General features: G+C 36.6%; 6 protein-coding genes, 2 long non-coding RNA genes and 1 pseudogene across 12 annotated transcripts; 6 read left to right on the forward strand and 3 right to left on the reverse strand.

Moving 5' to 3' along the window:
* The first annotated feature begins 5,632 nt into the window (after positions 1–5,632).
* Positions 5,633–10,758, forward strand: LOC121247664 (annotated as a pseudogene).
* Positions 10,759–24,496: 13,738 nt separating this feature from the next.
* On the reverse strand, positions 24,497–29,372 carry LOC121246920 (pto-interacting protein 1-like). Of its 2 annotated transcripts, none has more exons than XM_041145245.1 (8): positions 29,155–29,372; positions 27,867–27,993; positions 27,243–27,493; positions 27,021–27,147; positions 25,743–26,016; positions 25,267–25,399; positions 25,038–25,124; positions 24,497–24,884 (listed from the first exon to the last, which is right to left on the reverse strand). In XM_041145245.1, the coding sequence occupies exons 2-8, from the start codon at positions 27,946–27,948 to the stop codon at positions 24,654–24,656; spliced, it is 1,185 nt and encodes a 394-aa protein (XP_041001179.1). In that variant the 5' UTR covers positions 27,949–27,993; positions 29,155–29,372; the 3' UTR covers positions 24,497–24,653. The 2 variants fall into 2 exon arrangements, with proteins under 2 accessions (XP_041001179.1, XP_041001180.1); XM_041145246.1 differs by having other exon boundaries at positions 27,867–27,992; positions 29,124–29,372.
* Positions 29,373–32,509: 3,137 nt separating this feature from the next.
* LOC121246922 lies at positions 32,510–33,793 on the forward strand. The gene is made up of 4 exons (XR_005937188.1): positions 32,510–32,885; positions 32,989–33,056; positions 33,145–33,280; positions 33,734–33,793. It is a non-coding gene; the product is annotated as an uncharacterized LOC121246922 (long non-coding RNA).
* A 6,150-nt stretch (positions 33,794–39,943) lies between these two features.
* Positions 39,944–42,656, forward strand: LOC121246921. Its single transcript, XR_005937187.1, has 5 exons — positions 39,944–40,585; positions 40,689–40,756; positions 40,905–41,009; positions 41,433–41,489; positions 42,376–42,656. It is a non-coding gene; the product is annotated as an uncharacterized LOC121246921 (long non-coding RNA).
* Positions 42,657–57,469: 14,813 nt separating this feature from the next.
* On the forward strand, positions 57,470–75,345 carry LOC121246918 (squamosa promoter-binding-like protein 1). The gene is made up of 10 exons (XM_041145243.1): positions 57,470–58,639; positions 58,992–59,173; positions 59,931–60,577; positions 61,158–61,232; positions 61,329–61,436; positions 61,531–61,648; positions 71,844–71,985; positions 72,143–72,293; positions 73,443–74,081; positions 74,740–75,345. Exons 1-10 carry the CDS (start codon positions 58,056–58,058, stop codon positions 75,193–75,195), a joined length of 3,102 nt encoding a protein of 1,033 aa, XP_041001177.1. The 5' UTR covers positions 57,470–58,055; the 3' UTR covers positions 75,196–75,345.
* A 1,628-nt stretch (positions 75,346–76,973) lies between these two features.
* Positions 76,974–79,427, forward strand: LOC121246919 (pentatricopeptide repeat-containing protein At3g06430, chloroplastic). The gene is made up of 2 exons (XM_041145244.1): positions 76,974–77,462; positions 77,925–79,427. The coding sequence occupies exons 1-2, from the start codon at positions 77,088–77,090 to the stop codon at positions 79,068–79,070; spliced, it is 1,521 nt and encodes a 506-aa protein (XP_041001178.1). The 5' UTR covers positions 76,974–77,087; the 3' UTR covers positions 79,071–79,427.
* A 433-nt stretch (positions 79,428–79,860) lies between these two features.
* LOC121246917 (pleiotropic drug resistance protein 3-like) lies at positions 79,861–90,942 on the reverse strand. Of its 4 annotated transcripts, XM_041145239.1 has the most exons (24): positions 90,454–90,942; positions 89,572–89,695; positions 89,355–89,440; positions 88,872–88,956; positions 88,380–88,539; positions 88,211–88,287; positions 88,085–88,138; positions 87,888–87,978; positions 87,239–87,540; positions 86,881–87,162; positions 86,468–86,781; positions 86,221–86,381; positions 86,047–86,150; positions 85,818–85,971; positions 85,589–85,732; positions 85,398–85,471; positions 84,967–85,299; positions 84,117–84,407; positions 82,879–82,962; positions 81,633–81,766; positions 81,266–81,493; positions 80,874–81,045; positions 80,510–80,764; positions 79,861–80,348 (listed from the first exon to the last, which is right to left on the reverse strand). In XM_041145239.1, exons 1-24 carry the CDS (start codon positions 90,774–90,776, stop codon positions 80,082–80,084), a joined length of 4,299 nt encoding a protein of 1,432 aa, XP_041001173.1. In that variant the 5' UTR covers positions 90,777–90,942; the 3' UTR covers positions 79,861–80,081. The 4 variants fall into 4 exon arrangements, with proteins under 4 accessions (XP_041001173.1, XP_041001174.1, XP_041001175.1 ...); XM_041145240.1 differs by lacking the exons at positions 89,355–89,440; positions 89,572–89,695; positions 90,454–90,942 and having other exon boundaries at positions 88,770–88,910; XM_041145241.1 differs by lacking the exons at positions 88,872–88,956; positions 89,355–89,440; positions 89,572–89,695; positions 90,454–90,942 and adding an exon at positions 88,770–88,864 and having other exon boundaries at positions 88,380–88,532.
* Positions 90,943–105,997: 15,055 nt separating this feature from the next.
* On the forward strand, positions 105,998–120,107 carry LOC121246057 (protein GFS12). Its single transcript, XM_041144040.1, has 16 exons — positions 105,998–106,285; positions 106,369–106,457; positions 111,742–113,832; positions 114,164–114,491; positions 114,579–114,794; positions 114,966–115,038; positions 115,130–115,335; positions 115,432–115,494; positions 116,210–116,421; positions 116,550–116,661; positions 116,842–117,363; positions 117,465–117,775; positions 117,877–118,120; positions 118,195–118,268; positions 118,979–119,114; positions 119,581–120,107. Exons 1-16 carry the CDS (start codon positions 106,154–106,156, stop codon positions 119,728–119,730), a joined length of 4,959 nt encoding a protein of 1,652 aa, XP_040999974.1. The 5' UTR covers positions 105,998–106,153; the 3' UTR covers positions 119,731–120,107.
* Positions 120,108–133,288: 13,181 nt separating this feature from the next.
* LOC121247360 lies at positions 133,289–133,726 on the reverse strand. Its single transcript, XM_041145723.1, has one exon. It carries the CDS (start codon positions 133,724–133,726, stop codon positions 133,289–133,291), a length of 438 nt encoding a protein of 145 aa, XP_041001657.1.
* Between the last annotated feature and the right edge of the window lie 10,453 nt (positions 133,727–144,179).

Consider the following 144,179-nt stretch of genomic DNA (forward strand, 5'->3'; position numbering starts at 1 on the left):
AGTATTTATTTAGAGAGAATAAACTTTGTGAGCCTACTAGTCTTATGCGTGAGATGCTAGTACAAGGATGTGGTTTGTTGGGTCTTTATGGTGTAAAAATGATCTTAAACGTGTTGCATGACCATGGGTGGCACTATTGCTTACCATTCATTGAGTTTGTATATAATTGGAATGGTTATTTTGGTGCAAGGAAAACTTTAAATGTGTTTCATAAACGTTTGTATGAGTATCATTTGTCATTCATTGACTTGTTGCATGAACGTTTGCGGGAGTATCATTTGCTCTTATTAGAGTTTGCATATAATATGACCATACATACTACTATTTCTTATCTTCTTTTGAAGTTGTTTATGGTTTTAATCCACTTACTCCTTTAGCTTTGATACTTTTGCTTGTTGATGACAGGAGTAACTTGGATGGACTAATGAAAATTCATATCAAGTGGATCTTCCAGGTAAGTATCATATTTTTGCTACTTTTAATGTTTCTGATCTTTTTCTCTTTGACGCAGGTGGAGATTCAAGGTTGAATACTTTTGAGGAAAGGGGGAATGATGGACACCAAGGTGGACCACGTCTTAAAGATTATTTGCAAGTTTCAAAGTCTTAAAGATCCTTTGCAAGTTTCAGATCAGGCAATCATAAGATCAAAAGCTAGGAAGTGCAAGGAAGCAATGTAAGGATTGATGCAATCCACTTGAGACGAGTTTAGCAAGAGCCAAATATTCAAGATGGGCTTGAGAGAAGAAGACTCAGTAATCATCCACGTGATACAAGCTATGGAAGAATGCAACATAAATTAGGGCTTATTATTATGTCTATGTGATTGAAAGCTTTGGATTTGTTTATTTCATTTAAATGATTTATTTTATTAGTTATAAGAATTAGTCTAGAATAATTGGGCTTGAAGATGCTTGGCCCACATATGTTTTATTTTGTTGAACTAGGGTTTCAAGAGTTACTGTAGCCGTGTTACTGTAGCCGCAACACTATTCATCCAGGGGCATTTTGGATAAAAGGTGTCTTGTTTTGGCCTAGGTTCAATTGGGGTTTAGGTATTTAAATACCTTGTACCCATCCAACACAAACTTTTTAGATAATATTGAATTTTTATTGTGAGTTGAGTTTACTTCTCTTGTTCTTGATTGAACTTTTGAACTTATCAAAGATAAATCATAACATTTATGGCGTTCCTCCTTGCAAGCTGGGTTCTTGAGACGGGTTATTTAACGGGTCTAGATTTTAATATAATTTAGGTTCTTGAAGTGAGTTCTCAACGGGTTTAGATTCTCCATCCATTGACTTGATTTTTAGCTTTCTTAGGTAAGTTTTCAAATTGATTGTGGGTTCAAAGGATTCCGTTCCCACGGGTTCATATTAGAAAGTCTCCTTTCTCTCTAGAAAACTCAATCCTTCCGAGTGTTTTCGCCTGAGAGGAGGGTGGAGTTATGTCTCTCATCATCCTCCTCTCTGTTTCCTTTCTGAAACCGTTTAGTATATATGCTTTTATAGTAGTTTTTTTTTTCCTCCTCCCCTCCACGGGTCCAGTTTTGGTTAGATCTATCGTTCTCCGGCAACCATCTGTCAACACGAGCCTCACCACGCAACTCTACAGCCACCGATCTACTGGAACAACGCGGAACCGAGATGAAAATATCGGCGTGTGACCCGAACGCGTGACTTGCTTATGCATGTGGCACTCACGCTCCACCACAAAGGCGCAGGCTGTAGATCAATCCATCCAATGCTGGTCTCGAAATAGGGTTACTATGTTATCGTTTTCATTAATTGATGAGTTTAAAAAAATGGACTAAGGATCTCTCTAAAAAATATCTCAAGACAATAAACTGCAATGCACCCACAGCTTACCCCACCTCCAACAATGGCTTACTTAAAAATCATATTTTAAGATGTCACCCTCTTTTTAGGACATGGGTGGGATCAATAAATTGGTCCCAAAATATGTTTTAATTTTCTTTTTGTTCATCACTTTTACACTATGGTTATTGTACTAGGGTGTTTGTTGAAAAACTCTACCCCTCCTCATGTATCATCTTTTTTTTTTTTTTTTTAATAAAATTTGCTTGCCCAGAGAGAGAAAAAAAGGGAAAAAAAAGCTAGCAAAATATCCTTCCGTACAACACATATATATTGTACCCTACAGAGTGCATTGCTTAATTAACATGCATGCAAAAGGGTCAAACATACACACTGATACGCATGAGATCTTTGGATGTCCAAATTCATTGAAAAGTGTTCACTCCTTTTGGGAATGCAAATTAAAGTTAATGAAAGATATGTACATATATAACTTTTACATAAAGCTGATAGATATATATTAGGGGTTTGCCCTCCATGCATGCATGCATATAATGGTTATGTACGACAGTCCGATGGCCGAAGTTTATACTTTGGCTGGTCAAATATGACTGCAGACTGCATCAAACATGGCAGTAGTTGAGGAAGCATAAGCCGCTTTTTTTAATTATGCCTGCAGATCGATGTTCAAGAACCCCATTAATTAATTTCCTTAAATATTTCAAAAGAGAAAAGAAAGCCTCATTTCCTTAGATGGGAGAAAATAATAAGAGGCTGAATTATCATCCCCATGTTCTAATTAACCCGCCTATCAGAGGAAGTGTGCATGCCAGGTTAACTTCACGTTCTCCTAGCTCCCTTTATAGACACTCCACCACCTCTCTTTGCATGAGAAGGTTAGGGATGATTTTCTTTTACTATTATTATTATTATTATTATTATTATTATTATTATTATACTTTTCTTTTCCTCGTTTTGTATTTTCTATATTAGAGGTAATGTAAAAAAGGAAGTTTAAGGCTCGATTTGGATATAAAAAGTGTCTTATCTCATCTAATCATTACAACTTTATCAAATTTTTATATAAAATATAATAAACAATTCAACTTTTTCAAATCTCAAAGTAATAGTAATATTAAAAACTAATATTCTAACAATATTTTATTCAACTTTCAACTTTCATCTCAAATTATATTATTTTCAACTCAATATCCAAACGACACATAAGTCGTTTAATGTGGTTTCTAATACCCGTGATGTGGCACTCATTAGGGTTTTTGTATGGAAGATGAAGAGACTATTTTGATAATGAAATTAGATCCAAAAATTGTTGCAATTAATAAGAAAATTGAATGAGAATTCATGAACTGATCAGGATGTCAAAACTCAAGACCATTCTTAATTATTTTTAACCCAATATATATAATTTTCAAAGCTAGCTGACTCTAAGAGCTAGCTAGGCATGCCTGTTGGTAGGCCATATAGGGTTGTGGCCATACACACTTAAGGACCATTGATCCAAGATTCACTGAGACAAGACAAATAAATTATGAGATGTATGAATAAATAATAGTTGATGTATAATAAAATCTTATATATATATATATTTATATATATATATATGCTTCTAAAAATCTTTTAAGGGTACATTCTTTTTTAGCACAAAGATTTTTGCAACTTAGCGTCTTAATATTTATATTTCTATTTTTGACAATAGTCTTTAATTATGAAATAATATTCATCTACTACTATTATATATCTTTGTAATAAAATTTTAGCAATATAGTTCTTAATATAAACTATATATCTGAGTGATCTTGATCTTCCATGCATAAACTCATATATCATTATAGAATATAAGCTAGTTTGTATATGATTATAAGTAAAACTCAGATCTTTTATAGCACATTAAGCATACAATGCTTCAGTTGAGACTTAAATAGGTCAAATAATCTCTGTGATAAAACTTCTCAACTAATTTTCATATAATATGCCAGCAAGTATAAATGATTTTCACAGTATTTATATCACTTTCGGTCCATATATATTGAGAGGCATAGTATTATGTAACAACTTTAGGGCTCATATTAAGAAGCCTTTGTTTCTCATAAACTTAGTTTTAATTTTAATCTTTTGTTATCACTTTTGATATGCCATAAGTGATTTCGTTATCACATCATTACTTCTCCTATTACTACTAGGAGAGGTAATAAAGTGAGTTTTATATAGAGCCCATTGTCTGATCTCAAAAGAAGGGCTTAAAAACTATTTAGGCTTTAAATATTTTAAATATGAAGTAGTCTATTGTATCACCCCAAAAATTGGGGTTAAAAAACCAGCTGGATTAGTGTTTAAAATGGAGATCATTGTAAAAAAGCCCAAAACATATATAGCTAAACTTAGTAGCCTAAATCTGACATCCGATCTGACTCTACTTCTTTTTAATAGAGTTGGAGTCGGATCGAGTTTTGCATGTATCAAAGTCAAAGTCAAAATCAGAATCGGATATAGATATGAAACTCCAACTGAATCGGGGTTTAACAAAAAAAAAAAGAAAAGAAAAAGAAAGAAAGAAAGAAGAAGCAGCTATATCAACTCCAACTTAAGTGCAGAATGCAATTCCTGATAGAATTCCATCAATTGGTTTTGAAAGAAACAATTAAGTCCATGCAACTTAATTCAATACCTTAATATGCCAATGAAATTGTGTAAGCTACGATAATGTTTCACTTAAATATTTTAAGTCTAAGCTGATACCTTAAATAATTCAACGGCCAGCAGACTGTTGGGGAGGAGCACACAAAGTGTCGCACACAGGCAGGCCCACATGCATATTGTTGCTTTAATCTAGAAGAAGAAGACAATAAGCTGTAGATATGGGAAACCAATGGCTTCTTCCTCGCAGGAGGCTTCCCCTTTTCTAAAATCTTAACAACCAACAAGAAAGATTATCCAGAAAATAATACTTATGGTAACTACCAACATCAAAGATTCCTTCCTATATATAGGCTATATATTCAACAAGGTTGAGCTAATTATTATAGTTAATTAATGTTTATGGTTCCTAAGGTTATTGGAATTCAGCATATTATAAAAAAAAATACTTTAGCCACAAAGAGATTATATAAAAATAAACTCACAAATTAATGTGGCTTGATGTGGTATATCGTAAATTGACTTTTATTATAAAGTAGATCTAAAGGATTCCGTAAAATCACATCAATTTGTGAGTTTACTATGTATAATTCTTTACTTTAGATCCCATGAAATCACATTAGTCAGTGAGTTTATTTTATGTAATTTTTTGTATTTGTAGCAATTCTCGATTATAAATATGTGCAGGTTCCATGCATCCAATTTCAACTATTTTCTGAAGGTTACTCATTGAAGGATAGAGGTAGGTGATCAGGGAATAATAAACTGATGAATAACCACTTCTTTTTTCCCTTTTTTTATCTATTTGTTTAAGAATACCAGCCAATTAATAATGTCATCTCTGCAGAATTAATATGACCATAATAACTACCGACCAAGGCGGGTGACCATCCTGTGGACCAAGAGGACAACATTTATATAGAAGTTATATAAGTTTTATATGACCTATAAAATATAATGTCTTTGCTGTTGATTAGATAGTACCAAGAGAAATTTGAGATTAAAATTGTCTTAAAAAAATAATAAAAGAAAATTTAAAGAGAAAAGGAGAAAATAAGAAGACAAGATCAAGAATAGTAATATCTTGTGTGTAAACAGTGGGATATGTTCTAAAGTTTTTGGTCGATGCCATCGGATTCGAGTTAATCAAATCACTTGAGAGATCGCCAATTATCTTCACTTCTAAACTCACTCTGGTGTTAAGCAGGGTTATGGTGGTTGTCGGCATAATGTTCAGGAGACGGAACATGTATAACTTCTTTCACAACAGATTCTGCAGGTTTTTAGGCTGTCTAGTGGGTATTATGGTAGTTGGCCCATCTCTGTTATCTAGTGCATAATTACACCCACATTACGCCTTCCTATCATGGGTATTAAGGGTATAAGAAAATAACCTGGTATGGTGTCCAGTCTGTTTCTTTGACCATCGTATTCGTACCTACTAATCGGTATAGCCGAATTCCATTAAATGCAAGAAAATTTATTGAACTCAAAGATGGATACGGTTCTGCATTGGTTTTGGATCTGCTCGTTTGGTCTCCAGGCCTTTTCAGATATGTGGCACTTGTATATAATGAGCATGGCACTTGTGTTATTTCTTCATTAACACTGGTCGCTTGTCTTCAGTAATCATGAAAGAAAATATTTTTCTATATTCTGAAACTAAAGTGGTGTTTGACTGGCAAAAGGGAAAAATATATTAAAAGAAAGGGGAAAGAAAAGACAGAAATTTGAAGAAACAGCAAAGGCAGCTTCAAATGCTCATGCTTCTCTTTTACTGTATGTAATTTGAAGGCATGCTCTTCTCGTCACCAACCACTGATAACTCCATCCCTTCTCTCTTATTAAATCGGTAACCCTACCACCATTTCCTCTTCTCAGAATTTTATGTGCCTCTTGGGCTATCCAACTTCCTCATAGTTCTCAAAACGAGTCAAAGCTCTTGCTGTGGCATTTTTTTTTTTTTTTTTTTCTGGGTGTTACAGAACAGGCAAGTGTGGCCTGAGAAAGCTCCATTTTCAAGCTTGTATATAGCGACGCGACCCATCTGACCATTTGACTAAACCCAGAAATAAAACCCAAACAAAATTCCCGTATATTTGAAGTTTTGGGACAATGGGGTTGATTTGGGCGCCTGGAAATAAGACTTTCTCCGTATGTCGGTTTAGGGGTTGTTTTAGAAAGAGATCTAATATTTGAGTTTTGTTCATTCTCTGAGGAGGTGGCTGTGAAGAAGTGATTTCAGAGTGGTTCTTCAAACAGGTTAGCAATGAAAATGTTTTCTTTACATGGAACCTATCCGTGTAACATATTCTTTGTTTGTATTAGGAGGAAAATGAAAAAGGATTAGTTACTTGTTTAATACTCCAGGCATGCTGTCGGTGAGAGCAGAAGTACGGTAAGCAAAAATGGTTCTAGAGAAAATCAGAGATTTTGGTTTTCTTGGGTCCCAGACGATTGAAGTTTAAGTCTTTAACATCTTTTTTGTTCTTTCCTTCTTCTTTTTTTGGATGAACGAGTTTTATAGTTATTGGTCCGTTTGATATGATTTATTAGATGGACTCGTTGAATGTGTCGATACTTCAGAAAGTGACATCTTAATCTATTCAATTTTTATTTTTTATTTTTGTCATTTGTCCTTGGTGAAGTCTGGATGGGTTTGGACCTGAAAAACATTAAATTCTCTGCACTTTTTTCGCTCTTTAATGCCTCTGGTTCTCTCTTCGGAGATTGAATAACATTTTATAATGTACTGTGCCACTTCTTCTCATCAATCTTCTGATTTATTCTATTATCTTTCAAAAAATGGGTTTTGGCTCCTACTCTATCTCTTTCAATCAATTTTTCTTTTTCCTGGTTTGTGCCACTATGCAGTTAAAAATTTATTGATGCTGCCAATTTCATGGTGTTTTATTCATTTTTAATGATAGACATTTGTATTTGAGAGGGAGATATGATTATATTGTCTGTTCGTGGCAGATGCAAAAATTGGAGATTTTGGATATATAGGATTGCATTAATCAAATGTTTTACTGTCTCATATTGCAGGTAAGTAGATATTAGAAAAAATGGCAACTGATCTTAATACTGGACTGTCCATGAAGACGTTTGTTTTTGGTTTGAAGTTGTGGGTGTTAATGGGGATCGCTGTGGGGTTGTTTATTGTAATTATCCTCGTGGTTCTATCATTTTTCCTTACTTCGAGAAAGAAATCCGTAAGGACTAATGACATGCTTCCCATTAGCCAAATTCCAACTGTTTCGGATGAAATCAAAGTGATTAAGGTTGATCAAGTTTCTGCTAACCGTTATGTTCCCAATCATGATGCTTTCCTTACTCTTAATGACAAATTGAAGGACAGGGAGTTGGAGAAGGTTATGATCGATTCAAAGAATGGGGATAATAATATCCAATCAGGCTCCTTTAATAATCCAGAGCAAGAAGGTATCAGTTCTCACTTGGGAGAAGAGGGAGGTTCAGGAACACTTCCTGCATACAGGTCTTCTTTGCATCCCGCTGCTCCTTCACCTCTGTCTGGTCTGCCTGAGTTCTCTCACCTTGGTTGGGGTCACTGGTTTACACTAAGGGACCTAGAACGTGCAACAAACCGGTTTTCAAAGGAAAATATTATTGGTGAGGGTGGATATGGAACTGTTTTTCGAGGCCATTTGATTAATGGCACTCCTGTAGCTGTTAAGAAGCTCTTCAACAATTTGTAAGTTGTCTGCAAGCTTCTTTCCCTTATACATTTTTTCCTTAAAAGACTTTCCATAGTTTGTAATTTCTTTCTACTTATATGAATTATCTTACAGAGGACAAGCTGAGAAGGAGTTTAGAGTGGAAGTTGAGGCTATAGGTCACCTGCGGCACAAAAACTTAGTTCGTCTTTTGGGGTATTGCATTGAAGGAACTGGAAGGTATGATACCTGTTTGCGCTATGTCCTTGTTTCTTTGCTGGAGTAATTATCTTTTAAGTTCACAACTTGTTTTGGAGCAAATGTTCAGGAATTAATTTTTATTAATGAATCGTATATTTTCTCTCAATGTTTCATTTAATGTAACTAATCTGTGGATCAATATTCTTCATATAAAAATAAAATCGCAAGAAGAATCCTGGCCACAAGAATATTGTTGACAAGAAAACAAAGTTAACTCTAATCATTTCAGAATTCATATATATATATATATATATATATATATATATTGCATGCATTTTTTCAATTGAATATCCAAGATTTCTGTTTATGTTAATCTTTGGATGTGAGTGCGTGCATTCAGGGGTGTGTGTGTGTGAGAGAGAGAGAGAGAGAGAGAGAGAGAGCTAAGTTTACATGTATTTAGTTAATTGCTTGCCAGGTTGTTGGTATATGAGTATGTCAACAATGGCAACTTAGAGCAGTGGCTCCATGGAGCTATGCGTCAACATGGATATCTCACTTGGGAGGCACGGATGAAAATTCTCCTTGGTACTGCAAAGGCGTAAGTCAACCATGCCTTATTTTGATTATTTAACCTCGTCTTGAGTTCATATCCTTTATTAGATAATGCAGGCTGGCTTATTTACACGAGGCTATTGAGCCTAAAGTTGTCCATCGAGATATAAAATCAAGCAATATACTGATAGATGATGACTTCAATTCTAAGTTATCTGACTTTGGTCTGGCCAAATTGATGTGTGCGGGAACCAGTCATATTACAACTAGAATTATGGGTACCTTTGGGTGAGTGATTTTCCCCATCTTTATGATAAACAGTTTCTTGCAACATTAATATAGTACCAATTTATTGTTCCATTTTAAACTGCTTAATTTCCTAGGTTGATGGAATGTATACAGGAAAATATCACTGTGAGTGATTGATATTTAATTATCTTTATTCCCCCTATTTTGGTCCTATTGCAGATATGTTGCTCCAGAATATGCTAATTCTGGCCTCCTAAATGAGAAGAGTGATGTCTATAGTTTTGGCGTAGTGCTTCTGGAAGCAATTACCGGAAGGGATCCAGTGGATTATGGACGACCTCCAAATGAGGTATCCAATCAAATCTCTTTCTACTGAAGCAATTTGAAATTCCATGCAAGTATAGTTATTTCACTCTACCTGTTTCTGAGCAGTTTCGGAAGGGGTTTAATATAATTTAACTTCCCTTCTTAACCTTGTGTAAGATTGCATGAGTTGTGGAAATATAACTTGCTCTTTCTATAAATTGGGTAATGCATATCAAATTACTTTGGAGTTCATAGTATCTTAGTTTGTTATGTCATGCAGTCTTCTTTCCTGCAACTGATCTATTGACCTCCTCTTAAAATGCATGCCATTTTACCGGTCACTATTGTCTCGAGATGATCCTATTGTGTGATTCTTGCAGGTAAATCTAGTTGACTGGCTCAAATTGATGGTTGGAAGCAGGCACTCTGAAGAGGTCGTGGATCCAAACCTTGAGACTAGGCCGTCAACAAGTGCCCTTAAACGAGCCCTTTTGACGGCTTTGAGGTGTGTGGATCCGGATGCTGACAAGAGACCACGGATGAGTCAAATTGTCCGCATGCTTGAATCTGAGGAATATCCTATACCTAGAGAGGTTTGACCATAATGATTTTATCCGATACCAGATATATATATATATATACCAGATATATACCGGTCTTATTGCAGTGTCATTAATAGAAAAATTATGCATGTGAGAAACAAATGAGACATTGGCTTTTTTTCATTCACAGAATCACATCAGGGAAATCAACAACCTTGTAAAGGCGTAGATTTAATGAATGCCAATAACATTAAAACACAATTTCGCCCTCAAAATATGTATGGGCAAAGATTTTCAAGTGGAAAGTTATTGTTATAAAGTGGTAAGCTTACTGACCCTTTAAACGTGGTGTGCTTGGAATTTTCAGGATCGAAGACACAGAAGTCAGGCAGGGAATGCAGAGCCTGAGTCTCTGAGAGAGAATTCGAAACATATAGGAGTGACTATCCAGATTTAAGGTCTGATGTCAGAATGAACCATCAGGCGTAGACATTGTGAGCCAATTACTGAATCTGAGGGTATTAGTTCAAGTTCAAGTCTTGCATTCTTTCAATGTCATTGTTAGGAGGATCAAGGAAGGGAAACATGAAACATGAGAAGAGTGATTGGGGGATGGCTTAAATGCCTTTTCTTTTTAGTACCTAGATTTAGATTTTGAGAAAAAGATTGTTTTGTTTATGAAAGTGACAATTTTAACAGGAAACCCCAGCCACTGGTGGTGTGTACAAGTCTATGGATATGTTATTTCCCTTTTTATTTCTGCCTTTGTCATGAAAACTCCCTGCTGTGAAGTCGAAAAATGAAAGGGAAAAAATAGGTTTTGTTTATTGACTGCATTTGAGAGGTTATGCTCTCTAGATACGATTGTGCTCTCCCCTCTCTTTAGTCGGTGAATAAAAACTCCGGCTGATTTTCTCTTGAATTCTTGGACCTAATAAATAAGTCGGGATTGTTGGAATTTTGTATCTGATCATCCAATCATAATGACTGATTCCTTGGAATTTCTCTCAAAAACTTTTTCTGGTCTTATGAATTGCGTGCTGTGATCTTTAGTTAAAATATATCTATAATTTCTGTTAATGTCGAAAAAATCAGACAACAGACTGGAAAGGGAAAAAGAGTTATTCTCAACTTGTTATGAAGATTTGGGTCTCAATCAGTGTAGTCTAGAGCTCTCGGCAATGGTCCGGTGCGGCTATACGATGTTAATATGTACATCCATGACGGTGAATAAAAAGTAAATGTAGGGAAAATAAAGAGAGTGAGCATACAGATTTACGTGGTTCGGCGTAATGCTTAAGTCCATGGACGTTTTGAGAGGAAAAGTTCACTATAATATACTTGTTTTATAGTCTCTCGTAGTAACTAATTTCTCATTGTACAATAGAAATCAGTGATCTATTTGCTAGAAAAGATAATCATGCTTGAGTTCTCGTCGTGAGGTTGAAGAAGCTAAAGAATAAGAAGTCCAGTGGAAGCCATCTCTTCTCATCCAATCTGATCCCTTTTTTTATCCTTGGCCTTGGGAGTGGTGAGGGATGGTAGCTTTATTCCACCCCTCGTTGGCATGCCTAACTTGTTCCTTCCTTTCTCCATTTTCTCTTCTTTTCCGTCACTTCTTTCTTTCCCTCTAACACTTTCTTTTCTCTTGTCCCCTCTTTGTGTGGCGCCCCCAACCTCTGCTTGGGATTTGACAGAAATTGAAACGCTGAGATATGCAACACCAGGGTTACCTGCCCCTCGTAAATGACAGATAAGATGTAATGCACCTACTGATAACTAGCAGTATACAGTATATCGCAGCGGAAAGTCAACTTATGTCAATTTAAAGGAAATATTAGTCATGGTACCAGAACATAAGATCCTAATACTTTTGCATTTATATGAATTTCTAAAGAACTCCCAAAACACAGGACCAAACATTTAAAAACTTAAACAAACGATCCTTTCCCAAAAGTGGTCCCATAATATTGTCATGATCTTCAGTGAAACTCGGGCCTCACTCGCTTTTCTAAAGTTCGGTCCTTATCCCTATTGTGGGACCTTATAAATTTTTCTATGTCTTCAATTGTCTTAGTGATTGTTCTATCAATCGACTCGAGATGGTACAAAATGGAAGGCTCAGACGAGCCTATAACCATCTTAGGCACAATCCTTTTCTGAAGAAGTATTGTCCTCTTGCGCTTCGTCATTTGCGTTAAACCTGTCACAGCTTCTATCATTTTGAGTGAGGAATGATAGTGGGCAAATACAATAGTGAGATTTCGAGAAATCTCAGTAAGTAAACAAATAACGTGCATCAGATATCATAAGCATATGAAGCAAACTTAACAATGAATGCATGGACATGAACTTATACATATGATCTTGACCTTTCAAAGACTTTGTATAAAAACATGACATTTCATAACTTTGACTTTCAAAAACATGCTTTCTTCATTTCATACTTATGAGCTTGTGGCGTTTCTTAATTTATAACATAGCATAACATAATATAACATAACATTGGATACCTCAAGGCTCCCCTATGCACCTTGTGTTCCCCGCTAATTATCGCATCAACCATTGGCCACTTTGATCAAGGTGACTACGTCTTAACTTTTATATATGGTAGCTCGCATTTTGCCTTCACCGTAGGTGCACCCACTAGCTTTAGGTGTTATTCCACTCTGGTATCCTTTTCTTTTAGGTACCATTCGAGATCCGTCGACAGTACTTCATCGACCTAGAGGTATCCCTTCATTTTAAACACTCCTAAGAGGACAAATGAGCTCCACTAGGACATTTTCTCATTCTAGCATTTAGGGTCGTGATAAAAATTTTACTATTTAAAAAGACTTTTTTTCCTTTCAAAAAGGGTTTTCACAATCACAATGCATGTGACATGACAATGGACCTTAGAACTTTCATAAGACACATGAAATACCAAAATGTTTCATAATAACCATGAGATGCCAAACTGCTTTATCATAATAACCATCAGACATTCATTCATGAAATACATATCGCGTTACATTTTGAAAATATTAGAGCATGTGAACATGTTCCTTTATACTTACTCGAAGGCATGCATATCAATCAAAAGCATACATTTCAACATCATGTAAGGGCTGAAATACATAAAACTCTAACCTAACCAAACATCATTCGTATCACATCAATCTTAAGATACTAATGATCATACTTCATCAATAGGGTTGGCCGAAACCTCTTATCTTAGTAAACATGCATTCCAATTAATTTTCATGAACTTATAATTTTTTAACGCATTGAACAAAAACCTTTAATAAAGAATTTCTCATGGGTGGCCGAAACCATGCATACACCTCAAGTTGGGCGTGAGCCTTAATTGCATTGGGCTTCAAAATCCTAATTTCCTACAAGGCCGAAACTCTCATGGACTAAAAAAAAAAAGTTACACAAAAGCTTAGAAAGTTTTGGTCGCCACACTTTGTCTCCCCTTCCTCTCTCATTATTTTGTCTTCTAATAGGGGACCCTTTGATGGGCTAGGCTAGTTATCTGGGTTCGAGACATTTTATCTCCTTCAGTTGCCTGCGATTCTTAAGGTATGTTTGTTAAAAAAAAAAAAAAAAAGACCTTGAGAATCTTCAAAGCAAAAATATGTAATAGAAATAATCCGCCGAAGTTTGTAGAGAAATAAATCCCGAGAGCTATTCATGGTTATCGTTTCACTTGCGCTGAGCGATAAAGATTTCCAAACGCAAAGTAAGGAGGGAGATGTACTCGACATCGTAAGATGTGAGCGTGGAATTCGAACATGGTGGGAGATATACTCTACCGCATAAAGTGCGAGTGCAGAGCTCGGATGTGGCGGTAATGGGCTCGACCGCGTAAGATGAAAGTGCAAAGGTCGGAAATGCAGGAGATATACTTGATTGCATAAAGTGCGAGCGTGGAGCTCAGACATGGCTAGAGATATACTCAACCGCGTAAAGCATGAATACAGAGCTCGGATGTGGCTGGAGATAAGCTCGACCACATAAATCGTGAACATGGTGCTCGACTTTGGCGGGAGATAGGCTCAACCGCATAAAGTGCTAGCATGAAGCTCGTCTTGGCAAGATAAGCAGGAGGCAGGCTTGACCACGTTAGGTGCAAGCGCAGAGCTTATCTTGGCAAGATAAGTAAGCGAGATAAGCGGGAGGTTGGCTTGATTGTGTTAAGTGCAAGCGGGAAGCTCATCTGAGCGAGATAAGCGAGAGGTTGGCTCGATTGCGTTAGGTGCGAGCATGGAGCTCATCTCAACGAGATAAGCAGGAGGCTAGGAGTGCGAAGACCGGACATTCGAATGACCTGACTGCCTATTGGGCGCCTGGGGAGCCGGACAGTCCTTAGCCTTTCTTGTTTGTTGACTCGTTTCAAAGATAACTCGAGAGAGGCAGTTGAGGCATGAGTGTAACACTCGACATTTGCTGAAGGAGATTTCGTCTCAAGAGTAATGTTGGGCAGCTGAAAGACTGGACCCGCACTTTGCTGTGAGACAAGTCGGGCTACCATAAGGCTCGACCCGCCTTTTGACCCTTGACAGGAAGGTAAGTAGGAGGTATTTGACAGTATTGCAAGAGTCAAACTGGTTAGCGTAAATAATCACCAATCACAAGTACGAAATTTGCAAACCTAAATTGTCTTGTTGGAGTGTGGTGAAAGTCTGAGGCGATTGTTGTGGCATGAGTGTAACACTCGGTGTTTGTTGGGAAAGATGTTGTGCTGGTGTTGTTGTCAAGGGGAGAGTCAAGGGACTCAACTTGGTGGCATGAAAGTCGGCAAGTCGATGGACTTATGTCTGATTGGCCATTTAGGCAAGTCTAGGGACTTGTGTCCGGCCTAAACTTTGTGGCGAATCAAGGGACTAGGCTTGTAACACAAATGTCGACAAGTGAAGGAATTTGTGTCCAATTGGTCGTCTAGACAAGTCCAAATACTTGTGTTCGGCCTGAATTTCGTGGCTAATCAAGGGACTTTACTTGTAGCACGAAGGTCGGCAAGTCAAGGGACTTGTGTCCAGCGGGCCATCTGGGCAAGTCCTGGAACTTGTGCCCAGCCTGACTTCATGGTGATTCAAGGGACTCATCTTGTGGCACGAAGGTCGGCAAGTCAAGGGACTAGTGTCCGAGTGGCTGTCTAGGCAAGTCAAGAGACTTGTGCTCAGCCTAAGCTTTGTAGCGATTCAATAACTTCAGCTTTGTTGGTGCGAGGGTCGGCAAGTCAAGGGACTTGTGTTAGACTTTCGCATCGCGGCAAGTCAAAGGACTCGGCTTTGTTGGTGAAGGTGTTTGTCTATGCTAAGAAAGCCAACCCAACAAGCGTAAATAACCCATATCACAAATGTGAGGTTTGCAAACTTGAATCGCTTTGTTGGTCCATGGTGAGGGTTATAGGCATGCTGGCGAGGCCTGTGGGTAGCGGTGTTTTGGCGATGATGATGATCTAGGTGCCCACGATGCCAAGCAACTTATTCTGATGGATACATATTAAGAAGTTCGGGTGACACCCGTGTAGGCCTGCTTAGCGGGTGTTCCACACCATAGAAACCAATTCTATTAGTAAAAATGAAATTCACACAAATCTCGAGAGAGATAAATCGGGATGTTTTAGCAGTTGTAGTTGATCTTTGCTTAACTGAAATTGTCTGTTGCTAGTGGTTGTTGTTTCATCTTCCTCTCTTCTTCTTTATTTATCTATTCTCTTTTTTTTTTTTAACTGGGTTTGTTCATTGCTGGGAAGTCGTCCATCTCTAAGTATCTTCGAAGCGAAGTGGACTTAACCACCTCTTAGAAAATTTCCTGTTCATTTTCTCCTAGGTCATGTACTGTGGGCGAGTCAAACACTGGGTGGTTCCTTGTGTTCCATTACTTGTACAGTGCATGGCTCATGTGAGGTGCACGTTGCACAAGTGTAGCACCCTCATAAACGTCGATTGTTAGCTGTCGAGAAGTTGTCTGCCAAGTAAGGTGGCAAGCATCGTGCCTGCCATGCATGTGGGCGAGGAAAATGTCCAAGATGAGGGGCTCTAGCCGAGCTGTTGCTTGCGCTTGCCTTCGATGGGTTGTTACCTGCTCGTGTGGCCGAGATACTGGTGGTTAGGCAACTAGTAGCTAAAACGCTCATAGCCAAGAAGAGTGGTAGCTCAGTCCGTGATGGGTTGGTTGAGACATTTTTATCTATGTTGTCTGTGGTCGTGCAACCTGTGGGGTGGCTAAGCAGAGTGGGTGCGTCGAGCAAGGTGCATGTGGCCGTGCATTGCCGAAGATCACATGGTTGTGCATGTGATCACCGATAAGAGTGCATGCCCGCCACTATGTGGCCGTGCATGACTGTGGTCGAGATACACGCCGAGGAAAGTTGGTGAGGAGCAGGTGGGCAGATGCCCATCACTAGCCAAGTGAGAGGCCATGCTCGCCATTGGGTGGCCAAGAAAGATCTCGAGTTGGGGGACTGGTTGCTCGCCACTAGGTGGTTGAACAACACCCGGATCAATGGGCAAGGAATTTGGTCCATGGAGCATCCTTCTGGTGACAGAAATTGCCGGTAGGCTTGGTAGTGTCGTGGGAAAGGGCCCGCCAGGTGTACGACATCATGTACCCGTGGCCTCCTTGTTAGGGATCCCAATCTTGTCCCTAACACTAAGGATCACGAGCTTACCTTGGTGAAGATGATGACCGAGTGACCTTGCCCTCTTGCTTGGTCTTTGAACAATAATGGTAATGAAGAGTTCCAAAGTTGGTGAAGGTTTAGTGTTTGAGTGATGAAATGAGGATGATGATGATGGAATGGGTGATCTAAGGGATGATTATGAGTGTTTGATACAATGTGGATGGCTTGAAGGGTACCCTTGATGTTTGGGCCACTTAGATGGTGATTAGGGTTGGTATAGTGAAGTGTAGCTAAGGTTTTGTAAAGTGACAAGGGTTGATTTCGAGATTAGGAAGAGTTGGCTTAGGGTTGGGGTATGTTAGGGTTTGAGAATGAGGTGGAAGAGTGAGGCTAGGGTTTGGTGGTTAGGGTTACCATGGCTAAGGATGAAGGATTAGGGTTTTGGATGTTGGATGGCTAGGGTTGCCGAAATGGATATGGTGAGATTAGGGTTGGCGGGTTTGAGGTGTTGGCTAAGGTTGGGTTGTTTGGGAATTGATATGGAAAGATTCTAAGATGGTAGGAATCTTTTAGGATAGGTAAAGGATTTGGATTTGGCTATGATGGCAAGTCAATGGTTGACTAGAGAGATTTTAAGAAGAGCGATTTAAGGAATTGAAGAGGATTTGCAATTCCTTAGATTAAGGGATTTGAAATGGGATTTGGATTTGAATTTGAGGAAGTCAAGACTCCTAAAAGAAATGAGTTACCTTATAGGGACTTAAGGTGGGCAGCTAGGGCTTTATGCAGGGAAGGCTTATAATGTGGCCGAATATGGTAAGTGTTTGTATGGGAAGATGGAATGCAATTAGGGTTTCGGCTAGGTCAATGGATTTAATGGATGAAGGCTTTGTGGTAGTCGAATATGGAAGGTGAAGGTTATGGGCTATATGGATTGATATGGAGGGAATTAGGGTTCCTAAAGTTGAGGAACACTAATATGGTATGAGTGAGTGGCGGCTAGGGCAAGTTGTATGAAGGAAATAATTTGTGGAAGGTTGACAAACTTATGGAAAGAATGACAAACAATATGATGGTAAAGTATATGGTACGGAATGGATCAAATGAGCAATGGAATGGATGAACATCAAGAACAAATAAAGAACACGATGAACAAATGATAAATACTCAAGAACAAAGTGAACAAAAGATAGCCAATTCAACTATGATTCACAATCGCACATAGATGAAATAAACTTCCTTATTGATAAACTTGAAAATAACAAAGATAACAACAACTTAAATTCACGAATTACACCAAGTTGCAAGAATAAAATAAGTTGAATCACATCTATTCACGAATTGCAAGGTAATGATCCTCTACTAGAGATTCATGAATTGCACCCAAGTAGCCCAAGTGCTAAGAACCGAAGGATGATCTCAAGAACAAGTCTATCCACTTAGGGAATTTGCCAAAGGTTCCAAAAATCTAAATGCAAAGACTAAGGGTCCTATTTATAAATATTACAACTTGAAAACCTCCAATAGGTCTCTTGGAAAATAAATTAATTAATTAAAATAAATAATAAGAAATAACATAGTTGGCATTGGCCAAGTTGGCCCATGGCATGCATGAGCCCATGGGTGGGCTAGGCTAGCCCATGGCATGGGCCATGGGCATGGCTGACATTGCTGGCAAGGTTGCTAGCATATGGCTGACATGGCCTAGACATGTCCTTGGTGCTAGCTTGGCTGCATGCTAGGGCTACTACATGGGTAGGCTGGCATGGTTTGGCCATGGGCCACAAAACATGGGGCCCTACCATTCTTACAGTCCATGGTGTGCACGGCCTCCGTTGACTGGGGATGTCTAGACAGGGAAAGAAACTGCCGACGGGCCACGTGGTGGCCACCAACAGGTTCAGCGGGCTCACGGCTGGCTGCCATGAGCCTTTCGGGTGCACATTTTCGTGCACCCATTAGGCGCACCGTGCTCGGTCTCTAGCAGCGGGGATGAGCCGGTCGGAGACAGAAACTACTTGTGGCCCATGTGGTGTTCGTTGGCCAGTTCAACGGTCTCACGGCTAGTTGTTATGAGCCTCTCGGGTACACGTTGTCGTGCACCCATTAGACGCACTATGCTCGATCCTCGGTGGCGAGGATGAGCCGGTCGGAGACAAAACCATCTAACGACCCAAGTGGTGGTTGCCGGAGGGTTTTCGAGCTTGTGGCGAGTAGCCCTCCCGCTTACATTGCAACGTGCACCCTATTGTGCATGCCATGCACAGTCGGGACATGCATGGACAGCGGGCACTATGCGCTTAAGTGCATAGTGCTCGCCCACCAATGCATGTGCCTGGGTACTATGCATTTATGTGCACAATGTTTTTGCCGTGTGCATGTGCATGGGTACTGTGCATTTAAGTGCATGGATTTTGCGTGACACTATGCACTTAAGTGCATAGTATTTTCTCGCAAGTTTATGTGCTATGTGCATATGTCCCGTGCATAAAAAACACAACCCATTGGTCGGGAATATGAGTTACCCGGTCACTTGAGCTACAAGTGTCTTGTGCAGGCACTTAAATGCACGGTATCGGTAACTACATGGGCGAGGAAGAGTTTACTCGCCCGAATTTTGTAATGGCATCATTAATAAAAATAAGAGTAGGAAAGTTGGGAATACTTATTTAGGAAAAAATTTATCTGCTCAATCTGAAATGAATTTGCAAGTCAGAAAGTTGTTCTTCTCCCACTTCCGGTGTAGAAAATTAGTCGATCCCACAGAAGGCACTAACTGCGTATGTCGAAAAAATTGCACAACAAGTCGAAAAAGAAGAAAGAGTCATTCTTGGCCCGCTATGGGGATTCATGTCTCGATCGGTGTGGTTTGGAGCCCCCGACAATGGTCTGGTGCCGCTGTATGGTGCCAGTGTGTACATCCATGTCAGTGAATAAAAAGCAAATGCAAGAAAAATAAAGAGAGTGGGCATACAGATTTACATGATTCGGCATAATGTCTACATCCACGAGCGTTTGGAGAGGAAAAATCTACTATAATATGCTTGTTTTATTTTCTCTCATAGTCATTCATTTCTCACTGTACAATAGAAATCAATGATCTATTTGCTGGATGAGATATTCACTTTAGAGCTCTCGTCATAAGGTTGAAGAAGCTGAAAAAGAAAAAGAAGTCCAGTCGAAGCCACCCATTCTCGTTTGGCCTGATCCCTTTTTTATCCTTGACCTTGGGAGTGGTGAGGGATGGCAACTTTATTCCACTCCTCGTTGGTGTGCTTGAGTTGATTTCCTTCATTTCTCCACTTTCTTTTCTTTTTCGTCTCTTCCTTCTTTTCCTTCTGACACTTTCTCTTCTCCTCCTGACCCCTCATTGTCTCTCATTCATCTTTCCTTCTTTTGTATTCTAGTGGGGACCCTTGATGGGCTAGGGTGATTATTTGGACTTGTGAAATTTTATCCCCTTTAATTTCTATTCTTTTTTTTTTTTTTTGAATAACTTTAATTTCTATTCTTATGAATTCACGTATAAGGTTTCTTGTGATTAAAAAATTTCCTCAGGTGGCTAAACATACGAAATAAAGTGAAACATTTCCACACAAAAAAAAAAAAAAAAGAAGGAAGAAGAAGAAGAAGTCAAATTTGATTAATAAGTGTGCAAGGAAAAAAAAAGAAAAAGAAAAAAAGAAAATAAAACGAGAGCTAAATATTATATATATTTAACAAAACCCAGGTGGCTAATGAGGCACATTCAGATTTGGGTCAATACGACTCAAAAAATTCTCTAGAATCTAAAAGACAAACTCTCTCTGAGTGGAAAATGAGAAAATCATGAACAAAAAACAATGAATATGGGACAAACAGGAAAGAGAATTGAGTTAAGAGGTGAGAGAGTATGATCTCAATTGCAAGAACAATTTTATGTTGGCAACACAAAAAGGTGTGTTCATGGTTAAAAAAACCAGTCTCTCTTTTTATTTCTTCTAGTATTCTTTCTCTGTTCTATCTCAATATCTTCTTGTTGTTGTTGTTGTCACTTGTGTCCACCATTCCTTTAGCAAGATTCGATCCTTTTTATAGGAGGGAACGGTCATATTAGCAGTGTTGCCTATCCAGGAAACATAAATGTCACGGGTGTTGGAGGCAAGGCTGTGAAGGAAGGAAGAAGAGCTGGAAAAAGGTCTGAAGGAAGAATAATAGAAGTGTGAAACAGAAATAACAGAAAGAAACAGAAATAACAGAAGGAAGTTTTGGGCTCTTAGCAATACGGGGAGTTTTGTAAATGAATTAGTGATACGGTGCGTTTATGCTTTTGTAGTGTTTAAAAGCCGTTTAATGAAACAGTGAGTTTTGGGCTGTTAAGATTTGAATTACGTTTTACATGTATTTGTTTGCGTTTTAGTCTTCCTTTTCATTCCGCATCTATAAAACCAGATGAGATCCACATGTAAATCATCTTGAATGAAGATAGTTCTGATTTGAGAGCTGGGAATTCCTCAAAAATTTCTGGTCAGGATTCATTATGGAATCTGGCATTTGAAGATCCTTTTGTGTGTCAATTTACTTCATACAGTTCTTGAGTGTTGAGTGAATTAGTATTACTGAGTGGAGAGTAAGTGCAGAAAAGTTCTTGATTACATCAAGAACGTAACAAGTGGTATCAATAATAGTCGATCTTGGAGAGCTTTGATGGCAGAAGGTACGCATGCATCATTAAAGAATTAGCAAGATGGGTCCCAAAACAGCAGGAAGCAGTTTAGAAACAGTTGGAGAATCATCAGCAAGCTATTAATGGAATGGCATAAAGGTTAGACCAAGTCTCTGAGATGTTACGTTCTTTGTGTGAAGCTATGAACAACAATCCTTTTAGAGATACAGAGGTGTCGAATGACCATAGGAACCATGAAGAAATAGGTGTTGTTCAAGGGGGGTTCTGGTTGGATTGCCCACATTTTAATGGTACTGATCCTGCTGGTTGGGTCTTTAAGGCCAACTAGTACTTTGATTTTTATCAAGTACCATTTCACCAGAAGTTGATGGTAGCATGACACCATATGGATGGTGAAGCATTGGTATGGTACCAAAGTGCTCTAGATGCTGGACAATTTAATTCATGGGAGGCCTTAGTGATGTCAATGAAAAGTAGATTTGGGCCATCAGCATTTGATGACCCAATGGAGGCTTTGACCAAGTTAAGACAAACTACTTCTGTTAGTTTGTATACCTCACAGTTTGAAGCTTTGACAAACAAGTTGAAAGGCTTATCCGAGAGACATAAGATGAGTTGCTTTATTAGTGGATTAAAAAATGAAATTCAAATACTTGTTAAAATGTTTAATCCACCTAATCTTGGTTCTGCTTTTGGCTTGGCAAAGTTGCAAGAAGAACATGTTTTGTCTTCAAGGAAGTCTTGGAGGCAAAATGGCCATTATGCTGATAAGTGGCCTACTGATAATGTGGGAGATTTAGCTAATAAAGGGCAGAGAACTTTTCCTCCTGTGAGGAAAGTTACCTCCCTTCAAATGGATAATAAGAGGAAGAAATGATTGTGTTTCCATTGTGATGAGAAGTGGAATCCCAATCACACTTGTAAGAATCCCAAGGTGTATATTATGCAAGGTGATGATGAACATAAGGTGGAAGAGAATGCTGTGATGAAGGAAGAATCTGTGCCAGAAACTCAAGAGCTTGATTTACAGGATTCTGAGGTCCTAGAGATACATGCTATCTCAAGTTGTGTAAATAGCAATGCCATGAAATTGTTGGGAAGAATTGGATCTTTTACTGTGGAAATTCTGGTAGATTCTGGAAGTACACATAATTTCTTAGACCCATTGGTGGTTGAGGCAGCTAATTTGAAGGTAGAGAAGGCTGTGGGATTGCAAGTTCAAGTTGCAAATGGGGCAAAGATTGTCAGTCAAGGAAGATGTGTGAAAGCTATTAACATTCAAGATTCCAAATTCATAATTCCATTCCATGTCCTTACTTTGGGGGGTTGTGACATTGTCATTGGAGTCCAGTGGCTTAAGACATTAGGTTCCATTAAGTGGGACTTTACTAATATGTCTATGGAGTTTCAAGTAGGTGACAAGAAATTGTTGTTACAAGGCCTTGTTTCTGGAAGAGTTGAAGCGGAAGCTGGAATGAATCTGTTGAAATCTTCTTTTGTGAGGAAACATGGCTGGTTTTTACAATTAGTTGCAGTGCAAGAAGAGCAGAAGAAATGGGAGATACAACCAGAAGTTGAGAAGATGCTACAACAGTTTAATACTGTTTTTGAAGAACCTGTGGGGTTACCTCCACCTCGAGCTTTTGACCATCAAATTATTTTGAAAAGTGGATCTGCACCAGTGTCAGTAAGGCCTTACAGGTACCCTCATTATCAAAAATCAGAGATTGAAAAATTTGTACAAGATTTGTTGAGTAATGGTGTGATTAGACCAAGCCAAAGTCCATTTTCCTCACCTGTTCTCCTTGTTAAGAAAGTTGATGGAACATGGAGAATGTGTATGGATTATAGAGCCCTAAACCAAGAAACCATCAAAGACAAATTTCCAATTCCTGTCATTGATGAACTTCTTGATAAATTGTGTGGAGCAAAGTATTTTTCAAAACTTGATTTGAGGTTAGGCTATCATCAAATTAGGGTGAAAGATGAAGATATCCCTAAAACAGCATTTAGAACTCATGAAAGCCATGGCCATGCTTCTTCCCAAGATGTCATCATAGTTCATTGGGTAAGTTTTGAAAAGATGTATGCCTTAGTTTATCTGCCTTAGTTTATCCTAAGTTTATCCTAACCTAATGCCAACATATTCATCACCTTGCATTACTTTTGATGCCCCAAGGTTGCATTTGGATAGAAGAATTTGGATTTAGATTTGAATATGAATTTAGATTTCTAATCAACCATATTTTAAATCCAAGATTCTGTTACGTTTGAGTAGTAAGGTATTTTAAGGTATTTTGTGAATAGTAATTATAAAGTAATAAAAACATAATGATAGACTATTGAATAGTAGTGAATAGTAGTAAAAAATAAGTTAAAAATAATAATAAAATAATGAATAGTAGTGAGGTATTCTCAAAATACCTGAGAATACCTTGACACAAGCTTTGTTGGGCTTTGGTGCAAATCCGAACCCAAACTACATATATAATCCAAATTCTCCTTTCCAAAACCATGCAAGCAAACACATCACAAGTTCACCAAACTTCCCACTGTTACTTCTTCGAAGAACAGTGCTTTCCCAGTTTTGTGCATGAGCATCATTCTTCAGAACGACTCCTTAGACTTACTTCTTCTGGTACTCGTTTCCCCCTACCTGACATAATTTCTCAGAACGATTTTCTTGGAAAAAATTCCCTCAGAATTGCATTTGTTCTGACCTACTTTCTTGGGAGAACTTACTTGGAGTGGTATTTCCTTGGAATGATGCTTCCTTGAAATGGTTTCCATGGGGACTCCTTTACTTTGGAATCAGTGAGTCTCGGATTGGGTCCTTGAATGAGGAAGATGCTCGGACTAATGCAACAGTGACTTAAATGAGGTACCTCTTTTCCGTAGTTTGGTCTGTTCTCAGAGTTGGTTTGCTCCTTCACCTAAGTTGAAGTTGAGACCCACTTTTTACTATCTTCGTATTGGCCTAGCTTTCATTATGTCCATCTCTTTTCTAATCTAAGTCCTGCGAATTGTAAGAAATCCCAAATCCTTCGGCACAGTCAATTTTGAAAAAGTTTCTGTTGCCAGACAGTCTTTTGATAATCTTGGTGGATGCATGATACATGCTTTAAATAAAAGATAATTCACATTCTCATCAAGCATTAGAAACATGTTTGGGCCCAACAGGCAATAACAATAATGCCAAGCAAGAACTGAAATAAGCATAGGGCACAACAACATTCTCATTTTCTCAATCACTTAGTAAAAATACACAGCAAATGAGATAGAGCTAATGTGCACAATCGAAAACCCATAGAAATCACCCAAAGCACTTCAAAAGTATGTAGAATAATTATTCAAATTGCAAATAAAGGTCTAAAAAGCTTCAATGAATGAAATACGATCTAGAACACGCTGGTTACAAAACATATTGAACAGTATACCCTGCAAGAAAGTTTGAGGTGCTAGGAAGAATTCACAAGTGCGGTTTTGCACTTGGGGGCCGGACCGAGTGTTCAACAGAGGCTGTAGAGCTGTAACTACAATGCTCATATTTGGCCGAAAGTCAGCTTCATATTGCACACACAAGGCAGCAACGGCAGCCATCTGTTTCCAGTGTAAACCAATCATAATGTGATTATCAATGGATGCTAGCATAAAATCAGCTGCAAGTTGTCATCAAACTGAAGACATGATTCTTATGAGAATAGTGAACAGCCCTAAATGCATTTTCTAATTACAGAAGATAGCCTTGAATACCTTTGCAACTGCCTTGGAAGGGTATTCTCCATCTAGTTTAGCATCAATACATTGCTTCACCTTATCTTCACTGAGTTTCGGTGTTGCCTAATTGAGTCCAGAATCATAAAAGAATCAGGTTCAATGGAACTTGCAATTCCATAACCCAGCATATTTGTCTCCCTCAGAGAAAAAGGGATGGAAATAAAGCACTTAAAATATAGTTACTAGCAGAACCAAGATTCGTTACCCATGTCACCAGGCTTTGCTGTCCACGTGGCAGGGTGTGATCAACAGGTTTTCGACCAGTCAAGAGTTCCAGCAGGACAACACCAAAGCTGTAAACATCACTCTTTGAACTCAGCTGCCCAGTCATCGCGTATCTGCCATACAAAATTAGAAATTTAGGCCTGACCTTTGGGAGGTGTCTACTTCAAAGTGGCAATTACATAGCATGCCCAAGAAACTTATTAAGGAGTAGAGCAAAAGGGATGATAATTTGTTTACTTAGGTAGGTATGAGTTATCAGAAGTGAGACTATATCCCTCTCTTGACCATCTAGCATTTTTGTTTTACCTCTTTCCTGTTCCTTAATTGTGATACATTACCATATCCTTTCCTTCTTGTCCAACAAGACTAACTCTGAACTTTTGTTTCATGTTCTCCACTGTAATTCAACCCAAAAAGATGAGAAGCAGCTATCTGAAATGTCCAGGAAAAACTTACTCAGGAGCATGATAACCAAAAGTGCCAAGTACACGAGTGGAATGAAGACGTGCAGCATTATCAGGTGCTTGATTTGATAAATCAAAATCAGCGATTTTTGCAACATCATCATCAAAAAGCAGTATATTGCTGGACTTGATATCACGATGTATGATGTGAGGTTGTGCTTTTTCATGTAGATATTCAAGTCCCCTTGCTGCCCCAACTGCAATTTTAACTCTCTGTGCCCACGACAGAACTGGGCCTGGCTCTGCTCCTTTGACACCTTTTCGTCCTATAGGCACGTATTAAAGAACATTGTTTATATTAGCAATGTTATGGAAGGAATCATGTTACTTCCTGAAAAAATTGTATGCCTGCCAATGGCCGTCTGGCTTAATGGTACCACCCATGGTCCTTAGGGACCATTGGATCCATGGTTGGGGGTTCAAACCACCCCACTTCCCCTCCCCCCCAAAAAAACAGAAAAAGAAAAAACTAGGGCTGATGTCCCTAAAAAATTGCCTAGCAAAAAAAAAAATAAGAGAGACAGAGAAAGAAATATGTATGCCCACTAAAATTTAATTATGAAACTTAGGCCCCGTTTGGATGTTAAGATGGTTTCATCTTAACATCTAAACACCACTCAAACACAAATACTTTTCAATTTCAAATATTAACTTTTTCATCTAATCATTACAACTTTTCCAAACTTCCAAACAAAACACAAAGAACAATTCAACTTTTTCAAATCCCAAAACAAAAATAATATTAAAAAATTATATTCTAACAATATTTTAACTTTATAATCTTTTCATACAATTTTTTCTCTCTCCTTTCCCAAAATCCCATAAAACATCTTAACTCAAACCATTTCATTACCATTCACAAACTATTTCACTACTATTCACATATTTATCATCTCATCTCAACATCCAAACGAGGCCTTAATGAGATGCTTCCCACAAATAGTTGCTAAACACTCCACGAGAGGATTTTTAAAATGGGCAAAGCAGATTTCTGGTTCCTATTAAATGACTACACCCGTGATATAGAATACGGGTTCAATAATTATTATCAATTACAGCACTAAATTTCTGCAACAACTAAGAAAATTTTGAATATAGTTTATAGAAGAAGTTTGTCATATATAACCGCTGTTACTGGGCTAGAAACACAAAACTTTATTTCTCTGGTCATCTTGAAGTAAAGGATAAATGAAAGACTCAAATTTTGTCAATATAATGGTACTGGTGTTTACATATTATGTTGAAACATAAGAGTAATATGCTTACTTACCGTGTAGTATATCATGAAGAGATCCATTAGGAGCGTACTCATATGCAAGGACACGGAGAGGACCATCGACACAATAACCAATAAGTCCAACAAGATTTTCATGTTTCAGTCTTGATACCATGGAGATCTGTATGTTTTTAAGCCAATTTCTAAGCAATCGAAATCAAAAGGGAGAAATGGTACCAGTAGGCAGTAGTAATTGTAATGAACTCATATGAGTACCTGCGCCAGAAATTCTTGGTCAGGTTGTTTACTGGAGTCTAACTTTTTAATGGCTGCAGCCTGTTCACTTGCTAGGACACCATGATATACTTTTCCATATGAGCCCTCGCCAATTAATGCCTTTGTACCAAAATTATCTGTAATATCCCTCAATTCATCTACTGGAATGGCAGGGACAGCGATTGGCTGGATAGTTACAGTCTGTGTATCTTTTGTCACAGCTTCCTTGGAAGAATAACCACCACTAATGCCTGTGTGATTCATGAACGCATAGTTTCACAAAATGCTGATGCATGATAATTGATAGCTATAATTACACAATATGTAGGTCTAAACTTTCCAAAAAGTGGGATATTGAGATGCCAAGGATGTGGCGAAAAAAGTATGCAAAACAAGCATGAAAAAATGTGGAAACATACGACAAACAAGTTGCCCTAACTAATGGCAAGGCAGAATTCAAAGAATATAAGCTACAAACTTTGATAAAGAATCATGCATCTTTCTTTCACCAACCAATATTGTTTCAAATAGAAAAGATCAACCAATGTATGTGAAGGAGAGAGTAGCTTATATCAATGATAAAGGAAAAGGAAAAACTAAGTGCGGCTTAGGAATAAAGATCACCTGTTGAATTATTTCCCATCAACTGCCCAGTATCAGCAGCTCTATGGATATCATTTTCTACACAACAGCCAAAGCAGCTCATTATCCCTTTTCCTATAGGAAGATCTCAACTCTACTTTCTGCACAGTTGAAACAAAGTGACATGTAACATAAGCAAGAAAACCATGCACACTTACGCATTTAAGAAATTATTCCTCATAAAGGCCAATGCCTCCAACAGAAAATTTACTCAGATTTAGATTATTTACTTTGTACGGAGAAAAATTGCCTATATCTAGTGGAAATAACCACCTTAACATGTAGTGGCTAGTTGGGTTGCACCGCAATTTCAAAAGTTTCTTCTTTTCAAAAAGAAAATAACAGACTCAACTCTAGATCATGACTAACCGTTGGTCCTCCGATTGCAATTTCATATTGAAAGCAAAAGGACCATACCTTTTCTAATCTGTCTCGCACTGATATATAAAATTCCTAAAGCAAATGTAGGAACCTCGATAAAGAAGTAACTAGACATCACATGACATTAGCACTCTAAGAAAATGACACATACATTGAAAGATACCTGCAATTTGCCATGTGCTAGTGCCAACAATTTTAGCAGCAAGAAATATGCGAGATGACACGTAGAAATTACGTCCAGGACCTTATATTTTACAGAAAATGAGTTACTGAGTTCTTCCAACTGGATTGTTGAGCAATAAAAATTGGCTGCTCCTATTTTCATTGGAAAAGAAATGAAAAATCTGCATTGGCATCTAAAAACATATAAAGGTTCCAAGGCGTTATAATTTACCACAATAGCAAAAGTAATTTACTGTCATCATGATCATTCAAATCCAAGGCAAATTTGAGCGCATCATGATACATGGATGCCGTATGAATCCAATTCAAAAGGCAATTCTAACTAAACAGCATAAGCAAACGCTAATTAAACTCTCATCTACTATTAATCACACAACAAAATATCTCATAACCCTACAACTTAAGAAAATGAATAAATTAATCTCAGTAGATTATTATGATCCTCGTACAGCATCAATTTGCTAAAAACCATATAAGATAACATTCGGAAACTTCGATCTCTTTTATTAGCATATGCTTCCTCTACAATCAGAAGAGGGTAATGAGAAAAAAAAAAAAACAAAAACAAAACATGAACTGAAAAAAACAAAAGAAATATAGTTCTAAGAACAAATAACTAAACCCAGAACTTAAAAAAGCGATCACTGCCAAAAATTGACAGGATTCCAGGACATACCCAGAATTTTATGGGCAAGAAAACAGTCAACTTTTAGGGTAGGTAAAAATGATGATGCTTGCAAGTGATGCCTTCACTAACAGCCTTAAATTGCTATTCTTTCCTCAAATTACATAATGAAAGAGGGAATGATATGATCTGAAGCCTACCAAGATGGAAAGGCAGAGTGTGAAAGAACAAAGTGCAAGGAAAGTCTCGTCTACTCTTGACTTCTGTTGGGCAAATATTACAGCGAGCCAGCGAGGGGTTTTGCTTTTCTTCATAAATATGATATATAAATAACGACCGTTTGTCAGTCTGCTTCGGTTGTTGCGTTTCTGTCAACAAGTCAAATGGAATTGGGAAGGAAAATGTTGGTCAGAATACCAAAGGAGAGTCGTATCGAATCGATTGTATTTTTTTTTTTTTTTTTTCGTTAATAGTTAAAGGAAATGTATTTTAATGATCTTGTAAATTTTTTTTAAATGCTTAAGAAATTTAAAAAAAATTAAGCATTTAAAAAAAAAAAAAATTACACTTGGGGTAAGAATTCTCAATGGACGTAGCAGCCCCCGTCTATGAACTGGGAAAGGGCAGCTTTGTGACGAGAGGTTTACCGATAGAACCTACTGACTAGTGTATTGGTTTTTGAGTAATTTTATATATAATTATAAAATACGTAAACGTCGCGTAATAGTTTTGAAAAATAATATGATCTATTATTAAAAAATTAATTTTTTTCACGTGAGTCTCATATTTTATTCACTTTTTTTAAAGTGATTACGAAGCAGTTACACAATTCACGATTGTAAATATATTTTTTTTCTTTATTTGAATAATAAGTTAATCTTAATTATTTTATCTCATCTAATCATTATAATTTTTTTAAATTTTTAAATAAAATATAATAAATAATTTAATTTTTTTAAATATCAAAATAAAAATAATATTAAAAAATAAATATTTTATTTAACTTTCAACTCTCGTATCATTTTATTTCACTTTAACTCAACTCAAATTATCATCCAAACCTCCCATTAGGAAGAAGAAAAAAAAAAAAAAAAACACCCTCGGTGCAAATGCTCGATAGATCATCGGTCTACCGTGTGGAGTAAATTACTTCAATAAAATTATATAACTTCAAATAGATTTTACTGCTTTGTTCTTTTTTCCTTCGCTCCAGCTATTTTTTTTTTTTTAATTCTTATATTCAACAGTCCTATATCGTATACCTGTTTTTTATTTTTTATCTTTTTATTTTTTTTCTCTCAACATGTATATGGTATAGGAATGCTAAATAGAGTTTTTCATTCCCTTGAGAAATGCTATCATATATTCATGAGAAATGCTACAATGAAAACTTACACCACACATTTTCACTTAATTAATATGTGACTTATTATATTTTTACCATTTTATTTAAGCATAAATATTTAAGTATTAAGTTAAAATGACAAAAATGATAAATCACATATTGATTAAATAGAAATATATGGTATAAGACTTTCATGTAAATAGAGAAAGAAAAATGTAACATGAAACAATTAATTTTAAAATATAAAAATTATTAAAAAATAAATAAAAATAAAATCTTAATAATGAATTACAATGGTAAAATTTAAAAACTTTAAAAACACAAAAGTAATTAATTAAAAAATTAACTTGTGGTGGGGAAACCACACCCAATTTCCACCCTAGAACCACCACAGGGTGGCTAATGAGTCACCTCGCGGTGGTTTAAAGGTGGCCTATAGGCCCATTCGTCGAGGGATAAAGTCTACCTCTCACAAGGTGATTCCTTGCCACCCTATGGTGGCCAGTCTAGCCATAGGCGGCCATATCCGGCCTACTCTAGTGATTTGGCATGCAGCTTACGGCTTGATCGGCCATAATAGGAAGGATTTTTTCCTCTAGTTTCTATTTTTAAAATTAATGTTTTCTTTTAATTTTTCAATTTAATTTTTATTTATAAATATTTTAGATTTTATTATTATTTATTATATTTTTATTTCTTTAATTAGGGTGCCGATGTGTCGCTTAAATGCTACTTTATTGAGTTTTGATTAGCTGTCATGTGTCAACCTTGCCGTTAGATGAATTGATAGAAGATGAAGAAACGGCAAAATTTGCATACCCGAAGAAAGTGATTTGCAATCCGACTGAAACTTAGGAAATGATTTTGTAATTAACTCATTTCTTTTAAAAGTTAAGAAAATCACCAGCAAGTTGTAATTAACACTTATATAATCCAACAAGTTGTACACCTTAGACCTATAAAGAATTATTTTCTATAAAAAAAATATTTTAAAAATTGTTATTATATATATATATGTACAAAACGATATAGAGGACTCAAGACACACCCATTACACTGCTGGCATAACATAATTTGATTTGTAAGAAAACTTTAAAATTAAACTTTTTTACAAATCAAATCATGACATGTTAACAGTGTAAATGACGTATCTTTCACGTGGACTTATAACTAGCTATACTAAATAAAAATATGAGTGCAGTTATACATCAGCTGAACTCTCCGCACACTTCACATGTGATTTTTTTTTTTAAACGCAGCACAGGGTATGCTACGGCTACAGCACACAGTAGACTGTAATAAATATTTTTCTTTAAAATATATATATACACATAACCTCGAATCAAATTAATTAGTGGATCTTTTTTCCCATCATATGTATGTATATATATATGTATAGGTCACTTGTAGCGAGGTTTTTGTTAGAATAATTTCCACCATCTTCTCCTTTATTCATAACTTGCATTAATGGCTATCAATGATTAAAAACAACGTGCCATGAGATCATATCCACACAGTAGACAATTCCAGCAAATCAAGGAGCCTCGCCACCAACCTAATCTTTATACCTTGAGGTGTCATTTGTTCGATAATTTGCATGTTCACAAATGTTCTGTTTAGATAGTTAAAATATTTTATCTCATCTTATCATTATCATTATTTTAAATTTTTATACAAAATATAATAAATAATTCAAATCTTTCGAATCTCAAAACAATAATAATATTAAAAAAATATTCTAACAATATTTTATTTAATTTTTAACTTTCATCTGAAATCATCTCATCTCATATTGCACATAATTCTTTGGTATTTGTTTGTTATTTTAAACTCTAACTATATATATTATATGCATCAAAAAATCCTACTCTCTCATCTCATAAACTCAACCGTCCCCTTAAAAAAATTCAGACCAGAGGAGGGGGGCTAGAGCTTTGGCTCCTCCCTCCCTCCCTCCTATTTTCCTCATTTATCCCTCTTCCCACTTCTCCCTAGTTTTTATTTTATTTTTCTGGTTTTATTTATTTTTTCATTCATAGTAGGGCGAAATGCAGATGTAAGGCCTAGTCTCTTCATCAAAGTGGTCCGGATCAGTGCGTGAAAATGCCCCAGCCATTTTAGTGTCTAGTGAGAGTCCCGAACGACGTCGTTTTTGAGGTGAGTGTTTTCTTCTTCAACTTCCGTTTCTTTCCGCATTTTTCTGTTTCAGTTTCAGTTTCTCCCGCACCTCTCTCGCGCACGTCTCTCTTTTCTTTTCGGTTTCATCTTTATTTCCAGTTGTTGGCATTATTTTGAGGTTCCGAATCCCATGCCCTAGACTTCCTCATTGTTTCGGTTTCTCTCTTGCGCTGCATCTTATTCCAGTGAGTTGCCGTCTGCTGCATCTCTGTTTCTCTCCATTTTTACGTTTCTATTTTTCCTCTGCAAGTCAGCGAGCAGTACCTCTCATTCCTCCATTTTTCGACTGGTAAGTGTTTCCTTCTCATCCCTTTAGGTTTCGGTTTCATCTACTGAAACTGTGCAGATTCTACTCCTTAGTTTTTGGTTTGATTTAATCTCTTTTTCTGTAGTTTCTATTTTGGCCGTGAGGTTTGGGTTGCGTTTGTGTGTCTGGGTGTTGTGCGTGGTGAGTCTTCAGGTAAATCTCTCTCTTTGCTATCAGGTCGATGCCTTCCCCGTACTTTATTTCGCTGGTTTTATGCAATTCCGACTTTGCATTGTTCTAGGCGGTGCCGTTGTTTTCTTCCCCACTCCGAAACCCCACTTTGACGCTCATTTCTCTTACAGTCCACTTTGTTTCACTTCTGTCCGCATTGTGTTTAATCTCCTTGCTGTGGCTTGGCATTGAACTCTGTTGAGCGGGTAAGGACGCCGTGAACCATACTGTTCATGGTGTAAACTATGTCTTTAATTGTTGGTGTGTGGGAAGGATTTCTTTTGTTTTTAATTAGAGTTGAGGGCTTTGTAATATGATAGTTTGGTTGTTGAAGAAGGATTTATAAATTTTGTGATTTTTGTCGAGGTGGTGCGGTAGAGCAAATGAATACTTGGGTTGACTAGGTTCTGTGTTTCTTTGTGCTGTTGGTTGGTATTTTCGAAAGATTGTTATTTTTTTTAATAGTGATGTTGACCTTGGAGAGTGTTTAGAATAAAAGCAAAGACTAGTACATGGTTTTTGAGTGGGAGTGCGGGCTGTTCAATATTTTTAAGTGGTTGACTTAGTGTGTTAAATTGTGGGTTTTATTTAATTATTAGATGAGGTTATGCCTTTTGTCGTTTAATACTCGGTGTATATTTCTTTTGTTTTATGAAAAGGTGACGAGACTAATAGAGGTCATTTTCAAGGCTTAGATAATACGCTACAAGAGTCAGGTAAGCGGGGTTCCTATACTAGGCCTTACACGAATTATTTGAGACTGAGGTTGATTTTTTGAAAACATTGCATATTTTTTGTGGTGAAATGAGAACTTGGGAAAAACAAAACCAACCTCGGTCGTTTATTTGCATACTCATGAAATCTGTACGAAAAAAGAGAAAAATATGTTCTGACATGCATTGTGTAAACATGAGCTAAATTCTGTCATGTGATTTCTAAAATCTGAAAAATGGGCAATTTTGAGAATATGAAAAGTTGTGTATTTATTTAGAAAGATGTTCTGGCTTTTGTGTTCAACGTGTGTAAACTGTCTAATTCTGTTTTGGTACTTTGTATTATTTTGATATAACATCTGAAAACCTTTGGCATGGTGTACTGGTTTTCGTATCTAACTCTGTCACTGCTTTGCTCTGCTCTACTCTGTTATGCTCTGCTCTGTTTGGGTTGGTACCAACTTCTCTGTCTCTGAGTGCACCCACTTTGGAAACAAAGTGATTTTATTGTGGTCTTTCCTGTGTGCATACTCAGAGCTCCGAGAAGAATAAAGGAAAGATTTCACATCTGTCTCTGTCTGGTTTGGCCACCGAGGTTAGCACAACCCTACCACGGGGGTGAAACATAGTCTCTGCTCTGTTTTGATCTGATGATGATACTCAGTTTATGTTATGTCAAAGCACTATGGGTTTTTACTTGTCTTAAAACCATCGCTCTGTTACTCTTGAAAATATGTTTTGTTCTGCATGATAACTCTGGAAACTATTTTGTTTTGCATGCTATTCTTTGTAAATGCTCATGTTTGCACGCTAGCATATGATTTCTGCTTACTGAGTTGTGATAACTCACCCCCTATCATGATAATATTTTTTCAGATGATGTGAAGAGTCTAAATGAGGACCTGGATTAGATTGGTGAACGTGTTTAAGTTGAGGAAATGTGGTTAGAAGAAGGACTTCTGATATTCTTAATTTTAATGTCTTTGAGTTTTAATTATATTTTCAGGTTTAGTAGGACCTATGGTTTTATCAGTTTGGTATGTTACTATTACCGGGAGATTGTGGACCCTTTGATATTTTTTATTATTGCATTTAAGATTGTGTGGAGTTTGTAATGAGAGTATTGAGAAGATATGAGATTGATTTCATTTATGAAATTTTTGGAGATTATTCTTTGGATGTATTGGGAGACATGTTTATGAGTAACAGTTAGTAATTCTCCAAGCCACCCGGGTTTGGGGCGTTACATTTGGTATCAGAGCCAGGTTTAAATTCTGCATACTGTAAACCTTGGAGGTTTAGATTTCTGTGGGTTCATAGGATGTAAAGATTTTAGAGTATAGATAGTGATTAAGAAGTCATTTTCAGATTTATTATGATAGTAAAGCGAACTATAGGATTGAATATTGTTGATGTGGAAAGTCTTAGAATTCGCAGGCTTTAGGAATAGCCATGAGGTGTGGTATTTCACAGGTCTATGAACTAAGTTCATGTTGATTAAGGTTTAGTTTATTAACGGAGCCTTCTTAAGTAGTCAAATGGGTTTAAGTATTAGTTTTTGGAAATTGACTATTACTACGGTTATATGTACTTTTCTATTCTCCGTTATGAGTATTCTTATAATTTTGAATTATAATATATACGTTTTGTTTTTACAAATACCACTAAATTTTATATGTTCTTATAAACTCTATTTTTTAAGCGTTGATTAAAATTCAAGTTATTTTGTCAGGATGCCACCTCGTCGTAGAGAACGAAGCATGTCGGATCTGAATGCGAACGAGAACGAAAAGGAAGCAAACCCGAGTGCTTCCGACGTATTACGAGCAACTGCACATCAATTAATTGATGACCTTGTGCAGAATCCCGCGGGTCGCCAGCGTAATTTCAATGAAGGGGATTGTACTGTTGAGCAATTCAATCGAATGCACCCTCCTTTATTTGATGGGAGAGGCGATCCAACTTTGCGGAGGATTGGATTTCGGACATTGAGGAGATTTTGCGAGTCCTAACCTGTACTGAGGAGCAAAAGGTGGCATACGCCACATTCAAGCGTACTGGGGAAGCGAAGAGGTGGTGGATCTCTGAAAGGACCATCAGAGAAGCAGAGGGGACAGAGATAATCAGTTGGCTGCACTTCAAGCAGATCTTTCTTGAGCGCTTCTTCCCTAGCTCATTCCGTGAGGACAAGGCTATGGAATTTGTCACCTTGGTTCAGGGAACAATGACGGTACATCAGTATGCTACTAGGTTTACTGAGTTATCTCGTTTTGCTACTTATTTGATTCCCGATGAGGAAAAGAAGGCACGCAAATTTGAGCAAGGACTGAATGAGAAACTGTATGTGCGTGTGGTGGGTTTTCATATTCGGAACTTCTCAGAATTGGTGGATAAAGCAACAGTTTTTGAAAGAACCCTTCAAAGAAGCGCTGCAATGCATGAACAGAGGAAAATGACTACTCCTACTGGGTACCAGTCTGGCATGGACCAGGGACCATGGAAAAGGAGGAATGAAGGTAGTAGTTCGGGAAAAAAGCCGGTTCAGAGTAATCAACAGCCCTACCAGTGTAGGACATGCAATCAAGTGCACTCCGGAGAGTGCAGAAAAGGGGCGGGATTGTGTTTTCGTTGTGGCAAATCAGGACACTACATCAGGGATTGCCCAATGCAAAATAAGAGCAACCAGACGTTCATACCGCCACCTCAAAGGAATGAAGTATCAGCCCGGGGCAGCAATCAACGTCCTACTGCGCCTGCTCGAGTCTTTGCACTAACACCTGGAGAGGTTGAGGTTAGGAATGACGTGATCACTGGTATGACTCTTTTGTTTTACTTTAAGGATTTATAGTTTCTATTATTTTCTTTTCTTTGATTGGTTCTGGTTAAGACTTTGATTATTCTTGGTTCATGGATGCGTTTGAATGTGATCACAGGTACTCTTTCTTTGTTTTCTAATAATGCTATTGTGTTATTTGACTCGGGAGCGACACATTCTTTTGTTTCCACAACGTACTCTAAATTTTGCACTTTAGATGCTGAAAGGTTGAGGAACAGGTTAGTGATTGTGACCCCAACAGGGAATTCTGTAGTCTGTAGTGAGATGTTACCTGGATGCCCTCTTTCTATAGAGTGAAGACTAATGCCAGCAGATTTAATAGTTTTCCACATGGTTGGGTTTGATGTGATTTTGGGTATGGATTGGCTGGCTTCCTACCACGCCAGTATTGATTGTGCTAAAAAGGAAGTGGTGTTCAGGCCCCTAATGAAGGTGAATTTCGGTTCACAGGGTCGAAAGTGAGGTTGACTCCACCCATCATTTCTGCCATTCAGGTAGGAAAACTGTTGCGTGATGGTTGTCAGGGATTCTTAGCCTGTGTGGTTGAAGCACCAAAGGAAGAGTTGAAGTTGAAACAGATACTTGTTGTGAGAGATTATCCAGAGGCCTTCCCTGAAGATTTATCGGGACTTCCACCCAAGCGGGAGGTAGAGTTTGCTATTGAGTTAATTCCAGGCATGGCACCCTTCTCGAAAGCACCTTATCGCATGGCGCCGTCTGAATTAGCGGAACTCAAAGAGCAGTTGCAAGATTTGTTAGACAAGGGTTTCATCAGGCCCAGTGTTTCACCTTGGGGAGCTCCAGTTCTTTTTGTGAAGAAGAAGGATGGATCGATGAGAATGTGTATCGATTATAGGGAACTTAATCGGGTGACCATAAAGAATAAGTACCCGCTACCCCATATAGAAGATTTGTTTGATCAGCTTCAGGGTGCTCAAGTATTTTCGAAGATTGATCTTCGATCGGGTTACCACCAGTTGAAGATCAGAGCTGAAGACGTGGCTAAGACGGCGTTCAGGACCGTTATGGCCATTATGAGTTTTTGGTCATGCCTTTTGGCCTGACTAACACCCCAGCAGTATTTATGGACTTGATGAACAGGGTGTTCCATGAGTTTTTGGATAAGTTTGTGGTTGTCTTTATTGATGATATACTGATATACTCCAAAAGCTAGACCGAGCATGAAGAACATTTGAAGTTGGTACTTGGGACACTCAGAGACAAGCAGCTGTTTGCTAAGTCGAAGAAGTGTGAATTTTGGCTTGATTCAATCACGTTTCTGGGACATGTAGTTTCGAAGGATGGTATTTCAGTAGACTCAGGAAAAGTGGAAGCAGTGGTTAATTGGTCGACACCAAGGAATGTTCATGAGGTTAGAAGCTTCTTGGGATTGGCGAGGTATTACCGTCGATTCATTGATGGGTTTTCCAAGATAGTAGTTCCTCTCACTGAATAGTAGTTCCTCTCACTGCACTTACCAGGAAGAATAATAAGTTTGAATGGACAGTAAAGTGTGAAGAAAGCTTCCAAGAGTTGAAACATAGATTAGTGGCAGCTCCGGTGTTAATAGTTCCCACAACTAGAGGCGGATTTGTTGTCTATAGCGATGCTTCTAGGCTTGGTTTGGGGTGTGTACTGATGCAACATGGGAAGGTTATAGCTTACGCCTCACGCTAATTGAAAGTGTATGAGCAGAATTATCCCACTCATGATCTGGAACTCGCGGCAGTCATTTTTGCACTCAAGCTTGGGAGACATTACTTGTATGGGGAAAAGTGCGAAATTTATACGGATCATAAGAGTTTGAAGTATTTCTTTACCCAAAAAGAATTAAACATGAGACAAAGGAGGTGGCTTGAGTTGATCAAGGATTATGATTGCACCATTAATTATCACCCAGGCAAAGCTAATGTAGTAGCCGACGCTCTGAGTAGGAAGTCAATCGGACCAACAGTTGCAGCCATTACCACTCAGCATAGGTTGTTGATGGATTTAGAAAGAGCCAGTATTGAAGTCCTTTCTAGTGATACAAATGTTGTTATGGCCAGTTTAGTGGTTCAACCTACTTTGATAGATAGAATCAAAGCTGCTCAAAAAGTGGACTCAGAGTTGGTGAAGCTAATGGAAGGGATTGGAAACAGGGACAAACCTGATTTTTGTGTTTCCAAGGATGGAGTTTTGATGTTTAGGGGTAGAGTATGCGTACCTGCTGATGATGAACTAAAAAGGTTAATCTTGAAGAGGCACACCGTTCTTTGTACACTGTTCACCCAAGGAGTACCAAGATATATCAGGATTTGAGAGAGTCCTTTTGGTGGAATGGCATGAAAAGAGAAATTGTTAAATTTGTAGAACAATGCCTAACTTGCCAACAAGTGAAGGCGGAGCATCAGAGACCTGCAAGATTATTACAGCCACTTCAGATTCCAGAGTGGAAATGGGAACATATCTCCATGGATTTCGTGACAGGTCTACCAAGGACCGTAAGCGTGCAAGATGCTATATGGGTGATTGTGGATAGCTTAACGAAGACAGCCCGTTTTGTGCCCATTAAAGTTTCTTATAAACTAGAGAAACTAGTGGAACTGTATGTACGAGAGATAGTGAGGTTGCATGGAGTACCGGTATCCATCGTGTCGGATAGAGATCCTCGTTTTACTTCTAAATTCTGGCGAAGCTTACAAGAGGCAATGGGTACTCAGTTAAGTTCCAGTACTGCTTTTCAACCTCAGACAGATGGACAGTCATAAAGAACTATTCAGATTTTAGAAGATATGTTGAGAGCATACTTGATAGATTTCAAGGGATCTTGGATGCAACATTTACCATTGGTCGAGTTTGCTTATAATAATAGTTTCCAGGCTAGCATTGGGATGGCACCTTACGAGGTTTTGTATGGCAGGAGATGTAGATCTCCATTGTATTGGGATGAAGTAGATGAAAGAAAACTTCTTAGGCCAGAGATTATTCAGCAGACCACAGAAAAGATAGATACCATTCGGGCTAGAATGAAAGCTGCTCAAAGCTGACAGAAGAGTTATGCAGATAAACGCCGCCGTCACTTAGAGTTTGAGATTGGAGATAAGGTATTCTTGAAGATTTCACCAATGAAAGGACTTATGAGATTCGGAAAGAAGGGTAAGTTGAGCCCTAGATACATTGGACCGTTTGAGATTCTTGATCGGATTGGACCAGTGGCGTACAGGGTGGCTCTACCACCGGCGTTCTCGGGGGTGCATAACGTGTTCCATGTGTCCATGTTGAGGAAGTACATCCACGACCCCACTCACATCATAGATCATGAACCCTTGCAGATTCAAGAGGACATGACCTACACCGAGGAACCATTGCGGATTCTGGACAGGAAAGAGCAAGTGTTGCGGAATCGAACTATTTCTTTGGTTAAAGTATTGTGGAATAATCATACTATCAATGAAGCATCTTGGGAATTCGAGGAAGAGATGCGAGTAAAGTATCCTCACTTGTTCGAAGGAAATTATTATAGCTTGTAACGAATTTCGAGGACGGAATTCTTGTAAGGGGAGGAGGATGTAAGGCCCAGTCTCTTCATCAAAGTGGCCCGGATCAGTGCGTGAAAATGGCCCAGCCATTTTAGCGTCTAGTGAGAGTCCCGAACGACGTCGTTTTTGAGGTGAGTGTTTTCTTCTTCAACTTCCGTTTCTTTCCTCATTTTTCTGTTTCAGTTCCAGTTTCTCCCGCACCTCTCTCGCGCACGTCTCTCTTTTCTTTTCGGTTTCATCTTTATTTCCAATTGTTGGCATTATTTTGAGGTTCCGAATCCCATGCCCTAGACTTCCTCATTGTTTCGGTTTCTCTCTTGTGCTGCATCTTATTCCAGTGAGTTGCCGTCTACTGCATCTCTGTTTCTCTCCATTTTTACGTTTCTGTTCTTCCTCTGCAAGTCAGCGAGCAGTACCTCTCATTCCTCCATTTTTCGACTGGTAAGTGTTTCCTTCTCATCCCTTTAGGTTTCGGTTTCATCTGCTGAAACTGTGCAGATTCTACTCCTTAGTTTTTGGTTTGATTTAATCTCTTTTTCTGTAGTTTCTATTTTGGCCGTGAGGTTTGGGTTGCGTTTGTGTGTCTGGGTGTTGTGCGTGGTGAGTCTTCAGGTAAATCTCTCTCTTTGCTATCAGGTCGATGCCTTCCCCGTACTTTATTTCGCTGGTTTTATGCAATTCCGACTTTGCATTGTTCTAGGCGGTGCCGTTGTTTTCTTCCCACTCCGAAACCCCACTTTGACGCTCATTTCTCTTACAGTCCACTTTGTTTCACTTCTGTCCGCATTGTGTTTAATCTCCTTGCTGTGGCTTGGCATTGAACTCTGTTGAGCGGGTAAGGACGCCGTGAACCATACTGTTCATGGTGTAAACTATGTCTTTAATTGTTGGTGTGTGGGAAGGATTTCTTTTGTTTTTAATTAGAGTTGAGGGCTTTGTAATATGATAGTTTGGCTGTTGAAGAAGGATTTATAAATTTTGTGATTTTTGTCGAGGTGGTGCGGTAGAGCAAATGAATACTCGGGTTGACTAGGTTCTGTGTTTCTTTGTGCTGTTGGTTGGTATTTTCGAAAGATTGTTATTTTTTTTAATAGTGATGTTGACCTTGGAGAGTGTTTAGAATAAAAGCAAAGACTAGTACATGGTTTTTGAGTGGGAGTGCGGGCTGTTCAATATTTTTAAGTGGTTGACTTAGTGTGTTAAATTGTGGGTTTTATTTAATTATTAGATGAGGTTATGCCTTTTGTCGTTTAATACTCGGTGTATATTTCTTTTGTTTTATGAAAAGGTGACGAGACTAATAGAGGTCATTTTCAAGGCTTAGATAATACGCTACAAGAGTCAGGTAAGCGGGGTTCCTATACTAGGCCTTACACGAATTATTTGAGACAGAGGTTGATTTTTTGAAAACATTGCATATTTTTTGTGGTGAAATGAGAACTTGGGAAAAACAAAACCAACCTCGGTCGTTTATTTGCATACTCATGAAATCTGTACGAAAAAAGAGAAAAATATGTTCTGACATGCATTGTGTAGACATAAGCTAAATTCTGTCATGTGATTTCTAAAATCTGAAAAATGAGCAATTTTGAGAATATGAAAAGTTGTGTATTTATTTAGAAAGATGTTCTGGCTTTTGTGTTCAGCGTGTGTAAACTGTCTAATTCTGTTTTGGTACTCTGTATTATTTTGATATAACATCTGAAAACCTTTGGCATGGTGTACTGGTTTTCGTATCTAACTCTGTCACTGCTTTGCTCTGCTCTACTCTGTTATGCTCTGCTCTGTTTGGGTTGGTACTAACTTCTCTGTCTCTGAGTGCACCCACTTTGGAAACAAAGTGGTTTTATTGTGGTCTTTCCTGTGTGCATACTCAGAGCTCCGAGAAGAATAAAGGAAAGATTTCACATCTGTCTCTGTCTGGTTTGGCCACCGAGGTTAGCACAACCCTACCACGGGGGTGAAACATAGTCTCTGCTCTGTTTTGATGCTCTGTTTTGATCTGATGATGATACTCAGTTTATATTATGCCAAATCACTATGGGTTTTTACTTGTCTTAAAATCATCGCTCTGTTACTCTTGAAAATATGTTCTGTTCTGCATGATAACTCTGAAAAATATTTTGTTTTGCATGCTATTCTTTGTAAATGCTCATGTTTGCACGCTAGCATATGATTTCTGCTTATTGAGTTGTGATAACTCACCCCCTATTATGATAATATTTTTTCAGATGATGTGGAGAGTCCAAATAAGGACCTGGATTAGATTGGTGAACGTGTTTAAGTTGAGGAAATGTGGTTAGAAGAAGGACTTCTGATATTCTTAATTTTAATGTCTTTGAGTTTTAATTATATTTTCAGGTTTAGTAGGACCTATGGTTTTATCAGTTTGGTATGCTACTATTACCTGGAGATTGTGGACCCTTTGATATTTTTTATTATTGCATTTAAGATTGTGTGGAGTTTGTAATGAGATTATTGAGAAGATATGAGATTGATTTCATTTATGAAGTTTTTGGAGATTATTCTTTGGATGTATTGGGAGACATGTTTATGAGTGACAGGTAATAATTCTCCAAGCCACCCAGGTTTGGGGCGTTATAGCAGATCTGTTGTTTTTCAGAGCCAGGCGACCACCACGTGTCTCACCACAAGATTTCCAAAGTGCCGATCCTTTAGACAAACGAAAAATTTCGTCTAACGGAGCGACACATGAGCCACATGTGCGGCCCAAAGTGCACACGTGACATCCATGTGCCACTACAATGGGAGCTCTATCGCTACCATGTGCAACTTTTCTGGGACCAAAACTATCAGTTTCTTCATATCTGACATTCCGTCGTACTTTCAGGATAAGTGTGGGACACGCGCCACTACAGTCTCAGTGTTTGCATTTTTTATTTTCTCTAAGATTGAAAATATGGATCTACAGCTTCCAAGTTGTGATTCGCTATTTTTCCATATATCTTTTAGTTTTCTGTTATTTCCTTTGTTTTAGGTTTTAAAAAAAAAACATGACATAATATGGGGTTTGTTAAATTTGTCTTAAGACAGAGTGTTGTCTCTCAGACAGTTTGTCTGTAGAGAGTTACAACAATGAACTAGACCATGTCAATCACAAAGAAATTTGTGTATTGGGGAGCCTTAAAAGTAGTAGTTAACTTATATTCTGTATGTCTCAGGTCAAAGTTATAATGAGACATTATATATGAATGGAATTTGTTCTACAAAAAAAAAAAACCTAAATACTTCCCGCGGTTTTTAGTCGTGCAAATCAAAATATTGTTTGCATGCATTGACTTTGAACAATTTCTTAAGTCCAAATTATCGACAATTAAGCATATATAGAGTCATGGTCTTATAAAAGTAGTACCCAAAAATACTTGAGTGATCACTTTTTACATAATTTTTAAGGAAATATCCAAAACTATAATATTCACTTTATAATATCTCAAATCTAAAATATCACTTGATAGTTTTTATAAAAAAATTAAATTCTAAATATTTCATTACACAAATAATAATGGATGGATATTATTTTATGAAACTTTATCATCAGAAATCTAAAACATATATTAAGTTATATTTATAGAATCTTATGTTTATGTGTATGTAACAAATTATCGAGATCCTATTTTCTATGTAGTAATAATGTTTTTATGATTTTTTAATTTCTATTTATTTTACATAAATGTGTCACACGATAAAAAAAATTGGCCATTCCTCAAAGAAATTTCTGGTTCCGCCCCTGTTCTAATATATCACTTGATAGTTCTTTTGAAAAAATTAAATTCTAAATATTTCATTACACAAATAATAATGGATGTATATTATTTTATGAAACGTTATTGTTAGAAATCTGAAACATATATTAAATTGTACTTATAAAATCTTATTTTTACGTGTATGTAGCAAATTATTGAGATCCTATTTTATATGCAATAATGTTTTTATGATTTTCTAATTTCTGATTATTTTACATAAATGTGTCACAGGGTAAAAAAGTTGGCCATTCCTCAAAGAAATTGCTGTTCTGCCACTGTTCTAAAATATCACTTGATGGTTTTTTTGAAAAAATTAAATTCTAAATATTTCATTACACAAATAATAATGGATGTATATTATTTTATAAAACGTTATCACCAGAAATCTGAAACATATATTAAGTTGTACTTATAGAATCTTATTTTTACGTGTATATAGCGAATGATAGAAATCCTATTTTATATGTAGTAATGTTTTTATGATTTTTTAATTTTTTTTATTTTACATAAATGTGTCACACTATAAAAAAGTTAGCCCCTCCTCAAAGAAATTGTTGGTTCTACCACTGATCTCTATCAATATATATATATATATATATATATTATATTTATATTATATATATTAGGGAAGGGCCCCTGGTGCGTTAGTCTTGGAGTGCACCTAACATGATGATTTAAATAAAAATAAATAAAAAAATCAATAGTTTATTTGTTTGGGAAAAGAAAATATAAGGATAAAGCAATGCAAAAAATAAGATAAAAAAAATCTAAACTTCAACAAAGTATGAGCATTGGTCTGCATCTATATTGGATTATCTATTTACTCTATATATAATAATAAAATATTATTAATTAATACTTTTTTTAATTTTTATTTTTATGACACTTTATAGTTCTACTAATTAAAATATTAATAATAATTATATTCTAATTAAATTAATAATTAATATTATATATTGAGTGTTTTAAGTATTTTATTAGTTAAATTTACTTAAAGTTGAATTTTACAATGAGAATGCTCTAAAGTGTTTCTGTTTTAAAGAGTAAAGTCATTTTAATTTTTTTATTTAAAAAAATTGAAACAAAAAAAGAAAAGAAAAATGAGTACACTGTCAGAACAAAAGGACATAAAAAGAGACGTCAATTCATGTGCGCTGCTGGGCTATTAAGGACCTTTTGGTGAAACATGATCTTTCATTAAATTCTAGAAGTTACACTTCAAATGGTCAAAGGTCTTAAAGACCTTTTGGTAAAACAAGATCTTTCATTAAATTCTACAAGGGAGCTACACGTCAAATGATCAAGTGTGTTAAGGGCATTTTGGTAAAATATGATTTAACGGACTTAACGAAAAAATAACAAAAGTTAACAAAAAAATAACAAAAGTTATTATTCATAATTAGATAGCCACTTATTATAATAGAATATCTCTTTATATATAAAAAGAGCCTATCTAACAGAAATTCTTGTTTTAACGGAGCTACAGTATTTCCGTTAACTTTTCGTTAAATCAGTGTTAAAGCAAAAAGAACGTCGCTTCCGTCTTCTCTATTTTTCTGCATATTCTCATTCGTTTCTCTCTCCAAAACCAAACTCCTTTCCTTCTCTGTCTTTTCGTCTTCTCTCTTCTTTGAGTCTTCTCTCTTCTCTTCGTCTTCATGTTTGCGTCTTCAGATTTGTTTTCTACAACGTTGATTTTTTTATTTTTTGCATGTCGTGGTAAATGTTTCCAAACCAAGGTCATCGCCTCCCAATCTCCTCCACCGCGCCTTAGATGCTGCGGATTTGGACCCACTGCATCTCAATACTCCTTTCTCCAACAAAAACCAAAGCCCATAGAGAGAGAGAGAGAATGCGAGGCTTCCGACTGTATTCCTTGGGTTCAACGAAAACCACCTCTCCACAGTCAACCGCAGCTAGCTCGACAAAAACTCTGCTAGCTGGATTTCATGTTGGCCTTTTTTGGCGTCTCATGTTTCACATTTGATCATGTTTTGGGTTTTGATTTTCGTAGTTTTTGCTAGATCTGTGTTTCGTGCATTTGGGTTCGTCTAGATGGTTTTGCATTTTAGGGTTTTTGGGTTTAATTTCTTTGATTTTTTTTAATCATTTAAAGCTTTATTTACTTTATTTTTCCGACATCTGAATCTAGGGTTTACTGATATTTTGGTTTTCAGAGTCGCCAATTTTTGCCCCTGTTTGACCGAGTGTAGTGAGACAGAAAAAATAAATCTGAGAGAAGAGTTTTTTCAAAGCGAATGTCTGAAAAGATGAGTTTTAATTGGATTGTATTGAAGCGACAATTTGAGATTCTGTGAAAGGGATCGTTTGTTGACTTTTTTTCCTATGCGTGTTGAGAAGAGAGGGAATTAGAGTGTGACGGTGTCATCTCTCCTGCGAAAGAAATGAGTTTCTTCTAGAATTTGCCGCGCCATCGGCGCGACAACGATATGGAGGCTAGAGCAAGCCGCTCCAGTGTTAGCATGAACAATGTCGATAAATCGTCTTTGGATCCTTTCGATATTACCAGCACCAAGAATGCCACAATAGAGCGACTTCGCTGCTGGAGGGTACGTTTTCCCTTTTCAATCCTCTCTTTCTCTCTGTTTTCACTTTTCATTTAGTTCCCCCTGAATTGTTTGTTCATCAAGATGTTTTGACTATGTTTTCGTCTTTGGTGGGTTCTTGATCTTTTTGTTATGCGTTTCTATTTCTTTCAACTATCCAGGTGGTGTTTAAGAACAAAATGTGTTAAATGCCTCTCATCGATTTCATTACATCTTGGACTTGAAAAGGGAAGCAGAGAGGAAGCAAAGTATAAAGACTTACAAAGTGCATGTTCAAGCCAAACAAGTAATATACTTTCTTGTACCTGATTTTTTGGGCACTCTGATGACTTAACAAAAAGAAAAAAAAAGTTTCTTGTGCACTCTTTATAGCTTAAATGTATTTTCTAATTCATGAAATTGGAAATGTTAGGCTACATATCGTTTCACGGCAGTTGGAGCACAAAAAAATGGTACTTCTGCATCTGTTCTTTCTTGCGAAGATCATTTCCATGTCATTCTAGGTTTTAGAACTATCTTGCTCTATTGTTATGTCATTTGTGCTTGTAGACAGGAATCTTCAATGTTTTTTTTTTTTTTTTTTTTTTTTTTTGTGTTTGAGATGTATTGTCACGTAAAATATTATATTTTCATGTCTAATTTTTCTTCTTTTTCTGGGAACTTTTAAGTGATCCATCTTGGTTTCTTTAGGGATGGTAGTAGCTCTTACCAATGAGAGTGCTACTAGCAAATCTGTATATTTTGCACATTGTACATCAGAGATGATATTCATTACCTATTTGTTCGCCGAAGAAACAGAGAAGTTTGCAGGGCCTTTGCTGGCTGATACTTATGTAACCTTGTTAAAAGGTCACAATGCATGGTATGGCCAAATGTCCCCTATTTGGGTTTTGACTTATTACTTTCTTTTGAACCCATATAAGATCCTTTCACTTCAAACTCTACAATTCTAGACCATTTATTATATGGCACACTTTAGGGTGAGTTTGGGAGCAACCTGAGGCATGACTAATTGTTTTCCAGGTTTAATGAAGATATGATCTTAAAAGAAGCAAAACATAATTTAAAAGAAGTAATGTTAATTCAGACTCCCCACACCCCAACAGGATATTCTTAAAGCAAAACCATCAAAATGAACAGCCCCATTAACAGAAATTCAGAATATTAACATGAAAGTCATGTCAATGTATACTCCCCACGAGCTAGTTTTCTACCATGACCACTAGAAGTTCTTCATTTTTATTTTATTTTTTTGTAGAGTCACCAAAACAGCAATCCTGAGATGTCTCCACTTCTTGTAGTGAGGCAATGAAAATCATAAAGCAAGAAATTTCTTTATTACATTCATCTGTATCATCATCCACTTTAGCTAGGTGAAGTGCAAGAAATAACACCTACGATCAGAGACTGGTGGCTTGCTTTCTACTTGGTAAAACATAAACTCTTAGAAACAAATGGGAGTATGAAATTGCATAAGAGACATTGCTTATTATTATTGAGATGAATCGATTATAAAAAAAACTAAAGCAAAATATTATGAGGTTTTTGTAAGACATATGCCATAGATTCTATGGGCCTTGGTTGCATCAGTTGGACTATGATTCTGGATTTTGACTAGAAAAAAACTTTTTTTCCCTTTTCAGATTCATTATTAGTAGCTTTCCTTTCCTTTTTATTTTTTGTTTTTCTTGCATCTTACGACACGATAATTCTAAATCTGCCCTATTATGTTCGAGGGTGTCTCTGCGGTGGAAGCCTTTTATGAAATTCTGAGTTAGTCTAGCCTAAATGTGCTGCATCCTGAAGGAAACAAGCCTGTAGCTCCTGTAAAGCTTTGCCTCATCTTAAAGACACTCTATAAAATATTGATCTCAAGGTAAATTTCCTGCAACTCTTAAAATCTCGTCCGTGATCTTAACCTTCAATTGGCATGTTACTAATCATTGAACCCAAGTTGTCGCAAATGGCACAAAACTAGGCATGAGCAATAACAAAACAGGGTCCTGTTTCTTCTGTTCACTTTACACTAAACTGAAGACTTCAAATTAAATATCTACCATGAATAAGAGCCACACTAACCATATTATTATGTTGGCTCACATATGAAGTAGGCCTAGACTTTGTTGAAAATTGCAAATTTAATTCAGATATTGCTGTCAGATTTTCATTGTTTCAGATCTAAAGGTAAAATATAGGTTTTCTTCTTTATCCTTTTCCTTTTAAATATTCACCAACTCATAATCTATTACTCACAAGCATTGTTAAATTTATGCATAGAGGGTAGTTGTGTATACTTGAAATTATTTTTAATAAAGTGACACAATTACATCCATTAGTTGTAAATTGAGTTGTAAAATAGTTGTAGGTGCATCATTACCCCACATACAATCTTACCTATAAAATTTAATGAAGGTCTGGTTATAACTACTTTGATTCTATTGGTTTTGTTGTAGGGTACATTAGTCCAATACATCTTCTTTCCCATGCTGGTTTAAGATGTTTTGTTTGTTGGCTTGTAGCAGATCATAAGCCCTAGCAGGGTTCAAGTTTATGTTCAGCTAATATCTATGTTTGACATGTTCTCTAAACTTTTTTAATTAGTTGTTCCTCTTGTATAAATTATGTGTACTTGGGCTATACCTCTTACGTTTTCTAATAATTTAGTCTTCTGAAGAAGTTCATTGTTTTGGGTGTCTGAAGACTCTGAATAGTCTATGGTGAGGCTTTTTCGGAACGCTTCCTTTTTCAGACGCTATCTACATATTCTGGAGGTCACAGAGAAACCCAACTAGAAGCATGACTTATCTTGCATTCTTACCTTCCACTAGAGAAGACTAACTCTGCCTCACAATGGCTCCATCAAATTATTTGCAGGGCCCTAGAGAAACCCAACTAGAAAATACAATGAGTCGATACAAGTCTGCGTAGTACTATTATATCTCTTGCTTGTAGAGAATTTGGCGAATCTGCTACTGAGGCATGTCATTGGACGGATGGGTTTCCATTGAACTAATCTTTTCATTTTCTGATCTCTGCATTAAATTATTCATTAATCAATTTTTTTTTTTAAATCTTATTATTTTTTCTGCTTGTGCACATTACTAATCTGCACAAATTTATTTCACACAAACTAGGCAAACGTGCTTTGCACATTGGTCCTCGCCTAGTATATATATATTATATATATATATATATATATATATATATTTATACATATGTTTTTCATTTTAACCACAAAATTCTTAGAAAATTGTCCGGACCACCAAGCAAATGCAGAAAGATAGTGATGTGTGGGTTTGATGGTAAAGCCATTAACATTGACAAAGCAAATATGGGCTCAGGGAACTGTTATTCATTTGGGCTGTCCAGGTTCGTTAGTCCTAGGTGCCCTTATATAATGGTTTAAATTAAAAAAATAAAAAAATCAGTAGTTTAATTGTTTAGAAAAATAAAATACAAGATTAAAAAAAGATAAAAAAAATTAAGATTAAAAAAAAATCTAAACTTCAGCAAAGTATCTAACCGCAGAGCTATTAAGAGCCTTTTGGTAAAATATAATCTTTCATTAAATTCTACAAGGGAGATACACAACGAATAGTCAAGAGTTTTAAGGACCTTTTGGTAAAACATGATCTTTCATTAAATTTTATAAGGAAGTTACATGTCAAATGATCAAAAATTTTAAGGGCCTATTGGTGAAACATGACTTAATGGAAAAATAAGAAAAATTAACGAAAAAATAGTAAAAATTACTATTCACAACTAGATAACCACTTATTATAATAAAATAGATATGTGACTTGCTCTTCGATTGGGCGACATTTGTTCATTCAAACTTTTGACTTTTGGGAGTCTTAACTATGGATAAAGCCTACGCATGCTTGATTCCTTATGAATAATAATAATAATAATAAAATTATTTAAGTTAAGGTGTTTTATGAAATTTTAGAAAAGAAGGGAGAAAAAAATAAATAAAAATATTATAAAATTAAATATTGTTAAAATATAATTTTTTAATACTATTTTTATTTTGTGATTTGAAAAAATTGAATTGTTTTTTGTGATCTGTTTAGAAGTTTGGAAAAGTAATTAATAATTAAATGAAAAAGTTGAAAATTTAAAATTAAAAAATATATGTGTTTGAATGTTGAGATGTGATGAGACGAGATGAATTGAGACCATTTGTGAAACTAAATGAGGCTTAATGTCCTCGCATATCTCTAAAATAATGCATTTATAAAAAAAATATTTAATATATGATTAATGTTAGATACAATCTCTAAATCATTTGGAACAAGATAAAATTCACTATTAAAAAGAGAAATTTTCACGTGATAAATCTAAATTTATTTATTTTTTCAAAATGAATCAAATAATTAATATATACATAGGGAAGCAGCTTAATTTTGAGGCGAATAATTTTGCACGTAAAGTTGAAAAGAACAGTAGTGAGTTGTTCGATGTAAAAATAGATTTGTTGTAGAAGCTGGTGGATATGTACAAGACCAAGACCAAGACCAAGACCAAAAGTAGGAATTTACTTGGCATTGGATTGGGAGTTTTATATGCACATCTTCTTCTTCTTCTTCTTCTGGCCGTGCCGTTAATGCATTTTCAAATTTTTTTTCCTTTTTTCTTTTAAATATTTGTTAAATATATTTAAATATTCAAAAAAATATACACATTTACTAGTAATCATTTTCTTAACTATTAAGAAAAAAATAAAATTAAAATAAGCGGTCAACTTCAGAATACAAAATCAAGAGACTACTTGGCATTTTCCTTAAAAAATATATATATATATATATATATATATATATATTAGAGATAAGAGGAGCCATAAAACAAATATTAGGTAATGTATATTATATCTTCATCTCGTTCAATTTCTACTCTTTTTTTTTTTTTTTTTTTTTTTTAGAGTTAAGAGTAAAAACTCAAAAAAAAAAAAAAAAAATCTAAAACACAGATATTGAGGATTAAGATTAAAAAAATAGAGAAAAATATATTTGCAAGTTTGTTTATTGATACACCAAACATATCACTGATATGAAATTTATACACTGATCACTTGCAAATATTATAAATTTATAATTACAAACAAATAGAAAGAGAGTGTATATATGTTCGCGTAGCAAACTAAAAGAAAAAGAATATAGCGAAAACTCAAACCCAGACCACAACTTTCTCTCTAAACCCAGCTCATTTAGACCGGCTAGAGGGGGTGGGAGCTTCGGCTCCTTCCCGCTTCACTCTTTCCCTTTACTTCTCTGATTTTCCTTTGTATTTTCTTTTTTTCTTTTTCGTTTTTCAGGCCAAATAAAGGGAGAATCGCCGTTCGTGGTCTTCGGGGTCCTTATAGCCAACACGCGCCCCACAAGGAGGTTACCCAGCCGCCGATCTACACGTCTACCGAACACGGCCCCAACCGGAGTGGAGCGTAGTCTGCACGGGCGGGACGAAAATTCCAAAGCTCGTCGGCGCGTGGCCCTCACGCGCCACCAAGGAGCTCTATGCCGTTGCAACGCGCGGCAGCTCTCGAACCGGCGACTTTGGATCTCCCATGACGGACAGTCGGTTTTCCCTTCCGAGGTGTTTTTTGTGCACTGTTTTTCCCTTTTTACAGTATTTTCTCCATGTAATTTATTTATGCATTGTCTTTATTTTCAAGAAAACAAAAAAATCCAAAAATATTTGTCCCTTCGGACTTAGGTCCAAAGGGTGTTGTCCCCCCTCCGCTTAGTCGGTGATGTTGGGGTTTGGTTTCTCCATACTCAACCTAGTTGGGTATGGAGTTTTATGTTTGGTTACTGTGAACTATGTTGGGAACAGAGTTGTGCTATCTCTTAGACTTCGGTCCTTAGAGATAAGCCATCTGGACTAGACCATATCAGTCACAATAGTATACTGAGATTCTATTAATGTTTGTAATTGACTTATTGTTTGAAGTCAAAGTTATATGTCCTCTTAAATGAATGGAATGAGATCCTTTTTATCAAAAAAAAAAAAAAATAGAATGAGATCCTTTTTATCAAAAGAAAAAGAAAAAGAATATAACAAAGAGAAATATGGTTTAAATTAATGTGAAGACAGTCTCTCTGCATGCAACGTCGATGGACATGATGACACGAAGCCTTTAATTACCTGCAGCTCCTTGGACTATTGACATATTAAATCAGATTTTTTCACATCAGCAATATTAAAAATAAGAGAAATAATAGTTACAGTCGTGAATATGTAAACGCTGCATAATTATTTTAAAAAAAATGAATAAATATGAACCCTCATAAAAAAAAATATTAATTTTTTAATAGTAGACCTCACTCTTTTTTAAAACGATCGCACGACGCTTGAGTATTTTACGATTTTATGTAGTATTACTCTAAAAACAATGATCTCATTTATTCTATGAGGATCCTATTAATATACATAGAAATACTACAAATATAAATAAATTACATAAAAATAATTTCACAAAATGACGTGGATAATTCATATAATCCGTTAGATATATTTTACGATAAAAATAACTTTGTAATATTCCAACGTACCAATATATTGCCTCTGAGTCATGATGTGGGGTATTCGATCTTATTTCATTTGGAATATTATCGATCGAGTACAACTAATATTGCTTTGCAATTTCCTAGCTACTTGGTCTCCTATGATAATGTCCTTACCCTGGTCTTTAATTTTATGTTGACCTCATCCATCTAAACCATGTGCAGTGTGACTGAGACCAATGTTCGTGTTTGGATTTAATTTGGGCCATAAAGTTTTTGTTTTTATTTTATTATATATATATATATATATATATTCGAGACCAAGGAATTAATGGAAGAAAAGTGGAAAAAACCTTAGAATTGTACGTAGGACATGTTCATAAAGCCCACTTTCCAGATGTAGCTGATCTATATCTTCCATGACATGCACATGAGCTGCCACCCATTTGGTCTGGTCTGGCATGGGACAGCAACATCTTCACTTTTGTTTGGGATCTATTGGTCTGGGGTGGAGATAGAGCTACTCCCACAGAGGGAGGCCACCGAGAGTGTCACCGAATAGGCAATTTTTTTTTTTCTTTTTGTGTTTTTTTTTTCAAATATTTTTATAAGCTCATTAAACATTTTCAAAAAATAAAAATAAAAATTATAAATTCATTAAAAAATACTTATTTAATTATTAAGTAAAAAAAACTCAATCAGTAGCCACCATCGGAAACCACCATCCATGAGATATATAAGCATTTCCCATTGGATTTAACCCCATGGGACATATACCCCTTTAAGGTTATTGTCTTTTCTTTTCTTTTAAGAAACGCTATTAGGTGACTGTTCATTTTGATCGCTAGTGTAAAAGTGTTTTTTTTTTTAATATTTAAAATTTTTTTTACACTTGCAGTCAAAATGGGCGGTCACTTTGAGGGATAAAGTAGCAGCACTCTTTTCTTTTTTTCTTTTTTCTTCTTTCTTCTTCTTGATTGGATTGCAGGAAATTAGCTAGCTAGCTTCCAATAACATGCATGGCAACATGTAGATGTACTTCCTACTCTAATTAATTAATCATCTTCCTCATGATCATATAGCAAAATAATTTTGTCCAAAAGCCACTAATGCAATATTGAACTGCATATTTAGGACAAAAGTGGTGCATGAAATGATGATCTGCAACTGAGGGTTGGGATCCTTGCTGTACTTATAGGATTGGTCCCTATCTTGCCTTAGAGACATATCCCATTAATGGTGGACAAAGTTGGACTTCTTTTCCTTGTTTTAAAGTTCATGGATTAGTCTGATCTGTCAATGAGAAAGTTGTTGATGGGTTAAGAATTAGGATGGGACTGCTCATGAAGGTTTAAAATTGAATCAATAATGAAGGGATATTGCTACCTTATTCTAATTTTTTAGGAGTTTTTTTTACAAGTTTACATTTGATAATTCAAGCAGAAATTCTCCCAACAGATCATGACTCTAAGAGAGTGCATCATTCATGCAGCATGAATACTGCGGAATCTCAAAGTCAAGACTGTCTGGTTTATACAACTCGCCTTGGATTCACTATATATGCCACTGATCGTTAGGGTAATTGGATGAGTACACCTTAGTTCGTTTTACCGAAAGTAGACAATAAATTATTTCCTATATATCGAGCTAGCGAGCTACTATACGTACGTACTGCTTTGCATACATTCCTATCACAAAACGACCTTTATTGAAAAGTATGCAAGGTGATCCACGTGATGGTGGCCATCCAACTCTCTCGAAAACTTATTAATTCTAAAAATCGCACAACAATCTAGAAGTAGAGAAATAGTCATTTTCGGTTTGCTATGACGATTAGGGCCTCGATCGGGTGGTTTGGAGTCCCCAACGTGATCCAGTATAATTGTGCGTACGTGATCATGATAGTGAATGAAAAATAAATACTAAAAATATAAAAGAGAGGAATACATACATATTTACGTAGTTCGACATAAAGTTTATGTACATCCATGGGGGTTTTGAGAAAGGAATATCCACTATAATAAAATTTATTTACAGTCCCTCATAATCTCACCTCACTGTACAATAGACATCGAAGACTAATTTTCTGATGTAAATCTTGTCGTTGGAGCACCTTTTCCTTTCGAGAGGTTAAAGAAACTGAAGAAGAAGTCCCCTTTTGAAATTATCTGACTGTTTCCTTTTATCTGACCCCTCTTTCTACGTGCCCCTAGGGAATGGTGAGGATTGGCCACATTCATTTGCGTGGCTGATATACTCCTTTGCTTTTCACTTTTTCCCTTCTCCTCTTATCTTTTCCTGACTTTTCTTCTCATATCCTCCATGTCATTTACCCCTCCTTATCCCCTTTTACTCTCTATCTCATCTTCTAGTGGCGGCCTTTAGGTGGGCTGGGCTGGTCTTTAGGCTTGAATATTTTATCCCCTTACACATATTGTCCAAGATTTTGGAGCGAATGTACACAATACATGCGCTAGATTTATTTGTGGTGTTCATCTTTCAATTTTACTGATGATAACACACAAATGCAATTTGATCAGGGTGAATCTGAGAAGTTGATCACTTACATGATTCCCCTTTCCAGCAACTTTCAAGAAAAAAAAAAAATGATAAGCTAGCTGGTACCTCGATGCATATTAATGGACTTAATTTTTCTCAAAGATTTTGATACTGGCCAGATACTTTGTAAAGAAAGATATATACATATATATATATATATATATGTTAAACAAAATCATATTGCAGAAACTGACTTTCAATACATCGATCTTCCAGATATACGAGGCTCACATTTAAGAAAACAGGACGTACTGAAATGTTATGCAAATTGCAAAAGGTGATTATTTAGCAAGCGCCTTTGTGTGATGTAACTGATCAAACTTCATTAATAGTTCTTTATAATGCTCAACCATGCAGAGAGCTTTAAGAAGAGAGATAAATACACGAATACAATATTTATTATTTTTTATGTGGATTTTCTCGAGTAGCATTAAATATATGTTCAATGATTTTAATTGATAAGATCTATTTCATATGCCTATTTACTAATTTATTACTTGAAACCCTCAAATTCGGATAAGAATTTTAATCCAAAGGTTCCAACCACAGGCTCCCATACATCCATCCATCTTGTTATAACTTCATGACTTCAGTCGAAGACCCCATCTTGGTATTGCCAATCAGACCACCAAAGGTCCATGTAGCACTACTACTAGCACTAGTGGTACACAAAGGCTATGGGTGAACATTGGTCTGATGCTTCTGGCGATCGAAACCAATTCTCAGGTGTCAGAGAAGCACAATCCAATCCGAACAGAGGCAGCCTGATTTCATATTGTAGCCATTAGAAACAACTAATAATTAATGCCCATTTGTCCCAGCTGGTAATGAGGTCTGAAGTATTGGGGCTTTTTCTTTCACATGCACATATGAGTTTTCTTCTCCTATAGAAGAAACCCTCCCTCCTCTTTCCTCTCTCTACAGTTTGGTAGTCATAAGAGGAGTTTTTTCAAATGAGTTTGTGTTGCTTTTAACACCGAGACCCAAATGTAGCAGTAGACATATAGTAGTAATAAAGAACAATATTGTAACGTCAAGCTCGATCCATATAATCTATATTTTAAAAAGACTAGTCAATAATACAATTAGAACTCTATTAAAACCTTATAAAGAGTAATAATTTTTTCTTTTCAAACAATACAAGATCTCATACACTATCTATCTTTATCTTTATCTTTATCTTTATCGCATGGATATCACAAATACTCGTGTGTGTGTGTGAGAGAGAGAGGATCGGCCAGCAGCAACCATGCAGCGAATGGTCAAAATCTAAGTTGTCCTGATTCCTCCCTCCTGCATAGTGCTACTGTTGGAACATTAAATAGGTTGCTGCTACGTACCATGACATGCATGTCGTTCAACTTCTGCAACTTTTTTACCACCTGCACTAAAACACGTAAGATCATTTGGAGTCTAATGTATTGATTACAACGCCCTTGTCATCTTCACACGGCCTGCTCTTGTACGCTGGAAAGAATTATAAAAATAAAGAAGACGACTTTTAAGTTGTTGCTCTTTGGTACAATAAGAAACTTTAGTTTTTTTAATTTGTTATAGGAAATTTAAGTTAACAAAGAGAATAGTACTTTGGTTGTTTGTTTGTGAATATGTTTTTACTGCAAAAATAGTAAGAGAATAATCGTGTGTAATAAGTTCTTTGTCATGCGCATAAAACCTGCAGGTCGATGTTGCATTGTAATTAGGGTCATGCCAGGTTCTTTGCAAAGTCAAAATAAACGAGGTTTAACGATGCTAACCAATCAATACAAGACACGTAGTACACATTTCATCAGCTTCAACCTGTCTGATTTTGGCCAGTGAGCGCGTGCATCGTTACCAGTCTTATTTGGTTAATTTAGTGAGAGAGGCAGTAAGAGACACGGTGTGGACCTAAGATTCCTTAAAAAACTACTCTCTCTCTCTCTCTCCACTGAAACAGCATTTACATCACACTCTTTCCTAACCTTTTCCTAATTTTCCTCCTCTGCTATATTCTCTCTCCTGTGATCTACGCAGTTGATCACCTGTGGAGTTTCCAGAATGCAATCTATGGGCAGGTTTTGTTTTGTTTTCATTCACGCGTTTGTACTGTTGAAGTTGTTGAGTCGTACTTGTTTTTTCTGAGTTTCTCTCCTGATGTGTAATTTGAGAAATTCTTTTCTCTGGTGAATAAAATTTGAGAAATTTATTGGTTATGGAATCGTTGCTTTGTGAATATGGTGGCTTTGATTATGGTCTTGAGGGAATGAGTGGGTAGTTGCGGGGCTTTCGGCATGTGGGCAACTCTTGCTTTGATCAATGAATGCGTTGTACCGTTTTGGAGTTCTTGGCGTGTAAATGGAAAGACTTTGGCTGGGTTTAACTTTTGTGGGGATTCAAATTTTCTAATTTCTTGTTGGATTCCAACATTACTCTCTCTGCTACTTGGATTCTTGTTTAATTGAGTAGCTGCGTTTGGCCGAATTGGAATCTGGGTGTTTTGACCTATTGCTTCTGGTTTTTTTGGAAGTCTTGATAAATGGAGGCTAAATGTAGAGGCAAAGCTCATGAATTATATGGTCCGGCGGTTCCAGATTTGAAGGGAGTTGGGAATAAGAGTTTGGAATGGGATTTGAATGACTGGAAATGGGATGGAGATCTCTTCAGAGCAACTCCATTGAACTCTCAACGATCAGATTGTCAGAGTAGGCAGTTATTTCCAGTTGAACCAGAAATTCCAGAAAATGCTGGTCTGTCCAACAGTTCATCTTTTGGCTCAGATGAGATCAATCTATTGGATTATGGGGGCAAGAGGGAATTGGAGAAGCGGAGGAGGGCAGTGGCCGTTGAAGATGAAGAATTGAATGGTGAAATTGGGTCTCTTAACTTAAAGCTCGGTGGGAAAGTTTACCCTATCATGGAAGGGGAGTTGAAGAGAGGGAAGAAGACAAAGGTTGTTGGGACTATGGCGAACCTTGCGGTTTGTCAGGTAGAGGACTGCAAGGCTGATCTCAGCAATGCAAAGGATTACCACCGACGACATAAGGTTTGTGAAATGCATTCCAAGGCCAGCAAAGCACTGGTGGGAAAGGTTATGCAGCGGTTCTGTCAGCAGTGTAGCAGGTCAGTTGTATTTTATAGTTGTCCTTGCTTGGGAGGAAACACTTTAGAGTTATAATCAGTCCTGGTCATTAGAATAGTTGCTTTTGTACATGCATTTTTACAAAAGATGATAGATGATCACAGATGGGTTTTGGTGTTGAGCTCTGATACGGGTCCTATAAGTAGGAGCCCGAACTTTTTACATGTCTATGTTAGGTTTAAGTAATTTTACAGGGCAATTTGTTTTTCAGATTAGATGCAACTTGGTTATACTTATTGGCATGTTCCATGTTACATGTCTGCATTAGGTATATGCCATTTTACCGTGCAATGTATTTTTCAAATAGATGCAACTTGGTTTTATTATTGGCAGGTTTCATGTTCTTCAACAGTTCGATGATGGAAGGAGAAGTTGTCGCAGACGTTTAGATGGCCATAATAGGAGGAGGAGGAAAACACATCCTGACACTCTGGTTAACGGAGGCTCTCTGAATGCTGAAAGAGGTAGCAGTTATATACTAATAAGTCTGCTAAGAATTCTCTCCAACATCCATTGTAAGTCTTTTTATTTAGTGCAAATTGTTTTTGTTGGGCTGCTTTACGAATGTACTATAGTTACAGTAGTTTGTTGTATATGTGATACCAGTCTGAAAGCTACTGGCTGATTAACTTGTCTAAATTTAATGATCTAATGAAACTCCTATCTTTTTTGAGTGTTGTTAAGAATTTGCTTTGTAACCACCTCACCAATAACCCAGCAAAGTTAATATCTTGTTGTCTTGATTCTTATGATATGTCAGTAGCTGAGTTTATCAGACCTTATCTTTATTAGGCTATTCTTTCTTTGCAAATGACATGTTAAAATTTAATGCTGAATTTTTGAAAGTTAAAATTTCTCTTGGGTGTGAGACTAATCTTTGCATCTCTCTCTCTCTCTCTCTCTCAGAGTTGCCGTTTTCCTTGCACTTTCCTGGTTCAACTTATGAAAGTTAGAATTTCTCTTCGGTGCGAGACTAATCTTTGCATCTCTCTCTCTCTCTCTCTCTCTCTCTCTCGCTCTCAGAGTTGCTGTTTTCCTTGCACTTTCCTGCTTTAACTTTTTTGGGCCTATTCATTCTATATTAGACAGTCTATAATTCTTTAAAAGGGCAAACTGTCCTAGTGGATGTTGTTCTCGAAGTAATTCCATATCACTTGTCTTACTTTATTGTCAACATTTGTTTGTGGTTATGTGTTGTTTCTCTTTTTTTCTTGGGTTTCATGATTGGCATACTTATTTGACTCCACAGACTGTGCCTTCTATAAATTGCAGCAAATAGCTCAGATCAAACAAAGGACCAGGATCTGCTATCTCATCTGTTGATGAACCTAGCCAATACAGTTGATGGAAGGAACATATCTGCATTACTCGAGGGATCTCAAGGTTTGCTGAATGCTGGGACATCTACTGGGGCCTCACAAAAGGTGCCTGATGTTATTCCAAATGGCTCTGAACACTCTAGGCCTTATAGTTCCGCCTCTAAGATGGATGATTGTGTCAACGTTCAAGACCATTGTATTCCTGTGGGACAATCCATGACAGCGTTTGCATCTGTTATGGCACAGAAAAGAATATGTTCAGATGATGCTGAGGGTGGACATCTAAAAGCTCTATCAGGTGCACAGGGCACAAATCTGCCTCCATCAAGGGATGGGCTTCCATCCAAATCAATTATATCAGAGACGAAAGTTGGGGAGGTCAAATTAAATAAGATTGATTTGAATAATGTATACGATGATTCAGAAGACTATATTGAGCAAGTAGGGAGGTCTCGTGCACCTGAAAACTCAGGGACTGGGTTTATTGGCCTTCCATTATGGCTACAGAAAGACCCTCATAAGTCTACCTCACCTCAGCCAAGTGGCAACTTGGATTCAACTTCCTCACAGTCACCATCTAGTTCCAGTGGAGAGGTTCAGGTATGTTCTTGTTGTGACTGTATCTGAATCCTTTTATAATTTCTGAATTTGGTAGCATTTGTAAATGTGTATATTATGGTGGGTGGTGGGACCACTGTAACAGGTTCGAGTTTATCACAAAAATTCATCTGGTTTTCCTTTTCAGTTGTTAGCAGATTTCACTGGCTGACCTCAACTTTTTACGAAAGTTTTAGACGTTAATTTTTAGTGTCAATGCCTGTAGTTGGGTTGTGACTTGGTTGAGTCTGCGTTGCTAATGCCTACAGCTGAAAGAAGGGATAGAGTGATCAAAGGTCCTTATTAGAATCATAAGTTGACATATGTGACTTCTTGCTTGTGTAGCATGTCACCTCCCTTGGTTTTTGGGTCCTCTTGCTTGTTGATCTTGTTAAATGATATTCTTACTAGTGAGCAAATGGAAAAAAGTGGTTATGCATCTATTTTTAGTCAAGTGTTGTACACATTATAGCTCTCGGATATTGGTACATGCATTTTGTGAGTTAGAATTAAATTACTTCCTGTTTTACATGGACCTCAAAAAACTAATTCTCTAAGCCACTCTTTTCCTACCAATCTTCAGGGTCGCACTGATCGAATAGTTTTCAAACTCTTTGGAAAAGATCCAAACGATTTACCTCTTGTTCTCCGAACACAGGTATATAATTGGCCATGAAATTACTTTGCTGCAACCTCTTTTGGGTGTTTTATTCATCATGTGGTTTGATTTTTGTTTTTTGTTTTACATTTTCAGATCCTCGACTGGTTATCCCATAGTCCTACAGATATAGAGAGCTATATAAGGCCAGGCTGTATCATATTAACGACATACCTCCGTCTAGAAAAATCCATGTGGGAGGAGGTAAGCTTCCATACTGATGCAAGCAATGTAAAATTACTAAACCCAGTATCGGTACAACATTTTTCATTTCCTTAACTACAATTGCTACGTACAGTTTTGTCGTGACCTGGGATCCTATCTGAGAAGGCTACTTGATTCATCCAATAATTCTTTCTGGAGAACAGGATGGGTATATATTAGGGTGCAACATTGTGTGGCATTTATGTATAATGGTTTGTTCTCTCTCTCTCTCTCTCTCTCTCTCTCTCTCTCTCTCACTCTATCTCGGGTGTGAGTGTGTGCCCTTGTGTGTGTGTTTCTGTTTCTTTTGTTAGAGGACATGGTTGTAATAAGTGTAACTTGTGAGGATATAATCGTCAATTGTATGTAGTATATATATGCTATTGTGCATCAATAAATAAAGAGTGAAGTATTTTCCCTCCATAAATTTATACATGGTATCAAAGCTCACGGTTGTCGGATGGGGTAAGTGGTGTACAGTGGTTCACACCGAAACCGAGCTCACTATGGTCTGAACTCATTGGAGTGTTTTCTGGTGTTGTATCTATCTTTTGTCGCCAGATCTAAGCTCACTAATGTTTGTAGTTGCCGAATTCGAGTTTGTCGTTGTCCTCCTTGCATCCTAGTGGCTTCTCTCTTCATCATCGGCAGCCCGTAGGTGTTTGAAGTTGTAGTTCCCCGTCGTTGTTTGTGCATTCCAGCGTGTTCCTCGTCATCCTCGACTGCCAGAAGTATTGTCTATCGCTGGAAACGTCAAAGGGACATAGTGTTTGGTTGTAGGGATTACCAATCCCATCCTCAAGTGCGGATAACCCTAACCTGGAGTAAGAGTTTGTTCCTAATCTGGAATAACGCTTGTTTGGTAACGAGGATGAGGTAATTCCCGATTTTGAGTTTAGGTTGTAGTCGGTTTTGGCCGATACCTGATACAAACCGATAAAGGCCGATATAGACCCGATATCGGACAATACATATGTGAAATTACCACTTTTTCCAAAAGTTTAAACTGATGGGAAGAGGTAGATTTTATTATTTATTTTATATCTTAACATTTTTCCTCACGTGTGGGCCAAACTTCCCCTTAATGGGTGGTTCTACATGTGAAATATTTAATTAAATGTGATAGAGTATAGAGTCAGGGTTCGAACTCAGTACCTGGCTCTGATACCATGTGAAATCACCATTTGTCTCAAAAGCTTAAACTGATGTGAAGAAGTAGATTTTATTATTTATTTTATATTTTACAACAGACTTGATACCGGCTGATACAAACCCAATACAGGCGTATTCCAAGCCGATACCGGCCGATACAGGTTGAAACAGTGCAATTGAGAGTTGATACATGCCGATACAATGTAATTCTGGCGATACAAGACCAAAATTTTGTTATTCAGGTTGTTTTCGGGTACTTGGGCTGAGTTTCTACATTTCCAGATTGTGTTTCTTGGATTTTCAAGTTGAATTGTGGTTTTTCTAAAATCTTGTGTGGAGTTTCTATCTCCAAGTTCAGTTGTGATATTTTTTCTGCATCCATGACAACTAAATTTGAGTCACAGTTACATGATGTGGTTCCTATGTTGCTCCTATAGGGGGACATGATGGAGGCTCCAACAAGAGCCTCCTGGCGATACAAGACCAAACTTGAACAGGAGCCTCCTGTTCAAGCTCAGTTGGAGGTTCCTATTGTGAGCCTCCTGGTGGAGGAGGCTCACATGGGGGACGTGATGCCAAAGGTAATCGCACTCGAGGTCAAGAATTTCATAAGTGCACCCATTGTGGTCACACTAACCACTCGGTGGATTATTGTTGGGATTTGCATGGTAGACCATCTGGATCTACTAGTCATTTGCCAAGATATGATTAGTATATCAAATGATGAGTATGATAAGCTTTTGGGTCGCACTTAGGTATTGCATACGCTTGTCTTGTCTCATCAACTCAAGATCCATGGATCATTGATTCAGGAGCTAATGAATATTTGACCGGTTTTCCCTTTGTCTTATCTAAGTTAGATACTGTGACATCTCCAAAAAATGTTACTCTCGCTAATGGTTTTCTTGCTAAACTTACAGGCATTGGATCCACTAAGCTCATTGACTTTATATCCTTGTCATCTGTTCTATATGTTCCTAGTTTTCCCTTTAGTTTGATGTCCATTAGTAAGATTACTCAAAGTCTTCAATGTTCAGTGACCTTTTATCCCTTTTCATGTGTCTTTCATGATCTCAAGACTAAAAACAAGATTGGTATGGGGCCATGAAGCTTGTGGTCTGTATTATCTTGATGTTAAACAGTCACCCACTCCAGTCCTTACATCCTCCTCATCATCTGCTTATGAATGACATTGTTGCCTTGGTCATCCCTCTCTTTCCCTTTTGAAGCGTCAGGTTAGGAATCTAGGAAATGTCTTCCTTTCCTAGCATGTCAAATTAGTAAACATCATCGTGTGTCTTTCATACCTCGAGTTGATAGACGAGCATCGAGTCCTTTTGAATTGGTTCAGTCTGATATATAGGGACTAATCAACATTAAATCAAACAAGTTTCAATATTTTGTCACATTTATTGATGACTACTCTCGTGTGACATGGGTGTTTCTGATGAAGGCAAGATCTGAACTTCTTTCCATATTCAAAGTGTTTTGGAAAGAAATTAAAACCCAATTTAATAAAAGGGTTCAAGTTTTGTGTTTTGATAATGCTAGAGAATATCAATCTAGTGCCTTTGTTACTTACTTTATTACTAAGTAATAAAGGAATTGTTCATCAAACTTCATGTTCTTATATAACCCAACAGAATAGGGTGGCTGAACGCAAAACCGTCATTTGTTAGATGTAACCCGAGCACTTTTATTGCACATGCATATTCCTAAATGATTTTGGAGTGATGGTGTTCTTATTCCTTGTCACCTTATTAACTGTATGCCTTCATCAGCTCTCGATGGTTCCTCTCACTTCTCCATCTTGTTTCCTTCATCTCCACCATTTACCCTTCCTCCAAAAATCTTTGGGTGTGTTTGCCATGTTCATAACTGTTATGTATATAATTTAGGTCTTTCTATATTTAGATTGTATAGCAAGGAATTAGGTTAACTATAAATAGTCTTAACGTGTATAGACACTTAACGTGTGACAGAGAAATCGGTAGAAGAAATATCTAGCAAGTTGTAACTCTTTTCTATAAATAATGAAAGAAACCTAATGGAAGAGGTATTCAGACCAATCTTGACATGGTATTAGAGCTATTACTCTGATTATCGTTCTCTATGGTCTTTATCCTCGAGAGTTTCTGAGTTGCGACAGTAGGAATTATTTTCCTTCTCTGTTTTCGCACGTTGGTAAGTTTCTAAGTTTGTGGTGAGTGTTTTCTCACACGTCTGGTGGGTTTCGACTTGTGGGCTCGTCACCTTGGTGGCTTTGAGGCTGTCGGCAGGTTCTGTGTCGTGGTTTGTGATCCTGTTCTGAGCAGTGCAGTTGTGCTTGTCGGCAGTTTCTGGGTAGTTTCTGGTGGCTGAAGACGTGCATGTGTCTCCTTTGGTGAGTATCGGCAATTTCTATGGAGGTCTTTGGGGCGGTCCGAAAGTTTCTGGGCAGCTGTGAGGCAGTCGACCATTTCTATGGCAGATGGCACTCTCTGTGGTGGTGGATTCCTTCCGTGTGGTAGCTGTGTGGGTTCCTTCTCTCGGTGATCTTTGTTTTCAGAAATACTCTGGGCAGGTCTGTGTTTCTTTTGTGTTTTATGGGTTTTTCACGTGGGCTTCAATTCCTATGTTGTTGTTTTACGGGTTGGGCTTCTCCTTGTGTTTTACAGGTGATATGGTTTACGTGTTTGGGCCTGTTATCATTTGGATTTGGACCTAATTTAAATTAGGCTTGCCGCTTATTTGATTGACTACTTGAGCATATTTCTCTAAGTGCTTTTCATCATGTCTATTGAAAATACTATCGTTCGCTTTACTGGAAAGAATTTTCCTACATGGGAATTTCAGTTTAAGATATTTTTGAAAGGAAAAGAATTATCAAATCATATTGATAATTCTACTAAAGTTCCCACTACTGATGAAAAAGAATTTGCTCAATTGGAGGTCAAGGATGCCAAGGTAATCTCTTGGCTATTGGGGATGATTGAGTCTCACCTTGTGACCAATCTTCGTTGTTTTACTACGGCACAGGCTACGTGGGATTATCTTCACCGTCTTTACCACCAAGATCATAGTGCTCGGAAGTTCCAATTAGAATTGGAAATTAGTACTTATAATCAAGGCAATTTACCTATCGCACAATTTTATTCTGGTTTTATTAACCTTTGATGCAAGTATTCTACCATTGTTCATGCTAAGGTTCCCACTACGGCACTCACGGCTCTTCAAGCAGTTCATGCTGAGAGTCAACGCGATCAGTTTTTAATAAAGCTTCGGCCTGAATTTGAGCCCGTTCGAGCTGGTTTGTTGAACCGTAATCCGGTTCCTTCTTTGGATATTTGTTTGGGAGATTTGTTGCGTGAAGAACAGCGGTTATCCACTCAAATAGGTATGACTTTTGAGAAGGTCTTTTCTGAGACTGTGAATATAGTCTATGCAACACAAGGGAGAGGGAGGAACAAGTTGCAATGTTTCAGTTGCAAGGAATTTGGTCATATCACTCGCAACTGTCCTAAGAAAGTTTGCAACTACTGTAAGAAAGAGGGCCATCTCATCAAAGATTGTCGAGTACGGCCTCAGAATCGTCAATCACAAGCTTTTCAGGCTGCTATACGGTCTTCTTCTTCATCTTCTGCGCCGCCTACTGTAAGCTCTAATTCATCTGTTCTCACACCAGCAATGATCCAATAGATGATTGTGTCTGCTTTTACGGCCTTAGACCTGCAAGGTATGGGTACTAACTCACAACTTCTTGGATTGTTGATTCGGGCACTTCTAATCATATGACTAGTAATACGACTGGTCTTCATGGTGTTCGTAAGTATAGAGGCACGCAAAATATTCAGATCGCTGATGGCAGTACTCTTCCTATTACTGCTATTGGTAATTTGGGCTCTTCATTTCGCGATGTTTTTGTCTCTCCTGGATTGTCTACCAATTTGATTTCTGTTGGACAATTGGTAGATAATAATTGTGATGTTCACTTTTCTCGTGGTGGTTCAGGTGTCGGGGACGGTGATCGCGAAGGGGCCTAAAATAGGACGTTTATTTCCCTTACAATTTTCTATTCCTAATGTTGTTTCTCTTGCTTGTACGGCTACTGCCAATACTAATGAAGTCTGGCATAAGAAATTAGGTCATCCTAATTCTGTTGTCTTGACTCATCTTATGACATGGTTTTTTGGGCGATAAAGATTCCTTTTTTTCTTCTCCTGTATCTTTTGATTGTGCTACTTGTCGTCTTGGTAAAAGTAAAACTTTACCTTTTCCTGCGCATGGTAGTCGTGCTTCTAATTGTTTTGAGATCGTGCATACTGACGTTTGGGGTGTGAGTCCTGTTATTTCTCATGGTCAGTATCGTTATTTTTTTACGTTTATCGATGACTATAGTTGATTCACCTGGATATATTTTCTCCGTTCTAAAGCTGATGTGTTTTCTGTCTTTCAAAAATTTGTTGCACTTGTTGAGACAGTTTAGTATTTGTATCAAAACTTTACGGTCTAACTCAGGGGGGAGTACATGTCTCATTCTTTTCAAACTTTTCTTCAGCAAAAGAGGATCATTTCCCAGCGTTCATGTCCTTATACTCCTCAACAAAATGGAGTCGCTGAGCATAAGAATCGTCATCTCTTAGATGTCGTCCGTACTTTGTTGATTGACTCTTTTGTACTTTCTAAGTTCTAGGTAGAAGCTTTATCTATTGCTATCTATTTGATCAATCGTTTGCCTACTGTTACTTTAGATTATGATTCTTCCTATTTTCGACTATTTGACATATGTCCTGAGTATCAATCCTTTCATACCTTTGGGTGTGTTTGTTTTGTTCATCTACCACCTGTTGAGCGTCACAAGCTTGTTGCACAGTCTGTCACATGTGCCTTTATGGGATATAGTCCTACTCAAAAATGATTTGTTTGTTATGATGCTCATGCAAATAAATCCCGAATCTCACGGAATGTGATTTTCTTTGAAAATCAATATTTCTTTGTCTCAAGTTATTTCTGATCCTCCTATTACTATTCTTCCCGCTTTTGATGATGTATCTTCTTCTATTAAGCGTTTTCAACCAGGTATGGTGTATCATCGATGTCTTCCCCCTTCTTCAACGCCCCTTCCAGACACTGATCCATCATCTGATTCTACGGTTCCTATACCTCGGCACTCCACCCGAGTTACACATCCACCGAATATGTATGATTTTCCTCATATCTTGCTTACTGCCACTCTCGACACTATTTTTGTTCCTCACTCTTATACCCAGGCATCCACCCAAGTGTGTTAGTAGCAGGCTATGCAAGAAGAAATCCAAGCTCTTCAAGACAATTACACTTGGGACCTTGTAATTTGTCCATTAGATGTCAAACTTGTTGGTTGTAAATGCGTGTACTCAGTCAAGTTTCGAGTTGATGGCTCACTGGACAGATATAAGGCCCGCCTCGTGGTTCTTGGGAACCGACAGGAGTATGGTATTGATTATGAAGAGACATTTGCACCTGTTGCCAAAATGATTACTGTGCGGACTATCTTGGCACTTGTTGAATCGCAAGGGTGGTCTCTCCGGCAGATGGATGTGAAGAATGCTTTTCTACATGGGGATTTGAAGGAAGAAATCTATATGTCCCCACCTCCCGGCATGTTTGCTACACCTTCCTCAGAGGTTTGTTAGCTACGCCGATCCTTGTATGGATTGAAACAGGCTCCGCATGCATGGTTTGACAAATTTCGCTCTAACCTGCTTGCTTTTCATTTTACTCAAAGTCAGTTTGATTCCTCTCTTTTTCTTCGCAAGACTTCTGCAGGAATCGTATTGCTTCTCGTATATGTCGATGACATTGTGATTACTAGCTCAGATACTGAGTTAATTAAGCAATTACAACAGCATCTCAAAGCCTCCTTTCACATGAAAGATCTTGGTCCCCTGCAATACTTTCTTGGCCTTTAGGTGCAGCTTACTCCAACTGGTACGTTGTTACACCAGCACAAATTCACGCAGGACGTTATTTCATTGGGTGGTCTCCAATCGGGTAACTCTGTTTTTACTCCCTTCGAGGTAAATCTTAAGCTTTGTCAGGAAGAAGGAGAGCTTCTATCATATCCATCCTTGTATCGGCAGCTTGTTGGGAGTTTAAACTACTTGACGATTACTCGTCCTGACATTCCTTTTGCTGTGCAACAAGTCAGTCAATTTATGCAGGCTCCCCGACATCTTCATTTAGCCGCTGCCCGCCGCATTCTCCGATATCTGAAGGGCACCTCTACACGCGGATTGTTCTTTCGTAAATAATCTTCCTTACAGTTGATGGGGTATAGTGATGTTGATTGGGCCAGATGTGCGGATACTCGTCGCTCCGTTACCGGCTGGTGCATATTCTTAGGCAATGCACTCATTTATTGGAAGAGTAAGAAGCAAAATAGAGTTTCCAAGTCCTCTACCGAGTCTGAGTATCGTGCTATGTCTTCTGCATGCTCTGAGATCACATGGCTTCGTGAGTTATTAGGTGAACTTGGTTTTCCTCAAATGCATCCCACTCCTCTTCATGCTGATAATATCAGTGCTATTCAGATTGCCGCTAATCCTGTCTTTCATGAGCGTACGAAACATATTGAAGTCGATTGCCATTCCATACGACGTACGTGAATCCTTTGACAAACATGTGATTACTCTCCCTCACATTTCCACTGAACGTCAAACTGCAGACATATTCACTAAAGCTCTTTCTCGGCACCGGCATCAGTTCTTGGTTGACAAATTGATGCTTTTTGATCCACCAACAACAATTTGAGGGGGGGATGTTATGTATATAATTTAGGTCTTTCTATATTTAGATTGTATAGCAGAGAATTAGGTTAACTATAAATAGTCTTAACGTGTATAGACACTTAACGTGTGACAGAGAAATCGGCAGAAGAAATATCTAGCAAGTTGTAACTCTTTTCTATAAATAATGAAAGAAACCTAATGGAAGAGGTATTCAAACCAATCTTGACAATAACCTTAGCCCAGGTTTTGATAAGCTCGATCTACGTTCTACCAAGTGTTTTTTTATTGGTTATTCTTGGACTCCAAAGGATATCGTAGTTATAATCCTGTTTTTAGACTCTATTTCACGAGTGCTAATGTTACCTACTTTGAGTCCATACCCTATTTATCGGACATAGCTTCGAGTGTTGAGTGTGATCCTCTACTATTACCTACGCTTACACTTTCTCCTTCACACTCACCTAACCCTACCCAACCCTCCTCAATGCCTCTCCCAGTTCCTTTACAAGTTTACTCGCATTGCTTGCGGCTGTCGGCTTCCATGCCTTCACCATCTGTGTCTCCATCTTCAGATCCTGAGTTACCTATTACTTCAGACTCTCTACCTATTGCTCTTTGCAAAGGTACTCAATCTTGTGTTACTCAACATTCGATTAGTCAATTTGTCTCATATCATGCTTTATCTCCTTCATTCTCATGTTTTACTTTTCAACTTTCAAAATTTTATGATCCTAAGACAGTTTAGGATGCTTTATCTGATCCGGGATGGAGGACAGCTATGAAAAATGAAATGGATGCCCTTCACCATAATTGGACATGGGACCTTGTTCCACTTCCACCTGGTAAGCAACTTGTTGGCTGTAAATGGGTATATACAAATCAAATTTCATCCTAATGGTTAGGTGGAACGTCTAAAAGCCCGCTTGGTTGCTAAGGGTTACACTCAAACATATGGCATTGATTACAAGGAGAATTTCTCACCAGTTGCCAAAATCTCCTCTGTTCGAGTGTTGATCTCTCTTGCTGCTAATTTAGACTGGCCCTTATTTTAGCTCAATGTTAAGAATGCATTTCTGCATGGCGACTTGCATGAAGAAGTTTATATGGAGCAACCACCTGGGTTTGTTGCTCAGGGGGAGTATCGAGGTACTGTATGCAAGTTAAAAAAAACATTATATGGTTTGAAACAATCTCCTCGAGCATGGTTTGGAAATTTTTCTGATGTTGTATTGGCATTTGATCTTCATAGATGCCAAACAGATTATTCGGTATTTCACCTACATAGTAATGTAGGTCACATTTTGTTGGTTGTATATGTGGACGACATTGTAATTACGGGGAGTGACTGCCAGAATTGCTAGGCTGAAACAGTTTTTACATGATCCGTTTCAGACAAAAGACTTGGGCAAGCTTAGATATTTCCTTGGAATTGAAGTTAGTAGATCTAAAGATGGTATCAACCTATCTCAGGAAAATATGTACTTGACCTTCTGGAAGAAACTGACATATTGGGTGCACAACCTATTGACACCCCCTATGGACCCAAATCATAGATTCTTGAAAGAGAAATGAGAGTTGTTTGGAGATCCAGGTAGGTATCAAAGACTTGTTGGGAAATTGAATTATTTCACTATTACTAGATCGGACATCTCTTATGCAATGAGTGTACTGAGTCAATTTTTACAAACGCCTAGGGTCTCACATTGGGATGCTGTAATTCATATTCTTCGTTATCTTAAGTGAGCCCCTGGCCTTGGATTACTGTATCAATCAAATGGACATCTTAGGGTTGAAGCATTTTCAGATGTTGATTGGGCAGGATCCCCTTCAGATAGAAGATATACTACTGGATATTGTACCTTTGTGGGAAGTAACTTGGTTACATGGAAGAGTAAGATACAAGCAGTAGTAGCTTGGTTTAGTGCAGAAGCTGAATACAGGGCAATGGCTCACACTACTAGTGAGTTGACATGATTGCAACACTTCCTTCAAAAGATTGGGTTTCCAACTCCTATCCCTCTCCAGTTATTTTGTGATAATCAAGCCGCAGTGCATATTGCCTTTAATCCTGTATTCCATGAGAGGACTAAACATATAGAGATTGATTGTCACTTTATTGAGATAAGATACTAAGTGGTGACATTTCTACACTTTTTGTGAAGTTTGCTTATCAACTCGCAGATATGTTTACTAAGTCCTTGTGTTAGAGTCGGTTAAAACTTATTTGTTTTAAGTTGGGTTTATATGATACATATGCCCCAGCTTGAGGGGGAGTGTTAGAGGACATGGTTGTAATAAGTGTAATTTGTGAGGGTATAATCGTCAATTGTATGTAGTATTTATATGGTATTGTACATCAATGAATAAAGAGTGTGAAGTCTTTTCCCTCCATAAGTTTTTTATAAGTTCCCTCCATAAATTTATACACTTTTCATGCTTTATAGCACCACATTTCTAATTTCTGTGAGAAGGTAAAGCATTTTGATTTGTTATATCTTCCTTGCAGGTCAGATTGTCTTAGACACACCCTTACCTTTGAAAAGCAATAAAAATTGCAGGATTTCAAGCATTAAGCCAATTGCTGTTTCCTTATCTGAGAGTGTTCAGTTTATCGTAAAAGGCTTTAACCTTTCTCGGCCCACTGCTAGGTATTCTTTTTCTTCTCCATGCATCCCTGAATAGTTTGTCTGCCTCTCTCAGAATTTGTAAGGGAACAATAATGTTTCAGTTTTTAGATTTTGCTTCAGATTTTATAAAACTTTCAGGATTACTGCATAGATATTAAGTCCTGCCTTTTGGTTTCAGGTTACTCTGTGCTCAAGAAGGGAAGTATCTGGTCCAGGAAACTTGTTACGACTTGATGGACGGCGCTGATGCAGCCATTAGGCATGATGAACTCCAATGCCTCAGCTTCCCCTGCTCTATTCCAAATGTTATTGGGAGAGGGTTCATTGAGGTGTGGTCATCCCTGATTTTAAACATATCTTGTTCTAACCTGCCTAGATCAATAACGGGTGTCTGTATATGGTAAATTATTTGAAAATGCATTTGGCTGACTAAGTTTACAAACAATTGGATCAAACACGAGTGTCCACTATAGAAAAGTTTCCCCAACACCTGTGATTTGACATTGTTTGTCCCAGCATGCATTGTATTACTTCCAATGTTTTAAACAAATCTTTGTTCTAACCTGCTTAGCTCAACAACGGGTGTCTATAGTAAACTTCGGTTTACATATGGTAAATTATTTGAAAATGCATTTGGCTGACTAAGTTTACAAACAATTGGATCAAACACGAGCGTCCACTATAGAAAAGTTTCCCCAACACCTGTGATTTGACATTGTTTGTCGCAGCATGCATTGTATTACTTCCAATGTTTTAAACAAATCTTTGTTCTAACCTTGCTTAGCTTAACAACGGGTGTCTATAGTAAACTTAGGTTTACATATGGTAAATTATTTGAAAATGCATTTAGCTGACTAAGTTTACAAAAGATTGGATCATACACAAGTGTCCACTATAGAAAAGTTTCCACCACACCTGTGATTTGACATTGTTAGTCCTAGTATGCATTGTATTACTTCAAATGTTTTAGACTATTTTTGGTTGATCTTCAACCTTAGAAGGTCCCTGTGTGTAATTATCTCACAACATATGGTTTTAGTTTTGTTTCAGAAGTTGGGAATTTCTACACCCCATCTGTTAAGTTGCCTGAAGTCAGGCAGTTACAGCTGGTTTTCTCTGGACTGTCCTGTTTTACATTTAATTGTTGATCAATATCTCAAATAGATATCGGTGTTCTTACTCAAAATATATGTATTTTGAGAGAGAAATTTTCATGAAATAGGATGGGAAACTGATGCCTTGTTAATCACATGAAATTATAAAGATCTCATTTTTTAATTAGAAGAACATATTGAGGCGGTGGTTCACTCAAAAGCAGAATGAGCAGGGACAATTGAACTAACTTTGAGAAGCATAGTCAAAGAGCCCTGGCACAACAACATGAGAATGCTCTGCAATAATGTTTGTTTGTATCTTTAGAGAATGCATAAGAATATGCCCATTTATCATTTAACACTTAAACATTTCATTCTTATCAGGTTGAAGATCATGGTCTCAGCAGCAGCTTCTTTCCATTTATAGTTGTAGAGAAAGAAGTCTGTTCTGAGATCTGTATGCTTGAGCACACAATTGACGTGGCTGAAACTGTTGATGACATTCAGAGAATGCCTGAACTGCTGGAAGCCAAAACTCAAGCCCTGGACTTCATACATGAAATAGGTTGGCTGCTTCATAGAAGTCATGCAAAATTTAGATTAGGTGACATGGATCCAAACCAGAATCTCTTTCCCTTCAAACGGTTCAAGTGGCTCATGGCATTCTCCATGGACCATGATTGGTGTGCCGTAGTAAAGAAACTCCTGGACATTCTTCTTGAGGGTGTAGTTGACACTGGAGACCACCCTTCCATTGAGCTTGCATTGTTGGATTTGGGTCTCCTCCACAGAGCTGTCCGGAGAAACTGCAGGCCTATGGTTGACCTCCTGTTAAGATTTTTCCCAGATAAAGTTTTGGATAAAAGAGGAGCCCAGGAAAAGCAACAGGTTGATAATGCCTATAGTGGCTTCTTATTTAAACCTGATACAGTAGGGCCTGCAGGACTTACTCCTCTTCATGTCGCTGCCAGTAGATCCGGCTCTGAGAACGTTTTGGATGCCTTAACTGATGATCCTGGACTGGTAATATGCTATCTCTCATTATAAAACAATTTTTTTTTCTAACCCTACAGAGGGAAGACATAAAATTGGTTCATGAATCCATCCCTAGCACACATTTGACCTACCACTCAAGTAATCGAGCTGTATCTATGTGCATTATAGACCAGCAATAGCTTGTGGATGGTTCCTAGAGTTAAAATTACCCTTGTTATTTTCATTGCTTAGCTCTCTCTCTCTCTCTCTCTCTCTCTCTCTCTCTCTCTCTCTCTCTCTCTATCTATCTATCTATCTCTCTCCCCCTCGATTTGACAAGTGCCATGTTCTCTCAAAGCATGCATACAGGGAATTTCGGAATATATAGCAATTTCTTGTATGTATGATCAATTTTAAACAAATCTAATATTGGTTATCTTCTGATTATAAATGAATTTCCAAAAGGGAGTTTCTCTTCAAACCTTACATTTTCTGATTATAAACCTAATATTGACTATCATCAATCAAAACTGCCTCTTCTCTTTCTTTTTTTTTTTTTTTCTCTTTTCTCGCGCAAGGAGAGGGTGGGTGGGAGTTTCACTTCAAATCCTTATTTTGATCGGATATCTTAGTTTGCAATGCTACATTTGTTATTATAACATTTATAAGATCCTTGTGTGGTGCTTATATGGCCTGCCTTTTCCAGGTTGGAATTGAAGCATGGAAAAGTGCTCGTGATAGTACAGGTTTGACACCCAATGATTATGCTTGCCTGCGAGGCCACTACTCCTACATACATCTTGTCCAAAAGAAATTGAGCAAGAAATCAGAAAGCAGGCATGTGGCACTTGATATCGCTGGTGCTGTCCTAGACTTCAATAACAAAAGGAAGCAATCAGATGGGCATAAGTTGTCAAAAGTTGCCAGCCTGCAAATTGAGAAGATTGAAATCGGAGCAACTTATCGACATTGCAAGATATGTGAGCAGAAGCTGTCTTATGGCAGCATGAGAAGATCACTGGTATACCAGCCGGCAATGCTTTCAATGGTGGCAATTGCTGCCGTTTGCGTGTGTGTGGCTTTGCTCTTCAAAAGCTCACCTGAAGTTCTTTACGTGTTCCGGCCATTCAGGTGGGAACGGTTGAAGTACGGGTCAAGCTAAGGTGCTTATGTTTAGGGGGTGGGCTTAGATATCACCAGAGTATACTGTATGTATATGCATGCATTAGTGATAAGCCATTATATTATATTTACATGGGGAAAAACTCAAAAGAGTGTTAATCCATTATACAGAAATGAATTCACTGCTTCAGTTGGCGAGTGAATACCTTGATGGCTTGCTTTTTATAGACATCATTAAAACACGGGTAGTGCCAAGGTTTTAGTGGATATTTCAGGCTTGAGTTTGCAGACTGGCAATCTTGGAAGTGTAAGCCATTGTCAAGTCATGAATATGAGCTTATTAGTGTTCCTGATTGCAGTGGCTTGAGCTTTGTCTGATTACCTGATCATTATAAAAAAGAAAGGCCGACAGATTTAAGAAGCCAGATGAAAGGTCTCTTCAATAGGTCTCAGCTAGCAAGCATGTTTATATATATATATATATATATAAGCCTATGCTATTTAAAATTGACACTAAAAGCATAATTTAATTATTCGATGATAACAATAAGAAGGTAGAAGATTCTTTAAATTTGTTAAAAGGATTTCACTTAAACATTCACAAATTATTTTCCTCTTTTCAATTTAATCTCCAAACACCTAAACCCCTTAATTTGCAACTAAGTTACTCATTTTGCATCCTTTTTTGTTAAATGAGGGCAACCTTTTTTGTTAGTAGATCTCAAGTGATCGTTTTACTCAACAATTAAAACAATCTATAATGGACCCTTCTGTTCTTGACTGGTTCGAGGGAGTCACCCTTCAAGAAAATCAAGAACTTGAAAGAGAGAGAGGGAATGAGTTATCTGAATTTCAAAGTTGGACTCTTCTTCCAACTCTTGGAGTATTTGTGTATTAAAACCATAACGTTCTATATCTATATATATATATATATATAATGTCGTCGCTCTCTACTTATAATACGGTATTTACTTCCTATCAAACGTTGTCGTTCCACGTATCACCTTTGATTTACAAGCAAAACGACACAAAATTACAACACTCTACTAAACGAAAATGACAACGTATCATTAAATCCCTTCGCTTCCCTCGTTATCAGCTTCCCATTTCCCAACTATACTCCTCCACTGCACATCTACTCCAGCTCCCATCTCAGCCCGTCACAAAATCTTAATCATAAAAGCCATGAGAATGATGAACTTACGCCAATCTATCACGCCAAGTTGAAGAAGAGATGGTCACAAGATTACACAACAAACACCACAACCTAATCCACGATTAATTTTAGATCTGTATGGTCTGACGAGTATTGATACACACAACATATTCTCACAATAACATATTTCACAATAACATATTTCACAATAATTGTCATAAAATAATGATATTTTTGTAAAGTAATGTTACTTTTATAAAATGTAAAATTATCCTTCATTTAATACATTATTATAAAACATATTTTAAAAAGTACTGTGTATAAATCATTTTCATGATCTGACATCCCACAAGTAGTAGCTACGAAGGATGTGTATCACTTAAAATAGTGTTTATTTTATTTTATTTTTTTTTTTTTACGAGAATTAGCAACGATACAATGACAACCAAACCACAACTATTACATAATAAAATATATTTTTTTAAATTCAAACACAATAAATAAAATAAGAAATAATTTTTTTTAATAAAGAATTAACATTTTATTAATAAATTTATAGAAAAGTTGTTGACATCATTTCTAAATTGAAAATGTAAATGAAATTGGAAATGTAAAAGTTGTTTGATAGTTATAAAATGAAATTGGATATAAATAGTAAATAAAGCTGAGCAGAGGATAAGGGTAAAAGAAGCCATTCAAGTACCCACTGCTTCTAAAACCCCACTTTATTACACTGTTCGTTCTTTCACCATCGGAGGCAAGTACTGTGTCGGAGCATGGCCTCTATATCCCTCTCATTCTCATCTTCGCTTCTCCCTCACGATCACCTCAACAAGAACATCATTTCCAGCATTAACCTCAAACCCCAAAACCCAAAATCTAGGCCCTTCCGATGCGCTTTCGCTGCTCCACAGAAAAGGATCACCAATCCCAAGTCTTCGTCTTCCTCGGTGGCTAAAAAAAGGCACTGGAAGGAAGGGGAATTCCCTGGGTTTTCAGAAACATCCACACGGGGTAGTGGGAAGAAAACACCCATTAAAAATCTGAAGAAGAAGTTGGACCGCAAGAACAACGCCAAGGCCTGGGCCAACACTGTCACCGAAGCCTTGTCAGAACTTATCCAAAAGAAGATGTGGCTCCAAGCCCTTGAGGTATGGCTACGCTTCTAAGATTTTGGGTTTCGCTCTAAGTGGCAGTGTATTATATCAGCTTCTTTTTATTTCTATGTACTTGGTTCCTGGGAACTTGAATTTGTGAATTGTGCAACTATTGAATCTCTTCCTTTAACTTCATATCAGGTGCTCAACGCAAATGCTTTTTATCCTCTCAGTTGGGATTGCTTAAATTTTCTGATTTTTTTTTATATAATAAAACTGATTTGTGTTTTCTTTGCGACAACGTGTGAGTCTATATTCTTATCATAATAACTCAACGAGGGACGTGGGTTTTTCATAGTTTCAAAGAAGAAAGCATAGCCGTTTAGTTATTTCACCTCTCATGTATTGATCGCTTGTTGTTCACATCTTATAACTAGTATCGTATGGATAGATAAGAATCAATATACCTGGTTTGTAGAGTTCTTATATGCAACTGTGGCTGCTGTGATTGCTCAGGTATTTGAGATGCTCAGAGCACAGACCTTTTATCAACCTAAAGAAGGGACTTACATGAAACTTCTGGTTTTGCTTGGAAGATCTGGCCAACCCCTTCGCGCTCGTCAACTTTTTGACACAATGGTTGAAGAAGGATGTGATCCTACATCTGAACTCTACACAGCTTTACTTGGAGCTTATTGTCGGAGCAATCAAATTGACGAGGCATTCTCGCTTCTTAACCAAATGAAGACCCTCCCCCATTGCCAACCTGATGTTTTTACTTACAGTACCTTAATAAAAGCCTGTGTTGATACTTCTCGATTCGACTTAGTTGAGTCCTTGTATGAAGAAATGGCTGAAAGGTTAATAAATCCAAACACTGTCACCCAAAACATTGTGTTAAGTGGGTATGGCAGGGTAGGGAAATATGACCAAATGGAGAAAGTGCTATCAGGTATGCTGGAGAGCAGAACTTGCAAACCTGATGTCTGGACCATGAACACCATCCTTAGTGTGTTTGGTAACAATGGTGAGATTGATATGATGGAGAGATGGTACGAGAAATTCCGGAATTTTGGGATTGAGCCCGAAACACGTACTTTTAACATCTTGATTGGTGCTTATGGGAAAAGAAGAATGTATGATAAAATGTCAACCGTTATGGAATACATGAGGAAGCTTCAGTTTCCATGGACGACCTCTACTTACAACAATGTGATTGAGGCTTTTGCAGATGTAGGGGATGCAAAGAACATGGGGTACACATTTGATCAGATGCGTGCTGAGGGAATGAAAGCCGACACCAAGACATTCTGCTGTCTTATTAATGGATATGCCAATGCAGGTCTATTCCACAAGGTGGTTAGCACTGTTCAATTAGCTGGGAAGTTTGAGATACCTGAGAATACCTCTTTTTATAATTCAGTTATATCAGCGTGTGTGAAAGCGAAGGATTTGGTGGAGATGGAGAGGGTTTTTAAGCGGATGAAAGATGAGCAATGTCAACCAAATTCCACAACATATTCTATCATGGTGGAGGCATATAGAAACGAAGGTATGACTGACAAGATCTATGATTTGGAACAGGAGCAGCAGGCAATGATGGCTGATGGTAATGAAAGTGATGAGGTCATTACAATGGAAACTATGGTTGAGATCAATTGAGAACATGCTGCCACTTCTCTATATATCCTACTTTTTCAGGCCCAGGTGAACTACTCTTTTAACAAGGTACCGGGTACCATTGATGGTGTTTACTGAATGATCAGCTTGTCCAAACTTTGCTTCGGAGATGGATAACAACAGTTGCTCTGCCTTCATGTCATTGTTGAAGTACTATATAGAGTCTTTAGACATTCGTAGTATTTAAGGGGGAATTATCTAGGTACCTTATGTACATGGTTGATGTGTTGATAGAGGTAATTAGTGCCTCTCTACAAACTTGAGGTGATTCTTTAATTGTTTTGAAAATCTAACGTTTTCTTCTCATGAAATACCATTTGCGTGGCTATATTTCCTTTATTCCGTGTTCTAAATTTAAAAGGAAATTGCTGTTATATATGCACATGCGAGCAGCCTATGCTTGCGCGCACTTAAACCTTTTTTTTCTTTTTATGAAACAACGCTGTCCCTTATAAGGGTGTATTTTAGTTGTTTTAGAAAGTGATATCCTAGAATAACCAAAAAGAAATACTTTAGCCATAAAAAGTCCTACAAAAGGGATCTCTTTGTGGCTGTAGTACTTCTCTTAACAAAGTAAGGGTTTCATATCACGGGAACTGTTTTGTCAGAACTCGGCAATACTTTGAAATGAGACAAAATATGTTATAAATAAATCGCCGTTATAATTGTACCTTTTGAGTCCAAATTATTCATTTTGATAGATAGATATGTTAGACTAGGTGAATACGTGTAATGACATGGAGGGATTAGCAAATTCATACTTTGAATGGCATTTTAAAGTACTAAGCTTCCTTTCCTTGCCATGTGCTAGAAATTCCAAATAATCATATACTTATGTCATGCTAGTTCACATTTGATATGTATATATACATATGCTTCCTTTCCTTGCCATGAGCTGAAAAGCCACGTTTCCAACGAACTATAACAAATGTTGTAAAGATCTTTTCAACTTCTAACATTATCGATAACTTGGAAACAATTTTAAGATCCTTTCTACCTGCTTTGGAAATTTACTTTCCCTATGCAATAGGCAAACAGGGAAGCATAAATGAGCGGATAAGCAATGAGAACAAAGGCCACAAGGCCTAAACGATCATGTTGAAAGCCATAATAATCCTCAAGAAAAGAACTAATCGTCTTGAGCTCCCCAAAGATCAATATCTCTTTATTAATGTCTCCGTATTGTGAAGTCAGCAGGCCATTCAGGGACCAAGATGTAGGGCAAATCCAATAGCACCAGATCCACCACTTTGGAATTTTCTGTAAATATATCAAGTAACATGGTTATTGTCTCTAGCTTGACTGTAAGTGCTAGATTGTATAAGAACAACTAAGCTGTCCAGTTCTGTTTACAAGAGTACTAATTAAACCAGTATCCTATGCGATTGACAAGTTATATAAGAGTTGGAAGGGATTAGTACCGGTCCTGGCATTAGGAAGCCTGAGAAAAGGTTCAATATGGTGTAGACTGCAGTTGCCAAAATGGAAGCTACTTCGAGATTTGTGCTCAATGAAACAATCAGCATCCCAAGATACACAAAGTATAGAAGAGTGCAGAATGTGGCATAGAAGTACCAAAAGAGCTTGTAAACTGACCATTGGTACCCTATTGTTGGATATGTAATGGCCACATACAAAACTGTTTCCAGCAGCACATAAGGTATTTCGATGGCCATCTACAGCATTCAAAAAAAAAAAAAAAAAAAAAAACAAAGTTTATTGCTGTTACTACTATCTACTGAACAAAACAACCGTTTGATTTGCTTTGGTAGAAATGTCAGAAACCTGTGCAAATGAGTAAGCCTTTGAGGAGTACATTCCAGCAAATTTTTCCCGGTACAGAACGGTGCGCTCAGTTACCACATATGGTAGAACCGATGAACAATTGTTTAGGCCTAAGAATATTACAGCACTATACATGGATCCAAGTATGTTGAACAAATCCTGCTCAGTTTTTCTTCAGAAAAGAAAATAAGGAATTTAGATGCTTCTCAGGCCATAATAATGCAGAAATTAGACTAGGGAAGTTTGGATGAACGCCTCAAATGGCATAAAAAAATAGTTAGATGCAATTCAATGAAGGAACTTAGCTAAATGAACTTTACTATTGGCCATGCATATCAGAGATTTTGAACTTTTTGTTATCCTAAGGAAAGCGTGCATGTAAAGAAGCTTACATCTCCTTTCCTTTCTGCCAAAAGACTGCCCCAAACACCAGTGCGGCAGCAATCACAAACACAAAACGTCCCAAGTTGTATTCAGGACTCCTCCAATAAGATAAGTATTGTTTCCATAGGCATGCAATAAACTGAACCCAGCCACTTTCTGGAAAACGAGAGGGAAACTGCAAGTCACTTGATCCTGGCTGTGGTTCACTCAGCTGTCGTACTAACTCGATGGTGTCACTAGAATGCAAGGACAACCGAAATACTATGATTAATTACAATCGAACTAGAATTTACATTAAAATGTCTAAACTACAGGGAACAGTTTAACCTCATGCGAGATAGAGTGATACATGCCTTCTAGTAAATGTATACTCACCGATATAGAGGTGACTCCTTATAGATTTTGGCAAAATCTAAACCAATTTCTGCTTCTACTGAAGCTGAAGTAACTTCTAGCATCCATGTTGCTGGATTATAATTATTTTTTATCTTTGGCACACCAGAAATACCCTGTTGAATGGTGATTTATATTCAAATCAGTAATCTATATCAACTTTCACGAATGTATGTGTTCGATATTGTTGGAAGCTAAAACAAATGTAAATAAGTGGGGAAAAAAGACTAGTCAGTAGTTGACATGAACGAGCAACTTTAATTTTTGAGTATTTTGCCAGTCTTATATTCCATTCTACAGATGGTAACAATGAGTAAATACTTATAACCAGTTCCACCATAGCTATGAGTCGAGACTTCCTTGCAGGGAGTCGAGAGAGGACTAGGAGGCTACCATTGTATGTAGGTATAAATCAAGCAATCTGGGAATTGATCTATAAAATATTGGATTAAGCAATATACAGAAGACAACAACATATATTTGTACTTATCCGAAAAAAAAAAAAAAAAAAAAAAAAAAAAACATATATTTGTAACTTATTTCACAAATATTTTTGAGTCATTAAATAACATTTTCTTGGGAGTCAAGATTCAATTTAGGGTTTATTTTTGGTAGATTTTAACTTTTACATGAACACATGCACTGGAGAATAATATTGTAACTTTTTTTTAACATATTGTTCATCGTTTATGATGGTCCAATGTCATTTGCCATTTCATATACATAAATGTTGATGTCTTTTGATTACCTTTCTGGTAAGCTCTTGGATGCTAATTCTATACTGAAAAAAGGAACTTGCATGGGATCATGCCACCATTCATTAAACTCACTTTAATTAGTCCTTCCATACTGTTTGTTTGTGTGCGTGTGTGTGTGTATAAATGCCTTTTGATAAGTGTATGTTATCATCTTCATAACGATGATAAAATAGCTTTCATGATAGTATCTTGGTATCTGCTTATCGGACAATGTTGTTTCTGATTTCTGATTTTGTATAATTAGTCACCAATTAAAAGTGTCTCTCATTATCTAAAGATGTTGCTGTTTCAGATCACTTCAGCATCCAACATAATTCTTTCTTAAGTGTCATTTTTATTATGTATAAAGTCAATGTTAGAAACAATCTGTGGTGTATTGGTGCAAGGAACAGCATATGTACAGATAAATGAATGTGCATTAATGTTGCAGCTAGAAGTTTGCTAATTGCTAATTGTGAATCTGTGCTTACCTCAAAATATTTAATGAGTTTACTTGAATGGCGACCTAGCATTCCAGAGTAGATAATCTGTCCTCCAATTTTCATTAGAATCAACTGCACCAAAAGAACATCTATTGAGTTGTATAAAGTACCATCTAATAGCAACACTGGAAAGATTATAGTATTTTTTTCTGCAGTGAACAAACATGTGCCTCAACTTGTGTCTTGTATTATCTTAAAAAAATATATAATTTTGAAGACTCATGCTTTAAGTGGAAGGTTACGACCATAAATCCAATCCAAAGTAAAAAATTTATGGATTGCTTGGAATTGTTATATTTATAATTTTGTTCTAGGCACTGTGATACATAATTTCAGACTGAAGAGTGATCAATATTGTTATTAACTTATTATAGATTCCTCATCCTTGTGCATGTGAAAAAAACCGAAGGGCAAGCTGCTTGAGAACAATAGGTCGGATGAAATGAAGATTCACTCATAAAGTAGAGCTACAACAATCAATTTAAAGGAAATTTGGTACTATAGTAGTTAATCTTTACTTTATTTTGAACAATTAATTGTATGTCAATGCATTGTACTCTGCTTTTATCATGGCATTGAAAAAATTAACCGAATAAAAAAATTCATGTACTCATTGTGACATAAAAAGAGAAAACATGTGGAAAAATAAGATGTATTCACATAATATATCAGATTTTGATAACAAAGACTGATTACTTGCCCCAATTACTGAAAATTATTGAGGTAGTAAAAAGTAATTTACATTATCTTGCAAGGTAACTAATGATATGGCTGTGAAAGCATGGGTTAACAATCTTAATCCCTCAAATACTTTGGATTAGGCACCTTTGAGTTGAATTTTAATGTGATCTGTATATCATGGGTTAACAATCTGTATACCATGGCTGTGAAAACATCGGTTAATAATCTTCATCCTCATATACTTTGGATTAGGCACCTTTGAGTTCAGTTCCAATGTAATATGTATATCATTACATACTAGCTAACTCTAGAATATAGGAATATGCTTTAGGTAGATTTAAGCACTAGCAAAGCACATTTACTGTAACCATTTGATATCTGGGTGTTCAAGGTCATACCAAGGTCACAAATGCTAACAATATGCTACCTATACAAAACCCTTTAGCATACTTGGGGCCAAGAAGAATGAAATAACTTATGATTTTAGGGCCAGAAGACATCAAGGGAAAATTGTTACCAACTCATGGGGACGCTAGTCCTTTTACCTCATCAAAATTCTCAAATACGTCAATGCTTGGTTGGTGGATGGTGCAAACTGTTGTCCTTCCAGTGGCAACTACATTCTTCACTGCACGCATTACAATTGCAGCTGCTCTGGCATCTAAACCTGACGTAGGTTCATCCATAAATATAATCGACGGATTGGAAATAAGCTCCACTGCAATTGTTAGCCTTTTACGTTGTTCGGTAGATAGGCCACTTTGGCCGGGAATGCCAACTAAAAAATCTTTTATATCATCAAGTTCAATTGTTTCAATGACTTCTTCTACAAATCTCTGCATAATAGATTTGTATAGAGTGATATGAGTAATGAGTGCATCATAATATTTAATCGATTGTGTCAATAGATAGAAGTATATATAACAGTAAAGCTGTGTCCTCTGAAAGAAATTTTGTTTGTCTACAAACATCGGTAATTGTTTGTTTGTGCTATATGCATCATTGATATTCAGGGATTTTTAGCTTTATCTAAACGTGCATTTAAGTTTATATCATTCTCTTGTTTCTTCCATATATTTCAATCCAATTAAAGTAGTTGGCCATCTAAATGTGTAACACTAGTGGACACAAGTCTCTAAGTCATCAAATTTCTGAGCGTAATAACTAAACAATCCACAAAGTCTTTTTTGTTTGCTAATGTTTACTATGAATTTTAAATTAGAGTGTATTTGCCAAAGACTCTTGAAGCCTGTCTTTATTGTTGTTAGAGGATTGGTTTAGTTATGATGATAATGCACAAAGTTTTGACTCCCTTTAGAAATTGTTTGAAATTTGAATTATAATACAGTAATACTATTAATAATAAATGTGGAGGGGAAGCAGAGGATATCATACAGCTTTTGTCTCTGGATCAGTCTCAGGTGGCAACCGCAACCAAGCTGAGTATGTCACTGATTCTTTTACAGTAATCTGAGGAGAATGTATATCATTTTGCTCACAGTAACCTGATATTCTTGCAAATGTACTCTGGATCTTGGGATACCCTCCTATTCTTATATCCCCTTCAATAATACCTCCAGTTTTCCTTCCAGAAAGGACATCCATGAGAGTCGTTTTCCCAGCTCCACTGACCCCCATAAGTGCTGTAAGAATTCCTGGCCTAAATGCTCCTGTAATATCTCGAAGCAGCTGAAGCCTTTTCTGATTGAAACCCTTCTTTCTCATCTCCTGTGCAGGAGAGATGAAGTTGACAAGTAATCAAACCTTTCTTTCTAATGTTCAAATAAACAAAAATCAAATGTAACTCATTGGTTGAATTTGACTACCGGAGGCGTATCAACAAAGTATCGCACATCCTTGAATGCTATTGTCAGAGGCTCAAATGGTAGGACCAGCATCCCTGTACGACCAACACATTCTCTACTATCATTTAATAACCAAAGTTTATTCAGTGCATTAGGAATCGTGTTCTTTTTATTACTAGCTAAGAAGTTATAAGCTCAAAGCTTTATCTTACCAGAACTTTTTGTCTCTTCAGTAGCTTTGGAAAAGGTACCTAGAGTTGATTGGTTATCCAGTTGTGTCCTACTTCTGCTACCATTTTTTTCTTGTATCTGAGAAATACTTTTCTTCGAAATAATAGCTCGAGACATTTTAGGAGCTGTATTCATGACAAGCTTATAGGTGAACTAAATGGAATTTGAACTTCAATTGTTATGTTTGTTTCTCTAGTAAAAAGAACTTACCTGGCAAGTAAGTTAAGGCTAAGACAAAGCCTGCATCAAAAAGTATGGTGAACCCAAGCAAAGCCCCTAATGATATCCAATAGAAATAGCCCTCAAAGTTCAAGCCATGACTGGTTAGAAACTCCGTCCCTATGGTCGTGTTTCCCTTTGAAACCTACAAAATGAGAGTGGACAGGCTACTTAAAAATTCTTCTGAACAAGGGAACAGCATTTGTCCTGTTCAGCTTACCTTTTGCCATCGTGGAGCAAGGAATTCATTTAGCGCTATGCCTATTTGTGCATAAGTCATGGGAGAAAGCCAGAAGCCCCAACTCAGCCAAGGTGGTAAAGAGGCTGCAAAGAAGAAAACTCTGTAAGTAGTCTAGCTGTTATCCCTTTAAAAACAAATTATGGATGCACTGACTTTTAGGAATAATGAAGCCTCCAAACAAGAAAAGTGTCATTAAGATCAAAGCGCCACAAGTTGATGCAGTCTCCATAGTCCGGAAAATTGAGGCGATGAAACGACACATAGACGTTGATGCTAGATGTAGGGCAAACAGCAAAAGAAACTGGGAAAAGAACCTGAATCATTTGCACATATGAATCATAAAGATTATAAAGGGGAGAGATTTATCCTTTTAATGTTTTGTATGGATTTTAAAAGTTACCTCCCTACTTCAGGGCTATACCCAATAACATAGTAAGTCAGTGCTGTCCAAAGTATTGAATCAACCAGAGAAAATGGAATTTTCAGTATAGATGCTGGGATGGAATAAGCCCATGCTGGATACAGATAGAATGATCTTTGCTTGTAAACCACTGGGAGTCTGGTGATTGTCAAGGACAGTTCTGCAACTCCATTGGTCATGAGTCTGACAAGTGTATAGTATAGAGCGCCCAAAAAATAATTGGCACTGTTCAAGTCCACAGTCGTCTGAGTGCGTAGAAATATAGTCATTGCAATAAATGCAGTGATGATAAGCTGCGGAATAAGGGAATTTTGAAAACATTTTAGTTTGATGTGGTTTGGCAGTATAACTGTACAGCACCACGCTAAGAATTCTTGTGCTTAAATTATAACCTGGACTGTCTTGAACACATAGACAAATGAGTTCCGTTTCATGAGAAGTAGCTCTCTGGACATGCAAGCTTTGAACAATTCCCATTTTCTCAAAGAGTAAATACTGAACGACAAAGCATTTCTGTGGCTCTTAGATTTATCATATGGCTCTGAGAGTTCATCATTTAACCTCTGTCCTAAATCGCTTGCTTTGAACATTTCAGAGAACTGATCCACTGAAACATAATTATAGGGAAGGCCAGCATGGTACCAGTATTGTGCCTGATCCTTCTTGGAGATTACCTGTAGACGGTTGAAATCAGAAGATATGAGGCGATCAGAACTGTTGTCAACAGGAGAAAAAGAGATATTTTCTCACCTCCTGAAGGAAGTCTGCAGCACCTTTTCTTTCTGGGCACTTGAAACCACAATCCTCAAAAAATTGAAGTACATGACTACGAGGACCATGGTATACTATTTTCCCTTCTGCCATCAGTATCACTTCATCAAATAGATCAAATGTTTCGGGAGCTGGTTGAAGAAGTGAAACCAATGCAGTTGTATCAGTGATGTGCACCAATTGATGAAGACAGGTAACAACCTGAAAGGTTGTGGAGCTATCCAATCCAGTCGATATTTCATCCATAAATAGAGCTTTTGAGGGCCCAACAATCATCTCCCCTGCCAGGCAAAGTAGCTATGAAAATCTTGGTTGCTTGCATGGGAAGTATTTTAGTCACTTTCTCACTAGGGAAGAGGTTTAACAAATTGTGGAGCTATCACATTCCAATTTCCAAACTAAAGGTTTGAGAAAAAGATGAAGCTTTGATGATTCCTTTTATGTTCAAGAAAAACTCTTACAAGATTTATAAATAGAATGCCTGATATGTATAGATTGAAGACGTGAATTCATGGGAAGAGAGAATTCAAGAAGGCCTGGTTGAGAATAGGATCGTCTGAGATGTACTAGGACTGCAAAATTGTATGCAAAAGGAAATTAACTAGCGACATAATCTTTTGTTAACAACCTGTTGTTAACCTTTTCTTCTGGCCACCCGAAATGCCTCTTTTCAATGCATCGCCAACCATTATATCACTGCAGATATCCAGTCCAAGGATCTAAAAGGCCAAAATGTTGTAGTTTACACATCACGTTGGAAAAAAACATCTTGTTTGAACTTCTCCATTACCTACATTAATCTAGCTCTGCTTGAAGAAAAACTACCTTCAAAACATAGTCCGTTTGGAGATTTCGTTTTTGTCCTTCAACTGCTATTGCCTGCAAGTATCATGTTACTGTCTGGTATACCTTCCAACAAATTCCAGGAAAGTATTACAAACAAAGGATTACCTTCATATAAGTGTCCACGTCAGGGTCAGGAACAATTCCTGCTGCTTTCTCTTTTCTGCTTACTTCCATCATGATATCTGCATACAGAGAAATGGAAATTAACTTCAAATATGTGAACTCATTGCATGAGTACCCTGGAAATGAAGGCATGAAGGAAAATAAGCCTTACCAGCTCTGCTTCCAACACCCTGGCAGCACGCTGAAAAGTCAATTGTTTCCCTCACAGTCATTTCAGGTATGTGCAGGTCATATTGGCTTATGTAAGCTGATGATTTCTGTGGAACAAACTCATCTAGTTTGTAACCGTTGTAAGAGATTTCCCCTGCAACCTAAGAAGGGAAAAGCTGAGGATTATTGTAAAGATTGTGACATTTAAATCTGATTCTCATAATCATGAAGTATAGATAAGATTAATTACTTGTTATCATGTATGAACCATAAATAAGATTAATTTCCTATGGAATATAAAAGCCAATGGAATTCTGATGTGGACAAAATGAATCAGTCTGAATGCTGATCATGCAGACCATAGTCACATGATATAAATTTCTGTACAAACCATACTTCATGATATAATCTTGAACTGTTTAAGAATGAAGTTTTCTTTCCTACTATCTCACTGCTTTTAAGCTCTTCTACTCTAGCATTTTGAATTGCTCACATTTAGAGATTGGTCTAGCTTTCCGGAAAGAGCCAATAACAAGGTCGTTTTCCCACTGCCTGGGGGACCAAGCAGAAGTGTAAGCCTGCATTCAAAGAGAAGTATTAGGAGTAAACAATTTTGGCCCGTAAATTGAATCTTGACATGATTTTTATAACTTCACTGACTCGGATAAATTTGAATGACTTTCATGTAAACTTTTTCTGTCTTGCCTGTTTCAAGAAACCTAGTACTGAATCTAAATCAAAAGTAGCTTTACTATGTGCTATTCCAGTATCTAACATTAGAATCTTATTCAAACGTGTTGCATTTCATCCCCTACATTGCTATCCTTTCTGCCAAAGTCAGTCGTTACCTTAATAGACTAATAGTCAATACTACCACAAGTTCAATTCAAATCACAGCCCTTGATTTTGTTTAATGTATATATATATATATATATATATATGCTTTGTGATGTCCCCCAAATAAAATCTGGCTTACCTTGATGGTTTAATGATGCCACTGACATCTTTTAAGATGCTTATATTGGCTTCCTGAGAATTGCACCGTATTACCTTCTTAAAAACCTGTCCCAGAGAGAAGTTTTCATTAAATTTATAAGACAAAACTTGTAGCTCTTTTTGCTGATGACTTAGAGGTTTGGGCAGGAAAGTGACAAGGATTTATCTACCATTATAAAGGATAAATGCACACTTACTGATAACTGACTCATGAGAGAGTTCCATAGCGTCGGAAGAGGCTTCCCTTGGACTACTTCGCACTTCACTTCCACAGACAGATTCTTGTATCTCACCTCCACAGTGGGTAACTTTACGTTCACCCTAGCATTATCACATTAAGATATGTTGTTTGTAAACTTTGTTTTTTGTGATCTCTCTTTGTAAACACTTGAATAAGTAAGAATATATCTAACCAATATATCAATGTTAGTTTTCTTGTTTTGATCATGATATATATATATATATATATATACACACAATTGAGGTAGAACTCATCCTACAAAAGCGCTTGTGCAAGAGAGGGTGCCTCTCTCAATATAAAGCTACTAGCAAGATCACTACCAGCCGATGTGGGACTATCCCGGCCCGCATACTCGACCCTCCCCTCGGGGGTCCCTTGCAAAGGCCCCAGACGCCTACCAAACCAATGGACCCTTGTCAGGAGCGGCCCTACTACCCCCCGGCGATATCGGTTTTGGCTCTAATACCAATTGAGGTAGAACTCATCCTACAAAAACGCTTGTGCAAGAGAGGGTGCCTCTCTCAATATAAAGCCACTAGCAGGATTACTACTAGTCGATGTGGGACTATATATATATATCTATATATATAAAACCCTGACGGGTTTACTGTCCTGATATCTTATACTTAGCGGAAGATGGTATGCTCTGATAGACTGAAATTAAAGGTCCAAACAGGAATTTAAGCATGGCCTCAGTATCGGTAATTTAGCATATAGGGGCTCTTAAAAATGCAATTTTAAACCTATTCTTTTCATAACTTGAGAACAAAAAAAACTGATAAATTAGATTTTCTGGAACTGATTAAGCTACTTCGCTATTAACTAAACCCGGACAAACCTGTCTATCCTGTCTCTCAGTTTCTGCAGCAACCGGAGATTATCATTCTCAATGTGCTTTATGAGCTTCTGAATGAAAAGATGTCTGTCAATTGCTCCAAGCTTGGTAACATCTGTCGTCCTCTTCCCTTTAAATTCCATTCCACTGCTTCCGGGGTCGTGATCAATACCAAACACTGAGGTTCTGAGCCGTTTAAATGTAGGTAATTTCTCAATTGCTGCCCATTGCAACTGAAGTTCCTCATCTTCCTCCTCTATAAAACAATCTGCACCAGTTCGTTGAAATGGTGGTTGAATGCCTCCTTCAATCGTGGATAACTCCATTTGAATGGATGTGTTGGTTTTTGCTTGGAGCAGCACTCCACTGGGCTTCTCCAAGTTTTAGTAGACGACTTGTTGGAACTCGAAGTTGACAAGAACGGTATAAATGGAAAAGATACGCTGGTTTTTCCTTGGACTGCAATGCAAAGTAGTAGATGATATGATCGGTATAAATGAAATTAAATTAATGGACATTTGACTTTGAGAATTTTCAGCCTTTTGTGTCTATTAAGGCTGCTAAGTATGATTTTCGAAATAAAATAAGACAGCTGCCTGTTGGTATTTTTTAATAGACTGTATTTGTTAGTTAGATTTTTTTAATATAACCGTTGCATTCCTTAGATTTTTTGTTTGAATTTTTTATTTTATTGTAATTTTTTATTTTATTACTGTGTATTTCCTAACAATGCCTCTCGCTGGACACCTGTCTTTTGATACTTGACACGGTGAACTACTTGATGGTAATGTTTTAGAAAATTTGGCGTACCCACGACCTAATCATTATCAAAACAGTTTTGTTATTTTTAATTAAGTTTGTGTGTAAACACACTATTCATGAGGTCTATTATAATTATGACAAAACAGTTGCAACACTAATAATTTTTCATGCTAGCTGATGTGGTAGACATCCACAACAACGATGTGTTTTATGTATCAATAAGCAGACTTGCAAATAGATTGTTTATGTTGGGATTAACTTGGTTATCAGTGGCTAATTTGAAATATAAAAGTAGAAGTAAATAAAAGAAGATTCGACAATCACACAAATAACACCAAGATTTACGTAGTTTGACTTGAACAAGCTTACGTTCACTTGCAGAGTTGGTCTCAAGGAATTCACTATCATAAAAATAGAGTACAAGAAAGTTATAACAAATCACTCTTTAATCCCAAAAGCCTCAATAAACAAAATGAGCACTCAAAATCTCATAAAATGAGTTCTTTCTCTTTTCTCTTTGTTCTGGCCGCTCAAAAGTCTCAATATAATGAAAAATAATATGTATTTATACTATACGGTGCGAAAAATCCTAATTACGAAAATTCGCTCAAGTGGCGTATTGAGCGAACAATCTGCCTAACTTTCACTCGAGCTGACTGTCGAGCGAACAATCTATCTGGGGTTCGCTTGAGAGGACTGTCGAGCAAAGTGTCGAGCCAAAATTTGCTCGAGCTAGGATCGAGCCACGGTCAAGTCAAGTCTCTAGAATGACGTTTTCGACAAGAATCGAGCCACACTCAACAATATCCACTAGCAAATCACGCTTGCCAAGCCGGTTTAAAATACAGCACTCCAAGCACCACGCAGTATTGGAGTATTGTCCTCTTCGCTAAAAAAAAAAAAACGTGGTAGTATCAAGTTGAGATCGATACCATTAGGCACATCTACATGATATATTTAAAGGGTTTTTTCGCAAATAGGACTCATATGACTATTTATATAGTGCAGCCTAAACACAGTTATGGTGTAACTTAAAGCCTGTCTGTGTAACAATATCGTTTCTGCAATTATATTGTTTGTGCATTACGCTGCAAATGATGTCTTAATTCCAATGGTTTTCACTTCACCATACTGAATTTCCTTAAAAAAAGGTATGACTTTAAGTGAAATTTCTGACAACATTCTTCAGCAAGATTCAGAAATGATACCAATAATTCATTGCTCATGTTGATGTGAAAAGGCTAACCCAACCAGTTATTCAAGCAATGAGCTGCCCAGTCACCATCCTCAATATACGTGGGGAAGGATTTTATTCTTCATACACGCTATGTATAGCCATTGGCTGGTGCTATAATGTTGTCAATCCCAAGTGCAATGGACTTATAGTCTAGCCATAGGCTACCACTCTTCTTCTTTGGCATAATTAATTTATGGGATTTTCCTTATCTTGCTTTGTTTAGCCAAAACATGAAAGTGTCCCACTCTATGAACCTTAGAGGAGGGGAGTTGCCAAAAGATAGAAATCTGAAACGTGTATCCTTAAACTAAATTAAATGAAGTGTCCACTTTCAACCACTCCAAAGTTGTTTGATATTTTTATCGTACTCCCACAACAGCTTGTCTATTTTTGTCTACCATTTCAGTCTTATCTTTACACTTTTTGTGTGTTTCTATTGAGGGGTTAGTACCATATCTGATCCATTTCATACCACTTTAACATTTCTCACTTTTAGCCCAACCAATAATGTTAGATTCTTATTTCATCACGTAATATAAGGGAGAAATTAAAACTTTTAAACATATAGAGCAATTCTTCACTTCTTTTTTTTTTTTTTTTTTTTTTTAAGGTAATTCTTCACTTCTAGGATAACATAAACCATTGCTTGTTTATAGCTACTTTATATTTCAAATTATTAAAACTAGCATGTTCCTTCTTCGAGCTAACAAGACTAATTTGTAACGTGCATGAATAAATTCATGAGTCTAACTCATCTCATAAAATCGATTCTATAAGAGAAAATTACTCATTTTTTATAAACATGCCCAAGACCTTGTCCACAAGTAATATGAGATTATTCCTAACATTCTCTCTTACATGCATACCAGTATTTTTTTCTAATCTTTGTCACAGGATAAATAATGTGAACCCCCATTCATCCTGTGACAGGCTCTGATATCATGAAAAATTTTATGGGCCTAACTCATCTCATAAAACAGATTCTACAAGAGAGAATTACTCATTCTTTATAAACATGCCCAAAACTTTTTCTACAAACAATGTTAGATTATTTCTCAAGAGTGCATTTTTCGTTAAAATCTAACCATCAAAATTGTGTCACGTTACTTATTTTTCATCGATCTTAAAAAGGGTAGGGATTGGATCGAAGTGTTATTTGTTAGTTTTTGCTAGTTAGAAGTATTGAGGTGTAAAATACATTAATAACTTGAGAACACAATGTGTACTATTCCCATAAAGAAAAGTATATGGAAAATGCTAGTCTTCCCGCATGAAGTAATTGCTGAGACTTTTTTATTTTTTTTATTATTACTTTTACTTAATGATTAAGTAAGTATTTTTTAATAATATTATAATTTTTCTTAAAATAAATATAAGTGTTAAAAAATACATATAAAAAAATTAAAAAACAACTAGCAAGAGCCCAACAGAGCGGTGGGAGCAGCACCACCCCAAAGTATATATACGCAAGAAGTATTTATTTATTGAGTAATGCTAGAGAGAAGTCATTGTAGTAGTACACACTTTACACTCACTATATAACTACTTCTAGTTGATTGTTTCTAACACTCACTTAGAAAGATATATAGTTTAAATGATACCACATCATATATATATAAAATAGATATTCTCAATAATAATTTTTATCTATATTTATTCTTATTTAATGTATATAAAAGTTGGGAAAAAGAGACAAAGATGAACGAGAAAACAGAAAAGAAAGAAAGGCAAAACAACTTAAAGTGATTGGATGTGAAAAGTAGATAGAAAAGGGAACACTGACAAACACAAAAGACGTACCAAAGTTAGTTAGCAAATGACATTCATTATTAGTACTTACCTATCTCATTTAAAATACTCTACAAATCAACTCCAAAATGCACCCTTTTTATTATCATTTCATGGAAACAAATAAACATAAATAAATTGTATTGGTGGAAATTAAGTTCTTCACTAAGAGTAATATTGTCCATTTATTTTTCAACAGAATGCACTTAATGAGTTTTTAATATGATGCAAGTAAATTCCATTTGGGGAGAGATTTGCCTTACATCCTGTTAAAAAACTCATTAAATATACATGCTGAACAAATGAATGGATAAGATTAAAAAATTGGTGGTAAAGCCCTTTACTAGAAGCGATCTGATCCATTTATTTTTCAATAAAATGCAACTTACCTAGTGAAGTTTTAGTAGGAAGCAAGTCAATTGCATATAGAGAGTTTTGAATTCGAAACTCTCGCCTTTTTTGTAAAAAAAAAAAAAATGATGAGGAAGGTGCCAAAGAGAAATGTGTATCATTAATATATGTATATCATAAAAGGAATGTGTATCCTTGAAATTAAATAGACAAGTTTAAATAGATAGACCGTTCAAATTAAATTAAATTAAATTAAATGGAGTGTCCACTTTCAACGTCTGCAAAGTGGGCTGATGTTCTTATCGTAATCCAACTACCGCCTGTCTTTAATCAATCTTTATCTTTACATGTTTCTTTTTCAATTTCATACTACTTTAACATGAATAATATTATATATAATCATATAGTACGTAAGTATTATATAATCGTTTTGAAAAAGAATAGAATTTATTATTAAAAAATTAATTTTTTTTATATAAATTTTATATTTACTATTTTTTTTAAAAATGATTGTGCAGCGATTACACATTTATAATTATAATTATTATTTTTCTATCACTGCACGATATTTATACACTTTACAACTGCATATAGCATTACTCCTTATAACATTTTTCACTTTTAGGCAAGCGGATCTTAGATTCTTAGTTTCTGTTTAGGGTTACGGTAAAAAATATAGAACTTTTAATTGTAGAATTTTATTTAAAAACTTTATTATTAAAAAGCTGTCAATTGTTTGGTAAGCATATACATAAAATGGTTTTAAAGTTAGTTACGGTGGTTTTTAAAAAATGTAGCATATCTTCAAGAACGTTTCAACAGCAGCTTTTTAAAACAAATGGTGTCGTTTGCTCATGCAGTTTAGATGAAATGAGATAAAATATTTTAAATAATAATAAAAATTTTTAATTAAAATTAAGATGAGATAATTTATAAAAGAATATGTGTTTGAATAGTGAGATGAGATGATTTGTAAAAAAATTTATATTTTGACAGTGAAATGAGATTAAATGATTTTAATTTTTAGATATTTGATAAAGTGATGGGTCTCACAAATTACTGAGAAGTATTTAATTATTGGATGGAAAATATTATGAATATATTAAAAATAAATAATATCGATTATTAATTTAAAAATCCATAAATATTTTGACTTTCTCAAAATATATTTTTTGTAATTGGCCATAATTATTTGAATATTCTCAAATATGAAAGCATTTCTTTGTTAAACGAAATATTTTCTAATTATATATTACAATAAAATATATTATAAAATATTTTCAAATATTTCCAAAATTATTTCTTTATTTTTCTAATTATATATTACAATAAAATAAAATAAATCTAATAGATAATTATATATATTAAAAATGTGGAAGTTATTTGTTTTCCCAATTATTAGTTTCGAATTTTGTAATAAAATCTCAAACTTATAGCTACCTTCAATTGTTAGGTGCATGTGTTTGGGATGTGAGGTGCAAGACAACAGTCTTGTGTCAGATGGGGCTGGAAAGTAATTGTCACATCAATGCACATCGTACAAAATGCAAAGATGAATTAAAACATAGTTGAATATGTGTTTAGATATGCAGATAAGATAAATAGTACAACTGAGATGAGATTGTTTGAGTCTTATCCGTGTATCCAAATCAAGATAAATTTTTCAAACATACCATTTTTTCTTTAAAAGAGCATTTAAGCTGTTAAAAACATATTTTAATCCCTCAAACTCAAACTCAAACTCAAGCAATAGGGGTGTAATTGGTCCATTTTTCGATATATTATATAGTATATATATTATAGTATATAATAATATAGTAATAATATATTATAATTATATTATAATATATAATATAGTAATATAGTATTAGTATTAGTACAACTACTAATATAACAGACTATAGTGATAATATATAGTTATTTATACAGGATTTTAAAATTTAATATTATATTAATTAGTAATTTATCATATAATATAAAATTATTTTATAGATAATTTTATATTATATATAATATATAAAATCATATAAACATATTTTATACAATATAAAAAATTAAAATAAATATATATATGAACCGGTCTGATCCGATGTTAGAAAAAAGAAAATTAGAATTGGACCAATTGCGACCGGTTTTGAGAAAAATAAAACCGGTACCGGACCAGTTCGGTCCGATTTACCGATTCACCCATTTTCTTTTACCCCTACCAAGCAAGCACTTAAATCATTGCGTAATGAAAAAAATCCTTGAAACCTAGCCCTTCTTTACTTCTTTTATAGGATAGCATATATTATCTCTAATTGTGAGGGGAGTAATCCCTAGGGTCAAGCTAGGTCATCCTAGCCGGCCTACAAGGCCTGAACAGTTCTAGGACTCGAGGACAAGGGGTGGGCCCGACCAAGTCGACCAAGGAGGCCTGAGAGGAGAAGCAGTCGAGCAACACGCCCTGGCCAGAGGATGAGAGTCAGAATTGTCTGACGTCACTATTGGCCGACAATCCAAGCGTGCGAGGTCAAGGATAGTCTCTATCCCTAAACCCCGGCGTCCAGACAGGCCTAAGGAGTGGACGCATCTAACCGGGGCCATGCCGCATTTAATGAAGTCCGAGACTAGGCATGCACGACGTGCCCCTAGGTTGTCAATAGTCGCCACGATCAAGTCTAACAAATCTGTTGCACAGAGGGAGCTAGCAGGGACACACAACCTAAGTACGGAGCGATACATCTACAATCTTTTTTCCAAAGATTGCCCTTGACCAGGTATATATACCATCTCCGTCAAGAAGGGTAGGGATTCAGACATTTTGATACTTTGATTTCATAATCCTCATAAGGAGATCGCATAACTTTAGCATCGGAAGTGTCCTCACTACCCCGAAACTCTCTTTCCTTCACAGTTCCAAGTGGATGAATTGGGCCGCCGTAGAGTTACTCGAGCTGTGAAACACGACATCATACTTATAAAAGGCAAATAGAGGAATAAAATTATAAATGCACCTTCTATCCTCAAAAGTAACAAATATTTTGCATTATAATATTAAAACTATTAAAACTAACTCATTACTGGTTCGAACTACAAGGATTTGCATTTAGCATTCTCCATTGAGATCCAACCATCAATTATAAAAATATTATTTACTAAATTTTCTAGTTACAAAGTATAATATGTCAGTTTTAATAGTTTGAAGTGCAAAATACAGTGATAACTTAATAATGCAACGTGTATTATTCTCTTAAATAAAAGTAGACACTGCCAAGACTTTATTTGAAGTTTATAAAGGTTGGAGTATACTTTTTTTGAAAAAAAAAGGGACAAAAGAGAGAGAAAAAAAAAATTTAAGAAGAGTAAAAATTTAAAAACTATTTATCATACCCTTTTTTTTTTTTTGACAAAATTATTTATTAAAGTTAGCAAATGGCATTCATAAGTAGCAATCTATTTCATTTGAAATAATACTCTACAAATTAACTCCAAATTTATATTATTATCTTGGAAAAAGCTAAAGTCACCGAGAGTTGGGTTCCGATGATGGGTCCCGACAATTTCTCTTTTTTTTTTTTCCAACTTAATGATTAAATAAATATTTTTTAATGATGTTATAGTTTTTTTTTTAATATTTAAGGGTATAAAAAATTTAAAAAAATATATAAAATATAAAATATTTGACTCATCCTCGAGCTGTAGGACGACTCAATTATCTTTGCATTCATTGATTGAATATTTCAAACATTTTAAAGTATATTGGGGAATATGCCAAAACAACATAATCCAACCAAATGGTTTTCATGATGCGAGAGTAGGAAAGAAAAGCTTGGTGAATGGGGGAGCCCCTCCCCCCTCTCAAAATCTCTACAGTTTTAGATTGCGTTTAGATATTAAAGTGACTTAAGTTGAGATAATAAAATATTATTAAAATATTTATTTTTTAATATTATTATTATTTTAAAATGTAAAAAAATTAAATTATTTATTATATTTTATATCAAAATTTAAAAAAATTATAATAATAAATTAAAATAAATTGAGAGGAATTAACGAAACCTAGTCTGTTGGTCTATCTATTCCCAAAGGGCCCTCTCATCACTGTCGCTTGGGCTAACACTTTGAACTCTGTTGTTCTTTGTCCTTTTCATTGTCTACGTGTACCACGTTCTGACCATGTTGTCAATGAAGTTATGTACGTAAGCAACTTAATAATAATAATAATAATAATAAAATAATAATTACAATCGTAAATATATAAATATCTTATAATTATTTTAAAAAAGATAAATAAATATAAGATTCACATAAAAAAATTAATTTATTTTTTTAATAGTAGACTTTATTCTTTTTTAAAATAACTATATTTATGTATTTTATAACTGTATATAATATTACTTAAATAAAAAAGATAACTTTTTTCACTTTTTTTCTTTTTTTTTTTAGTATAAAATATTTTGAGCAAGTTGGTTCTTATTTCATAAACGTCAAATTGACAGAAGAGGCCAGAATTAGAGAGTACGAAAGCAATGTGAAACTATTAAAGTAAGGTTGAGGTTGAGAAAGGCATCAATTTAACTTTGGTTATATAATTATAATTTATGCCTGCCTTGGACAATACTATGACTGTATATAGTATTATTTAAATAAAAAAGATAATTTTTTTCACTTTTTTTTCTTTTCTTTTTTTAGTATAAAGTAGTTTGAGAAAGTTGGTTCTTATGTCATAAACGTCGAATGTAACAGACATGAGAGGCCAGAATTATAGAGTAAGAAAGCACTGTGAAATAAAAAAATCACTTTTTTATATGATGAGTTATATATATTTTTTAAATAGACTGTACGAGACTTGTATGTCTTAGATTTATATTTAACATTATTTTTATTATTTTAATTCCATATAACCGGCCATTAGGGTAAACAAATGAAAGTATAACCATACATCCATTGACATGCATGATATATATAAAAAAGTTCCATGGCCTGTTATATCCATGCATGACATGATGTTGCTGGCATTAACAAATGTGAAAACAATAGCAAACCAAAACATGATATTTTTTCATTCAAAGGAAATGATAGAACAAAAATAAAACACAAGCCATGTGATGGTAAAAAAATACCGTAAGTCTTCTACAGATTGAGGAAAATACCAAAGGTGTAAGAGGAAAGGGAATAGAAAGAGACGGAAAGGAAAAGAAAAATGAGAGTGGAAAAGAAAAAGGCAGACACGCAAAGAAAAAGGCCACCACTCCTCCCCACTACTGAGGGGCACGCGGAAAGAGGGATCGTATGAGATAAAATGGGAGGGCCATACGACTCTAGGGGGACTTCTTCAACAGCTCGTTCAACCTCGCAACGAGAGCTCCAGTGAGAATATCTCCTTCAGCAAATAGGTCTCCGACTTCCATAATATAGTGAGAAGTGAGAGATTATGAGAGACTATAAAATACTCATATTATAGTGGATTTGCCCTCCAAACTATCCATGAAGGTAGGCCCAGTGTCGAACCACGTAAATTTGTGTGTTTTCATCTCTTTTATTTTTCCTGCATTATTTTCCATTCACTACCATGGATGTACATACGAATGTTGTACAGCCGCACCGGACCGCTGCTGAAGGCTCCAAGCCACACCGATCGAGACTCGAATTGCCATAGTGGATCAGAAATGACTCTTTATTCCCTTCCGGCTTGTTGTACTATTTTTATGCATTAACATTTGGCATCGTTTGTGAGATTCGAGTTACTTTCCACACTGAAAGTGGGAGAATGACAATTTTTCGACGCGCTAAATAATTTTTGAATGAGCAGATTAGAGTTTTCCATATAAGTATTCTTGGCCTTTCGACTTTTATTTCTATGAACTTAAGTGCTTCTTTATGCAACTGGCGTGTGAGGCCGGGAACCCAAGTTACCCGGCCGCTTGAGCTACAAGTGCACTTTGAATGCACTGTGCAAAGAGAAAGGAGGCATGGGCAATCACTATGCACTTAAAAGCATTGTACACACGCACATGCATGCCTGGAATCTTTGACACCATGTGCAATGCACAAGCGGGCAAGCATTGTGCACTTAAGTGCATAGTGCCCTCTGTCCACGCACATCTCGACTGTGCATGGCATGCACAGTGTGGGTGCGTGCTGCAGCACACCACTTAGGCCGCCGGAGGGTTCTATCACCGACCGGCTCATCCCTGCCGCCAAGGGCTGAGCATGATGTGCCTAACAGGTGCATGGCAACGTGCATTCGATAGGCTCACAACAGCCAGTTAAGCCCGCTAAACCTACCGGTGACCACCACGTGGCCCGCTGGTAGTTTATGTCCCCGCCCAGCCGTCCCTCGTTGATGGAGGACATGCACGCCATGTGCTGCAGGAGGCAACGGGTGTATATTGTCATGAAACCGGCAGAAGCCTCTCTCCCAAAACATGTGAGTTGGTGAGATCACAGCCAGGCACTACCAAGCCCGTTGGCGATTTCTGTCGCTAGTAAAATGCTCCATTGACCAAGTTGCTTGACCATCCAATGGCAGCACCCTACCTCGGTCCAAGATCTTGTTCGGCCACCCAGTGGAGGACACCCCTCCTCAGCCCGAGATCTTGCTCTACCACCTAGTGGCAGGCATGGCCTCTCACTCGGCCAGTGACGGGCATCTCTCCCACCTGCTCCTCGCCCACTTTCCTCAACCATGTGTATCTCAGCCATGGCCCTGCCATGCACACAGGCGGGTATGTAATAGGTGGGCCACTCACTTTCCTCAGCCATGGGTTACCTGGCGAGAAACTTCCTTGGCCATGGGTTTCCCCGCCACCCACTTTCCACGACCTTGTGTATCTCAACCATGGCCCTGGCACGCACACAGTGCACATGTAATAGATGGGGCACCAATTTCCTCGACCATGCGTTTCCAAGCCACCCACTTTCCTCGATCATCGCATGTGTCTAGGCCACAGTTCTCGACATCACATGCACGGCCACCACATGCATGACCTGTGCTTCCGAGAGTTCCTCAACCACAAACATGGCAGGCACGGTGCCCACCACCTCACTTGGCGAGTAACTTCTCGACAGTTAACAACCAGTGTTTATGCATGTGCCGCATATGTGTAATGTGCACCATGCATGAGCCATGCACGGTACACATGATGGATAATAAGGAATCACCCAGTGTTTGCTCACCCACAATACACGACCAGAGAGAAAATGAACAGAAAATTTTCTAAGAAATGGTTAAGTCCACATCACTTCAAAAATACTTAAAGAGGGACGACTTCCCCAGTAGTAAACAAACTCAGTTGCAAAAAAAATAAAAATAAAAATAAAAACAGCAACCAGCAACGAACAATTTCAGTCAGGCAAAAGTCAACTATAACAGCTAAAGCATCATGGTTTGTCTCTCTCAAAATTTGTGTGAATTTCTTTTGAACTAACAGAATTGGTTCCTGTGGCGTGAAACACCAACTACATGGCCCCACTTGGGCATCGTTTGGGCGTCTTAATGTGCCTCCATCAGAATAAATTGCTTGGCATCACGAGCACCCGGATCTTCATCATCGCTGAAATATGGCTGCCCACAGGCTTCGCCGACATGCCTACAACCTTCACCACACTCTAGCAAAGCGATTTAGGTTTACAAATCTCACATTTGTGATTTGGGTTGTTTACGCTAACTAAGTTTGGCTTTTTTAGCATGGACAAGGGTCTTCTTCAAGAAAGCCAAGTCCCTTCACTCACAGCAATGCAGAAGTAGGACACAAGTTCTTTCACTTGCCGACCATATCGCCTACAAAATCGAGTCCCTTCACGCGCAGCGATGCAGAAGTTGGACACAAATCCCTCGACTTGCTGACCCTCGCACTAACAAAACCGAGTCTCTTGACTCGCCGCAATGCAGAAGTCGGGCACAAGTTCCTTGACTTGCCGACCCTCACGCCAATAAAGCCAAGTCTCTTGACTCGGTGAGATGCAAAAGTCGGACAAAGTCCATTGACTTGCTGACCCTCACACCAACAAAGTCGATGCCCTTAACTCGCATCGATGTACGAGTCGGACACAAGAAAGAGACGGGTAATTCTATTCATCATCTTAATTTTTATCATCTCATGATGTGACATTAGATGATTGAAAATTATTTATTATATTTCACTTGTGAACATATCATTTAATGACATATCATGAGATGATGAGAGGATAGTGAAAAAATAGATAATGAATAGATTTTTTCAACTATAAATGTCGTGGACACGCCTATCTGATCTCTTTCTCATGGATTCTAGTAATATAAATTCGACAAGAATATATATTAATTGACCCTAGTTAATGGACATTAATTAGTTATAAGGTACGAACAAATTAATTAATCATTAATCAAATGTGAAAGAGAGAGGGTACCTACGATGTTGGATACTGCCTTTGTGCCTAACGTGGACGACGGTGAGAGAGTTGCTTTTGTTAGCTGCAACATGGTCCATGGCCCACCGGACGGCATGAGGGCTGTTCTTGTCCTTGTCAATGGCCACAGCGGTGGTCTTGACCATGGATACTTGACTGACAAAGCCTAGTCTCTTGACTGACAACGATGTACGAATCGAACACGAGTCCCTTGACTTCCTGACCAATTAGATACAAGTCCCTTGACTTGCTGACCTTTGCGCTGACAAAATCTAGTCCCTTAACTTGCCACAATGCAAAAGTCGGACACAAGTCCATTGACTTGTCGAGTCGGACACAAGTTGTTGAACTCGCTCATGGACAGCAATACCACCACAGCATCTTGTCCAGCAAAAGTTGAGTGTTACACTACTGCCACAACCGCCGCCAGCGGGTTACCTCCAGGAACGAGCCTCCGAGCTCCACAACCATCTCGCGCAAGTTACCTTCAAGAACGAATCCACAACCGGTGGATTCGATCCGGTTTGTAAGCAGTCCAATGCGGTACCGGTTCTTAAAAACTAAAACTGGTCTTAAACCAGTGCAGTACCTGTTTTCATATTTTAAAAATCGGTTTAAACCAAACCAGACTGGTATATATATTTATAACTTTTTATACTATATTATATATATTAGATGTTAAATTTCTAATTCATATAACTTGAAATTATAATCTTATTATACAAGTCTGTTAATCTTATAACATTAGATTAATCTTATAATTTGAAATATAACATTGATATAGCATATAAATTCTAATCTTATAATATAAAATTTTAATCTTAAACATAAACATTAATATTAAGTTATTAATATAAAATTACTTTAGATATATATATATATATATCAATGATAAATACATTCTTCACATAATAAATTATAATATATATATTATATTTATAAATATATTTTTACATATTTGATCATCTATACTCATATAAAAAGTCTAGAATTTATATAGACTATAATTAAATTCAATACTATACTTGTATGTATTAATTATTAGAAAATAATATACTTATACTATAATATAAATAGACTAATAATTTAGTATATGTAAACATCATATTATTACTAACATAGATCATCCATAAAATCGAAAAAATGGGACCAGATCGGACTGAAACTGAAAAAATAGAAGTTTCGATTTTCGATATTGAATCAATCTAGTATCGGTTCTTAAATTTTCAAAATCGGTGTATACCGGTTCGGTTCTAAAAAATATACAAAATGGGGCCGAACTGGACCGGATGCACCTCTATGCAAAAGCCAAGCTCCGCGCTCGCACCTTACGCGGTCGAGCCCACCTCCTGCCAAAGCCGAGCTTTGCACTTGCACCTGACATGGTCGAGTACATCTCCTGCCAAAAGCCAAACTCCGCGCTCACACCTTAGGCGATCGAGTGCACCTCTCAGAATTTATTTCTTTACGGATTTCAATGCATATTTTAGCTTAAAGATTCTCAATGCCTAATTTTGGAGCAAATCGACCTTAAAAATTGCGGACAACTAAAGGGGATAAAATATCCCAGGTCTAGCCCATCAAAGGGCCCCACTAGAAGACAATTTAAAGAAAGAGAAATGGGAGACAATGAGAGGACAAGGGGAAATGAGGTGTCAAAGGGAAGGAAAGGAAGAGATAGAAAGGAAAAGAAAAAGGAGAGTGGAAAAAAGAGAATATGTCAGACACGTTATTAAAAAGGCTGCCCCTTCTCACCACTATTGAGGGGCACGTGGAAAGAGGGATTGTATGAGATAAAAGGGGAGGGAGAGACGACTCTAGGGGGACTTCTTCAACAGCTCCTTCAACATCGAAACGAGAGCTCTAGTGAAAATATCTTCTCCAGCAAATAGATATATAGCTTCTATTGTACAATGAAAAATGAGAGATCATAAGAGATTGTAAAATACTCATATTATAGTGAATTTTCCCTCCAAATGACCCATGAAGGTAGGCACAGTGTCGAACCACGTAAATCTGTGAGTCTCCATCTTTTTTACTTTCCCTACATTTATTTGTCATTCACTACTATGGATGTAAGTACAGATGCTGTACAGCTGCACCTTACCGCCGCCGGAGGATCTAAGCCACACCAATCGAGGCCCGAATTTTCATAGCGGGTCGGAAATGACTATTTCTCCCCTTCGGCTTGTTTTGCTATTTTTATGCATTAACAAACATCATTCTATATAACAATAACATCGTTTTAAAGAATAGCACGACATAATACTATAAGTAATCATATCCAAATTATTTTTCAAATTATGATTACTAATAGCTAATAATGATGGTTATTGATAGCTAATAATGTTGAATATTTGAATTAAATAAACAAAAAAATATAAAGAAAATATTCATTGGAGGGGTATAAATGAATCTATGCTGGATATAATCATGGATTGTACAAATACCGCACACTTATTTTGAAAAAGAATGAGGTATACTATTAAAAAATTAATATTTTTTATATAGATCTCATAATTATTTACTTTTTTAAAAAATAGTGCATGACACCAGCCAGTTTGATGAATGTTTCAACATTATCCATATAAAATGGGATCGATATGGATCATACCACAATTTCATATGATAAAAGTCAATAGTTGTTGAATTGACTTGTCTATTCCACAATTCCTTAATTCGATGACACCCAACCTTATCTGCCTTAAAGGACCTGCGGCTTGACCCGGCCCATGATTGGGTCCTAGTGTTCAAAATAAATTGGGCCAACACCGCAATCCAATAACAATTTGGACTTTTCGAGCCTTCCCAAGTTTGTAGGCCCAACATCACACTCAAAATGATTCTGAATCTTTTCGGCCTTAAAGACCGTGCAACCTGTCAATTCCCATAAATTGGGCCAGAACTGCTGTTTAGATCCAGTAGCATCGACAATCAAATCCACTTCTTTTTGGGGCCTTCTAGGTATAATGGCCCAATATCACACCCGAAGCAATGTTTCCGTATTATGATAGCAAAGAAACTATATCGGGCTTGTTCCTGACTCCGAGCTTCCTTCCACCTATCGATCAAAGGCCTTCCAGAGACTGATAGTTCCTTTCCAGACTCTCTACCATTCCCCTTCGGTCACAGAGAGAGAAGAAAAAATGGAGGGAGATTGAATAATCGTATCTCCTCGGGAGAAGAAAGACAATGGAAGCAGATATGTGCTTCGAGTGTCTCCAGCGCCGAATCGAGTCAGATTTCTCTGACCGGCTCGTTTTCTCCTATGGAGTCTCTGACTCCCACTCCGCTCTCCCTCTCGGCTCTTCTGCCGTTGTTCAGGTCCCTCTCCACCTGTTTACGTGTGTGTGTGCGCGTGTCAAATGGCTCTCTGTCTAATGGAATTTGGTGTTGTGGTGGTGCAGATGTCTAATCCAAATGGTGACGGCTCAGCTTATCAGTTTATCTTGGTGTATATTCCAACTCATTACAGTAATTGCTTGACCAAATACGTGTAAGAATTTCTCATCCTATATTCTACATACCAATTCCAAATTTCATTCATTCGTTCTTATTTCTTTCCCAATTTGAGTTTAACTTCCTTGTTTGGCCTTCATTATGTTATTTAAACTAATAACATTTTTCTTTTAAATTCTTTATGTAAGTCTGTACCCTAGAACAATTGGCTAAGGGAAAGACGGAGAAACTTTTGAAAAAATGGAAATAAATATGTTCGTAGATGGTATATGTAAAAGCATTAGCTACAGTAAGTTAAGTATATAATAAAAATAATTAAATTTATCTATTTCCAAACTTTTGAGACAAGTCATGATTTTACACGGTATCAGAGCAGAGGTCCCGAGTTCGAACTTTGACTCTGCACTATATTCCATTTAATTAAATATTTTACGTGTTGGGCCAAGTCACTGAGGGGGAGTCTGACCCACACGTGAGGGGAGTGTTAAGAATATAATATAAATAAATTTTTTTTTTTATAAGAAAATATGTTATTAATCCACATAAATAGGCAAAGCCTTGGTACACAGGGAGTATACAGAGAAAGCCTAATTACAAGCTAAGTGCTGCGAAAAGCAGCATAAGAGTCGTTAAAAGATGTTCTGTTCATTACAATAGAAGAAGCCCAAAGTAGAAGGTATGATAAAAAAAAGTCCCTAAACCCTTTTGGTGTGCGCTCCTTGTCCTCGAAACAATGACTATTCCTCTCATTCTATGTGCACCACATTAGGCAAAGAGGCACCATCCTCCAAATAGTCACGATCTGCCCGTTACCCCGGATTCCTGTCCAGCATGCTAATAATTCTATCACCCTTCTAGGCATTACCCATGCTATACCAAGCCTTGTGTGAATATCATCCCATAAAGCCTTAACTACTTCACAATGAAGAAGTAGGTGATCTACTTATTCGCTGTCATGTTTGCACATGAAGCACCAATTTGTTAAGTAGAGGCAACGCCTTCTCAGCTTGTCGATAGTCAAAATTTTCCCCTGAGATGCTAGCCAACCAAAGAAGGCCACTTTAAGGGGAGCATTACTCCATATGCACTTCCAAAGGAATGCATTGGGAGGGTGGGGCGATAATACCTTATAGAAGGATCAGATTGAGAAGTTTTTGTTCCCTGTAGATGTCCAAAGCAAGTGATCCTCTCCATCTGCATGGAAGTCCAGCGCATATAATGCATTGTAGAAATCAGCAATATCTCCCATTTCCCAGTCATGTGCCGCTCTAATAAATCTCACTAACCATTGAGTGGAGTCAAAGGAGGAGGCCATATTATCAACAACTACAGCGTCCTTATCGAACCAATCCTGAAAAGAGAGGGAAAAGTGATCTTCAAAGCAACATCGCCACACCAAGTGTCATGCCAAAATCTGATACCGCCATAACCAGTTTCCTAGGAGAGCATTGTTGAAAGTTCTCAATTTACAAACCCTCAAACCACCATTGGACAAAGGTATGCATACCTTATCCCACTTGATCAAATGAAATTTTTTCACGTCCTCAAAACTGCTCCAATGGAAATCACAAAAAAGCTTCTCCAGTCTATGCGCCACACCTGTAGGCAAGGAAAATAGAGATAGGAAATATGTCGGGAGATTGGAGAGTGTGCTCTTAATTAAAGTGATTCCGCCACCTTTGGACAAGTCTCTTCCAACTCGCTAGTTTGCGCTCGATCTTCTCAGTAATCCCATCCCACATTGCCTTGGATTTATAAGGGGCCTCCAGAGGCAGTCCAAGGTACTTGATAAGCAAGGATGACACCTTACAGCCCAAAATGGTAGCCAAGTTGCTTAAATTATTAACCGGGCCAACTTGAACGATTTCAGATTTTGATAGATTCACCTTGAGACCAAAGATAGCTTCAAACCAGAGCAAGAGGGCTCTCAGGGAGCAAATCTAATTGGGATCTGACTCACAAAAAATCAGCGTGTCGTCAACAAAAAATAGATGGGAGATTGATAGGTTACCTTATGAGGAGTCGCCTACAGAGAACCTCGAGATGAAGTTTCTATCTGCCATCCCTTTCAACATTCTACTTAAAACATCCATTACTAAAATGAATAGGAGAGGGGATAAAGGGTCCCCTTGCCTCAAGCCCTAAGAGCTATTGAAGAAGCCTTCGGGAGTGCCGTTAACCAAAACAGAGAATCTAACTGTTGTGATACAATGCTTCATCCATTGATACCACCTTCCCCATAGTCGTACCTGCCAAGTATATACACAAAGAAATCTCAATTTACATGATCAAAAGCTTTCTCCATATCCAATTTGCATAAGATACCTGGAATGCCAGCTCTGACTCTACTCTCCAAGCATTCATTAGCGATAAGGACCGAGTCTAGTATTTGCCTTTCTTTTACAAAGGCGTTTTGGGACGTCGAGATGATCGTCCCCATGACAGCGCTCAACCACTGGGCTAGCACTTTGGAGATGATTTTGTAAACCCCATTCACCAAACTAATGGGATGAAAATCTTGCACCTCCACCAACCTTGCCATTTTCAGAATAAGGGCGATAAATGAAGCATTGAGGCTTTTCTCAAATTTCCTAAAAGAGTGAAATTCGAGAAAGGCCTTCATGATGTCCTCCTTTTCGGATCTAGGGCCTTGTCTTTTTCCATCCCCTTTAATACTTTAAGCACCTCCTCCTCTTCAAACGGTCTCTCCAACCAAGTTGCACTTGGTGGATCAATAGAATCAAAAATCAGCCCATCTACGTTGGGCCCCCAATGATGTTGCTCCTTTAGGAGCTGGTCATAATAGTGGACAATGTGATCCTTTATAGCTACTCTGTCTGAAAGAACCCTCCCTTCTGAATGAAGAACCTCAATGGCATTGGTTCTTCGATGGGAATTAGCTACTTGATGAAAAAACTTTGTGCACTTATCCTCTTCCTTCAATCGAAGGGCCCGAGATTTTTGTCTCTAGGATATCTCCTCCATGAGTGTATTTTTTCCAACTTAGCTACTACAACCATTTTCCTTGCCTTCTCATCAACCGGGAGGGCCCCAGTCACCTTTTTTTTCCTCAAAACACTGTAGTTCCTTAAAAAGGTTAATGCTTTGGTCATTTAAGTACTCGAAAACTTTTGTATTCCATTTTCTCAGGTCATTTTTCAAGGCTTTAACTTTCTCGGCTAAAACAAAACTGGAAGTACCCAAGATCTGATACGAGGACCACCACAATCTAATCTTATCTGCGAGCCCCTCTACCTTCAACCACATATTTTCAAATTTAAAGTATCTCCGCCCTCGTGGAGGCCCTTGCAATCCAATAAGAGTGGAAAGTGGTCCGAGCAAAGCCTGGGGTGGCGTTTTTGGCATAGGTTGGGAAAGTGTGCCTCCTAGGAAGGAGAGACAATGAAGAGAAATGATATTTGTAGTCATGGAATGCGCAAGCGCCGTGCACTCCTTTAAAAAAAGTGAGTAAAGATGAGACCCACATGAAAAAATTAATTTTTTAATAATGGATTCTACTTTTGTTTTCTAAAAGAGTACACGATGCTTGCACAATCCATGACTGTATCTAGCATTACTCGACAATGAATCTGTCCAGCCTTGACTTTGCCCTCCCATTAGACCAAGTGTAGTCACCCCCTAGCTAGAGGTAGGTCAATCAAGTCCAACTTGAAAATTAAAGCTGAAAAGTCGGTCATAGCTGACCCTGAGCTAGAAGCCCCCGACCTTTCGCTCGCAAACCGAGTGATGTTGAAATCACCTCCGATGTACCACGGGCCATCCCACCAGATACACAAAGCAGCGATCTCATCCCAAAAAAGCTTTCTATTGTTGTCGTCGTTAGGCTCATAACTCCTACAAACCTCCACCCAAAACCATCATCCAAACTTGTGAAAGAACATGCTACTCCAAATCTCCAATAAACTCCTCCACCAAATCAACTACTCTCATGCCCCCTGAAGCGCCCTTTGAAGCAAGGCTAGTCCATCCCGCATAAGGACAATTCCATAAACTACTAATAATCTTCCTGTTGATGTACTTCAATTTAGTCTCCTGCAAACAAATAATGTATGTCTTCCAATCCCGTATTAAGTTCTTTACTCTAAGGCATTTGTTCAAGTTATTCAAACCCCGAACATTTCATGAAAGGATCTTGGGCTTCATGGGTCGCCTAGGCCCTGTCATTATTCCTCCCCCTGCTAGTGCTTCATTCCCTTGTTTCATAATTAATGGAACAAGATAGCCTCTTAAGCTCCCTTTCTTTTTTAGAGGTAGATCTAGCCAAGAGGGGTTGTCCTACTTCAATGGCCGTAAGTAGTGCTTTAAATTGATCCTCGAATCCTTCACAAGAGATCCCTATGCAGTGCTGGACTTCATCAACCTTCTTTAGTACCCAATATGACTGTGGATCAGTCCATAGAAGCGCTGGAGGCAGAGAACAAATAGGATCGGGGTTGTCCCCAGGGTCCCCCAGTTCAGAAAAGGGAACAATATCTCCGGACACTTTGCAAGCCAAGTATAGACCTGACCCAATTGATGCCTCCTCGTCTGAGAGTGCCTCATCTTCAGAAGCAGTCTCCTCTTCTTCTTCCACTGTACATAGAACCCTGGAAGGGATCTCAGTTGCTATCATCGTGAGAGGTCCTAGGCCCTCGGTTGCGTGGGTCCTGGAGGGAGCCTCTAGAGGTTGTGGGAATTGGAGTCCAGCGAGGGCTTCAACCAGCTCAGGTGAGGCCTCCACCTCATCTTTGCCATTTACTCCCTCCAAGGCCGAGAGGTGGTCCAAGTTACAAACCGTGAGGGCGCCTAAGGAGGACACATCATGTTTGACAAGGTAAATATAGCCGCGCTTAGAGTGCTAGAGTTTGGATTTCTATTCTAATGTGCCTTTATGTGTATGGTTTAGTCAAAAAGAAATACTTGGACAGATTCAACGAACTTCGATATCAATGGAATAAAAGATTCCTGTAGTTGCTGTGTGCTTGGATATCTGCATTTGTGAATGTTTTCTCCACTTTTATAATTTTATTTTATTATTATTATTTTTTTAATCTTTTGGACTTTGGTTGTAATTTGTAATTTCCTAGCTTGTAATTAGGTGTTCTCTTTTGTATACTCCCTATGTATGTGGGTTATGCCTAATTACTTGGTTTAATAATATATATATATATATTTGTTAGCATAGCTCTTGTATGCTTCATGTGTATTGGGGCATACTCCTCTTTTTCATAAAATGATTATTTGCCTAAACAAAGAGTATGTTCGTAGGGAGTCTATCAAGTAAAGAATGCAAAATTTTAAACTCTCTTTTTCTTTTACAGAAATGAATATATTGAAGAAAATCTTCAAGAAAATTGTAGTAATTGTGGGATTGATAATATTAGTCAAGATCAAGCGGATGTCGCCATACTAGAAACTCCGAGTGATAAAACTATTTCCGATAGTTCTACATGTAACCATTCTGCTAGGTTCTCTTGCTCAAGGATAATCACTGCGTTGGCCTCTATTGCTCAAGTTCGGATTTGTTCCTACTCTGTTTTTGAAGAGATTGTTGCCAACTACCTGTCTGGGTCTCTGGAAGATCACATTTTGTGTTCACTTAGTCTCTTGGTTGAAGGGAAAGCTTCAGGGCGAGACAGCATAAATTTTCTTGGTTTACTTGGGATACCATCATTTCAGGAGAATAACTTTCCCGGTGCCCTGAGGCATCCAAATATAGCTCCTGTTCTTGCAATTCTCAAGACATCTGGCTATACTAATTTGGTGCTTCCAAGAGCACCTTACACCTTGGAAAACATTCTCCACTATAGTCCAAATGCTTTAAAGTCTGAGTGGCATATAAAGTTCTTAATATATCAGATACTTTCTGCCCTGGCTTACATTCATGGTTTAGGGGTTGCCCATGGTTATATATGCCCATCCAGTATAATGTTGACTGATTCATGCTGGTCTTGGCTGCGGATTTGTGATAAGCCATGGTTAGGATTCAATTGTAGTACAAGACATAATGGGCATACTGATGCTACCCCTGCAAAGATAGGTCGCTGCATAGAGGGTTGTCCATCTCAACGTCTTTATGCTGATTTGAAGCTTTCATCGTCTATAGACTGGCATTCTGATTTTAAACGATGGTGGAGGGGAGAGATGAGTAATTTTGAGTACCTGCTCATCTTAAATAGATTAGCTGGGAGAATATGGGGTGACCATACATTTCATACGGTGATGCCATGGGTGATAGATTTTAGCACAAAACCTGACGAGAATTGTGATGCAGGGTGGAGGGATTTAAGCAGGAGCAAATGGCGGTTGGCAAAAGGGGATGAGCAGTTGGATTTCACCTATTCAACATCTGAAATCCGCCACCATGTATCAGATGAATGCCTTTCTGAATTGGCTGTGTGCAGTTACAAAGCAAGGAGGCTACCTTTGAGTGTTCTACGTACAGCTGTTCGTTCAGTATATGAACCCAACGAGTATCCTTCTACTATGCAAAGACTCTACCAATGGACCCCTGATGAATGCATTCCAGAGTTTTTTTGTGATCCTCAAATTTTTAGTTCTCTTCATGCTGGTATGACTGATTTGTCAGTACCTTCATGGGCAGGTAGTCCTCAAGAGTTCATTAAGTTACATCGTGATGCTTTAGAAAGTGGCCGGGTCTCACGCCAAATCCATGATTGGATTGATATCACCTTTGGGTACAAAATGTCAGGTCAGGCAGCCATTGCTGCCAAAAATGTTATGCTGTCTTCTTCAGAGCCCACAAAGCCAAGGTCAGTAGGACGCCGACAGCTCTTTACTCGACCACACCCTATGCGTCAAGATACTGGCAGGAGAACATGTGATGGTGCCAATGGCTCAACTACGCATCAATGCCGACCAAATGAAGTGGAAAGTGAGGAATCTCTCCTCTTTGAAACTGCTTATTTACAAAAACTGGAAGAAGCATCTGCCTTTGCTGAACATGCCAGGCATTTGGGTGCTCCCTATGGCTTCCACCCAGAATATTTTGGGAAGGATGTCTCTCCTGCAGAGGAGCCACCAGGTGAGAGTTCCAAGGGAAGAATGTCTATGCTCTCTGACATTGTCAGAAACAATGGAGTGCCTTTTGGTATTGATCTGAATTATCTTCTTGAGCATATTGAAGTTGAGGGTGAAGGTTCCATGGGATATCAAGATTTCCTACTCTGGAGGCAGAGGTCATCTTGTATGAGTATTTTTTCTGAAGATGCTGCAAAAGACATATTCTCTGTAGGTTGTGTTTTGGCAGAACTGTTTTTGAGGAAGCCATTTTTTGATTCAACTTCACTGGCCATGTACTTGGAGAGTGGCATATTACCTGAATTGATGCAGGAACTTCCTCCTCACACTAAAGTACTTGTTGAAGCATGCATTCAGAAGGACTGGATGAGGTATTGATTTTGTTGTTTCGACCTAAAATATTATTGTTTTTCTTTTCCCTGATAAGTAATAAAAATTTCATCAAAGAGCATAAAAGGTGCAATCCAATCAAGTACACAGGTCATCTGCATAATACTGCATGTTCTTTATAAGTACATATAATACTATATGTTGTTTCATAGATAGTAAGCATACGCTGATTATGTTTCTAGAATGCGTTTTAACTCTTGTTTTTTTCTGCTTTCTTTTGGCTGGGGGTGGGGGGTTTCTTATATTTCTTTGTGTTTGTGGCTTTGCTCTTTTGAATGTAACTGAGGTTGAATTCTCTTTCCTATTCATCAGGAGGCCATCTGCTAAAAGTCTTTTAGATTCACCTTATTTTCCTGCAACCATTAAGTCATCATACTTGTTTCTTTCTCCACTTCAACTTCTTGCTAAAGATGTCTCCCGTCTTCGTTATGCTGCGAGTTTTGCAAAGCAAGGAGCCCTCAAGAAAATGGGAACATTTGCAGCTGAAATGTGTGCTCCGTACTGCTTACCGATAGTATTGACTTCTTTGTCGGATACTGAAGCTGAATGGGCTTATATATTGCTGAAAGAATTCATAAAGTGCTTGAATCCAAAAGCAGTGAAGGCATTGGTCTTGCCTGCTATTCAGAAGATTTTACAGGCTAGTTACAAACTTTTCTTTTTAAAAATTTGTTTACTTTATAGTCTTTCTTTTTCGACTTCCAATTCATTGAGATATTAATTTCAGACTACAGGTTATTCTCATCTGAAGGTATCGATTCTCCAAGATTCATTTGTGCGAGAGATATGGAATCGAGTTGGTAAACAAGCATATCTTGAAACTATACATCCTTTGGTCATATCAAACTTGTGTGTTGCTCCTCATAAGCGTTCAGCGGCTGCTGCTTCTGTGCTGCTGATTGGTTCTAGTGAAGAGCTTGGAGTACCCGTTACAATTCATCAGGTTAAAGTTGTTGTGTGAAAAAAAGGAATTCAAGTTTGCTGATCTATTTCAAACTGCCCGTTTTTATTTAGACGCCTGTAGAAACACAAACACCAAACACTATTATATATTTCATTACTGTTGTAGCATACTAATTTCAAGTTGCATACTAATTTCAAGTTGTTGAACCAGACAATCTTGCCTCTGATTCAATGCTTTGGGAAAGGCCTCTGTGCTGATGGAATTGATGTCCTGGTTAGAATTGGTATTCTTGGTTCTTGGGTCATGTTTATGTTGTCTTTTTCTAGAATCGGCATGTTCAGCCTTTAAGAAACTTTTATATTTTTATTTTTCAGGTGGCCTTTTAGGCGAGATTTTTATTGTCAAACAGTTGCTACCATTGCTTAAACATGTTATTCATGCCTGCATTGAAGTCTCATATGCGAAGAAGCCTGAGCCTGTCCAGAGCTGGAGTGCTTTAGCTCTTATTGATTGTCTTATGACATTAGATGGCCTAGTTTTATACATGTCAAGGGAGATGGTCGTAAAGGAGTTAATTGATGTATGTGATTTTATTCTATTTTTGTTTTATCTGACCATTTGGGCAACGTGTGAAGACTTAAGAGCTAACAATTGCACATCTCTTGTGATTTTGCAGGATCGGAGTTGCCTTCATGTTATGATTCTTATGCAGAAGAGTTTGGAATTTGCAGTGCTTCAGGTGCTTCAAATTTATCTATTTGTTTGCTTTGGGTGCAGTCACACATGCTTTAGTAGGTTTACAGGACCTTATCTTGTTGCTTGTCCTATATAACATGTAGTTGCCCTCGTAATACTTGCATCAAAATCGGGAAGAACAAATTGATTGATTATTGTGACCAGATCAGTTTCATTTCTGCCCCAGCTCTTCTGTAGCATGTTATACAAAACAATAAACATGCACATGCCTATAAAAAAAGTACATGTTTGTGCATGTAAATGTTTTACGCTGATATAACACATACTATATGGATGTCAGATTTGTGACTCTTCCAACTAAAGATGAACTGCATATGAAGACCAATAAAGCAATAAGGCATTTGCTTTTTCTGTGCATCCAAGGAGTAGGTGTGCTATTTCATGGGTTGAAAAGATCATCTGAGATTTTCCTTGCATTTCGAATCAGATCTTCAGGGTGTCACACCTCATATTGCTTCCTTTAATGCTTGGCTATTGTTGTCTTAATGGGTTTGTAGGTAGAAAAAAATTAATTTCGATGTTTCTTTAGAACTTAATTCAATCAATCATTGAGACTTCCCTTACTCGTGTTGTAGCTTTTAATGGATTGGTTTTGTAATTTCATTATAACCAATCCTCTTTTCCATTTTTTGAATCTCACTAGCCAATTAATTAGTCCGAAGGTGTCCAACAGTGCAGTATTCCTTCTTTTTGGCCAGGTTGCTGCTACGACTCTCATGGCTGTTTGTCAGCGGATTGGACCAGATTTGACCGCATTGCATGTTCTGCCTCAACTTAAAGACCTATTTGATGAGCTTGCTTTCTCACGTGAAATTAGTGAAGGGCCTGCTCCTCTTGTGAGAAGAAGCTCGAAAGTTTATAAACCCAAAATTGATGGGGAGGCTCAAATCGAAAGCCGTATGGACCTAGCGTGAGTGTTGATCACATTTCTCAACACCCTATTAAAAACTTTGTTCGCAATGAAATTTCAATTTCAATCAAAATTCCTGTCTCCTATCATCCTATGAGTATGTAGAGAATTTTCTTGCACATTTGCAGGTTGATTCTGTATCCTTCTTTTGCATCTCTTCTTGGTATAGAGAAACTTCGACAGTGTTGTGCAACATGGTTGCTTCTTGAGCAATATCTTCTACGGTCTCATAATTGGAAGGTATGGGAAGCTTCATGATTCTGAGGGCAGTATCAACACGAGTTTGTTCACGAATATTTGTGTCGTACATGCAATTTTTTTTTAAGATTCAAAGTTTGTTGTTGATATGAGTTTGTTTGTATGAGGTTTTGTCTCACACAAATTCTTTTACTTCATATTTCTGAACGTGTTATGATTCAGTGGGAATATACAGGAGACCCGTCTCGAAGTGGCTTGGAAAGTGTAATCCTTAAGAGACCTCTGTTCGGCAAAGGCTTGACATCAGAATACAATCCTGCTAAGCTGTTACTTAATGGGGTTGGATGGTCAATTCCACAATCGCAAGGAGTAAGAGGTGCCAAAAACTTGATTCCTCAGAGATGGATTAATGAAGTACGTAAAAATCCAGTTGAAATTGATGCATCAACATCAAACCTTGTGAAGCTCGAGCCATGGTTTTGGTTCCCTAGCCCAGCTTCTTGCTGGGATGGGCCTGATTTTCTTGGGCGTGTAGGGGGTCTAAAAGATGAACTTCCATGGAAGATCAGAGCATCTGTTATATACTCGGTCCGTGCACATCATGGGGCATTAAGATCTCTAGCTGTTTGCCAAGATGAATGTATGGTCTTCACTGCAGGAATTGGCCCAGGATTCAAAGGAACTATTCAGAAATGGGACCTGACGAGAATTAATTGTGTGTCTGGCTATTATGGTCATGACGAGGTATGTTTCAAGAAAATTTTGTGCTTTGAAGGAAATGTTTTATATATGCATTTCACAGCTATATATTGTGGTTGTGTCTCTGATTGCTTTACATCTTTTAGGTTGTTAACGACGTCTGTGTCTTGTCGTCTAGTGGAAGAGTTGCATCAAGTGATGGAACTATACATGTTTGGAATAGCCGAACTGGGAAACTAATATCAGTATTTGCTGAACCCTCGGTGGATTTCACACATCTTGCAAGCCCTTTGTCTCCTGTTTCAAAGATTAATGCTGAACAGGCCAATATGCTTAATTCCAATACACTATCAAGTGGGATATTGACTAGTGCCTTTGATGGGAGCTTGTATACTTGTATGCATCAATTAGAATCTATTGAAATGCTTGTAGCTGGAACTGGAAATGGTTCTCTCAGGTGAATATATATGTTTAGAAGTGGATTGTGTTTCAACCTTATATAAGGTGAGAAAATGTTCCAGAGCAGTTCGGGCTTTGATCTTTTCTTATACCATACAGGTTCATTGATATTTCCCGGGGTCAAATGCTTCATCTGTGGAGGGGTGATTCTGTTGAATCTGGTTTCCCTTCTCTTATTTCTGCATTATGCTCCTGTGGGCCTGACACCACACAAGCTTGTGGAACTCGTGCTTCGCCGTCTTGGATTGCAGCCGGTCTAAATACTGGTCATTGTAGGTTATTCGACTTGAGGAGTGGAAATGTTATTACCTCATGGCGGGCTCATGATGGATATGTGACAAAGGTATGATTAATTTGCCAAAAAAAAAAAACCCATGTTATTTAGAATTCGAGTTTTATTGACATTATTACATCCAGTTGGCTGCACCAGAGGACCATTTGCTCGTTTCAAGCTCTCATGACAGGACTTTACGAATCTGGGACTTAAGAAGGTAATTGCAAAACTTATCTGTTTGATAATGGTTGGACTATAATTTACTTCTCGAAGTTTTTCTTCTGATAATTACTTGTTTTATTACTACTAACGGATACGGATTCTTATACTTAATCAACTACACCATTCATGCATGAATGTTCCTACCAATCTCTTCCATCAGGTGGCCATCAGCTCTAATATCATGTATAGAGCATCCAACCCAAAAGCTTAAGCTATTAGGTGAAGATGTTTCATATATAGAGCATCCAACCCAAAAGCTTAAGCTATTAGGTGAAGATGCTTCATTAGTGCATAAACTTATTCCAAAGTCGACTCCCACTGAATGTGGGACTTTTTAACCAGCTTGGGCATGCACGTAGACATGCTAGTTGTGCAAAGCAACCCTCTTTCATCTTCAATAGTTGTGTGAGTACAAGCTCTAGTGCCCAACTTGCTCTCGTTACATAATTTGCATAGATGTTCCAGAGCTTGCACAAGCTCTCTGAGAGGTGAAGATGAAGGGCTGTACTTTTGTTCTTATATTGCTTATTCAGCATTTTAGATTTAGATATTTTTCTAATACTAGCTGTAAGATTACACCATGATTTACTTATCAAAAAAAGATTACGCCATGATTTTATAAAAGACGAAACGTAACATCTATTGAAACAAATGGCATTCTTTAGCTCTTTCTCACCAAATCACCTCTCTGATTTTTCCTTGCAGAAATTGGCCACCTCAGGCTACTATTTTCAAAGGTCACACAGATGGGGTGTCCAGCTTCTCTTTGTGGGGCCAAGATGTTATAACGATCTCCAGGAATAGGATTGGTCTTACCTCTTTATCTAAATCAGCTGATGAGGTACGTAAATAGCAGCATATTCTTGGTTAAAATGCTTACATGTCAGGTGTACAATAGACTAGTAGGCTCTCTATTGCTAATTTGCTATGACACGATATTGAAATATGTTTTTTCTTTTATCAAATGACATTCTCTCACAAATATTGCTTTAATTACATTTTCCATTTTATCATGTTTTAAGTTAGAATATTGAAGCTTAATCTTATATGCTTGTAAATTCTCAACTGGGGGGGGGGGGGGGGGGGGGGGGGGGGGGGGGGGGGGGGGGGGGGGGGGGGATAGATAATGAACTAATTCTTGTTTAGGATTCTCTAAAACCCTAGACACTATTAGGTAACAACTACTTGCCCTCGTTTTAATTGAAAGGATGGCATTTTTGTAGTAATATTATCCATCTTAGAATCGGTTCTTCAGGTATAGGTTTTCCATATAGTTGTAATGGATGTTTGCGATTGTCATGCGGCAGGATGGGCATCTTCGGATCATGCCTCAGAAACTCTACTTGGCGGATAATGGAGCAAAAAACTTGTCGGTGTTATCGAGTATAAGTATTCTTCCCTTCTCGCGGTTATTTCTTGTTGGAACTGAAGATGGTTATCTGAGAATCTGTTGTTAGATACATGTCGATGCTTCCTCCAAGAAGAAAGAAAAAAACCGGCTTCATATTTGATACAATAGGCTCTGGAATGGGGATTCAAGTTGCGCAACTTACAGCATGTTAAAGGTGTATATACTCTTCTCTTACAGTTTTACCCCCAGGTGAGTCATTTACAGTAGGAAGAAGTTTTTAGGGGAGTGGGAGTGGGAGTGGCTGCAAAAGATCTTAATCAGAGAGATTGTGTGGGTTTTGTGCTGAAATAAAATCTGTGTGATTTATGAAAATGATTCTTGTTCGATTCAAGTAAAATGTAAGATTTTTGTTTAGTCATCTCTCAGGTCTCTTCCGATTTAATGTGCACACGACTTAATTCAAACGAATTCTTTTTCTTTTCATTTGTGGGGTTTTTAGCTCTTCACATGCAAGCCAACTGAAGAAGTTGAATATTTATTAGTTAGGAATAATACTCTGCGATATGATTTATTTAGAAATGGGATTCCTTGTTAATTTTTTCGTCGTTGATAACCGAAAATATATGGCTTCCACTGGTGACTCTTTATTCTTCTTCTTTTCTTTCTTTTTTTTTAGTTTTTTTTAATAATAAGAATTTGTTGTTTATTATAAAAAATATATATATATTTTCTATTTCTTTTCAAGTTCGGTTTTTTAAGAATTAAAGTTGACACATGGCAACTTATGATTGGGCCTTGGTTTTTGGTTAACGTTGATGAACAAGAAAATTAAGTCTTAATTCTAGTTATTATTGAGAAATAATATTTGTAGTCTTCAAGTGTACAAATTTCGTACACTCTTTTTGAAAAAAGCAGATAAGACTCACATGAAAAAATTATTTTTTAATGATAGATCCTATTTTTTTCAAAAGAGTATACGGGATTGCGCAACTTTATAATTATATCTAGTATTACTTTTTATTTTTAGAACTTCAAAAAATGCAAGTTTATTATCTAGGGGTGAAAAAAAAAAGGTAAACTAGAAAATCGGATCGAGGTACTGGTTTCAATTTTTTCAAAATTAGTTGAAATCAGTCCGGTTTTAGTTTTCATTTTTCTAATACTGGATTGAATTAGACCAGACCTGTTCATATATATATATATATATATATATATATTTTTTTTAATTTTTTATATTATATAATATATATGATCATATATAAAATAATTTTATATTATATGCTAAATTGTTAATTAATATAACATTAAATTTTAAAATCTTATTATTCATGTATAATAATAATCTAATAAGATAAAATTAATATGACATTTTATATAACATTATCATTAAAAATTTTAATTTTATAACATAAAATTTTAATCTTAAATATGAACATTTGGTTATAAGATAAATACATTTTATGGCATGATAAATTATAATATATATTCTTTTTTATAAATACATTTCTATACATTGATCATATATACTTATATAAAGAGTGTATGTAACTATCATATTATCACTATATCATTGGAAAAATAAAAAAAATCGAACTGAACCGGACCGGAATCGGTAAAACCAAAAGTACCGGTTTAAGGGTATAAGTGGTGCGATATCGGTTCTTCAAATCTCAAATTTGATGAATATCAGTTTGATTATAAAATATGTCCAAAATCATCGGAGACTTTAAACCACGCCGATCGAAGTGCGAAGCGGGTTGGGAATTACTTTTTCTCTCATTCTAGCCTGTTGTGTGGTTTTTTCAACATTAACAGGTTGTCTATACAATTTCAAAAAAAATAAATGAATCTAACTTTCTCTCTTGTGGGCTTATCTGTGTTTTGATTATCTGCATGTTTAGGAATGCGGTGGGTCATTTAGCTTTTAGTTTAAGGTTTATAATTGCAGAACTTAAGTAATAAACGCTACTATTAAAAAGTTATTTACTATTTAGGAACTATATGTCTAAAATACTTTTAAATATGTTACATTTGTTTATAAACAAATTTAAAAAGTATTTTTTGAGGTAGAAATGACATAAAAGATCATTTGATTTTTTAATCACCACGACCATAAACTTGATAGAAATCAAATTTTATAATAAAAAAACAATGAAAGTAATCTAATAGAATTTTTAGTAAGTATAATGAAAAGAATTCCTTGAAGGATGCATAAATGAAATAGTAATACAATTATGCATAAGATAAGAGTAAAGTTGTAATTATGTAATAGTTATATGGGATCTTTTACCCATTCACAGTTTTAAGCGCAACTACGTTCCCTAATATTTAGAAAAGTGAGTTTCAAGAAAGCATCAGTGCATTTCAGGGAAATTGATGCTTTTCTTGAAACGTAATTTTTAGATTTTTAATTTTATTATTAAAGTGCTTTTAAAACTATTTAAGTATCATTTAACTCTCGTAACGCAAAACCAAACATGCCTTATATCCAGTAGGAAAACAGCTATTGTTCCATGTGGCTGAATTGGTAACTCGGTATCCTAGGAGGGCGGGTATATTTGGATATTCTCATATGATCTATAAATAATAGTAAGAAATTAATAATAAAATATTAAATAATAATAAAAAATAATAAAAAAATAAAGATAAAATATTAAATAACAGTGAGTTCCAAACACAGCCATATTGCGATTGCTGACAACAATCTTCCTCTCAAGCAAGCATAGGGTTATTTTAGTTAGGTTCCTAATTTTTCTTTATTTCTTTTTTATTATTATTGTATCCCCAGAGCTCAAAATATTTGAGGATTTTGACAGTTTCTTTTTGAGATTGACTCAATTGAGTTTTGAGAAAACTAGAGGTAAAGTTTTGAATATTTTTTTAGTAAGTGTTATATTAGAGTTTGTGAGAGTGGATAAGTAGAATTGAAAAAAAAAAATTTAATATAATTTTTTAGAAGTAATTTTGTTTGAGAAATGCTTTAGCCATAAAATGGATTTTATATAAAAATAAATTTACAAACTGATTGGTTTGATGTACGTCAGATTATAAAATTATTTTTATTATAAGTAGATTTCACGTATCACATAAAGCCAGACTATTTTATAGATTTATTTTTATACAATCTCTTTATAGTTGTAACAGTACTCTTTTTAATTTGAAATTTGTAAAAATTATATTGATTTTTGTATTTGGGTAATATTTGGATAAAAAGTTGAAATAGAAACTTTGATTTAAAGATGCTTTGTTTGATTTGAATAGTCATTTTAGAAATATATTAAACCAAACGTGGTCTTATTGGCACACGCATGATATGGATATGACTCAACCTAAATCATATGATAAATGATATTTGTAATTTTAAAATGTGCAAACTCCATACACTCTCTTTGAAAAAAGTGATTAAATATGAAATCTATATAAAAAATTTAATTTTTTAATTGTAGACACCACTTTTTCAAATTGAGTATGTGGGGTTTGCATACCTTAAAACTGTGTCTAACATTATTCAAATTAAATTTTACCACTCATCATCCTCACACATTATACTTATTTTTATTTATATCTATATATTTTTTAATATTTTTTAATTTTTTTCTTTTTGAACTAATTGAGTTCTTTTATTTATCATTCATACATCATATATTTGGTAAGAAAAAAAATTATATGTGGTATGTAGTGTGAGGTACGAGAATAATGAGTAAAATTTTTTCATTCTAATTATATATTCAGCTTTGTTGCTATATGAATTACTTGCTCATTTTTACATAAGAAATATTTTATTTATAATGAGATCTCGTAAGAATATATTCGTAAATAAATATAATTTGATACAATATATTAAATTATAAAATTATTTTTATTAAAACTACGATCTCTATATCATATCAAATCAAGTAATTTTTAATTTATAATTTCTTTTAGATATATCACTGTTTTCAAGGTACTGGTTCGCATGCGTGTCATGATTCATTCGAGGCTCTTGACACGCATGCCTGAGTGAAGACCCAACACATGTATAAAATGGTCATTTTAATTAAAGAAAATTAAAACTTAAAAACAGAAGAATCGCCCAGTATAATCTGCTCAAATTGACCGCATGCTATATTTTATTTTATTTTTTATTTTTCATTTTTCATTTTTTAATATATTTAAGTATTTTAAAAAAATAAAAAAAATACTTCAATATATTTAAAATTACTTTCTTAATTATTAGATAAAAAAAATTGTCAAGCGACCAACTTAAACGATCAAATACAAAGTAATTTTTTTCAAAATACAAATGGTTGAAAATTAAATAGTACGGTTGGTTTGTGCCTTTCCCCTTAAATTTCTTTAATAGCTTTTCTACCAAATTTTAAGTACAAGTTCAGAGAGCCAGATAATATGAATATTTTGTAAATAATAATGAGATAATTTGTAAATAGTAATCAGATAGTTTAAGTTATAAAATTAATATTTTTAGAGATTTTTAAAAAATAAGAGAAAAAAAAAATTGAGGGAGCAGCCACCGCAGGGGTACACACATTGCACAACCTACGTGGCTGCTAAGCCAAAACGTGTGTTTTGATTCAAAACAAAATGTCGGTTTTGAATTTTCATCTCCATTCAAATTTGTCCTGCGAAACCCTCCTCCCTCGACAGCAACTCGTTTCAGCTTCCTTTACCTAGCGCCTCCCGAAGACGTCGTGTCTCTCTTCAACACCACAGAGCGACGCTCCTCCGTTTGCCCAGCGCCACCCTCCCCGTGAGCTCATTGAACGGAGCAAATCATATTTGAATCTCGCGAAACCCACCCTCCCTCGCCATGAATCCGCGTCGCCTTCCTCTTCCCAACACCACCTCACGACAGCATCTCTCTGTTCAGCGCCACCTTGCGACGATCCTCCGTCTGCCCAGCGCCGCCAATCCCCACGAGCTGATTGAATGAATCTACCCAGCGACAAGTTTTGAACAACTCTGTTTCGCCGTCGTCGCCGCCCCTACTCAGCTTCTTAGGTAAACGTTGTACCATTTTTCCTTCCATATGATTATGTTCTTCTTGTTTAACGAGAAAGGTGAATTTTGGGTTTTGTGAGATGGGTTTCGAAAGACTTAGGACATGGAGAAAAAACCTTACTTTCTGCTTTTGACGATCTCTGCTTTCATAAAGTTTTTGACCTCATCTTTTTCTTCTACTGGAGAGAAACTTTTGTTTGCAATACCCTTTATAGCATTACTAAATAAGTTAACTCGTTGCTTGCTGCCTTCCTTTGTGTGCATTCGAAAAGTACTAATTACCTCGATTTGTTTGGCTTGGCCTAAAGAGTGCACTGATGTTACTGTTTTAAAAACTAGAAAATTTAGAAATGACAAACAATGCACTGATATTATTGTTTCATCTTTCTTAGTTGGGAATTAGATTAAATTAGGAAATAACAGGTATTAAATTAAGAGACATAGACAGATAAAATACTGAACAATATTAGGAAAGTTTGAGAACATTATGATAACAGTGAAGCTTAAGAAATAAGTAGTGTATTATTTTTTTTGTAATTTATAAAGAAATAACTATAATTTTTTGGATTGCAATTGGAATCTCATAGTGGTCACTATTGCATGCAACATTCTAGATCAGGATAAAGCACTTCGAAATTTATATCGGCCCGCTCCCTTTTCACTTTTCAGTGCTGCCATGGTCTACTACTAACTGATCTTAGAAAACGTTTCAAGTATATACATAATGATGTTGGTCTTTTATACTGATTTTCACAACGCTTAGCTTGTAATTAGTATGAGTATGCTAGAATAAGTACAAGCCTTGGGTTAATTGCCAATCCAATTGTGTGAACTTTTCTGGTGTTGTTGGAAACAATGTTGTTTCCCTTGGTACAGATCTTTCATTTGACACTACCTCTGGAAACTTTACTAAACTAAATGCTGGATTGAGTTACACCCAGTCTAACCTCATTGTTGCACTGACAGTGTGAGTATCTGTGTAAAATGACTTCCTTTTCTCTTTACTCAACTATAATTCCTTTTTTGTTGTAATTGAGTGCTATATGCTCTGCTTGCATGTATGTCCAGATATGCCTTCCCTGAAAAATGACATGATGATGTTGGTGAATAAAGGAATGATAAAGGGGACAACCAGAAATCTCGGGGTACATAATGCTTGGTTTTCTTAAAAATCCAGAAAAAATTTACGATTTTTAATTGAGAAAACGGACTCTAGTCCATTCTCATATCATTTTCCCCTTTAAATGTGACCATTTTCAGTCCCTATTGAGTAGATGCTACTGTCTTTTTTATAATCAAGGGGTACATTCTGAATTCTCTTACAATCAACGTATTGAGTCTAATGCTTACCAAGAAAATGAAGAACCACTAGCATATAAATGACACAGGGGGCAGCCGCATGATGGGGTCCAGAAATAATACTCGAAAATAAAAAGCAAATGAGCCATTAATGATATAAAATTATATCATTAATTGAGTATTTTGACTATTAAAGTTTCATCATTACAGTGTTTGTGTTCCTTTTCTGATGAGGTTATGATGGTATTCTTCTATGTCCAAGCTCTTTTTAATGGTTTATGCCCAGCCAAATTTTCCTCATTATGGCTTTCAGTATATTTTGTTACGTTATGTTTTTGTGACTAAGAAGATATGAATGTTTAGTTACGTTCTGTTTTTCATCTTGCACAGGTAGTTGCGGTTAAGCAACTCGACAGGAATGGTTCCTTGGAGGATCATCTTCTTGTTATGCTCCAAATTACTTAATTTGCATCATTTATAGACAGCATTGCATGCTGGTCAAGGGCTTGTGATGAGATTCTAATGATACGACAACTTAACATAGGGTTGATGATCACTTGAAATGTTGCAAAGTCAAACAAACTAAATCAAAGAGTGAGTTTATTTTCATTTTCAAAATTTAAAACTTGGCACAAGCAGTTACAAATCTCATGCTATCTTTATTTTATTGTGTCCATTTTTTCAGACAAACCATGATGTACAAACCATTTCTTCAGACAAGCAGTTTCAAATCTCATGCTCTTCACAATTGATGGTATTTGATTTCTCTGTCATGGCTTTGCAATGTGCCCGTAGCTCTTTTTAATGAAATCTTTGGTATCTAATTATCAAAAAAGCTTTTGATAACTTGATTGTAATTGTGTATGAGGTTTATTTTTTCCTGCTATGGTATAAGAAGCATCTTATTTAGTGTAAAATGACTTTTTTTCACAGGTTGGATGACTTGGATTCTACATTCTCATCATCTTCAAATACTAGAGTAACTAAATGTGGGTTTGATGTTGATGGATTTCGCCATGCTGCTCATTCAAGAGATGGAACATCTAGATCGTTTAAGAGGGGAATGAGAAAGAGTTATGACAGTGTTATTACATTGTTAACGCAGTGTATTACAGTGTTAAGACTGTTATATTTCACTTCATAGAAAATGTATGTGAATTTATTGATTCACAATTTCTCCTTGAAAGAGTAGTCCTCTTTATTTGCTTTTCTTTTATTTTTCCTTTCTCATATTATTCCAAAACCAGATACAGCCTGTATTATGTTGTTATTATTCCGTTTGCATGAAATCAAAAACCAGATACAGCTTGTGTTGCAACTTGATGTAGCCAATTCTTCTAGTTTTATTATGTTGGGTAACTAAATATGTTTTGATTGGGTACCAAGATTATGAGGTAAAAGGAAACAAATTCAAGCTACGACTAATTGCATATTTTTTAAAAAACTGGTACTATCAACTTGAGAATGCAACTGAAGTTAGCTTCATGTTGCACCATTAGCAACAATGGAATGAAAACTGAAATCATTCATGAGATGTGCACAAGCTATTTTCATTACAAAGGTTAATTTAATGAACCTATAGATACCATTTTTGTATATTATGACCAAAACATAGGAGTACTACCATTACAGTTGATCTATTCAATAACAATATATTCCATATAACGTGTTATTTACATACAGTTTATCCGACCAAACCAAAAGTATTACAATTGTGACAAATCAATTTGAGAAACTTGTCTGCTATAGCGGGAAGAATATTTTTCATCTGTATGTCTTGCTTGTATCTTTCTTCTGCAGCCAACCATTCCTTAACTTTTGTATCAAATGGAAGATTCATAATCCAACTAGAAATGCTAGACTGCAAAGACTTTTCTTCCACCTGGCTCTTCCATATCTTATGCATATGTTCATTAATTTTAAGCATAACCTGAGCATAAGAAAATAAAAATCAAACATAACTTACTCCATGTGTGTTCAAGAATACTATAGTCAGATGCCATATCTTCAATAGACCATAGAATGCAGGAATGATGATCATCATACTTGGACTAGGTGATGTGAAAACATAAACAAAAGCTCACCTCATGAAAGTGATACCTTCTTCAATGTTTAATTAACAATTCCATCAATGGCACTATAAAACATATCCATAAGCATTGTCTTCCCTACAAAAACCACAATAGTTATTAGTTGCTTTAGTTAATTGTATTATTTTCAGTAAACCATTTTGAAACAAGTTAAATGGATAGAGAAACTCAAAATGACAGTGAAGGCAAGAGGCTTAAATCCACAGCAACATATTTTGCAGTGATGAATGATTCTGAAAAACCAAAGACAAGTTCAAACACAAGAGTCTATCTCATTTATAGAATTGAATACATAGTAATAGAGCCTAGTGAATGTCTTTGTTATAACATAAAATATGCATGATGAAAGGGATAAAATTAGGAAAATGCTTGGGTGCCCACCAAATGTGCCCACTTAAAGTTTCTCCTAGTTTTTTTTTTTTCTTAAATGTTTAAAAAAGTTATTGCTAATGAATTTGTGTCATGCACTTCTTAACACTATAAGAACAAAAAAATCAAAACACACTAAAGGGCACTTTGGGGGGCATATTTGGAGGGCATCCTCGATGAGCCATAGCTTTCTTTCTTTCCAACTTGCTTCTTTATTTTTTTTTTTTTAGGTTTGCAACTTGAAGAAAGAGAAACTTGCCTCTTACCTTAGACAGTAGCTGAATAAATTGTAGGCGTAATCCAAAATAGTTTCAATTTTATAATCATGCTATAATCATGCAGCAATTATCAACTTATCACCATTCCCCTAGCCATACCATTAACAAATTTCAATTCATTCCAACATGGTACTTTCCTTTTGGTAATAACATTTATTGAGTTTCAACTCAATTAACTTGGACTCTTTAGAGTTCAATAATTGGCACAAGGGTCAAAACCGTAAATTGAACGACTTGAAAATTCACGAAATACTTGGTCAGTTTACACGCATGAATTTCTTAGACTCGGTTACACCAAATATTACTAAAGAAAGCAGTATACAATTACATAATCTTCATCAATCTATTAACATGAAGTTAGAAACTTTCTTCATCGTATACAAACAAGTTTAGTTTGAATATCCAGCACTCATCTAAGCCTTCAAGTCAGCATAGGTTAAGTGAGATTGACATTTAGGAGTATGAGAACCTGATGGAAGCTTTCATGAAATGGTTTTCTAACTGAACCAGATTGATACAGCACATGCTTGAAAGCTGAAAAATCCAAAATCCAAAACATGAGAAAAGATTCATTATCTATCTATCACTAGACAAAGACAATGGTGGTAACAGGGGCAACTAGGGCAAAGGCTAAACGTAATAAACATTTCTCTAACAATGGTGGTAAAGCAATATTAAACGTAAGCTATCATACAATTAAATCCTAGAATTTCATATAACATAACCCCAGAATTTCATATAATCCTTTTTGAAAGCATTTTATAAGAATAACTACCTTAGCTCATCTGAGGGGGTGCTGGGTAGAGGGAGATTTGACAACAATGGAGGTGCTGGGCAGAGGGATGGTTGCAGCGTCAGATAGAGGGAGGATTGGGGGAGACAATGGGCGACGCGGGGGTGGGGTGGGAGAGGATGCGGCCCGCTGGGGTCGAGTGGGAAAGGTGGGGAAAGGATGGTCCAGACGCGGCAGTGGGGGTGGGGGAGAGGATAGACGAGACGACGGGGTGGGGGTGGGGGAGAGTGCAGACAGAAAGAAGCGGGGGATGGGGGAGAGGAGGTCTACCGGGAAGAATGGGAAGAATCTGAGACATGCGTGAGTTTTGTGCAGGGAGAAAATGGTAATTTTGGTAAGGTGTGCAGTGGCTTCTGCCAATGCTCCCAAGAATTTTTCTTGTTTTATCTATTTTCCTTCAAAGTTAAAACATCGCGAGGTAGATAAATAAAATCTCTCCTTAAGATTTTAATTTCCATGTGAGCTATGTTTAGGATCACTACTAAACCATGAGAGATTAACTAAGCATTTAAAGATAAATTATTAATTACTCTCAAAATATATATGGAATGTTGTTTACGTCCAATCGCAAATTACCATATCATTAAATTTATTTACATAAGCATGTTTTAGTCACTGGCCATCCCGTGATGGTTGAACCCGCGTGGTCCGGCCAGGCGGTGGCTGGATTTTACCCTCTACCATGGTGGAGTTTTCCCTATATAGTTTTTATTAATAATGAATAAATGGACGGAATAAATGACGGAGTGATCAAACTCTAAGGGAATGCTTAGAGAATATAATGAGATGAAAAATCTGTAAGTAGAAGTAAAGTTGTTTGTAAATAATAGTGAAATGGTCTGAGTTATAATATTTTATTGAATTTTAAAAAAGGAAAGAGAAAATTTAGAATAAAAATATTTTAAAATTAAAATATTGTTATTAATATAATTTGAAATTTGAATTTGGAAAAAGTTGAATTAATTTTTATATTTTGTTTAAAAATTTAAAAAAATTGTAATAATTAGATAATTATTAAATAAAAAAGTTAAAAATTTAAAGTTAAAAAATACTTATATTTAAGTGATATTTAAAAAAAAAATGAAATGGAATAAGACAAAACTTATTTCCAAATAACCCCTAAAAGAGAAAAGGTAGAGAAATCTCACCTGCTAGGCGATTGGGGGCGGAGGTGAATATGGCCCACTAACCAACCCATGGTGGTTGAACCCACGTGATTTGGTCATATTGTGACATTGTGGCATGGGTCACCACGGGATAGTCAGATTCAACATTTTCCCACGGTGGCTGAGTTGGGGGAAAGAAGTAGAGCTGTGAATTAATCAGTCTGTACGATTGCTCGCCGGCCTAATACTCGAATCGAAATCAACTCGTGAAAGAAAAAGCTCAATCATGAAAATAGAAATCTACTTGTTTAGTAAATGAGACATATTCGATTAAACTCATATCGACTCGGTTAAGACTCGCTAAGACCTCATTCATTTATGTCCGACTCGACTTGTTTATGTCCGGCTCGACTTTTCAACTCAATTCAATTAGAACTCATCTATAAATCATGAATATAATATATATATATATATATATATACACGCTTTAAATTTAATAATATAAGTATATCATTTATAATGAAATAGTAGCATGTAACCCAATTATCCTTTATATTAAGGGTCTGTTCGAGGTTGCGTTAGGAATCTTAAAAAGTGCTTAAATAGCCTTAAAAATACTTTAACGAAAAAATTATTTTGTTTGGGTGTTACATATTAAAGTATTTTTTAATTTCAAATAAGCTAAAAAGTACATTTAAAAAAACATAATTTTGATGTTTTTCCTCAAATGCATTTTTTCAGATAATCTGAAATGTACTTCAAATTTTAAAAAGACTGACAATTGGCGAAAACACCCATACAACTTTCAGATAATTATAACTTTTAAACTTTTAAAGATATGGTTATAACCTTTAAAAAATCAAATAATCATCATTTCTACTTTAGAAAACACTTTTTTAATTTGTTTCCAAATAAATGTAACATGTTTGAAAGTGTTTTAAACATATGGTTACCAAACAGTAAATAACTTTTAAATACTAGAACTTCTACTTAATCTATAATTTATAAGTCCTATTGCTATAAGGTATATTTCTCATGACAATCTCAAATATGCACTAAATATAGTCCATAATTATACGTTAATTTTTTGGGAGAGCCTAAGGGCCGAACAAAGTGCTAATGTGGGATTTACACCCTCCAATAGACTTGTGGCATGTATGATTTCTAACAAATGAAAAATAGAAGCGATTGTAGGTAACCAAATCTTCAAATCTTGTATACTTCATCTCTCTCTCCCGATCCTCGATCTCCCTTTCAGACTCTCTCTCTCTTCTCAAGCTAAAACACTTTCTCTCACCCCTCACTAGCTCTCACTCTCTCTCCACTCAAGCCATCACACTCTGTTTGTGTTTAGAGTCTAAATGCAAGGAAATGAATTTGATACTTTTTTAACTATGTGGAAGATTGTTTTTTGTTCAATGCTCTCTTCAATACAGTGCTCTTCTTTGGCACCGATTAATAGGAACAAATGTTCTTCCAACAAGCTTTTCCAAAACAAAGAAAATCTCTGCTTATGCTTACTTATCAATTTGTGCCTTATATATAAATTCATCATCACCGAGCAGACATTCGACTTGAGAGAGAGTGGCGGGAGAGAGAGAGAGGGGGGAGAAAGAGAGAGTAACGAGGGGATGGGGATGTGCGAAGTCCTTGAGGCTGGTTGTATTCTTAACTTCTTAGGAAGCACACGTGTCTCAATTTTATTGGAGGATATAAATCTACTTTTAACACCATGTCTGATTTGAAGTTATTATCTAATTAATTAAAGTTTCACGTACTACAATATTGGAACCATACAAGAAATATATTCATAAAAATGTTATTAAATCTTATAATTCAATCTAAGGTTATATATTAATTGTAAAAAAATTATTAATTTTCTTTTTATTTAGTATTCTTAATTATTCAATTCGTTCAGAAATAAATAAAAAATAAAAATAGTATAAGCAAAACTTGAGTAACAACTCAACTCAATCTGGACTTGTTAAAGAGCATAGGTCAAAAAAAAATGAGAAATGATATTTCCAATTGGAGAGTCATTTAAATCTCTGATAGATGGGCCAAAGGATGCAAAATAAAGGGCCCACATAATGGGCCCAATGGGACGTGAAACATACAGGAACACTGTAGGTTCGGGTTCACACGGTCATATATTGCCTCTGATAAGATTATTATAGTAACCAACCTTACTAGCAAATATATACTGCCGAGGGAACAACGAGATACTCAGGGTATTATTCCCAGGGATGTCAAACCGTTCTTTTCGGGATCATATCCCGAGAATATGGTGATCAAAATCCCGAGATCTAAGGAAAAATATACTATCCTTATCAATGATAATTCACCCTTTTATAAGGGACCAACACCAATAAACATAGGTACGATTTTCAGATTCCTTATTTTTTTTTTTTTTACCAAGTAATATATCCATATTTATGGCGTAGGCATTAGAGGAGCATCAGGCACACCAAGACCCTTTTTTCTTCCTTATTGCAGGTCCTTGATCAAGATTAATTGGTGGTGAAAAACGTCATTAGCATTGGCGCTGTCTGTGGGATCTCAAATCTGCATATAATGGTTTTCCATAGGAACTTGGTGATATTTCTTGTCGTGATCATCTCTAGGGACTCTGCCTCCACCCATTTGATGAAGTAGCCTATAGCAACGACCATGAATCTTACTCCTTTCCTTGGATGGAGGGGTCCTACTAGGTCCACCCCCCTCCCCCCAACTATGCGAACGACCATGGGGACATTATGGAGGTCAACTCCACTAGCAGAAAGTGTGATATAGGGGCAAACATCTGGCACTTTGCACATCTCTTAACGAATTCTTTCACGTCCTTGAGGGCATGAGGCAAATAGTAGTCTGCCCACATAACCTTTCTTGCCAGAGCTCTTCCCCTAGAGTGGTTCCAGCATGCTCTTTCATGCACCTCCGCTAGGACGTATTGTGCCTCTTGTGGGCAGATACACCTTAGCAAGAGGGTCATGAAGCCTCGTTTGTCGGCTGGGAGTTCTCCCATATCTAGGTACCTCGCCATTTCTTGTGCCCATTTTGGCTCTCCGAGTCCTATCTCTACGACTTCGATCCCAACAACAGGGACTTTTATCACCTTGCTTTCAACCTCCCTTGGAAGGTAGAGTCTTCCATTCCTGAGGAGGTTCATACCAATTTGTCTGCTATGCTCTCCTTTGGTAATTGCTCAATGCTAAAATGGTGAAACCAGTCTCGCTTCTCCCATATCAACTGCAAGTACTTCGTCAATTTTTTGCCCTTTGCTATGTACAACACCAACACCTAATTAACAACCATTTAGGAATCTGCCTTTACCTCAACTTTGGTGGCTCCTAGTGCCTCTGCTATCAAAAGTCTCGCCACCAGCGCTTCGTATTCGGCTTCATTGTTGGTAGTTTTGAAGGCGAGTTTTGTCATGTAGTGGTGTTCATGTTCAGAGTCACTTACTATATATATCCCTACTCCCTCGCCAGTAAAGCAAGATGAGCCATTGACAAAAACCCCCCAGGGTTTTTCGATTGGGGTAGTAGTTATGACTTCGGGAAAGTCAGTAAACCAATAAAAATGCCAAGGCTTGCCCCTTTGTCGCTCATCTCATGAGGTAATCAATGTCGAATTTGCCCAATTCAATTGACCAGCTCACTAGGCGTCTAGAGGTGTTTGGTTTTTGAAGTATCTTCTTGAGGGGAGCTTTCATTAAAACCTTAATGGAGTGAGCTTAGAAATAAGGTCGCAACTGCCTTTCTGCCGTCAACAGCATGAAGGCTAGCATCTCCATTTGTCGATATCTCGACTCTGCTCCCTTTAGGGCACGACTTGTGTAATACACCGATTTTTGAACTTGTCATTCCTCTTTGACGAATGTCATCGACATGGCATAGGGAGAAACTGCCAAGTATGCATAGAGCGTGTCTGCTTGTTTGGGCTGGCTTAGCAACTACGGGTTGGATATGTATTGCTTCAACGCTTGGAATGCCTTGTCACAATCGTCGTTCCAAGGGTGTACTTTGCGCAAAACCCTAAAAAACAACAAGCTTTTGTCGGTAGACCTGGACACTAATCTATTTAATGCTGCCACTTTGTCGGTTAGTCTCTAGGTTTCGTTGATATTATGAGGGGGCCTCATCTCCATGATTGCCCTGATCTTCTCTATGTTAGCCTCTATGTCCCTTTCAGACACTATGAAGCCCATAAACTTTCTTGAGTCGACATCAAAAGTGCATTTTACCAGGTTCAACTTCATTTTGTACTAACTTAGCACGTGAAGGCTTCCTTCAAATCTTCCAAGTGTTGGGTTGGTTCTTTACTTTTGACTAGTAAGTCATCGACATAAACTTCCATACTTTGCCTGATTTGTTTCTTGAACATTCGATTCACAAGACTCTGGTATGTCACCCTAACATTTTTCAAGCAAGAGCATGACCTGATAGTAGTATAGCCTTCGGTCTATCACAAATGAGGTTTTCTCCTAGTCCTTTGGGTTCATTCGGATTTGGTTGTAACCTGAGTAGGTGTCCATGAATCTCAACATCCGGTATCTTGCCGTGGAGTCGACGGACACGTCAATCCGTCACAGTGGGAAACTATCATTTGGGCATGCTTTGTTAAGATAAGTGAAATCCACACGCATTCTTCATTTTCCTTTGGAATTTTTTACTTGTATGACATTGGATAACTACTTAAGATAGTGGGCTTCCCTAATGAACCCTGCAGCGAGCACTCAGTCAACTTCTTCAACTATGGCTACATATTTCTCTATGTTGAATGACCTCTTTTTCTAGCAGAATTTTTTTATGGCGGGGTTGACACAAAGACAATGCTCGACTTCATTGTCTATTCCCGACATGTCCCCTTGGCCTTATCTCCATGATTGCCCTGAAACAATTGCTAATTGTGTTTTAGGGCTTCTTGGACCCCAGGCTAGAGTCTGGTCCTAACTCGTGACGTGGTTTTCGGTTGCTCTAGGTGGAGGGCTATTAGTTCTAATGATTCGTTGGGTTATGCATGCTATAGAATGTCTTCATCCCACGTCTCTACACCTTGGTCAAGAAATATAGGCTGTGGGGGTGGAACTTCGTCTTGACCCTCGCTGTTCGTAATACGGATGTTTGCTCCTCTCAAACTAAGCTTTTTCACGTAGCACTCTCATGCTAGGGCCTGCTATTGTGCTTAAAAATATCTGCAAGTGCACAAAATCGCAACAAGTAATAAAGTGTTTTAAAGAAAATGTATATCGAACCCACAAGGAATAATTATGTTATTGAGTATTGAAATTGATTAAATTGATTATTATTTGGAAAATCAAAATTTAAAGAATAGATTATCGAAATTAAACTGAAGAAAAGAGCAATAAAATTTAGATTTTAAAGATAATAAGAATATATCTAGAGTGTTTGATTTTACCAACAAATCCTACACAATTTATTCTTCATTGTTATAGAATCCAAATTATCTCAAGTTGATGATAGAAATTTCTTAACTATTCAATATTTTCTTTCGAACAATACCAAAAATATCTTCAACTAATAACTCCATATCTCTATGTGAATTTAACTAATTGGAGAGTCATTAAGTTCTTTAAATTTTTTCTTGAAAATCACACTAATGGCACTAAAATATCTTTACTTTTGCTCAACTAATGGTGCTTAATTTTATAAATTTAATCATAAATCATCTCTCAGTCTCATTGTGATTCAATAGATCGAACAATAATTAGTTAGAAAATTGTAAGTATTCAGAACAAGGAATAAACACTCAATCATAGAAATATTGAAAATAAAATAACTTAGAATATAAATTGTGTGTTCAATGCTAGACTACATCAAAGGTCTAGAAAATAGAATTAATTCATAATGAAATTAAAAAGATAAAGATAAAACTAGTGTTTTTCGTCGGAATCAGTTGATGAAGCATGCGACTCTTGCCTCTACCATTCAGATCTGCCACTTTGAAAGAAACTTAAATGATAAACTCTGGACTATTGAAATCTAAAACTCAAACTCTCTTATCATCTATTCATCACACAAGAAGGGATTTGATCTGTGCAAAATTGCAAGTGCACAGTATCGTAGTTTTATAGTAAAATGATAAGAAGAGTATCGTCCTTAGGGATTAGTAACTTACTTTTGACAAATACCGAAATTATATTAATTTTGACTTTATTTAGAAAAGTTACTAAAATTTTTGTAATTGCAATTTAAAATAAAATTAATTCAAAGAAAATACTCAAAGGAAAAGAAAACTGTTTGTTCGAAGATCAAATTAATGGGAAAGAAAACTTCTAGGAAATCGATTTCACCTAATCCCTCACCATGCTTTACTTATCTAACTAATTAAATTTAATTCTCGCTGTTTGTTAGCAAATCTCCACAAACATCGAAAAGCCTCTTTCGATGGTCAATTGAAAATTATTCTTGTTCATCATTTTACACAAAAGTATGCAAATTAATAAAGCAAGAAAGCAATAAGATCAAAGATTTTAATATTACATAGGTTTATACAAGTCTTTCGATCTTTATATTTACCTATGCCAAAATATCTATGATCTATCCTATAATTCCCTCTTTCGATAGCAAATCACAGGATTAAAATCATCTAATTAGTGGCCAGTTAATTAGAAGCAATAAGTTCAGAATAAATCAGACAAACATAACAAAGAATTACTTCAAATTAGCATAGAAAAGCAAGCATAGTTCAGAACTAGATTATATCGTTTTCCTAGAATAAAGAAAATTTAATTCATGCTAAAAATTAAATTTAACATAAAATAAATTCACTATAATTTTTCTGAGAGAAGAATAGAAGAAAATGCTCCTCGCAATCCCAGCCTCTCAATCGCAAGTTGCAGCGTCCAAGATTAAAAAGAAAAATCCTCCCTCGTCAAATGTGCAAAAAGTAAAAAAAAAAATCTGCTATTTTTTTATTTTTTTATTTTTTATTTCTTTCTCCGTTTTACGTTGCTCTCTTTCTTCGAAAAAGTCAAATTCAAAAGGCCCCCATCCAAAGACCAGCTCACTCCTTTTTGAATTCCATTCCGTGCGACCAAAAGCCAAAGACCCAGACTAGTCACAAGCCCACACAAACCATGAAGACCAAGTCAAAACTGCTATGTTCAGACGATAGGCTTGTAAAATTTGGTCTTCAATTTCTTTAAATCTGAAATAAATTTAAATGACAATGATGAAGCCTAAAATTAACAAAAATAAATAAAGTTAAGCTAAAGTTTAAAGTTAAGAAGTGATAAAATATATTAAATTATTCAAGTCATCAAGATTAAATAGATATCAAAATTTAAATCTGGAAACAAGATAAATGTAGTTACAATCTAGCCTAAAGATCTGAAAAATAGATTCTAAAAAGAAAAGTTAACATAAAAGAAATTATTTCAAGGATAATGGAATTATCTAAAATTGAAGATTCAGTAATAAGTGGCTTGATTTACGGAGTTCAGGAGGATTTGGTGGTCAGCAGATTGATTTCGGAACTCGAAAGGTCCCACTGGGTAGATGCCATGTACGCTGAATATAACTGATCTCCTCGCCTACCGAGAGGAAAGACTCCTGACCAGGATGATAGAACCAACTCGCCAACCTACAGAGCGGCAAGGCTGTTTGCCTTTGCTAGTTGTTGCCCACGATGTCATTTAGACTAGTCGACCAATCTAGTCGCCTGGAGCCTTGCGCCCAGTCTTTGCGCCCAGGAGGTAAAATATCTCTCTTATCACCTAACTCTTGTCGCCAATTCTAGTCGCGAGTGATCTCTGTACGTTTGGGTATTGAGAGCAATTGAGGTACTCTCAAACTCTCTCACTACTATTCCTTATTTTGTTATTACTTTTCATCTATTTTTTTACTATTATTCATTAGTTTTCACTATTATTCAATATTCTATAATTACTTTTTCACTATTATTCACAAAAATTCTCAAACACTTTCTTTATCCAAAAGGGCGTGCCTCTCATCGGTCTGGATCCGTAGTCTCTTCTTTTATACCAAAATGCTCTCATTTTGCACTATGCACTTCTCATTCCTTCAAAATAAAGAAAAATATGTACAAATAAAATAAAATCAATAGTATTGAAAGAAAAATGACACTTTTCATAAATAAAAGAGTAATAAAAATCACATAAAATAACATTTATCACCTGCTCACCTCGGACTTTGCCAATTCTCCCTTCTGTCGGGAACTTCATCTTTAGATGGTAAGTGGATGTGACTACTCTAAGGTTGGTTAAGAACGGGTGTCCCAATATGATGTATTAGGACAAGGGGTCTTGACGACAAGAAAGTCGACCATAATAGTGGTGGTCTGGGCTCCCTTTCTGACCATGACTACATCTCCTAAGAATTCCTTCAATGGTGTAGGCGACAGCCTAGAGTATATGCCCATTTTGGTGAAGGTGTCTCAAAAAAGGATATTGGCTGAGTTTCCATTGTTAATCAAAACTCATCGAGTGGTGTAGTTGGCGAGCAACAGTCTTACCACCAATGCATCATCATGCGGGTATAAGACCCATTCACAATTTTCTTCCCCAAAAGAAATATTCTTCGAGCCCCTGCCTTAGCTGCTTGTGTGGTCTATTAATCACGTTTACTTCCTCGTATGTTGCTCTGCAGGCATGTGCTTGTCTACCAAACGCTGAACTTCCTCCCCCGGCATACACTCCTACTATAGTACATATCTCACCAAGAGGTGCTCTGTTGTGGTTTGAATCCTGACAAGGAGCATCTCGGCTAATTATGCCCAAACTACTACGTGGTGTTATAGTATAGTTCAGGGTGTCGATCCACAGGGAGACGAAAGAAACACTACAAGATGCAAGCTAAAGGAAAATATCAAATGATAAGATGACAAGAATCTGAAAAGTATTTTAAATTCTACCTAAAATAGGTAATTAAAATGAGATTAGGGCACGAATAAAAAGGTAACTAAAGTTTCAGGTTTTCATCAACTGGATCCAACACTTTGATTTTTCCAATCCAAACTATATATACAATTAAGAATTATAACACCAAATTTCTAATTGGAAGATATGACAATATGCTCATCTAATTTTACAAAGTTAACTCTAGAATCTATTCCCCCTTTAAAAACCACAGTTTCATGTATAAAAATGAAGATCAGATCTAAAGACGACCCTATATTCACAAACAATAGTGTAGCAAAATATCACATCAATGATATGAAAAACTTGTTTAAGTCACAATCATATATTCATAATCCTATAGCTCAACAAAATCAAAACATAGCAAGATTTAATATAATTGTCTCAAACTTATAATATTCAAAACAAATAGAGAATTTAATTCTAGAATCTTAAACAATAAAACTTAGTTTGTGAGTTGAAATATAGTCAAACTATTTTCACTAATCAATTTATGCCCCAAGTTTTACCTAAACTTTAGTTCTCCATTGGAGCACCAATAAAATATATTATTTTTTTCCTCCAACCCTGTACATCCTCCCTTCAAAACTCCCCTAATGATATGCTTCTCTCAGGTATAAAAGAAACCCTAACGTTTTCCTGAATCCTGCATAAAAAACTGTCTAACTTTTAGGACTCAGATTGATAGCATATGCACTTCAAGATTTAGAATTTAGACATGTTTATCAGATACAAATTTGTAGCCCTTTAAGATAGTTTTCCAACGCATTAAGAATCACATCAATCAAATGTGTGAGTAGAAAGTTATGATCAAAATACTAAGGTATGTTCAGGCTGTCTCCTAGCGCGTTTCAAACTTGATTTCTTGCGGTTTACTTTTTTTTGTTTTCTTGAATCGGATTACTCTCAAACCCACCTTATTTGAAGTTATCATTTATTTGATATTTTGGAATATTATCCCAATGTTGAAGTCTTCTCATGTTGAAGCATCATTGGTTTGCTGAAAGTCCACACGTCTATCTACATTGAAAGTCAGCCCATGTTAAAAATAAAGAGTCCTTATTACTTGAAAATCTTGCTCAATTCAAAATTCATGCTTTGTTAACAACTCTTGGGAATTATTCCAATTTAGAATTTTTTTTGAATTTGACTGGGGTTTAGCTCTCTGTTTTATGGATTCTAAAATTGAACATAAAAATGTGTTTAGAAATATCTAAAATAAATAGAACCTAAGTTCAAAAATACAAATTAATTTTTATGATTTATATTCATATTTTAGTATTTTAGTCTAATAATAGTGTATTTATAGTGCACTTTTGTATATTCATCACACCCCTAACTTTTTTATTTCTAACTCCTAGCAATTTCTATACAGAAGAGATGAAAGAAACTAAATCACTAAAATAGGTCACCAATTCACACTTTCTAAATTCACATATCAAATAATCTAAGGAATACAATAACCCACTAAGATGAATCCCCCTATAGCAATTCACAGAGAGTGTGTGTGTTCTCCAATCCATAACCATCTTACCACTAACCTTGACCCATGCAATATCAAGAACATCTCAAGCAAAAGTTTCAACTACATAACTCATGGGTATAATAGTATTTCGTGTAAGGGCTCTCTCTATGGAGTTGACAAATGGTGTACACACAATCACATGGAGATTTATGTAATTATGAATAAACAACAAGTAAATATTGATCTTATGACAGAAACACTAACAAATGAGAATTCAACCATTCTTTCCACATGCTTACTTGAGATTAGATCGGTCAAAATAAAAGGTTGCAATGTGGCTCGTGTTAAGCTATATAAAAAAGGAGGAAGAAAGAAAATGATTCAAAAACTTCCAAGTACATACCTAGTGAATCTTATTAAACATCTCATTAAACCATATTCCTCACTTGATGTACTCTTCAGCCTTTCAAATCACCAAATAATGCCTCTTTTTTTTTCAACAATTTGGTGAACAAGTATATGTCACCTTAATATTCTGCTATTTCTACCCATCCTTGGTATTTTTACCTTTGAAGCTAACTCATTTGAACAACTAGTAACTCGTGTTCTTTCCTTTGTTTTTATTTTTTGCAAAAAAAAAAAGAATTCCACATCTAGTATACACTTGGAAGTAAAAAGAATAGGAAAAATCAGTGTATAGGTTACACTCCAATGTGGAGAGGTATGGATAATGTAGGTATATGAAGAAAAAAAGTTATATGTTTCTTGGCTCAAAGTTGGCTATTAAAGGTCTATAATTGAAAATATTGGCTTGAAAGGCTCAAACGTTAATCCTAAGTTGACCTTCATCATATCCCAAGTATATCCGCCATTATACCACAAACCATGCAATAATATTCTTAAAAGAAGTGCCCAATTAAAAAAATAAAATCAATGAACACTTATCACAATTTTCAGTATTTATTGGAGTTCAATCTTCTCTAAAACTCACACATAAAGACTTAAACAAAAGAGTTCTCTAGATATATGTGTCATACCACCATCTTACCACAAGACTTAGATGAGTGCATTAGATATCCTGTGAATACCTCAGTATAATGATCAAGATGGGTTTTTGTTGAATTCACTAAGGTGGTTATATATGAGAATGAGCACACATGTGAAACGATTCACGTATGATGCTAATTAAAAAAATTTTATGTCACATGTAAAAGTGTCACAGAATTCCAACAAGCATTTGTAAATGCATAATTTGCACCATCTCCCAACTTAAACGAAACATTGACATCAATATTTAAGAATCACAACTGTATGGATAATAATTGAAGAGTATAGAATACACCTAATGTGTGACATGGGCAGCCCGATAAACATAAGAGATGACAAACTGAAATGACGAAATAACACTATCCTGCAAATAGAAAACAAAAAAAAAATAAACAACACTAAAAAAGAAAGAAAAGGAACCGAAATAAAAGAAAATTAAAGGAAAAAAAACATACCTGTATGGTAGAGTCAAGGTTGATAGACTGGGTTTGCAAGTGGAATGTCTTCCACTTCAGAAATTTGCCTATTAATAAATATTTTTAGATGTTGACCATTTACTTTAAAGATCTAGACATCCTTATGGTCCTCTATTTCTACCGTCTTGTTTTCAGAAACATGTTTCATTGCAAATGGGTCAATCCACCAAAGCCAAAGTTTTCTTGGGTGCTTGTGAAGTATATAATCATATAAGTATACTCGAATATTAGGTTTAAACGTCTCCTTAAGAATATTTTTATTATGAAACACTTTCATTTTAACCTTATAGATTTTAGAGTTCTCATAAGTATCATTTCTCAACTCATCTAACTCGATCAACTAAAATTTTCCAAACTAACCAACCTCTCCTAGGTCAAAATTAAAATGTTTGATGGCCAAATAAGCTCAATGTTCAAGCTCTACAAATAGGTGGCAAGACTTTCCAAAAACAAGCCTACAAGGTGACATACCTAAGGGAGTTTTGAAAGCTATACAATAAACCCAAAGTGCATCAACTAGTCTTAAAGACCAATCTTTACGATCTGGGTTTATTGTTTTCTCTAGAATTTTCTTAATTTCTTTATTGGCAAGTTCTACCTGTCCACTTATTGAGGATGGTAGGTAGTAGAAATTTTATGAACAACCTCATATTTTTTCATCAAAGCCTCTAATGAACGGTTACAACAGTGTGTGTCCCGATCACTAATGATAGCACGTGGTGTACCAAACCGAGACAACACATTTTCTTTAAGAAATTTGATTATCGTCTTATTATCATTGCTCCTACAAGCTGCTGCATCTACCCATTTTGACACATAATATACTGTTACAATAATATATTGGTATTCAAAAGAAGGAGGGAACGGTCCCATGAACTCAATATCCCATTAATAAAAAATTTCAATCACTAAGATCGGGTTTAAGGATATCATATTACAACTGGACAAAACTCCTAGCAACATCTTTCGCATGAACGATAATAGATGTTTGTATCTTTAGACAAGAAGGACAAATAAAATCTACACTGCAGAATTTTTGCCTCGATTTTTTTCATTGAAAAATGGCCCTCACAAGCTTGGGTATGACAAAACTCTAAGATGCTAGCAATCTGCTCATCAGGGATACAACGCCTTATAATTTGGTCAGGAAAATATTTAAAAAGAAAAGGTTCGTCCCAATAGAAATTGCGTACTTCAGTTATGATTTTCTATCTTCTTGCGCGCTCCAATCTACCGATATCTTGTCTACAATTAAATAATTCACAATATGAGCAAACCATGATAAAGAGAAACTAGACAATAAATGCTCATATGGAAAATCATCCATAATTGGCATGTCGTCAGTGGTGTCCTCAAATGTGAGTCTCGAGAGATGGTTGACCACTATATTTTCAACTTATTTCTTATCTTTGATGGTGATGTCAAATTCGGCCTGCGGAAGTAAAATCTACCGTATTATTCGCGCTTTAGCATCATTCTTTGTGAGAGGTACTTAAGGGCTGCATGATCTATAAAAATTGTAATAGGAGAACAATCAAGTAAGCACGAAACTAGTCCAAAGCAAAAATTATAGCTAACAACTCTTTTTTAGTGGTTGAGTAATTCATTTGAGCATTGTTTAGAGTTTTACTAGCATAGTAAATGACATAGGGCTTCATTTCCCTTCGTTTATCAAGGACAACACCTACAACATAATCACTAGCATCGCACATAATCTCAAAAGGTAAAGTCC

The sequence above is a fragment of the Juglans microcarpa x Juglans regia genome, chromosome 1S (assembly GCF_004785595.1).
Source record: "Juglans microcarpa x Juglans regia isolate MS1-56 chromosome 1S, Jm3101_v1.0, whole genome shotgun sequence".
Classification (NCBI taxonomy): Eukaryota; Viridiplantae; Streptophyta; class Magnoliopsida; order Fagales; family Juglandaceae; genus Juglans; species Juglans microcarpa x Juglans regia.

Excerpts from the sequence above, each read along its gene's own strand:
- LOC121246917 (XM_041145239.1), bottom strand. The coding sequence starts at position 90,776 with ATGGAGTTATCCACGATTGAAGGAGGCATTCAACCACCATTTCAACGA. Across the intron at positions 85,300-85,397 it reads ACTTTGTTGATACGCCTCCG|GAGATGAGAAAGAAGGGTTT; the intron begins GTAGTCAAATTC and ends TCTCCTGCACAG. Across the intron at positions 84,408-84,966 it reads CTGATCCAGAGACAAAAGCT|AGATTTGTAGAAGAAGTCAT; the intron begins GTATGATATCCT and ends TCTATTATGCAG.
- LOC121246918 (XM_041145243.1), top strand. The coding sequence starts at position 58,056 with ATGGAGGCTAAATGTAGAGGCAAAGCTCATGAATTATATGGTCCGGCG. Across the intron at positions 58,640-58,991 it reads TTCTGTCAGCAGTGTAGCAG|GTTTCATGTTCTTCAACAGT; the intron begins GTCAGTTGTATT and ends TATTATTGGCAG. Across the intron at positions 61,233-61,328 it reads CTCTTGTTCTCCGAACACAG|ATCCTCGACTGGTTATCCCA; the intron begins GTATATAATTGG and ends TTACATTTTCAG.
- LOC121246920 (XM_041145245.1), bottom strand. The coding sequence starts at position 27,948 with ATGAGCTGCTTTGGCTGTTGTGTAGAAAATGATATCCATAGAGCTGCT. Across the intron at positions 26,017-27,020 it reads TCTTCATGATATACTACACG|GACGAAAAGGTGTCAAAGGA; the intron begins GTAAGTAAGCAT and ends ACGTGCCTATAG. Across the intron at positions 25,125-25,266 it reads AGCAAAGCCTGGTGACATGG|GCAACACCGAAACTCAGTGA; the intron begins GTAACGAATCTT and ends GGACTCAATTAG.
- LOC121246057 (XM_041144040.1), top strand. The coding sequence starts at position 106,154 with ATGGAAGCAGATATGTGCTTCGAGTGTCTCCAGCGCCGAATCGAGTCA. Across the intron at positions 115,039-115,129 it reads TGATGTCCTGGTTAGAATTG|GTGGCCTTTTAGGCGAGATT; the intron begins GTATTCTTGGTT and ends TTTATTTTTCAG. Across the intron at positions 116,662-116,841 it reads TACGGTCTCATAATTGGAAG|TGGGAATATACAGGAGACCC; the intron begins GTATGGGAAGCT and ends GTTATGATTCAG.
- LOC121246919 (XM_041145244.1), top strand. The coding sequence starts at position 77,088 with ATGGCCTCTATATCCCTCTCATTCTCATCTTCGCTTCTCCCTCACGAT. Across the intron at positions 77,463-77,924 it reads TGTGGCTCCAAGCCCTTGAG|GTATTTGAGATGCTCAGAGC; the intron begins GTATGGCTACGC and ends GTGATTGCTCAG.
- LOC121247360 (XM_041145723.1), bottom strand. The coding sequence starts at position 133,726 with ATGAACCTCCTCAGGAATGGAAGACTCTACCTTCCAAGGGAGGTTGAA.